Source organism: Brachionichthys hirsutus, chromosome 9 (genome assembly GCF_040956055.1).
Source record: "Brachionichthys hirsutus isolate HB-005 chromosome 9, CSIRO-AGI_Bhir_v1, whole genome shotgun sequence".
Taxonomy (NCBI): domain Eukaryota; kingdom Metazoa; phylum Chordata; class Actinopteri; order Lophiiformes; family Brachionichthyidae; genus Brachionichthys; species Brachionichthys hirsutus.
In genome coordinates this window covers 10385662-10488170 of record NC_090905.1, presented here as the reverse complement: position 1 = coordinate 10488170, position 102509 = coordinate 10385662, and the positions used below count along the sequence as shown (strand labels likewise).

The 102509-nt window shown below is 44.2% G+C and overlaps 8 protein-coding genes across 10 annotated transcripts in view; 2 read left to right on the top strand and 6 right to left on the bottom strand.

Annotated features, from left to right (window-relative positions):
• Positions 1-7754: 7754 nt before the first annotated feature.
• erich3 (glutamate-rich 3) lies at positions 7755-17813 on the top strand. Its single transcript, XM_068743564.1, has 14 exons — positions 7755-7774; positions 8558-8651; positions 9282-9407; positions 9510-9581; positions 9735-9863; positions 10960-11118; positions 11303-11506; positions 11887-12067; positions 12869-13055; positions 13362-13558; positions 13758-13883; positions 14016-14345; positions 14857-14988; positions 15091-17813. The coding sequence occupies exons 1-14, from the start codon at positions 7755-7757 to the stop codon at positions 17811-17813; spliced, it is 4680 nt and encodes a 1559-aa protein (XP_068599665.1).
• A 390-nt stretch (positions 17814-18203) lies between these two features.
• Positions 18204-29150, bottom strand: tnni3k (TNNI3 interacting kinase; the record flags this gene model as incomplete). Its single annotated transcript, XM_068743563.1, is given in 13 exon segments — positions 18204-18275; positions 18371-18493; positions 19862-19897; positions 19899-19972; positions 20254-20329; positions 20331-20521; positions 27270-27373; positions 27748-27805; positions 27886-27940; positions 27942-27979; positions 28718-28774; positions 28848-28931; positions 29006-29150. Coding segments are annotated over 13 exon segments (1113 nt in total), but the record flags the coding sequence as incomplete, so codon positions are not given.
• Positions 22095-25914, bottom strand: LOC137899050 (zinc finger protein 420-like). Its single transcript, XM_068743057.1, has 3 exons — positions 25746-25914; positions 24126-24684; positions 22095-23537 (listed from the first exon to the last, which is right to left on the bottom strand). Exons 1-3 carry the CDS (start codon positions 25912-25914, stop codon positions 22394-22396), a joined length of 1872 nt encoding a protein of 623 aa, XP_068599158.1. The 3' UTR covers positions 22095-22393.
• A 1871-nt stretch (positions 29151-31021) lies between the features above and the next one.
• fpgt (fucose-1-phosphate guanylyltransferase) lies at positions 31022-33990 on the bottom strand. The gene is made up of 4 exons (XM_068743060.1): positions 33918-33990; positions 33624-33791; positions 33446-33538; positions 31022-32433 (listed from the first exon to the last, which is right to left on the bottom strand). Exons 1-4 carry the CDS (start codon positions 33988-33990, stop codon positions 31022-31024), a joined length of 1746 nt encoding a protein of 581 aa, XP_068599161.1.
• Positions 33991-34931: 941 nt separating this feature from the next.
• acot11b (acyl-CoA thioesterase 11b) lies at positions 34932-42830 on the bottom strand. Of its 2 annotated transcripts, XM_068743058.1 has the most exons (16): positions 42715-42830; positions 41153-41341; positions 40271-40340; positions 39907-39967; positions 39706-39807; positions 39486-39621; positions 39220-39373; positions 38577-38696; positions 38308-38446; positions 38100-38155; positions 37161-37227; positions 36975-37058; positions 36596-36729; positions 35651-35782; positions 35356-35482; positions 34932-35200 (listed from the first exon to the last, which is right to left on the bottom strand). In XM_068743058.1, exons 2-16 carry the CDS (start codon positions 41331-41333, stop codon positions 35018-35020), a joined length of 1746 nt encoding a protein of 581 aa, XP_068599159.1. In that variant the 5' UTR covers positions 41334-41341; positions 42715-42830; the 3' UTR covers positions 34932-35017. The 2 variants fall into 2 exon arrangements, with proteins under 2 accessions (XP_068599159.1, XP_068599160.1); XM_068743059.1 differs by lacking the exon at positions 38100-38155 and having other exon boundaries at positions 38308-38364.
• A 964-nt stretch (positions 42831-43794) lies between these two features.
• Positions 43795-56746, top strand: ssbp3b (single stranded DNA binding protein 3b). Of its 2 annotated transcripts, XM_068743557.1 has the most exons (18): positions 43795-43931; positions 44579-44651; positions 44779-44840; positions 44955-45039; positions 51443-51532; positions 52561-52635; positions 52862-52924; positions 53006-53069; positions 53162-53235; positions 53397-53461; positions 53553-53601; positions 53858-53893; positions 54006-54060; positions 54134-54198; positions 54863-54941; positions 55043-55071; positions 55164-55265; positions 55435-56746. In XM_068743557.1, exons 1-18 carry the CDS (start codon positions 43876-43878, stop codon positions 55462-55464), a joined length of 1152 nt encoding a protein of 383 aa, XP_068599658.1. In that variant the 5' UTR covers positions 43795-43875; the 3' UTR covers positions 55465-56746. The 2 variants fall into 2 exon arrangements, with proteins under 2 accessions (XP_068599658.1, XP_068599659.1); XM_068743558.1 differs by lacking the exon at positions 52561-52635.
• A 3027-nt stretch (positions 56747-59773) lies between these two features.
• dio1 (iodothyronine deiodinase 1) lies at positions 59774-61289 on the bottom strand. The gene is made up of 4 exons (XM_068743322.1): positions 60953-61289; positions 60696-60839; positions 60175-60374; positions 59774-59839 (listed from the first exon to the last, which is right to left on the bottom strand). Exons 1-4 carry the CDS (start codon positions 61287-61289, stop codon positions 59774-59776), a joined length of 747 nt encoding a protein of 248 aa, XP_068599423.1.
• A 40095-nt stretch (positions 61290-101384) lies between these two features.
• Positions 101385-102509, bottom strand: part of LOC137899524 (transcription factor HES-1-B-like) — a 2588-nt gene continuing 1463 nt past the window's right edge. Inside the window, 5 exon segments of the mRNA XM_068743561.1 lie at positions 101385-101743; positions 101746-101829; positions 101832-102015; positions 102017-102252; positions 102426-102505. Coding sequence (XP_068599662.1) covers positions 101700-101743; positions 101746-101829; positions 101832-102015; positions 102017-102252; positions 102426-102505 — 628 coding nt within the window. The 3' untranslated portion in view covers positions 101385-101699.

The window sequence follows — 102509 nt, the reverse complement described above, 5'->3', positions numbered from 1 at the left end:
TTAATATAATCTTTTTAACCTGTGTTTCTTCTTTTTGCCAAATGGTTCTGAGAAATCTAATTTTGTTCCACCAGCAGTGGCTGGAATGACAAATATACATTTGAGTTTAATTTTAAATGCATAATAATCTGGTGAGAACATTGCATGACAACTGAATGCAACTCATTTTTGAAAGAGAATGCATTATTTACAGGGATAAACTGTAAACAGCATCATGCACGAGAAAGAAAAGATGGGACAGAGATATGAAAATTAAGACCCAACAACTGCAGTTATAATGTACTGAGCATCATGTCACCAAACTCCTTTCCAAAGCAGCATATTATAACTTTTTTGAATCAATTTTGTTAACAACTGATACAATGAGTATTATTATCAGGAGCTGTGTGCAGGCAGCTGTGACTCATGCAGGAGGCAGAGCTTTAACACACTTAAAGGAAGGTTCCATCTGTTTCTTTGGTGTGTGAGTGATTGTGCAAATCGTTGTTGCTCCTGATGAGCAGGAGGTATATTGCCTTGCATGGTGACCTCTCAGTGTGAATGAATGAATGTTTGTGTTATTAAAAGCAGCTAAGTACAAATCATTTCAGAAGAAGTAATATAGAAATATTTCTCAATTATCATTACATGCAGAATAGATTGTAAATGTAAATATTGTTTACACACTGCAATTAACCCGGGAAAAGTTGGAACCAGTATTGTGTTGTACATGGAAAAGAATATATTAATGACTTTATATTTATTTTTACCATACTGTAACTCTAAAATATTAAATACTCTAAAATGTTCCACTTAGTTCTGTCTGCATGAACCCTGATAGTTGTTCCCTGGAAAAGGAACCCTGTAAAAGGACTTACTATATGATCCTCCCAATTTCATATAATAAGTGTGATATTATATGAATAACTGGCTTCTTCAGCTCTAGCGGTTCAGAACTGAAGCCTCTTGGATGAGAGATGAAAAGGTCTTCAACCAAACTTGAACAAGTCCACTTGATTCTTCGGGGGGTTTTTTTTGCTCTTTGTCACTCAGGGGCAAATCAAATTTCAGCCAATCTCTGGTCCCGCCCCTTCATCCACATATGGTACCATTTTCATAAAGTTATGAGAACAGAAATTTACAACACAATAAATGACTAACTACATCGCATGCACACCTACAGCCACACAATTTTCATTCAAACTCAGAACCTTCCTGCTTGTGGAAACTGTGCAATCCATGCTGCAAAAAATGTTCCCTAAAAAATGCTGAATAGGCACAAGGCTTACATGCATGAGAACAAATAATCATTTCCCACAGCTGTTTTAACCCCCTGCTTTTGCGTGTTCAGGTGTCACATCATAAACATCCTCACGCGAGCAGCGACAGATGCTGCGAATGGTTTACACCGTAATGCAGATATGCTTGATGAGAACTGGAGGAGCTTTAGCAATTGAAAACACACAGATGCTCCCTTTTTTTTTTTACTCGCTTTATTCAACCCCAATGCTTGTGCAATCCCACACAAACACACGCTAACAGAAAAAGGGCATTCTCTCTTCTAACTGGATAACAGTCTGGCCTGCCCCGGCATGAGTCTGCATCCATATCGCACCATCACTGAGGGATAAAGGAGTTAGCGTGCCTCCATCGAGATGTGTCCTGTTCCACCTGGTGGAGATGAATGCTTTTTTTTTTTCTTTTATCTGATAACGCATCTCAGCTGTAGACGAGACGGTTCAAAGCGTCCAATGAGACAACCTCTCTCTGTAACAGTGTCAGTCCAGAGGAGCTGCTTTTATTCCGCCCGCTGTGAAGAGTTCAGTATAGCAGATGTCAAAGGTCAGAAGCGTTATGTAGAATAGAGTCACCGTTTGGGACAATACCACAACAAAGGACAGCAGCATTTCATCAGGGGAAGAATTACGCCGTCGCACAATGATACCTGATTGGACCATGGACAGATGGAAAGGAGAATGTGTAACAGTTCGGTGTTTTCATTTTTCACATCATGGCTAATTAGAAAATAAACCATGAAAACTGGTTTCTACTGTGAGCTGCTTTAGGAAGAGCGGTCTAAAATGATACAGTTTAGAGTTTACAGTGCTGTAGAATCACACAATTATATTTGAAACTTACCGTAATTGGCTTCGAAAGGGAATTTTAACCTGCAGGATTTAGGCACAACTTTGACTTATTATTGATATCTTCTTATTCAAGAATATAATAATGAGCATTCAGTTACAGTCACATGTCCGAACCCTCCAGAAAGAACCGTGGAAATCAGTTCTGTATAGTTTCTGCATAATTCTGTTAAAAACAAACAAACAAAGGCGACATCCAGCAGCAGATCTCCACAAAGGCCTAATAGTGGACTCTTTCCTGGAGGTGTTGGAGCTTTCGGTTCCTGATAACCTCAATGAAAATCCATGACTTTGCCTCTCCCACACAGACCGTTGCTTTCTGTGAGGATGACACCTCCATTGACATTAGTGCAGCCTGGGGTGGTTTACAATTGACACAAGTTTGCCATGACCTTTTCTCATGCTGTAAATGGGTACTCGTTGGATCTGCAGGTGGGAGGTGGGCTGCAGGAGGACGTTGGAGGCGGGTGACAGTTGCGTTGGCTGGGGGCCTATATAAGGGGGGGTGGAAATCACAGCAGTGTGAAAATGGCAGTGCAGTGAAAGAGGGGACTGATTGCATTGGGACAGCATGTGAGAGGGAGCAGCGTGCTCAGCCCAATCACAGTGACGTAAGGAAAGGGGGCTCTTATCAACGAGCAATGGCCCACTTGACAATCACGCAGGAACAAAACTGCTCCATTTAGTGCTGATTGCAAAAACTGCTGCCCCCCCCCCCCCCCCCCCCTCCATCTGAGAGCTGCATGACTCCCCGACATCTCCCAATTTACAGCCAAGATCCTTGAATGGAATTTATAATCACAACTCCCCCATCTCTGCACTAATTGTTATCTTAACCCTTTAAAGACCAGCCTATCATATTTGATATTTGGCCTTTCAGAATTCTGAATTCAGACCTGCTGCAGTGAACACCTGCAGAGCGATCAAACCCTGCAGAGCATATTCTATACAAGACTATGAAGAATAAAAAGATGCCTTATCGCTTCAGTCTTCATATGGGTTGGTCTGAAAAACAAACGCATGTTCCATTTAATTCCAATTTAATTTAAAGGATTGAGACGGTTGGTCTTTGGTTACGGAGGAGGTGAAGACATTTTACGGTGGATCCAATAACGTTGTCACATATGGGGTCAAGAATTCTAGGATTCTCATCTTGAATGAAAAAAATGTAAACATCTTATTAGCAGAGCAAAACATTTGATTTAATGATGAGAATTTGCCCCTTCATTTTGTGGCGCCTGATTGTCTCCAGCACTTACGGATTGTTTTGGTGTAAAACATTGCAGAGTTTGCTGGTGAGTGTGAATTTACTGCAGACACACCATTAATCTTACATGTGAAAGAAATCTCACATCCTCCAAATCCCAAAAAGATAATAATGAAATTATTATTTAGGACAAGCCCAATCAATCTGTGTGTTTTTTTATATTGTTGTTTATGTACATTATTATTATTATTATTATTGTCACTTCACAGTGGATCTGACTGAAGAGACTTCATCCACCAAATATTGTCATAATCTGATTTTGACACACTTAAATGCATCTTCTAAATCTAATCGAATCGAATCTACTCTGGGTTGGTTTTGTTGCTTGAAAAAATACTTTGAACTTGTATTAAAGAGTAAAGGAATGTCTTCAGTTGTAATTGGCCGATAACAACTTAATAAAGGATAACGTTCTAGTTTCACTGCATTGATTTTAATACACAAGAGTCAATATACTGCACACATAGCATCACATGTAGACAGACGTAAACAGCAGGCTGTAGAAAACAAACCTCTTCCTCACTGTAATATCTCTGTAGCATCTGAATCATTATGTACTGTGATGTTTGTGTTTGTAAACATAATGCCTTTTAATCTTATCCCTTTTGCAGCATTGCTAATCTACAATTTGTAAGATCTATAAAAAGGTTCAAGATTACATCTGAAGCGAGAGCAACGGGCCTGACGCCATTCAGGACCTTTGGACGACTGTGTTTAGGGACAGGGACCATGACATCTTTCCAGAGGTCACAATGCAGCGTTTGAAAGGACTTGTGGAAAATGACCTGAAATAAAGTTCTTTAGCACAAGATTTGACAAGGAGAACGCTAATATCGTCAGGACAGTCCGTCCTGATATTGCTGAGTTTTATGGGCAGGTGCTGGGTGTCCTCCACTTCCTGTTTCAGTTCCAATATGTCCTTGCTAAAATCAGAAAAATTGAAACAAGCATGAAAGCTATAAAGAGCATGAGTAAAATCTCTGCCTGATTTAAAGCCGTCTACCTGGCTGCTGCTCCGGGGAGTTTGAGTCCAGCCAGAACCACGATTGTTTTGCAGCCATTTCGCTTTCCGGAAGGTTTTTGCAGGTCTCTTTTACCTTCAGAATCTCAATCTCCAATTCTTCGGTGCTGAAGGGTCAACGGGCAGCCCCTCTTTTGAAAGCCAGTTCCTTATTTTATTCAGAGAGGTTTTTATGTTTTTGGTGACCCGTGGCTTAAATTGTTGGGGAGCACTTTACACTTATTTCATACACAACATATAGGAAGGAGGTGGTGGCATTCCTCAGAGCACCAAGATCATCCCCACAGGACCGGGTAAAAAGGGACCCAGCCATTCCTGCAGGAAGACCACATGCTGGTCTGTCCCCATCTCAGTGTCCTTGTCCTCTCCCGTTCGGTCTTAAAGAAGGCGTGCAGGCGGTGCACGCAGATCCCACAGGAGGACAAAAGTTCAAACAACGTCTGGCGCACAGACGCGCTCTGTGACGTCTATTTTACGCACAAACTTACTTCCCCGTTACTTCCGCATCCCGGTCCAAGCGCAAATCCGTCTGCTGATAAATCGTCTCGGTGACAGCAGTCCCCGAAGTCCTTGTAGAACCCGACGCCTCCCAGGAGATAGTCCAGCTTGTCCCTCTGGGACTGAACGTTTCCCAGGGTGACACAGGGACGCGTCTGAGCCGCCGTCTCCTCGGGCGCAGTTTCTCCTCCTCTCATCGTTGCTCGTTCCGTTGAAATATCTCAATAAAAACTCCGGTCGCCGTGGGGTGTCAGCGCTTCGTGGGAGTTAACGCTCCTCAGCTGATTCACTGCCAGCCCCGCGCACCTCGCGCGTAAATCCAGCACAGAACGTCCGATCACGGGGAAATAAAAGGATTGCGTGGCGTTATCTCTCCGTCAGTGGAACATGGAGCACTTTAAAACCGCCACTCGACCAAAAGTAGAAACATAAAAGCGATAAAAAAAAATTAAATCAAACAAGCGCTCGCTCACTGCCGTGCGCATGCGCCCTGCCTCCAGAAGGGAAGCTCTTTTGTGATCCATCGTGAACGACATGATAAAAAAAAATGGATCTATTTACTTTATCCAAATTTGTCTCCCAAAATCATTGGTTGTTTGTTTTTTTTGGCACATGCACATCCTCAACCATCCAACCAGGTTGCATGAAAATCAATGAGCTGTGTGAACCCACTAACACACACACAAACACACAAACAAACAAACACACAAACACACACACACACACACAAACAAACAAATACACAAACACATAATCAAACAGAATCTACTTATTTGCCATATTTTGTCACCTTCATCAAATGTGCGTGTCTGGGTTGAATGAATGAATGAATGAATGAATGAATGAATGAATGAATGGTTGTTACAAGGACATTATTTTTCCACATCAGTTGCTTCTGTGAGTCATTTTCAAAGCCTCTAAAGACATCCTGCATCGCTATTCCTGCAAACAAGCTATGGGGAAGAAGGACTACCGGAAATACTGAAACAAACGCTGTGAGTTCTTTAATGTATGTTTCATTTCTCCAAGTCTCTAATGAAGAGTGCTGCAGGAAGAAAACTGTTGGTCGTGCTGAAGCAGGCCAAAGTGGTCAGTATTGTTTCTGTTGTCACTTAATTGCATTAAGCGAGTATTATTAATGTCTTTTCTCACAATAATGTTGCCTTTCTAATTTGTCTGTTTTAATTTTATGGTGTAACAATAAATAAAACATCTGTGAAAAGAACTGGAGTCTGAAAAGCGATCCAGGGGCGGTGAGGCAGTGCAGTGAAAGAGGGGCTTGATTGCATTGGGACAGCATGTGAGAGGGAGCAGCGTGCTCAGCCCAATCACAGTGACGTAAGGAAAGGGGGCTCTTATCAACGAGCAATGGCCCACTTGACAATCACGCAGGAACAAAACTGCTCCATTTAGTGCTGATTGCAAAAACTGCTGCCCCCCCCCCCCTCCATCTGAGAGCTGCATGACTCCCCGACATCTCCCAGTTTACAGCCAAGATCCTTGAATGGAATTTATAATCACAACTATCTTAACCCTTTAAAGACCAGTCTATCATATTTGATATTCACAATTTTGAGACTTCTACATCAGAAGTTTGATCCCCCCCCCCCCCCCCCCCCCCCAAAAAAAACCTCTGATGTATACAATCAGACACATGAATCTATATTTTCCATGTGAAAAAGATTTAGAAGAACTGATATATTAAAGCACATATACAAATTTGTGGTATTTATTTGTAAAAGGTTCATTAAGACCTTATTTTCAAAGAAGTAGATTTTTCTGGCTTTAAAGGGTGAAGGCTTGAGTTGTGTATTGGGCCATTAGTGCTGGTGTATTTCCGGATTTGATTACCACAAGAGGGCGCTGCAGGATCTACGGCTGATTTTATCTCCACTAAACTACAAATACTTCCTCTGAGGTAAAGCCTGGGGTTTGCCACTGAATCCGCTCTGATCTCATTCCATGCATATAGAGATCTACTCTGGTATGCTCTTAATCTGCCTCTCAGTGACGTTAAACCTCGAATTTGTAACAATTGGTATAATTAATCCTAATGACTCTTATACTTATATACACTAATGTATACATGGTTCTCAGAAAATATGCACACACATGATTTAAATGTGTATTTTACTTTGATTCATCTATCATTTGGTTTCATGATACATGCAAAATAGAGAGAGAGAAAAATAGAGCTGGCGACAATTTGCATCCTAAACCTGATGCACCTCAAAATTGAATAAACCACCCAAACCTTCATTATAATCCACTGACGGTGTATTGAGGTATCATGTTAATAAGAAAATTCTATAATGGCTTTGTAAAAAAAAACATATTGTGAGATGTAAAGCCACAGGGACATTGTATCAATATGTAATCATCCCATAAAGTGTGTTGCATTGCTGTAGATTAACCCAGCGTGATATTAATCCACAAACATGGAAGCAGAGAGCAGGGAGTGGACGTTAGTTTTCATAGAAGAAACGCATAAGAAAAAAAAGCTGAAGAAAATGTTTTTCTAACATTTTTAATTTAGTGAGGAATTAAAGGCCCTTTGGCAGCACTGTAAATCCTTTCATTTTTGATATAGAGCACTTTGTGATACTGGGAGAGTAATTGGAAACCAGTTTCTTTGGAAGCATTGTCACGTGATCTCCCATGGTAACCGACCAGTGTCACCAGATTCTCTCCGGGAGACGTGCAGCTTTGGTCCGACGCGACTCCACTGCATTTCTAACAACTCTGCAGCTTTCATCTGACTTTTCTCGGCTTCCACGTCCTCCAGAAAAGCGTGAGATCAGTCCGCGTCCTGCGAGGAGACATTTTAATTTCAAGGCTGAAAACCATGAGTCATCTTAATCCAGGGTAGGTTGAGTTTAATGTTTTACGTTCAATCGGAGATCCAGGTTTTAAAGGGAAGGCAAAGTTATTCTGTCTCCATGCAAGTAATGTTCATTTAGAAGATGTAGTTCATATGGAATAAAATAGAATTATTCAACAAAATAATCCCAAATGTATTTATTTTTCTGTCATTTTTTATTATTATTACATTAATGGTGAGAATAAGAAACTGTAAAGCAAAGGGAGACAAACATGATGGGTATCACCATTTGCACTTTTTTTTGTGATCGACTTCATCGATTCTCATCACCACAAAAGCATCATCAATTTTGAATTAATAATTCAGATACCTATGTGAATGTGGCTCATTGTGTGGGTAAAACAATACAGTACACCTGTATGACAGTACCGTACACACAACGACCTTTAGGCATTTATACTAAGATAAAATGGAACGTTCCATTCTGTGACAGGAGATATTCCTAATTCCAACACACTGGATTTAAGGAAGTAAACAGAGCTCATGCACTCTATGCTGTCTTTTTCAGTTGCAGAAGGAGGAGACAGACGAGGCTAAGTTAGCGTCCCCTCTAATACCTGTGTGTAACGGAACCGATAGCTAAGATGTGTTGTCTTGAATACACAAACGCAGGAGGAAGTCAAATCACAGCCGGAAAAAAACACTTTAAAGTACAAACAGACAAACAGACATGGCGTTGTGACTTCCTCTTTGGAGAGAGGATTGAACGCCAGCATGAAGCGTGTTTATCTTTAATTCAGTGTCTGTTGTGTGTTCTTTTTGTGTAGACTTATTTCAGCCTACAACAGTCTCACAGACAAACATCTGGCTGGATACTTCAGCAGCATTCGGATCAGGAGGCACCTGCAGAGAGCAGGGCTGGTACGTCAACATGACCCTGACTGATTCATTCATTCATTCATTCATTCATTCGTTTATATTCGAAATTATTTGAAACTTCAAAATAAATAAGAATGGCTATTGTATTTAAATAATTCATGGATTATTGGCTGAAGAGAAGAACTGGACACAATATTTTTTGGAATGATTTTACAAAAAGCACGAATAAACCGATGAAAATTGTCTTCAGGCGATTTGATGCAAAAATGTTTCCCTCATGTTAAAGCCTTTCGTCACTCACAGCCATGGAAACAATGCAGATATTGTAATCAATCATGTTTTATTAAATCTGTTCACCAGCAGTATTGGTACAAAATACAAGGAAATGCAAAGTGTATAATATTTATGTATTTGTGTCTACTGGGGTTGGTTATCTCATCACTCTAGCAAGATGGCAGGAGGATTTTGGGTTCTAGTCCCGGACTGGTTGTCTGTTTGTCTTTCTGTCTGCCCTTTGATGAACTGTTTAATACCCATCAAACTTTTCCAATCTTTCCCACTTTAAACTACCAGAAACAACCACAGGAAACACACACACACAGAGAGAATGCTGTTGCCCGTAGTAACCTCCATATAAAGAGTAAACCCTGCTGGCTTTGTCGTTGACTCTAGATCACCAGGAGTGGGCGGATCGTTCCGGACAGGGAGTACAGACACAAGCAGATCCAGAGAAGCCACCAGAGACACGTTCGAGAATGCTTGGCCCAGGCCATTTTCCACCAGGTGCTGGAGATGGAGGTGAGAGTGACGCAGTTCACCAGAGGAAAAATCAGTCTGAACCCCGTCAGCTAATTTGTGCTTCTCCTTGCATAATAACCTATGGTAATTACTTCCCTACAGCGTGTCCATCAAATAGAGATCAAAAGGAGGCTGGAGGAGTTTGCAAGGAGGGAGAGAGTGAATAAGATCAAGGTACATCTTTTACATTTTAACACTGATTCTCAGCCCTCTTTCCAATCCAATGCATACATGTTTATTTACAGTACAATATTGTACAAATATCCCCCAATTCAGAACAACAGACAGAAGGCAACAGTATTAATGGCTTCTGTTGTTGTTTGGAAGGTGGAGTGCTCAAAAAGGTACGAAGAAGACTTCGCCCGCATCCTCTCTCCACACCCGCCCTCGGGACACAGGGGCTTCCGGAAACAGAAGTCCGGGCCTGAAGGGGAGAACTCTGAATCCTCTGAGTCTGTGAGTCTAAAGCCTGCCACCAATCACAAACTGGCCCTTATTTTAGAGCTCTTATAGATGATTCAAGCTTCGGTGACAGAACCAATATTAGACCAGGCCGTATAAGATGCAAAGAACAGTCAGACCTGCATTAAATAAGATAGAACATACGAGCTTTTATCAAAGTCAGTCCTGCTCTGTTAAAGAGCTACGATAAATTAAGTGAAATATCGGCTGACTCCAGGACAGATTGTTCTACCATGCAGACATTTCATCAGTGGGTCACTAAATGTAATGTCATTTAATGTAAAATAAATGTAACTACTCCTTAACATGCTGTTAAATAACTATTATTTTTTTTATTTAACTCTTTAGCTGCCACAGTAATTCCAATAAAATGTTCCGTTTTTATATCACTTTTTGAACAGGTTGTAACTTAAATATTGTTAGAGATAAAGCCATACTGTAAATAAGTATGAACCAACGTTTGTGATGGGAATAAATTAACACATCTAATAATGTGGAAAAGTTCCATCCAAATGCAATCATCACGCAGGAAAAACGATAATCGATACAAAATCAAAGCAAAACCAAAAAGCCACCACCTTGTCTTGTCATGGACATGTACAAACCAAAAAAAATAACCGAAGTGGGCAAGATAAAGAACATTCCCCGAGTCAATGCCGCGGAAAAGACGTCACTTTCAGGGTCAGCTCTGGACAGCTCCATATAGCCGACTACCAAGCCATATGTAGCCGGCTACATATGGAGCTGTCCAGTGCTGAAGTTTGCCTTCAGGATCAGCCCTGGACAGCTCCATATATAAATAAAGCAGATCATATTAAATTATAGTACTAAAATAATGTGAATAGCATAAATCAATCAATTACAAAATACTGAACCACCCCATGAATTGAAATCATATAAATATGCAATTAAAAATAATGTAGAAAATGTAGAATGGTAAAATATCACTTCTTCCAGTTATAAGTACATCAAAGATGATTGACTCATCACTATTTTATTTATTCTGTGCAGCAAAGAACTCTAATATAACGCAAAAGTAAAATAAATGGCAGTAAAAGGCTGACTGAATGTGTGCACATTGGTGCTGCAGCCGGGCTGGTCTCGACCCAACACGGCTCCGGAGAAGATGCAGAGGCCGATGCGTCTGAAGCCGATCCACAGCAGCAGCACCGCAGCTACGCTCAGACGCGGCTCGCCTCACAGACTCCCGGAGGCCTCCGATGAGAACCTGCAGCCGTTCGCCTCCACTGTAAGGCTGCGGCATGCGAGATGCATTCATTCATCAGCCGTTTGCATTTCATTAGTCACGGAGGGAGACTCATATTAGATTTAAAATAATGTACAATCTTTATCTCTTATGAAATGTTATCTTCAGCACGATTGATCGTTTTTACAAGCCCGTGCACGGTCATCGTCATTAACCTCTCTCCCAGATGGAGACCCGCAGACGTCTGACCAGACTGGAGGCCTCCCACGGCATCTCACCCTACTGCCTCCCAGTCATCAACAACTTTGTCACCCCGGTGCCTCCAGCAACAAAGAGGAAAGAGAGCGGGACAAGGGTCATCCCCAGCAGCGGGCTTAGAAGCCGCCGATTTCGTCCTGCCACCTCCTTCAGTGGAGCTGAATTCCACGAGGTCTTTAACCTCCTTTGTTTTTTCCCCGGCAACAAAGGTTTCTACGAGAAATTTAAATATAATGCAGGCCCTTTGGATTAGAACTAATAATTAAAATCTGCAGTATGTATTCTTTTTTGGAAGATATGTTGTATGCTTTTTTTGTGTGTGTGTATGAATTGTATTTTTTTTTCAAAATGCAAAATACATACGAATATTCTGAGAATAATCTAGAATTTAATACGTAGAGGGAAAAAAATTAAAAGCAGTAAATTATCACAGTTATTATTCATTTACACTTGTTATAGTGAGACAATACATTTTAGATTACTCAGATCAGCATTGGCATTAAGAAGATAAAGGATTCATAATACATCTGAAAATGTCCCGTTTTAATCCAGGACCCCCCCACGATGAGGAGCTCTGTGCACCAGAGCAAGGTGCCCGTTAACATGATGTACTTGGGCAAAACGGTGCATCTGTCCCGTGACCTGACCGACAGCAGGGACGAGGTCAAAGTGTTTCAGCAGCACTGTGGAGGAGAGAACCTGTGTGTTTACAAAGGCCTCCTCCATGAGGGAGGTCAGTGTGAGGCTCTGTGATTTGTTCTGAGTGAAAAATACAGTTTGGATAACAACTGCCTCCACCAGGGAGGTTGTGTTTTTGACAATATTTGTCTGCTTGTTAGCAGCATTTCGGAAAAACTGCTGGATTGGGATTGCTGGATTTGTTCCCATCTTGATGGGGGGAAACAATCTGAAGCTGGGTCTTGGTCTAACTTAGATTCCATTCAATTTTGAGAGCGATCCGGATACCTGTCTGGATTTAAAAACAAAAACAAAAAAAATGATTTTCCCATTTACTTTTAATGGAGCCTTTTTTCAAAAAAATCATATCTTGTAAAATATGCATTCCATTCACGCACCAAAAGTCACAGTCATAAAGGGGTCTGATATGAAATAGCATGCAAAATGTCTTCTGGATCTGATCCAGAATGAAGTCAGGACAAAAAAAAAATTATAATTTTAACATTAAAGCTCCATTTATGGATTAGAGAATCTGTGAGAAATACACATTAACTCTGATTGACTATTGACCATTTTGATGATGATCCAGACAGTTATCTATCGTGCTATCACTCACTGAAATAGCTGCCCTCTGCACATCCGTCACTCCAGCAACAAAACCTCATTCAAATACAATTTAAGAAGGCATTACTTACAGCTGATCAATGGTCCTGTAATGACTAATTAAATGTTTGTTCTGTTTTCTGGATGCTCTCTTGAGAGATGGTTTTGACGATGAATACATGAATGTAAAGTTTGTTGAGGTATATTAAAATGTTACAAACTCTCATCTACATCCTTGGTGTCTTTCCTTCAGAGACTTTCCGATTCATTTCAAGACGACACCGAGGTTTCCCCTTCAGCTTGACCTTCTTCCTCAACGGGCTGCAGGTGGAGCGGGTGAGCTCCTGCTGCGAGTTCAAACACAGGAAAGGCTCCAGACTCTGTGGCAGGCACAGACATTTTGGTTTCTATGGTGTAGAGGGCGCTTCTCCCTGCTACAAGTAGGTTATCCTTCTGAAAACTGTGCATGCAAAACTTACATGAACGTTGTAGCCCACTCCTCGTTAGATAAAGATAGGTTAGAAAAGATAGGAGAAGAAAGATGGACGTAGTGAGGGAGGACATAAGAGTGGCTGGTCTTGGGGTGGACGATGCAAAGGACAGGGTGAAGAGGAGAAAGTTGATTTGATGTGGCGACCCCTCATGGGACAAGCCGAAAGTACAGTAGTACTAGTAGTGGTAGTAGTAGTAGTAGGAGTAGGAGTAGTAGTGGTGGTGGTGTAAGATGACTATGCTAATGTTTTCAGGTGCATCATAGCGATGGGGCTGGACAGGAATTCCAGTCTTCCACCAAAGTGGGCCAAAGAGGATGGAAGAAGAGACAAGTCAGTGTTCAGCCCAAGTGATGCTCCTCAGATGAAGACAGAGAAGACAGGAGAGGAACCTGCATCCCGTTCAAAGTGTGAAAGCAGCCAATCACAAGAGGAGGACAAAGTCAGAGATGGTTAGGAAGCAATCACAGCGTTTAAAAAACAAAAAAGTACTTTTAAGTTATATAACTGAATGTTATGACTGAAAATCAAATCAAACATGAAATAAAAAAAGAGAAGTCAATGATTTGACCTAAAAAGACTGCATCAAGAAGACGTTGCAGCTACATAACATATTCAGTGTTCTTTACCGTGTTGTTTTTTCTTCTCCAGATTATGAGGAAGACTTTGAAGCAGACAACGAGGACTCTGCAGGAGAGGCACATGTGAAAGAAAATGAATCCCCATCTCCAACCTGTGACTCTCGAAGACAGGTTAAAGAGAAGGACGAGAAGGACGGTGGGTGGAATCTATTGCAAACATCATTTATTCAAATGACGGCACCGTTTCCACACAGCAACTCTGAGAGGAGCTGCAGGTAAAGTGGAAGCTTGCATATTAATTTTTCACCACTTTGTCTGTCTTGCACAGAAGATATCAAGTCCAGTTCAGCTTCCAGCTTCTCAGGCAGCGACCAAGAAGATAGCGATGAAGCTGATCAAGACTCTGGAGAGGATGAAATGCCCAAAAACGTTTTCAAACCAGATCCAACTGATGAACGAAATCCCGAAGCAGCCAGTGCCACTGGGGACGGGTCTGCTGGAGCTAAAGGCGCTGACACACGCAACAGCGCAGGAGACAACACAGAGGTAGACATCTCTGCCACCAGTGTTCCGTCAGAGAACAAGAATGCAGAGAATGATGACACTTCAGAAGACACACAGGCAGAGGACATGGTAGCTAAGAACAATCAGAAGAGGGGTGAGTACAATTATTGAGATGTTCAGATATCAATTCTAAATATATAATACATATAATAATATAAAAATTATATATATATATATGTACCAAAAATATATTAAACATAGAGCCATAAACATTATGTCCAAACTGTACTCCTTGAAATCTTGGACTATATTTTTGCAAAAGCCAAATGATTTCTTTTCTTGTTGTTGTTCAAAATAAGTTTGTTTGTTGTGTGCCCATCTTGGTTGTGCACGGCATGTTTCTTATGCATGTGTTTGCTTTCTGTGCATATCAATTATCATTTTGCATGTTGTGTTGACGTGTGGGATGCAAACCTGGAAAGATTAAAGGCATATTTTCACTGTGTGTGTGTGTTTCTTTATTGACTCACACCTCTCTCTACTTTGCGTTTGCGTGTGTCTCATTTATGCTATCACAAATAACGATCACGAGTGACTCAGAATTTGCTCATCATGTCTTCGCTTTAATGTTTGTTCAATGTTTTTTTTTATTGCTGTTGCTCAAGCCAAATCTGTGCAGGAGAAGCTCAAGAAGTCCCGGCGCAGCTCGGAGCCCGAGCTGAGCGACATCAGCACCGAAGAGCAGGAAGAGGAAGAGGAGGAGATGTCACATACAGGCCCTCCAAAGGACAGCAAGGGTATACAACATTTAAATTTCCATTGAAATGAACCAGTAACCTAGACAAACCACTATCAGTGGGAAATGGTTTCTGTTAACAACACCTCAAATATATTTGCAGATGTGCTTCTGGAGAAAGCAGTGATAGGTACAGAACAGCAGGAGAACCTCTTAGAGGAAACAAAACAAGCGCTCCATCAGAACAGTGATGGTGCTGAAGATGACAGGGTTAAAGGAGACAAGGAAGACGAGGAAGCTGGATCGATGGAAAATACAGCACTGACTAACGAAGCAGAGGAAACGGAGAACAGAAGTCTGCTTCCTGTCCATAAAGAGGAAACGCATGACCAGACGTCAGGGCCTCAAGAAGATGCCGCTGATAAATCCACCGACGTTGCAGAGAAGGCGGAGAAGAACAAAGAGAAAACTGCTGCTGATGCTGACAAACATCTCAACGAACCAGGGGAAGAGGCAGCAGGTTGTGTATCAGAGCCGGATGAAGAGACTGATGAGAGAGCCGTGTCGAATAATGCAGCAGTGGAGGCCATGACCGCAAGTCAGACAGCGGAGATGAAAGGAGAGGCTTCAGAGGAGCGAGGGGCCCACGTATGTGAAGAGGCGCCCATAACCGACACAGGCAAGCGGCAACAGGGAGGCAGCGAGGACCAAGGGGCGGTAGAAGACAGAGAATTCACCGCAGACAATTCAAGCGGCTCGCTGGAGGGGAGCGGAGCCACCATAGTAGAAAAATCAGTGGAAACTAATGAGGACAAAGCACAACTTGAGAGCAATAAAGCTGATATTAAACAGGAGGAGCTGTCAGAAGGAGGGACCGGAAAAGAACAAGAAGTACGTGATCCGGACGAAGAGCCGGCAGAAAAGTCTGTAAAAATAGATGATAAGGGAGAGAATAAATCTGAAGACGAGTGTAAGGAGGAAGGAGATCCAACAAACGCAGAAGAGCTGGCAGAAGCTGACAAAGGTGAAGAAAATGAAGTGGATGATAAAGATAATGAAAGTAAAAGGGATTCAAACGGTGAAGGAAAGACACACGAACAAGCGGAGAAAACCAGCAGCGAAGAAGATAAAGCTGCAGCTGAGGAGAGGGCAGATGAATCACGAAAGACAGAGAAAGACAAAGACAACGATTCTGCCAAAAGGGGAAATCACATGAAAGAAAATGAAGCTAATAAAACTACCGAGGTTGAAAGTCTTACTGATGCACACACAGCTGCTAATCCGAAGGATGATGCGGTAGTAGAATATCAGAATGCGACCGATGCTGAACCAGGTGATGCTGCAAAGAACAAATTTAATGGAGGCACTGAAGAGACGGCTGTTGCACCTGCTGACACTGTACCCGGGGAAGAGCGATTTGAGATGGCTGGAGAAGCTGAGGGAAAAACAGATGCAGTCGTGACTGAAGATAAACTCAAAATATCAGGTGAAAACAGCACGTTAGATGTTGAGGCAGCAAATGTAGCAACAAAAACCGTGGAGACAGTAAAGACAAAGGAGGCTGAGGATGTGAAGAGAGAAAGAGAAAGTGAAGAGAGTCCAAATGTAGAAATTGATGCTGAAAATGGAGAGATTTCTTCCGGAACAGACGACAAGTCTCAAGATGAGGGAGAGGCTCAAACAGCAGAACACACAGCAAATGAAAACGAGAGCAAAGAGGTAAAAGAAGTAGCCATGGATCCCGGAGATGACAACGTTGATCAGGCTTGTGACACCGATGTGGCCCAAGGCGAGGCCAAGGAAGGGGACAACAAGAAAGATGGGTCCTGTAAATACCAAAATGGCAACTTGTCTGACCATGATCATGAAAGCAGAGCTTCAGCTGTGATCAAAAACAGCACCGACATTCAGAGTGAGATCACTCATATGAAAGTTCCTTCTTTAGGTGATCAGGAACAATTAATACCCATCGCTGTAGATTTGGATGGTGCCACTCCCAAGTTAGAAGAATCGACCAAACCAACTAGAGCAGATGGATATCCACTAACTGATGGAAACACTGCTGCTGCTGCTGAGCTCTCTGGTGCAGACAGAGAAAATGAAAGTAAGGCCTCAGAGGAAGGAGCGAGTGTGCTCCTTAAACCCCAAATGCAGCCGCCCCCCATTGCAAAAAGCAAGGCCAAAAACGCAGACGTAATGGTTGCAGGAAGTAACAAGAATCCAGATGGCTTAGCGGGAGAGGACAACATAGACCTGGTGAAGAACTGGGTGACCATGCATCAAGCATCCAGGTATTTTGAGACATTTGTCGAACCTTTAGAAGACCTGAAGGAACCAGATTCTCAAGAATCAAACTCAACAAAAATGGATGACGGTGAACAAAAGCACATGGCTGTAGATATCAATGAGTCAAAGGACAAAACCAAATTGGAAGGGTCAGAATTTAAGCGCAGTACCTTTGAAGACGGCCAGCTACGCGTCCCCATCAAAGACGCAGTGCAGGTGGAGGAGGAGAAAGATGGGAGAGACCTAATACCAGAGGCAGAGAGTGAACAAAATGATAGTGATTTTCTGAAAGGAGAAGAAGTAAGGTTGGAAGAGAACAAAGAAAGCAGCAGGGGTTCCCTGAAAGAAGGCACGACTAGAGAAATGTCAGTGCCGGATAACCCTGAGCAAAGTGATGTTTCCAGAGCAGAAGTGGAAAGCATTGCAGACGCTGGTCATAGTGCGAGCAGCGGCAGGCCTCAGGCCGCGTCTGAGGTCCAAGCAGAGGAGGCAGCGACTGAAAATGATCCAGGCTTAAATGAAAAACAAACGGAAGAAACAGAAAGGGACAGGAACAAGCAGACACACACACAGGAAATAGAAATAACCAGCTTCACATGATGACCCCCCCCCCCCCCCGCATTAAATCATCTGATGTGAGAATCGACAGAGAGACAGGAAGGACATGCGACTGATCCGAGATATCCAGCACACCCCCCACCTCCCCAGTAAAGAGACCACCTGAGCGCCTTCTCAGCAGATGAAACCCTGTTTGGTCACAGCTCATAGCCTCTGTTGACGGCGGCAAGAACAGAGAGCGAGCATCAGAGTTCTAGCCAGAGTGGCACGAAGGTTCAGAGATGCTTGCTTTCTGTTTGTTTTTATATTTTAAAAACATATATGTAAAGCAGGAAAAGTAATGATCTGAAAACCACGCTGATGGTCCAATGAAACACAACCTACATGCCTACTTTAAAAGTCAGTGAATGTAGTTGCTGCTTGACATAGACTTTACGTCACAATAACTCCACCTGCATCCCTCAGCAACCCCAAAGGAGACGCCGCGTTACTAAGTTTGGACCCCTGTCCAAAAATGTTTACAATAGACGTTGTTTTGTTGCTTACAACGAGCTGTAGCTTGTGAGCGGTCTCAAGTGCATGCTGATATCGCCCATTACCTGTAAATGGATACGCTTCCTCTCATCAATGGCTGAATAATTCATAGCTGTTGGACTTCCACTGCTGAGATCGTACGCTTTGCAACCCCACAGTGTTTGCAGGACTTCAGCTGCTGCTGCTCTCTGTGCCAATAGAAGCACATGCAGCAGAACAACCAGCTAACCGTGGCTAAAGCGCTGAAAGGTCAAAGATGGACCTCTGTGAGCGATGCGCACTGCTGATTGATTGTTGCACTTCCTTTCCACCTGATTGCATTGTGTCGATTTGTGAGACTTCATCGGTTCATTTGATTGTCCACGCAAAAATCAACACGACTTTCTGGTATGTGTTCTCTTTGAGTTCCAGCACACATTTACAGGTTCACCGAAGCTTTTATTTCTGATTCTTGCAAAGCACAACCAGCATTTAAAAAAAATACTTTACTTGATATTCATTACAATTTTAATTAAAAACCACAAAAAAAAAAATAGTATTAGAAAAATTGACTAACAAAATAAAACAAATACAAGTGTTTGTGTGTTTGTGAACAACTCATCAGTTGCATGTTTCAGCTGTATACAGATTTGTTAAAAGGATCTTCAATCATTCATCTTGCGGGAAATAAAATGTCAAAAATATCGATGAATTAATTAATGCAGTAGTAGTAGTAGTAGAAGAAGAAGTACAAAGGAAGTCAAAGCAGGGTTAGTTACTCTTCTCAAAGCTGCCGCTTTCTGATAGGAGAACGGCGTCACGCAGGAGCTACTCAATTATGCATGACCTCTTCAGATAAATGTCAGAGTGCTGCCTCCATACAGGAACACATAGAAATTAAGATAGTACCTTAAAGATGAAATCATAATAAAATGACATGACACTCACTACACTATCTGTGTGAGGTGATTTGGAAAAGCCTGACGTGGATGTCGCAACAAAAAAGAGATAATTTGAGAGCAATTCTGTTCTTCCTGCTTATGCTGCATCCTCCATTCTCTCAGGCTTGAACAAATAACATTTTGTACTGCAAATCGTGCAAACACAGTGCACCGTGTTCCACTTATGAACCTCACGGGAGCTGCTGTACTGTGCCGTTGAGGCACCACAAGTTATTTGTGCGCATGAAACACTGTGATGGCCCATTAAAATCCCAAGCTCATTAAAGGAAGTGCGCTGATGCAGTTGTACGGGGAAGAAACCGTTACCGAGTGAGCGAGCTTCTGCGTGACAAACAAGAACGACGTGGCCTTACTAATAATAGAACGTGACAGCACCAAGGGAGGATCACTCGTGGTCAGGTATTGCCAGTAAATGTGAAAAGACTACAATCATGGGGACACGCTGGTGCCATTCATCAGCAACACGCATGCTTGCTGATGCAGCTGACTCAGCAGCAACTTCCTCTTTGTCTAAATGGCTAATGAGCCTATGTCGTATACCGAATATTGCTGTTTGATTGCTAACCAGATTTACTGCTCACACACTTTAAAGGGAGATAAATTAATGTGTGTCACCTCTGGGGAGGCGTACCAGCCTCTGATCAGAAGTGCCCGAGATGGGTTTGGGGATGGAATAGCCAATAGGAGGCCGGATGTGGTGGTACGCCATGTCTGCTGCTGCAGCAGCTGTTAAAAATGTATTTACAGTGAATGGTCTGAAGTCATGTTTTGGTCTAGGATCTCTGTTTTACTTTATGTCTCCCACTAAATTCACTAAATGTGCTTTGCTCGTTTCTTAACTTCTCTTTGAGGTCAATTGAAGACTTATCAATATGACTTGAGGAGTTTGCACTTTGTTCACCTTATGGAAAACTTTTTTCAATCCCTTCACACCTCATGCCTGATTTACGGTGATCCGATTTAACTCTTTATATCATCATTTAAGTCCTGAGTTGAAGAACAAGTACCAGGTTTTAAGTGCACAAAGGGAATCTCCCCGGTCAGCAGCTCCCAGAGACAGAGGGCATAGCTGAGCTGTTTCAAAGCAGCTGATCGTCACACGGATGCACAGAAACGCAAAGCGAGGCCCGATGACTGAAATCTGTTTTTTTAAGGTGGTGAGTGATCGACGGTGAGAGAAACACTGGCACCTCTTTCACAGAGTTGTTTTTCTTTGTATAAAATAAATCAGAGGTACCACTGCATGCCCATCCTCATATAGCAGAATATTATGGCAGCAGGGAGCATATCAGTAATGACCAGTGTTGGGAAATAAACTAGTAACTTAAGGTAATAATATTACTTTTTACCAGTAACGAGTAGTGTAACGAATTACTTTTTCATTTTGAGTAATAATATTACTTTTAATTTTTTTCAAAAGTAATATATTACTTTTTTCACTCCGACCGGATACGGAAACGATTCGTCCTCGTCTGTTTTTAAGGTCGGTGGCGTAAACTCGATCCGTTCCGTTTGGTGTTGTTCTGCTGCCCGCTCGCACCACGGAGGCAGACTGTCTCTCCGTCAGAATCAAAACATTCAACTGCGGAAGTGTGTCGGTCTGTCTCCGCCCTTCAGAGTATAATCCGTTCAATGATTTGCTAACAATACGACGGACAGAAGCGACAGCCAATCAGATCGCTGGAAAGTCTACCGCTAGCTTGTTAGTGGCAATATCAAGGCTATTTAGTACGAAGGAATAAAACATATTCACATACGGTTAATATTACTTATACTGTTGCCATACTTATACATACCTACATATATATTCCCTTGTTTTTGTTTAATTATGTGGGAAAATCTCTGATCTCCTCGTCTCATTCTTAAAACTGCATTTTACTTCATCCAAGGATGAAATTGAATTTAGGTCACCTAATTTCACTTTTGCATCAGAAACCATCTTTTTTTTCCCCCGTACAAAGCATTTTACTTTCTAAATACTTGCCGACTGATGCCCGAATTCATTCATGAAATTAAATTTCTTATTCCCAATTTGGCAGCAGAACAACATACAACATAGGAATGAGCTGACGGCCATAACAATAGCCAACCATGCTCATGTCGATTAATGAGAAGTGGCACATTGATCAGTAAATAACTTTACTGAGCAAAAATGATTGAAATTTTCTCTGTACAGAGTTTGGTATTTTCCTACATTCTAATTGAGACACGAACGCAGCACCATTTTGTCTCTTGGCTGAAACTTGTAGGTCTTAATTAAATTCTCAGATGTTTAGATATTCATAAATCACTTAGATTAAAGTTAACAAAGAGCATCTGTTCTCATCACTGCAGTAAGAATACTACTATTGATAAACCGGATTTATTACCTGTTCACACATGGAACCCGGTCAGACAAACGGGTGCCTTAAAGTTCTTATCTTTCCATCAGCGAGAAAGATTTAAATGAATTAAACACTTACGACGTAAAGTACGTTGAGAACGGAGAGCGTGTTTTCGGTGCAAAAGAATCCTCCGCAAACCATCCTGGCCGCTGAAAAGCGTCAACCTGCGCCTTCAACACACGGTGAGCCTGAATCCGCGTCACGGGATGTCTTCTGGTCTCCAGGAGGCCTAACCCTGCAAACCCTGGTTTTATCATTTCTATTGTCTAACGTTAACTTTTTTTCTTTTCTTTTAGCTGTTTTTGGGTTGATAAGGAGCCAAAATCACCATAACAGTGTAGAAACATGGGAAAAGTGAGTTTTCCATAATATGGGACCTTTGAAAGAATGTCCTTTGCAACAACTTCCATTTCTGGTTGCTGACTACTTTCAATAATTTCTCTGCAGTCAGAAAACAACGTGATTTTTAATATATTCATACAGAATGATAGTCATGAATAAAGTATTCAACACAATCAACATTCAAGAACAAATATTTCTACATAACAGGTTCCTGAAGACAAAGTTCAACTCTCAGCAATCCTTCTGAAAGAGCCCAACTCGTACTCCATCTTACAAAAATCTCAAACAATTGTCAATTCATATACTAAATATATATTTTCATAGATATGTCAAAGGGAGGCCTTCCCCCCAGGGTGGACACATTTCATGCGTCGTTCCAAAACATTGGCGTAGCTGAAAGGTTTTTCACACATTTAAACCGTCATTCTTTGTGCCTTTTCAAATTAGAATTTTGTGTGAATTGTTCACCAAATGTTTTACATCCATAGGGCTTCTCACCAGTGTGGATTCTCATGTGGATATTCAAATCAGATTTTCGCATGAATTGTTTCCCACATGTTTCACATCCATAGGGCTTCTCACCAGTGTGGATTCTCATGTGGATATTCAAATCAGATTTTCGTATGAATTGTTTCCCACATGTTTTACATTCATAGGGCTTCTCACCAGTGTGGATTCTCATGTGGATATCCAAATCAGATTTTCGTATGAATTGTTTCCCACATGTTTTACATCCATAGGGCTTCTCACCAGTGTGGATTCTCATGTGGATATTCAAATGAGATTTTCGTATGAATTGTTTCCCACATGTTTTACATTCATAGGGCTTCTCACCAGTGTGGATTCTCATGTGGATATCCAAATCAGATTTTCGTATGAATTGTTTCCCACATGTTTTACATTCATAGGGCTTCTCACCAGTGTGGATTCTCATGTGGATATTCAAATGAGATTTTCGTATGAATTGTTTCCCACATGTTTTACATTCATAGGGCTTCTCACCAGTGTGGATTCTCATGTGTCTTTCCAAACCAGATTTTTGTGTGAATAGTTCCCCACATGTTTCACATCCATAGGGCTTCTCACCAGTGTGGATTCTCATGTGGACATTCAAATCAGATTTTCGCATGAATTGTTTCCCACATGTTTTACATTCATAGGGCTTCTCACCAGTGTGGATTCTCATGTGGATATTCAAATGAGATTTTCGTATGAATTGTTTCCCACATGTTTTACATTCATAGGGCTTCTCACCAGTGTGGATTCTCATGTGGATATTCAAATCAGATTTTCGTATGAATTGTTTCCCACATGTTTTACATCCATAGGGCTTCTCACCAGTGTGGATTCTCATGTGGATATTCAAATCTGATTTTCGTATGAATTGTTTCCCACATGTTTCACATCCATAGGGCTTCTCACCAGTGTGGATTCTCATGTGGATATTCAAATGAGATTTTCGTATGAATTGTTTCCCACATGTTTTACATTCATAGGGCTTCTCACCAGTGTGGATTCTCATGTGGATATCCAAACCAGATTTTTGTATGAATTGTTTCCCACATGTTTTACATCCATAGGGCTTCTCACCAGCGTGGATTCTCATGTGGATATTCAAATGAGATTTTCGTATGAATTGTTTCCCACATGTTTTACATTCATAGGGCTTCTCACCAGTGTGGATTCTCATGTGGATATTCAAATCATATTTTCGTATGAATTGTTTCCCACATGTTTTACATCCATAGGGCTTCTCACCAGTGTGGATTCCCATGTGGATATCCAAATCAGATTTTCGTATGAATTGTTTCCCACATGTTTTACATCCATAGGGCTTCTCACCAGTGTGGATTCTCATGTGGATATTCAAATCAGATTTTTGTGTGAATTGTTTCCCACATGTTTTACATCCATAGGGCTTCTCACCAGTGTGGATTCTCATGTGGATATCCAAATCAGATTTTCGTATGAATTGTTTCCCACATGTTTTACATCCATAGGGCTTCTCACCAGTGTGGATTCTCATGTGGATATTCAAACCAGATTTTTGTGTGAATTGCTTCCCACATGTTTTACATCCATAGGGCTTCTCACCAGTGTGGATTCTCATGTGGATATTCAAATCAGATTTTCGTATGAATTGTTTCCCACATGTTTCACATCCATAGGGCTTCTCATCAGTGTGGATTCTCATGTGGCCTTTTAAGCTTGCGTGCTTTGCGTAACCCTTTTTACATAATGTACAAACATATGGCTTCTTACTTGCGTTAGTTCTTCCTTGGGATTGAAACTGGGGCTCAATCTCAACATCTTCTCTGCTCGTTTCACCCCCCTCCTCATGGCTGACAGATACGCGAGAGCTGGTAGAGATCAGCAGGTCAATGTCTGCTGCTCCAACCACTGAGATTATAATCGGCATGTTGACAGCAGGCTCGGTCTCTGCTGCACCATCTTCATCTTTCATGTACAGAGTCTGATCTTCACTCCGGAAATCTTTCTCATGAGTCGGAGTCAACATGACGACATTAGTCTCCCGCTTCAGTACAAGCTGCTCTCCCTCCTGACTGGTGAGGAGTTCCTCCGGTTCCTCTTTCAGGTGAGGAAGCTCTGGGTCCTCTTGCTTCATGCTGGACTTCACCTCCTGGTTCCAGAGCTGCTGATCAGCAGGGACCTCCTCCTCCTCCTCCTTACAGACATGACGCTGTGGGCGATCTGGAGGGACAGAGAACAAGAGGAGTGTGACGCTATTGTGATGACACACAAGTAGACGATAATGATGATGAATATATTTATTAGGTAGAATGTTAGAGTACAAGTACAGTCAAACATCCTGTGTAAGAGGAGCATTTCAAAAAAGCCATTGCGGTCTTGTTTCCGTTGAAAGTCCTTAAACAATATATACGGTAGTCCCTCGATATAATGCGGTTCATCTTCCGCGACGTCGCTGCTTCACGGAGTTTTAATGCAATTTTTCAGATTTTCTTTTTTGCACTTGAACGGAGGAGGAAGAGGCGTGGTCGGAGGAATTGTGAAATACGGGCGAGTTGCTATCAATCATTTCTCATGTGTTCAAGCTCGTAGGTTGATCATTAAAATTAAATTAGTTATTTCTAACAGCTATCATGTTTATTTGTTAAGCATTTGTTTTATAGCGCGCTTATTCCGTGTAAAAAGAGGCTTTTATTTTGTAGGAGCAATAACGTCACGTCCCTTTCCGATTTTGGTTCTTCCTGTCGATACATGTAGCCGCTGCCGTTCCGCTGTGCTAAGCTATCCAATAAAGAAGCCCACGAGAGGCTAGAGACAGCACGAGTAGAATATTTGTTCTTCTGCACTCCAAGCTGCTCTTTCCTCGTCCTGCACGCCTTAACATTATTAACAGGAAAACGTTTGCTGTACGTACTATATATTTTTATTTCTCCAATGTTTCGTTCTGAAAAGGTTTTGATCTTTGGTTTCATTCTATAGTACTGAAACAATCTATTTGGATTAATGCCTGACTGTTAAAAGTGTATAAAGTGTGTGGTGAGGGGTTTTACAGCCTTAAAACATTTATGTACATGTATAATAATTGGAAAAAAATAAAGAGTGCACTACATTGCGGATTTCATTTATTGCGGGTTATTTTTGGAACGTAACCCCCGCGGAAAATGAGGGACTACTGTACATATATATATATATATACGAGGAAAAGAGTTTACCGTTTGATAAAATATGGATAAATTGACCGTCAAATCTTCCGTTTCATTAATATATAATGACTTTTTGTTTACCTATCCTGTGTAACTTCAATTCGGGCCTCAGGTTGCGACCCAGCAGTCCGCGCTGGCGATTTATCTCTTCGTCCTTGGCGGCAGTTTGTTCAAACGTTCCAAAAATATCCTCTTCAGGAGCTGTTAATCGCTTTTTAACTACATTCCCCAATAATTCAAATGAAGACATTTTTGTTAACTGAACGAAATACTTGAGAAACCAATAAAATACCGACTTTCACTGATTTCACGTGCGCAGAGAGCTAACGCGACAAAAAGCATTGGTTGACTTCCGGTTGTTGTCCCCCACAATAACCTCCGACTCGGAAATCCTCCAAGCTTTTTTGTTCCGTTGTCGCTGAGGGTAAAACGACGACGACTGATGGAAGGGAATCAAAATTCGAGTGCTTCAAATCAATAGAAAGGAATAATCAACTTCCATTTATTCCAACAGGGGCTGAAAAACTCGAGAAACTCAATTTCCTGAAATTTAAAGGAGACATATTATACCCTTTTTCCACAAGTTAACGCAGTTCTGGGGCACTTATATGAAATATCTGTGCCAGTCTTTTGTTAAAATAGCAAACAGATACTGTGTTGTCTTGCTTAAAGTAATAATATTACTTTTTTACCAGTAACGAGTAGTGTAACTAATTACTTTTGTTTAGTGCCAACAGGCTTCTGCAGGGATTCATGAAATGATCATTTGAATCACGTGTCTTGGACGAGGGACGTGAAGAAACCAGGAAACCACAACGTTTAAATCGGTACCGTATTAAATTAGCACTGAAGTAACAACCTGGAATAAAAAGGGCCCCAAAGGCCATAAACTAGTCGCTGAGTTTAAGTGTTACCAAATGTTTGTTCTATGGTTAGACAGTCACCAGGGCTGCATGCAAAGACAAAGATTAAACTAGTGAGAAATAAAATCTAAAGGACACAATTATGGGTCTAATTTATACTTAAACATATATTTATTCTGTATCAGGATTTGCTTTTACAATTTAGACATTTCACATTCAATTTTAGAATACAAAATGTCAATTAATATTCACATGAATATTGGAGATGTATTTAAATTGCAGTAATTGCTTGTAGTAGTTTGTAGTATTGGCAACATTCAGAATGTTCTGATGCACCTTCTGCACAACTTCTGACAGTTAAAATAAATGTTTTTCTTGTTATTCTTATTCCACTAATGTGCATATTGTTTGCGGCCTCATGGCCCAGCAGAACTTTGAGCTTGTTGTCTGCTTTAATAAACAACTGAAGTTGTTCAAAAAGTGTTTTTCATTATCAGTTTGAGTCCAGATGTGGTTTCATTGAGTGAATTTATGAATTCCTACAAAGTAAAAGTCTTTGTGTTCATTTAATTCAAATGAGGGTCCAGATTGACTCAGACGGACTCATCATGTCGTGTGTCCAGGAACCTGTTTGGAGTTAAACCAACAATGAGAAGTTACAATGTCGGCTGTAGAAAAGAGGAGAAGAAACATCTGCTAATGTTGAACGTGCAAAGTAAGTGCTAGTACTTTAGCACCCACCTGTTGAGGTCCCTGTGGATTATAGGCTGGGTAAGATTGTGCAGGTAATCCATGCCCTTCGCCACGTCAATGGCAATGATGAGTTTAGACTGCAGGTCGATGAGCCTGTCCATTGAGACATCATTAAAGGAGCAGCCCACTTTAGTTTCAGATCAATGGTCCCTGCCAATCACACGCAGCACTTTACACAGATCAATGGGGCAGTCTGTAAAGACCAGCACCTGGCCACACAGTTTGTAGAGCACTTAATGTGGATCAATGATGATCCAGGCCAGGGGGTGGGACGGGTGAGGGGATGGTTCTAAAGAGGCTTGCGGCCTTAAATATACACTGAGTGACGCCTTAAGGTAGATTGATCAGGATTTAGTTCAGTGTGTGAGGAATCAACCGTGACATCCAAAGAACTGATGTTAATGGATCTCTTCACACAAAACTGAGAAGAACTTTTACTCGAGTTTTAAACTTAAATCGACAAGTACCGTTTGATGGCAACAATTTTGTTTCGGCATTTGCCTTTGTAGTCTCTTCCAAAGGAACCTGCGGTGAGAAACACATTTGACGCTTTGCAAAACTTAAGATTGTCTGAAGCGTTCGGTTTGAACATAAAACACAGTCACCTGATCCAATCATCTCGCTGAACTCCAGCTCAGACAGCGGAAGGTGGAAATGAGATTGGCTGGCTGGCTCGGAGCAGGAGAACCTCTGCTTTCTCTGAAAAGCAAGAGTAACATCAGGCCTGAGGTGTTTACGATGTCATTACCGCAAAAGAAAGTCTGTTCTTAGGGATTATTCTGAGGCTCGCCAGGTTAATCTGCACATTGAGAGTATCGCACGTGTGTCAAACTCAAGGCCCAGCTCAATCACCGCTTTATTTTAACGAGGAAAAAGTAGCTGTAATGGTTTCTAAATATTGCAGGTGCTTAACAGTTAACTTAACATAGTCTGTGTCTAATTCTGGCCCATTGTGTTACAGCAAGCACGTGTTACATTTCATTTCATTTCATTTTATTCATATGCACAATAATAAACATAAACAAAACATTACAAAGGCAAATAATAGTGCAGGAGAGGAAAAGAAGCCGAAAGGGCTTATATAAAAATCCTCCCCTCAAGTTCAAATTAACTAAACAAAATCAATCAATATATATATAAAACAAAAAAAGGAAGTTATATAAAAGCTAAAAAGGAAAAGATACACGGAAAAACCCAGCAAACAAACTGAGCAAAGGAAAGAAAGATAATATAGAAAATAAAATAAAAACAAAAATAAAGTAAAATAAAAACAAAAAATAAAAACATTTGAACGTAACCCTGCCATCTCCTGCAGAGCACTTTAGTGACCCCATCTATTTCCGGCTTCAGAGGCTTTATATATCAATATATACTATGATCTTCAGTGGGCAGTACGGTGATGTAATGTGTCGGGTGATCTGCTGTACTTCACAGCACCTTTGGTCATGCTTTTGATCTTTCCCAGAGCAGACGGGACAGAGACATAGGATCAGTCTAAAAGAGAACAGCATTTTGAAACGTATTCGTAAACATTTAGAGGACTTGATTTTCCATAGAGCTGACTCACCCCCTCCTGGCTGTGAATCCTCATTACAGGGGGAGTCGTCTGGGCGCTGGTAGTGTTTCAGTAAAGTGACGATGGAATCATGACCTAAGACAGAAAAGCAGAGCAGCGGTGATTTTCATCAAAGCTTTCCTCGCGACTAGGTTCACTTTCAAGCAGACCTTTCTCATAGGCCCACATCAGGCAGGTCTGCTCATCCTTCGCCACACTGGTCCTGCTGGGGTCACAAGCAACCAGGTTCATGTCGGCCCCGCTGTCCAACAGGAACTCCACCAGGCGGATGTGACCGTGAAAACATGCACTGTGCAGAGCGAAACAGAGACATCAGGGTCATTATTTTATTATTCAAGGTCAAAGTCTCGGGTTGCATTTAAGAACTATTTTCATTATGGAGCAGCGACAGGCCCTTCTCTGTTCGGTAGCTCACATTCACCTTCTGAAACGCCTCATCAGAGATGAGGCGCAGAAAGATCAACAGGAAATCACCCTCCTCTGCTCATGAAAAATGATTGACACAAGAGCAGACTGAAGAGACTGTGGCCATAAACAAAAAAAGAGCACTAAATATCTACACTATTACTCACTCAGAGGGAACAAAAATCACCTGAAAGCAAGTTTGAGGTCCCCCAGCTCGCTGTCGTTGATCTGGAAGTCATCCTACTTCTCGATGACCAGAGAGTACGACTCGCCCACCTTCTTCTTCCACTCGTCTTCACAGTCCCGTCATCAGGGTTGAACAAACCCTTTCAGTTCAGTACAATTGCCAATATGCAAAAATATATGAATATTAATTTGTCTAAAATTGAGTACCGGTATGCTGTACTATTATTTAAGCGCTGGTTCTGGACAGTGTGTGTGTGAGAAACAGGGATGGTAGCTAATAGGAAAACTTAAAGACTCCAGACTTTCCATCTTCACTTCAAACCTGGCAACCAGCACCATGGATGCATGACACAAAACGATAAGCGAGAAATTACCTGTACATGTCTGAGTGGGTCTTCATTTGTCATTTCCCATTGGTGTGGTCTTCTTCTTGCAGTATGCTGTGTAGTTTGATTTAATAGAGCAGAAGCAATACAATCTCTCTCTACCACAATGGCACAGGTCCAGATGTCCAGATAAAAGGGATCATAGCTGTGGGCTAAAAATAAACACCTGAGTGGAATGCCTCACAACTATGACAACTGATCTCTGAATGCAGGCAGGGGTGTGTGTGTGTGTCAGGATGACTGCATGTATATGAACGCCTATTGGGACCTTCTCAGTTATGAGATCCGCTCGTCTGATCTCACGACCATTAAAGACTGCAGAAAAACATCATTTCTGAAGAAGAGGAATTGAGCATTGTCTTACCAATGATAAGTGCAAAAACCTGTGTGTGTGTGTGTGTGTGTGTGTGCGTGCATGTACACTTTAATCACACAGCAAGTTTGTATAAGACATAGCTGCTTTATTTTAAACCAAAGCATTTTACACAACTTAATGTGATCAAACTGTCGTGCATTACATCCATCCCTGAGGAGCAGTGAGCTGCCCTAATGGTTCCCATAAATATTTAAAACATAGAAAATAATCATTTGAAATAAAGAAAAAATTATCAGTATAAAGACAAAAATAGAAATATGTTTCCATCCACCATGCCCCCCCCCCCACACACACACAAACGACCACCAAAGCAATGTAAGACGAGAAAGCATCTGCAGAGTGAATGTAGGAATCCTACTATGGCGACACTCTTCATATGATAGGAGGAGACAATCAAATTTCAGAGCCCCCTTTTAATCATTTTCCCCACAGAACCCTAAAAATATTTGTAGAAATATGAAAATGAAACACACAACTATTTAACACATGATAATGCACTTGCACAGTTTGGTGGAGCTAGAAAACACATTTATATTCCCCACACGCCCTGATTCCTGCCACACATAAATTATTGTATGCCCTCACCTGCATAGTTTAGTATGAATGTGCAAAAACATAATAATCTGGCCATGGATTGTGCAAATGATCGCAGCAGAGGCGAGAGTGGGGGGGGCTGCTGTGGTTTTTAGATGGTAGAGTGGGTCGTCCAGTGCTTTTTGTGCACTCAGATAATATTGCACCATGAATTAGATTCTGCGCTTAACTTAAAAGACATCAAAAGTCGCACACTCCGAGTTAAAATGCTAACTCCATTAGCTCAAGTGTTTCTGTGAGATTGCTTCATACAGTCCCTTCCTGAACTTCAACATCTCCTCCAGATTTTTACACTCTAAGGACTCTTCCATGGACATCAGGGGTGTGTCTTTTGGCAATGTGAATGCAGATCTATTGAGGACAGCCCAGAGCATCTGCAGAGACATCAAGAATGAGCTTTGTGGATCAGCGCAAACAGGAAACAAACAGGCCTTCCACAAACTACAACTGGTTGCATCGCTGGAGAACCTCAGGCCTTTGTTTGCCTGCCCCCAGCGGGACAGGCAATCTGTTACGCTGAAACCAAATAGGCTGAGCTCATCCACACATGCAGGGGCTTCCACGGTGCGCTTCAGGTTGTCATTGATGCCAAACGTGACGGTAACAAAGCGAGTCTGCCGCTTGTAATTCACAGAGAGTGAATGCATGAAGACTGCATCAGGAACTGAGAGGCCCGGACTGACCCAGCAGCTGCTGACAATGGAGCCCCTGCCTACAGAAACTCCTGCTCCCAATCTGGAGTACTCCACCACTGAACCGGCTCCAACGGTGCAGCCGGCGCCGAGGACGCTGTACATAACGCAGCATCCCGAGGAAGCCGCAGAGTTTTCGTCCTTTTGTGCACTGAAGGCGAAGGAAAGGAGACCCAGCTCGTTCCTCAGCACCACGTCCTCAGTGAGGTGGAGCAGGTACTCGGCTGTGGTTCCGAGATGGTAAAACTTGGAGTTGTTCAGGATAATGACATTCAAGGGCGTCCCCCTTAAGAGATGGAAGATCCTTTGACGGGTTTCCACCAGACTTCTCTCCTGTTTGGCGACATGCGAAGTGTTGTTGGTGTAATCTATTGTGGCCGCCGAGCCCAGAGCTTGAAGGAAGTCGCCGTGTGCGTCTATCTCGCAGTCCAGAGGCCCCAACGCCTCCAGCACATTAAGAAGGGACTTTACGGTTTCAAAGTCGACGTAGTAGGTGCTGTCTGTGTAGACAAACTCCGCATCAGAGAGAGGGAAACAGCCACTCTGCCTTTTACGAACAGCTCCACTCGCTCGCATTTTATCGATACTCGGCTTGTGGAGGAAGCGCAGGCAGGAAAGGTTCACCATTTGAGAGTGAGCAGACATTTCAAATGAATCAAACACAAACACGCCGTGCGTTGTCCCAAGTAACAGCGGGGAGGGGTGAGCTAAAGCGGTAAAGCCAGGTTTGTCAAACCTAACGCTCTCATTTTCTGCAATACTGTAGAGCTCTATATCATCCGCGCAGGTCACGAGCACACCGGGCTTCATCTGGGAGGGGAAGTCCACATACATGGCCAGTTTCAGCTCCAGCATCTGGTACAGAGGATCACCCAGAGGCACGGCAGTGAAGATCTTCCCCAGAGCGCTGGCACTGGGCAAACGCTGACTCCACCCCCCTGAGAGACGAGAGCAAAAGAATTTACACGGGAAACGTACATGAATTTAAAATGTTAGTGCATTTGCATTCAACCCTCTGAGGGAAAATGGGTGGATGACTTTGACTTTCAGGTTTACACATGTTCTTTTGAGCCGCGATTATGGTGGCCGCGGGGCAGTGACGGCGGCAGACCGTAAAAATCACGCTGAGAGTACTGTTGCTGGATTTGAGGCCAGTTTTTATCGGTCTGTGTGTAGATTTTCCGTGCAGCTTTGAAACCACAAAGCAGTACGATTTAAAGTTGAGCGATTTGGCGGTATACAATTTGCAAACCAAGCAAATAATAGATAAAGAATAGAAAGGGAGAAGAACATTTCCCTTTCACTCCATCAACGGGACGACAGTGGAGAGGAGTCAGCAGCTTCAGGTTCATGAAGAACCGCACTTGGACTCGCCACATAATGGCTCTCGTAGAAACGGCGATGCAGATACATTACACCAGGGGTGGGCAAACATTTTTACTCGCGGGCCACAATGGGTTCTAAAATTTGACAGAGGGGCCGGGCCAGGAACAGCTGGAAGGAGTGTTTGTGTGAACTCATATAAATGACATGTAAAAGCCACAACATGAAAGGATTTGGCCGTTTACAGGTAGCATTACAGGGAAAAAGGTCAAATGAATTAGGTTTCTACTAAAATTTTATTTATTGATATTATTTGGACAAGTTCGGCGGGCCGTATTATAAAGCCTAACGGGCCGTATATGGCCCCCGGGCCTTAGTTTGCCTATGTCTGCATTACACAATGGCCTCTATCTATTTCCTTAGCCGGACTTATCTATCTATTACTACTTTTATTGAAGCATTGTGTATGAGGAAGCCTATGGCTCAAGAATTTATCTGCACAGGGACTGCTCATTATGATTGCTGCGCACAATCCAATCGTCTTGATTGGTTTAACTCTCTAGGTGCGGCATAGTTTATATGGTATATATATATAACAGCAACAAGAAAGACACTTAAAGCTCCAACCTGCATGGATAATGATGACTCTCAGTTTGCCAAAAGCCGCCCCATAGATCTCATTTAACCACTGCAGCGCGTACAGAGTCGATCCCCCATTGCCTTGGAAACAAAATGTCGTGTTATTATTATTATTATTTTAAATGTCCATTGTTGAGCAGTGAAAAGAGACAAATGAATCACGTACCTATTTTAGAGACACCCGGATCGGAGAAAACCTTGTAATCAAGTCCAAGAGGAATTTCTTTCTTGTCAACTTTCTCGCTGATCTGCAGCTCGTAGGCTTCTCGCTGCTGCTCATCCGCCGCGGTCACCACCACCACATCCCAAAACTCCCCAGGCAGCACCGCTCGGTCTGCAGGAAAAACACACACACACACAAAAAGCAGCTGTTTGTAGGAGTAATCGCAAGAAATACAAGCAAAACAGGCGTGTATTATTCAGCTAAATACAACAGGTATGCGCAGGTTGTCAGACTCACCTCGCAGGGAGTTAAATTTCCTGAATTTTTCTGTTGTGGCAACTCGTAACTTTACGGTAGAGTCCTGACTCATTCTGTAGTTCCTCGTGGACTAATTTAGGCGAATGTAATGCCAGTTCAAGTTGGGACTTGCGGCTCAGGTTGTAGCAGACGTAATATCCCTGTATTAACCTTTGTTCTACGCGTGCGTAAAAATCAACACAAAAAGCGCATGCGCAAGACTTGACAGCTCCAGACTGCGGTTGCGCCACCGCCACATTGCGCTTCTGCCGACGTAAAACCAATCGTCGCCCTTCATAGTGACACCTGGCCCAGTACTAGCCTATCAGAAATGGTGTACGCCTTCACCATAGTAGGATTCAAAATCCAGGCGCCCTGTTTTAACCCCAAACCAGCCTTTTTTTTCTCCTCCAAATCTCGAGTGTCGGCGCTTGTCTTTAGATCGTTCTAACAAGCCCCTGGTTGCCTCTGTGCGCAAAGAACTCGTGCTAATAACCCCGTGCGTAAAGCGTGAGATTTCTGAACCAGTCTGTCTCACACACGCTCACTCCTCTTGCGCTTACTGCTTATACCGGAGGACAGCGTGCCAAATCGTACATCTTTGCGCGCCTCCACTTCAGTTCAAAGCGTTTCCAACTCGCTTCCTGTAAAGTTTCCCTTTTTTCCGGGCTTAGTCATCCCTCCCTTTGTTTTCATTTTCTGATCGCGCAGACAAGCGAATCGTCGTTTAATTTGTATCCTATGTTACTTACATTTCAAATCAATCACAAAACAAAAGCTTTAATTCTGAGGCAGAGTTTATCTATATCAAAGGATGGGGATTGTGTTTGATGTTTAAACTGTTCCAAAATTCATTGATCTATAAATTAGCATGGCTCCACGAGGCATTCAGAAACATTGGGCACTCTTGCACAATGTTTCTGAATATTTGCACAATTTTTGTGCAGTTTCTCTCATTTTCAGAACAGTCATATAATGAGATTTCAAGTATAAAGACTTGACAAAAACTACCAATGTATTTCAGAGATACTTTAATCTGTCGTCTAACTCAGTGTTCTTAAAAGAGTACAGACACCTTCACACCATGACATGATGTGAAGTCAGAGGGATGATCCGAGCCCCGGGGGCCTAAGAGAGGGTGACAGAGCATCCCTGCTGTCCTTGTTGGCCTCCAGGAAATGGCTACAGGCAGAAAAGGCGCTGTAAAAACTGGAGGAGAGCCCAGCAATGTCCGTGGTGATATAGGGAAGGACACCCGGCGTGGCCTGGTTGTAGTAGGTAATCTGGAAAAAAACCCACGTTGGTTCATGTAGTGTCAAAAATCACTATTTCTATTTTTGCTTGGCTTTAGTTTCGCACAATTTTGCGTGTTTGAGTGCAGGAAAGTGCCAATAGCATCCATGATTATCAGGATGCTATTGGCACTTGTCCGACCAACCTTGGTGACAGTACTGCACTCCTCCCAGATGGTGAAGCCAGCACAGAGAACCTCTCCCCTGGTGAAGTTCTCGGTGGGAGGGTGAGTGGGCAAAGTGACAGAACGCAGAGCAATCAGATATGGATCACTGAGCGGGACAAACCAGGTTAACATCATGAGACTTTGTGAAAGAGCACCCAAGGACACAGTAATACAACAATTTAAGAGGCAGCTTAGAAGTGGAATAGAAAATAGAAATAAAATAATGAAAGAAATAAAATGAGTAATGTATGTATTACGTAACACGTCACTGCACCTGGTATCACATGGCTTCCTCCGAGATGCCAGCAAGATAAAGTCGGTGCCTTTGCCCCCTTTACTGACGCGCGGTGTGGCTACACGATAAAGAGCGTCCTCCTCATCCACCTCGTTGATCATCTCACACTCCCTGCAGTGGCCACAGACCAATGAGTTTGTGATACAGATATTAAGGCTATTTAGTATTTAGTAAGGCTGTAACATTGAATCAGCCTCAAGTTTCATGTTGATGTTCTATCACTTTACATAAATAGATAATTCTGTAACTTTGATCTTTTTGCCAATATTTTTCCACATTGAATATGCGTAAATAGAGCAAACCTTACCTTTGGTTGCTGTAATGAGAAGATTAAACTGGATAATTTCAATTATGAAATTGCTGACATTTTATGTTTTTCATGTAGCTGATAAATCTGAACATTATCAATGGATTTTCTCTTTAGTCCCCTTGTCGTAGACATCTGTTGTCCAAAATCAAAGAGGAACAAGCATCACAACGAGTGACGTGTTCCTTCAATGCATCCCACATAAAGCATCAAAAAAGTAAATTAACTCAAAGGGTGTATTATTTAGTATTTTCATGTTGGTATGATTGCAGAATCCCTTAAAATCTTTTGAATGGATTTACCATAGGAGGTGCAATGACCAATCCTCTAGATTTTGGTGGTGATCTTGATCCAGACATTAAAAAAAAAAAAAGATAGGGATAGGGGCAATTATAAGATTGTTATCTTCATGGATAATGCCTATGATTCTTTGACTCTACCACCATTTATTTATTTAATAAACAAAGATATATTTGACTGATATTTACAGCTGAAAGAACACAAGGGTGGGAAAACGTACAAAAAGAAACATTGCCGATTTTTGGTTTGCCCTCAAAAAGGAACATATAGCGTAACATCAGGGTTTAAGCTCCTTCTGGTGACTGTGTGTTACTCACTTATAGTGCTGGTCCCACTCCTTTCTCCTCCTCAGGTCTGACAGCAGATGGAACGTCTGCTCTGCCGGCACATTGACATGCGTCTCCACTTTGATACACAGCACGCAGTTCTCCTCCAGCGTGTACAACCTGACCTAAGAATGGAGAACATTCACAAAAAGGAGGTGGGAGATCGGTGCATAAAAAGGATTTGTGAAAATTAAATCAAACTTTGGCTTTAGGCAACATTTTCAGATTTATTCTGATTGATTCCACAAATTATGTCACAGGCACCAACCATTTGTCCAATACAAAACAAATCAGAATGTAAGGTGGCATTACAACAACTCTAATTAGATTACAAGCTCTGTTTTACAAAGGAAATATAAGCAGTGCTGACCTTGTTCTTCTCTGTGGCTAATACCCAGTTGTTTCTGGTATCCATTAGTTTCAGGGCAGATACATTATTGTAGCTCAGGTATATCTGAAAAACACAAAAACACAGGGCTGCCTCACCTCTTGCATACAGTGTCAATATCTAATAAGCCTTGCTAAGCTTGCATACCCCTGCCTGATATTGCAATACCTGGTTACTTGGATCCCAGGGAACAGAAAGGGGCACTTCTGTTTGCTTGCAGGACATGATGTATTTCCTGTAAAACATGCAGAGCACTGACATTTAAATTCAGGGACAAAAGAACCGTCTTGAGAACCAGCTTTTCTCTGAACCGGTTCTCATTCTAAGAATGACTCACTACACTTTATTATCAACGACAACACAGATTATAGGCTACTGGAGGCCGTGCACTTCACAGTCGAACAATGCATGTATTATGCTTGCCAGCCTACATGAGTCTGCTCAGCTGTGATACTGCTCTGCCAAGTCATGTGCTGCTACAGAATACCAGAACTGATAGATGCTGTAAAGCCACACTGGAAAAACAAAGCTGTGACGACTTCCACTGCTTCATAACGCGATATCTATAACACAATCTAGTTTGTTTTTTTCCAGCAACTTTGTGAATACTCAGCTCACATATTACACATATTTGTGAGATAGCTTTGTAAATTACCCATAAACTAATTGACAGATTACCATGAAAGTGGGTGGAAAGGTGGGACAGGTGTCATGGGAAAAACAAACCATCATAGTAATTACTCCAGATCAATTACACATAAAAAAACTCGACACATTTTCATGGTAGAAAGGTAGATCATTTGCCAAAGAAGCAACCATTACATTTTAAACGTTTAAAGTGGCTAAAAAGAAAGATGAATGGAGCCAGACTATTTTCTTTTCTTTTCTTTAAAACTGTTAGAAGTCTGAGGGCAGCCATACAGTTCTTGTTGGACAATAAACTACTATACATTTGAATCTAGAATGGAAGCAGATACCAGTTTACCTTCAGGAGGAGATGGCAAAAACAGTGTATGGATCAAAATTTAGATCCAGAGCAGCAAGCATATTTACATTAATATATATATATATATAGTGTGCCAAGATCAAACACTGATAGTTACTAGCCTATCAAGACGAATCTTCTTTCTGGCAATAGCTTCTTGATAACGTCTTTTTCCATCCTGTAAAACATGGGGGAAACCTTGTGGAAATCAGTAGAAAAAGAAAGAAGCTCATCCAGTGAACTTTGAACTGAAAGCGTGCTTTTTGCAGCTCGTCCTTTACTGTAGAAGGAAGGGCCTTGCGATGGCGACACAACACTTAGAAAACTTACCACTGGCTCAGGTCGTATCCGTGGCAGTGTTCTTGGTTTTCTGTCACTGTCCAGCACCTCAAAAGTCATAAAAGCACTATTTATATGGCGCAGAGGTTCTCTGCCCTGGTAGGCCTCAGCACACACGCCCACCTCCATGCTGGAGCACACCATGTATGGAAGCACAAAAAGAGTTATGTACAATATAAATATGCTAAGACTGTCAGTGATTAAGTCCCAGAGATACATTTACAGTTAGTGTGATAAGTGTTTCTGGTGTGGAGAGCTACCTGTGCTTGAATGCGTTGTTAACAATGGCTTTCAGCACCAGTCGATCACCGATGTGAGACGGGCCACGGAAATGAAACATGTCTATGCTCCTCAGGGTTGGGTGAGCCTTAGACAAGCGACTAGATGGGTTCAAAAGAAAAAATAACAATTGATCATATTTGTTATTTGTCAGTGTTTTTAACCTTAGAACAGAAACGTCATACACTTTGTAGAATTTCTGAGACTGGAAACAGAGGGGGGGGGGGGGGGGAAGCTAACCTGGCCTGATGTCTCTAGAAATGTCACAGATTAAGATGTTTTTTATTGTTTGCTCAAACCAAGGTTGTTTGTTTTTGTGGGACTAAGTCCAGTGGTTTACTGGAAGTAACCTCAACAGAGAATCCAACATGCCACAATGCCATTGCCTCCAGCTTAGAAATAGTACTGCTCTCAACTCTTGTAAAAAAATAACGAAAAAAACCCCTGCACTAAACAAACATTAGAGGTGTTGATATGTGGAACTTGTTGCCATGCTTGCTATATACATTTCTGGCTGGCTGTACTTTCACATTTAACATGATTTTGATCCTCAAATTGCATAAAATATTTTCTCAAAATATCTAATTATTCCTTCAACTTTCCAACTATGATCTTGGTAGACACCTCGCTGCGATCGTAGCAACATTCTCCATCCAGGCCATAATCTGGCCCCCAAAGGTGCTGACTTGGTGGTTGGCATGTGGCGGAAGCACCAGCTCCACACTTTCCACTCGTGTCTGCTCGGCTGGCACTGCATCCTGATACTCCTGGCATTCTCCTGATCAGAGCACAACAAAATAAAAAAAAGGAGCTTTAGTCAGTCACATTTCAAATGGCACATCCGCCTTGCCAAGCGTTGTGTTATGAAGACCTATTTTTAGCGCCTGTACCCAGCTGAGCTGTGCTGCTGCTCAGTAGGTCTGTAATGATCTCAGCGTGGATGAGCCTCATCCTCCTCCGCTCTGCTGCCAGGCTGTACTCCATCTGCTCTGTTTGTGTGCGAGGGATCATCTGCTTCAGCTGTACCTGTAAACACACACACTGGATTATGAAGCAGCTTTATTAAAATGGTTTTGTATATATGTACGGGATTTTCTCGTCGTCTCGCACCTTCCCAGCTTCAGTTCGTCGGGCAACAAAGGTAGCAAAGGCATGGCAAACATTCCACTGGCTGTCAGTGTAAAGGTCCTCGCAAGTCACCAATATGCCCACCTGACATGAACAGAATTACTGCAACAAGTAACTCACTTACTTTGAAACGTAGTGCGGTGAACATTTGCTATACTGATAGCAAAGACAATGCACACCAACCTCCATACTGGATGTAAAGGCTCTGTTGACCTTGGCTATGATGTTGACTACTTTCCCCACCCTGAAGTTAGACGGACACAGACGACTCGCTTTACTATCGACACGGAGAAGTGATTGTGGTGTCGACACAGCCTGAACGTCGCTACCATGAGAGAAGTTCACTTCGTTCATAAGGGTTTGATCATCAATGTCTATTTTACTCTGCTAGCGACTGGAGAGATAGAGGCCAACACTTTCAATATCGCAGCTGAGCATTTGCCTAGTACCCTTTTAGGTTATCCCAATAAATAGTCAATGCACACAATATGTCTCTGTGATCTGTTTCAAAAATGATTTGGTAGTGGTATTAAAATGAATGTCTTACCCTATAGTGTGCTCAAAATGGATATCGTCCACAGAAGCAGTCATACAGGAACAACCTGCATGTCTCTCAGCTGAGAGGGGAGAGATTACAGACATATTTAGCTGTAAATGAGGAGGGGTGACTTGTAGATATGTTTATTTATAAAGATGTAGGGAAACAAGAAACACTTGATTTCCCATCAGAGGGGCATTTAAATATCTCGGGGTTCTCCGGCTTCCTCCCACCCCCCAAAAACATGCAATTCAGTAGAACTGATCAATCCAAATTGTCTGTAGTGTATGAGAATGTGTCTGTGTGTGAGTGGTTTTCTGTCTATGTGTGGCCCTGAAAAGCATCCTGGGTGTATTCTGCCTTTTGCCCGTAGCAATCTGGGATAGGCTCCAGCAACACCCCGCGTGCCACAAGGTTGGGTAATGCGGTGTATGAGGAACCCACGCAGACACTGGGAGAACATGCAAACACTGCACAGAAAGGCCGCAGATTAAATCAAACCCTGGACCTTCTTGCTGTGAGGCAACAGTGCTACCCACTGCGCCACCATGCTGCCTTATGAATGATGATGATGATTCAAGTTGCCCCTGTAAGTTGCACTTCTTAAGTTTGTTCTTTTAGGGAAAAGTGAAATTTTCAGACTAAAAACAAATGTTTCATATTACCATTTTATCAAAAGGTGCACCTCCAGAACATAAAGTATACCCCCTCCATAAAAAGTGCTATGTTTTTACCGTGGAAACTGTTTTAACATGAAAGTATCTTCACTCCTCAAACTGAATGTTTGCTATTTTTAACAGATGCAGATGAACCAATCATGGTGGAGCATCATTTTCAATCAGAGGTCAAGACAAAGTCAAAGCTCAGACCGGGACATCCATGCTTTCCTACCAGATAAGCAGGCTGTGGAGTCCATCCATTTCAACAGCTGCCCAACACTCAGCTCTCCGCGGTGGTTGGCATGACAAGGCAACACGATCTGGCTCATCTTCACCTCAGTGGGGTTTCTGTACCCTTCCTCGCTCTCTTGAGCAAACAGCGGATCTTCCACGACATCCTTAACCTCTGACATTGTTACAGCTGCACGAACAAGACAGAAAATATTGATCAAAATACAAGGAATTGGGTCACTTTGGCTCATAATCTGATGATAAAGTATAATAATCAGTACTACCTGTCATCCATATGTAAACTAGAAAACGACAATCAGAGATTGCAGACCAAACCTGCTCTAGCTTGCTGCTCTGGAATGTACTACAAGACTCCTTCTGGACTCTTTTTCCCATCATGCCATTCGTGTCCCTCCCTCTTAAAGTGGCAGTTTACAGCACAGGCACAATTCCAGATGCAAAAAAATAATTCTAGAATCTGGATCCAGATCCGGATCAACGCCATTCTCGGGGAGGACCGAGCCACGGACAGAACCTTGCTTGTGTAAAAATTTCAAGTCGATTGAGTTACTAGTTTTTGAGTTATGCGCTCGGACAGACAAACAAGCAAACAAACAAACAAACAGACAGACAGACAAACAGACAAACAAACAAACAAACGCACCCAATTGCAATACCCTCGCCTCCCCTTCGGCGAGGGTAACTAAGTAGTTACTACATCATCTAAGTGTACACATGAATGGAACCTGCATCACTGAATAAAACAAAGTCAATAAAGTTAAGATGGGATCAAACTTGTGGTTATGTTAGTTGTAAACAAAATGAATGAAACAGAGACAGTTGCATCGGATATGGAATACAGTATGTCTCGATGCATATTGAACTGTAATCCTGTAATCCTGCTACTTGGAACAATCCCTTGGATTCGTTCAATTCGAAATGTTCAGAAAATAAAATGTCATTTTCACACTGAATTGTCTTAATCTATCCTCGTCCGGCAGACTGTATACTATTATTTATTGTGACATTTAATAAAGGTCAGATATAACTGAGGGTCATTAGAGGAAGGTCATTGAATTAACCAAATGCATTTTCATTCAATGACCTAATTTTGTTGACTAACAAATCTTAAAACTGCTGAATCAGTGAATACCAGTGCTGCAACAAGATGCTTGAGATAGTAATCTGTAACTCGGTTCATCTGTAGATTAGATTATCCCCTTAGTAAAGATTCAAGACAAACTTGAAATTACTGTGAATATTTGTATTTCATGGTGCGCAATCGTAATGGATGCAAATTCTATAAAATATATTTCAATTTATTTATTTTTCTCCCTTTTCAGATCAGATGGGAGAAAATCGATTTCCAGACTCAGAGACTATTTGCTGGGGTTCTGGCGTTAGTCATTCTTCCTTCCCCACAGTGGCGCACTGCTCAGCTGACATTCACGTTAACTGCGATAGAGAGAAACTGACCTTTGCACTGACCTCAAGAGAAATTAAATATCAATACTACTAATACCAAGAGTACTAATAAAGTAACGGACAGATTGTAATCCTTACCCAGTGGAAAGGCTACTGCTGGATGGCGCGTTCGCGATGGGGGTGCCAACAAAACAAGAACGCGGAATTGGAAACTGCAGCCTGCAAACCATTTCACACACACCCCCCCCTCACCAGCTTTCACTCGCAGCACAGCTCCAGCGTTTCTCCGCTGGGGGGGGAGTTTCCTTTTTAAGGTGGAACAGCAGTGACCTTTATATTTAAAGGATACCCCCCCCCCCCCCCCCTAAATATTGTAATGCCCGCACTTCAGGGTTATTACAATATTGTAATTCCACACAAACCAGAAAGACCCTGAGCAGCGCAGCATTGTTTGATTTCCGTTATACGGTACATCAAATAAGGCAAAGATACTCATCTTGTGTTTTACTGAGTACTTAGAAGAAGCAAACAAACAAACAAACAAATAAAAACAGCATACATCTTTGCACTTAAAACAAAAAATATTTTCATTTTTGGGTCTGATCACATCAGGCATAAATTGTTCTTCCTACAGTTTAGCCTAATGAACTAAAATAACTATAACATAAATTAAGTGTCCTGGGCCGAATGATAGTGACAGAGTACACGCAGTCAACGTAATACTGTGTGTAAATAAGAATGGTCATGAATGTGGAGGGCTCAAAGAACTATAAACTTCGCCTCATGTAAACTAATCAAGTGGATATAGAACTTTTCAGGACACCAAATCATAGATCTCATAATAGTTTACCTTAGAATTAACATTTAGATAATAAAACGACATACGCTGCTTTGGACTACGGAAACGCAGCCTCATAGATGCCTGGCGTTTGTGCAATATTATTATATTGTAAAATGGCGCATAGGGATAATACAATTAAAGCTGATTACTGGTATACCTCGCAGATTGCAAAGAAATACATCATTTCCTTAACCTAATAATTGAAGCCGCGGCGAACGACGTCAAACCGGTGAACGGAGAATCGAAAAGGCAGACCTTAACGCAAACACCGAGCTCTCATTGGCTGCTGGATAGCGTCGATCAGCAAGCCCCGCCCCTTCCCTCCGGACCACGGTCGGTTGAGCCGTCGGATTGAGCAAGAGTGTGGTTGGAGTGCGTAAGGGTCGCGGCCGCGATGATCTGACAGATGAAATAGCGGAATAGAGACGCAGAAGGCGGGCGGGCTCCTCCACGAAGCGATGTTCCCCAAAGGCAAAGGCGCCCCGGTGCCGTCGGACGGCCAGGCACGAGAAAAGTAAGCCTAGAAATGCGCACTACGACGCGTGTTTGTCGCGTAAGTCCCCCCCCCTCACCCCCCCCGGCGCCCTGTTGTTCGCTGGACATGCTAACGAGAGGCGATTTCCTGCTGCCGAGAACGGAATTGAATGAACCGCCTCGTCTGCTCGCCATTCCTTCCCCCCCTGAGCCGCGTCTCTGCTCCGCTTGGCTTATTGCTCGCTCTTTATATTTCCGTTACCGATTCCGGTAGCAGCTCGGCTATTTATTTATTTATTTTAAACGGTGCCTGTGATAGTTTTGCGTAGATCCGATCGATGTGGAGCGGAGGCGCAAACAATAACAGCGCCGTGGCACGCATTGTTTCCCCCTGGATGGGCTTCAGGATCCCGGGCCGAGCTGAAGCAGCCGGCTGGGGCTGGCTCCTTTTACGTTTCGCACAACGACGTTACATTTAAATGTTCCAACACTTTAACCTCTTTATTCTATTGTGTGTTTTTTAATGCCCCCCCCCCCCAATGAATTTCTTTGGCTCCGGTTATTGACCAGCCATTGTTGGGAAGGCCTGTACCCGACTCAGATGAAGATTCAACACGCTGTTTGATGTTTAATCAAATTAAAGTGTATAAACTTGGCATTTAAATAATAAATGCGTCCCCCTTCCAGGCTGGCTCTGTATGTCTACGAGTATCTGCTGCACATCGGAGCACAGAAGTCTGCGCAGACCTTTTTATCAGAGGTATGTTACATTTAAGTACGAGTTTGTAATACTTCTCTTATACGTAGATGTGGTTTGAGGCTCTGTTTTAGTTAGGAATATATGAATGTATTTAAATGAACAATCATTCAATTCTCTCTGTCCTTAGATCCGATGGGAGAAAAACATAACGCTTGGAGAGCCTCCTGGATTCTTACACTCCTGGTGGTGGTGAGGAATCATGTTTAGATCTCCCTGACTGCAAACGTGTCGAGTTTTTTTTTTTTCTTTTCTTTTTTTTTTTTTTTGGTGTGGTGTTTGCTTCATGACTTGTCTTGTCCACAGTGTCTTCTGGGACTTGTATTGCGCTGCACCGGAGAGGAGGGAGACATGTGACCACTCCAGCGAAGCAAAAGCCTTCCATGATTATGTGAGTGGCGATTACGCAGGCAACTGTTGCATGCGTGCCTCTGTCTTCTGCTAAAGAAGACGACAAGTATTCCCGCTGAGGCGAAATAAATGCGTAAATAATGTGCCTCTCGCACTCGGGTTGCGCAATGGGTCCGGAGTTTTGGTTGGAACTCGCAGAGCAAAATCGTCAGCATTAGATTTCAAGAGCAAAACGGAGGCCCGATTCTGTTTTAGCTTGAAGTTGGGCTGCATTATACGAGAGAAACTTGACGTTGCAACAGTTTCGAATAACAAAATGGCACAAATTCACAGCTTTCAGCAGATCACTTGAAAAGTCAGGAATTATTATTAATCATTCTTTTTCGAGACAGTCGTGGAAAATGAGAGCCGTGGCGTTTTCTTTTCATATCCAGCAGAAAGAAGTTGGACCGGAACATGTTTTCAGTTAATTAGCCGGAGGCAAACTTAGCATTGCCCAATCTGCGACGTGACGGTTGTGCATTGCGGCGTCGATGCTGAGAGGATAAATGCTGTTGTACTAGTTTGACTGCCGGTAATTACGATTCACGCTGAAATGAAATCTGGCTTCTCCTTCGTTTGGCTTCTTTAGTATGTATGCTAAAGATCTTTCTGGGTTTTCCCACTGTGATATCTGTATTAAACCACCTAAAGGAACTTGAGACAAGTGAGTTTATAGTCGTCTGAGAAAATGATGCTGATGTCGGCACATCCTGAGTCGGACCTGTCCGGCGTCCCGTCCCCCCCCCCCCCTCATCTATTCCATGCCTGAGCCCCCCGGCCTCAGCTTCCGATGTGTCCCAGTCTTTGTCAGCATTCTAAAGGAACATTAAAATGAGCGCCATGGCGATAAAGGAAAGTGGGAGGTGCTTCAGTGGCGCCTGCCTTGTAATCCTTGTGATTATCTGCCCCTTTTTTTCCTTCTTCTTCTAAAGAGTTGAGATGAGCAGAGTTGTGATTCAGCACAATCAGCGAGAGCTCTTTGAGGAGAGGATGACTGAATCACCGCCCTGTTTCTAGTTGGGATGTGCTTTAGCGGTGTCAGAAAGAGACGTCACGCTGACGGACGTCCTGATCTGGCAGGTGACCCGTGACCCGTGAGTCGGGAGAGGGGCTGCAGCCCGACTCCGTCCTCTCCATAACCGCTGTCCTTATTATTCCATCTCCAACCCCCACTCAGGAGGGGATGCGTTTTGTTTGCACCTGCCGTTTTGTCATTTCTGGTTTTGTGCTGGTTTTGCAGAATACAACAACAGTGTCACGGATTTCTGAATTTTGCATTGTAAATAATTAACGACAACATTATTCTTTAAATTCTCAATTTTAAGTAAAGGTGTGACCTATATCTGCAGTCATTTAGCCTTTTCCTGTTGTGGAGACCCCCATAGTTTGACTACCATTTTGATAACATGGAAAATGTTGCGGGGGGGAGGGACTGAATCCGTCTGGATTGTGCTGCTGGGATGGGGAGATCGGAGAGTTTCTACATGACTCTTGTTCTGATTTTGGTACATCTGTTAGTCTGTGGATGCTGCGGGGGGAGGGGGGGGGGGGGGGGGTCATTCAGATGTGTGTCTGTGGACACTAGTCCTCGGATCCTTGCCTTTGTCTCGGCGTGGGGGAGGTGAGCGCTGCTCTGTTAGCCGGCGGTGCTCGTAAAGCCCTAGCGGGTCAGCTGAACGCTTCCCAGGGGACCCGTCGCCATGGTGTCAGCGGCTGATTGATGGCTGTCACAGAGCTGAGGGACAGGCTGGAAAACAAGGAAAGGGGAGTGGCGCTGCTGTGACATATGCTCAGCATCCAGCACTGCAGGGGGGGGGGGAGACGGGACAGAGACGAGGGGAGGAAGGGACCCGTGAGAAGCAACGAGACAGAGAGAGCGTCCAGTCAGGGTTGAGAGTGGTTTAATGATGTTGATTGATGGTTAAACATTTACTAGCTAAACATGGGGGGGCTGCGTCTGCGTGTTGCTTCCAGTGGAAGAAGTGAAGACTGGAAGAGCAGGCGAGGTCAGTAGCTGCATGGCGGCAGGGCGGCCCGTGCTGCAACCAGTTTACTATTTACACCTAAAAATGGTTCCTCTTCCTGCTTGTGTCTCACTGCTTTTTTGGTTGTTGTTTCTGTCTCCACCCCTTTCTCCCACTCCTTACCCCCCCATGTTTTCCCCTCTCACCCTCTTTGTTTTTGGAAGGAGAGCAAAAGCACATCCGCCACCGCTCTGGGCTTTTGCAACCCCCTTCAAGAACTCAGGGAAATAATATGCCTTTGGATTATTGGGTCAGAAGCACACACATACACACACTAAATCATTGTGTGTGTGTGTGTGTGGGTGGGTGGGGGGGGGGGGGTATTGAAAGAGGTCCCCTGGGGAGTTGTAAGGAAGACCCCAGACAAGAGCATCATGGCCCTGGGCAGGGCTGAGACATATGCCCCCTTCCGAGGTCAGTTCAGACTGACAGCAGCAGTGTTGTCTGTCTACCTGAGCGGGGGGGGGGGGGGGGGCATGGTAAAGACCCAACGCATCACAGCTTTATTGTAGGCCTGCTTCTTTTTTCCTTTGAAAGGGAGCAGAACAGCAGCTGCACATATTTGTATTATTTTAAACGAGCCATAAATTGTGGATTAAAAAGATCAACGTCCTCCCCCAGAGAGAACGGATATTCTTCATTTAAGACGGAACACCCACTCGCCTGGCTGTGAAGGGTTTTAACACGTAGTTGATGTCTCCCAGAGGAGCATCTCACACTTCTAATAATGAGGATAAATATATTTAAAGAGGAGCTTTAATAAAAAGAGTTACGGTAAATATACTGAAAAAGTAAAATCTAAGATTTTTTTTTTTGTCCTTGCATGCGCGATGCCTTGAGCTTCGTCGCTGTGTCATTACGCCTAAAATCAATCGCCCCACGATGGTTAGACCTTCATCGATCTCCTTGATCGTAAAAATGTACCCTAACAAAATCACGTCGTCCGTGGCGGAGCGCAATATCCTCAGTAAAATCGTTACCGTCTGATTCCCTTCAGTGCTGCGTACGGTAAATATGTAAAGGATCGTTTCTGCGTCTTTCACAATAAATGATCGGACATTAATAATTAAGTGTTTATTCTGTTTGGAGCAGAGGTTTAAAACGTACAAATCAAACTACAGCTGCGTTTACCGGCCTTTTTGGGCGAATGACATCACTGTGAGTGTAGTGGGGGTTGAGGGAGGGGTTAAATGGCAGGAAGTTACAAAGTACTGTTTGTCATGAATGTTGAAGAGGTCACAGGTTTGAATAACAAGCCAAGTGACTAATTGGATCTGAAGGCAGTGGCAGAAGCATTATGGTATAGAGCGCAAAGTGACTGGTGAAAGTTAAACAATCTGTTTTTCTGAGCTTTTAAGACACCTTTGATGCATTTCTTAGAAACTCTTTTGTTTGCATTACTTAAGTAGATACCCAGAACCCACCTGTTCGGCCAGGCGAGCAGGTTAAACAGAGAAATGACAGTGACTTCCTCCTTGTCGAGGATTTTGTCGTGCAGAACAGGCTCTCGACTTAATCATTATTTAACTTGCCTGCGAAATGCTTTTTTTTTTTTTTTTTTTAAGTGTCTAAATACCTGCAGAGCAGGTTCGGTTTTACATGTGCAAATGATTTTGTTGGTTATTAAACAGCCTTCTGTCAGTATACTCCGAATGCTTTGCTTTGTCTTACACATCAGATTAGACGCCCGTAAGAGGCATAGGGTATATCTAGAAACTCTGTTCTTTGGGAATACCCTTTTAAGTATCTTACATTATCATATCTAAATTAAATGCAATCAACAGTAATGTAAAGCACTACTGTTCTTGCCATGATCCAATGTAAACTGCACACCTTGTGGAAAAACCGCAGTATGGAGATGCGAGTTGGTTTCAGTGAGGGCGTTATTGTGTGGGTCAAGTTCTAGGTTACCTGTCACGAGAAGGTCCGCATGAATGTTCCGTTATATCGGGGACAAGAACGTTGAATTAACTCGAGGACGTGGCATAATCGAGGTACGATCCTGCCAAAAGCTGCACGATCTACTTCAGCGACGCATCTCGAGTAGCGTGCCAAATTACAGAGATGGTCTGAATAGCTAAATGTCTGTTATCGAGCGTCTCCTCGTTTTAATAGCAACTCGCAAAATCAGGCAATATGTTCAAGGGAGCCGGAGGGCGTTCTGGGTCGTAGTCAAGTAGGGAAATCAGTCGCCATGTAATTTACATTACCACCAAACAAATGAAGGTCACATGTACCAAGAGCATCTTTCAGTGCGGCCCAGACATATTCCTGCAGGGGATGAAGCTCGAATACCATCGTAAATAATCAGTAATAGCCCAGCGTTGGCATTGACCCCAAAGAGAAACACTTTATAGATTAACGGCCAGGCGAGCTGAGAAAGGCGAGGGACGACGTCAATTTGGAGAACGCATTACATCCTACCTTCGTAGGTTTTCCTTGTTGCTAATGAAGGTTGAAGGCTTTCCCCTCATGTGTCTTGCTGATTTGTCTGCACAGCCTGTGACACCTCTTTGTGAAGACATGAGATGTGTGTGTGTGTGCACGTGTTCACGTGTTCACGTGTCTCAGCGGTCGGGGGGCCTGATGAGACGTGACTTCTCTGTGACGCATCACTTCTCTCCCTGCTGTGGTATTTCACAGTGGCCTTGCAGTAGCAGCCTGGCTAGGTATAATTATGGGGTTGCAGTCGATGTCATATGGAGCATGTTTTAGCCAGTGGTGTCTCACAACTCTGGACAGAGCTGTGTGTGTGTATGTGTGTGTGTGTGTGTGTGTGGTATCACTGTTTGGTTTTTTCCCATACACTTGCGGAGCTCCTCATTCTGTAGCTGCTGAAAGCTAAGCCCAGCAGCTCATCGGGCATTAAGCCCATCTCGGATTGCTTCGGCTACAAGGAAGAAAACTGAGTCAATTAGGAGTGTGTGACCGGAGCAAATGGCACATTAGTGAATTAGGGCTGTGGTTTGAACAGGAAACTGGCTCAGCAAGCCTCTGCTCTGTAGCAGCGGCACTTTGGACTCGGCGAATCCTACTGATTCCGATCGGATCCGCTGGATCCTCAGTAAGAGGAAACCAGGGATCTATAAAGGATTTGGATGTAGGTGCTTTATTTCTGCAGTTAATTTATGCATCGTCATAAAATGTATTTAGTGGCTTCTTGCAAATATAACGCAAAGTTGCCGTTTTGGCATTACATGCGTATAATGTATTAACCATTTAGTATTTACATTATGACCTCTCCCCCCCCCCCCCCCTTCCCCCCCCCCCCCCCCAAAAAAACCGAGATGCTGTGTGAATAAAAAAAAAAGGTCAAACAGAGATGCATTTATTGGCGGTTCATTGAAACCCCAGGTTGCACAAAACTGAAACGTATATCCTTATAACAAATAACTGGAAAAGCTGTGAAATGCTCAAGCGCCTGGTGGAAGGTGTCAGATTAATGAGATTAACTGGCAGTAGGTCAGAAACAGGATTAGCTATAAGTATGTATGCTGTACATGATCCCTTCAGAGACTCGTTTCCTGTTTGGCATTACGTATTTGTGATCCAGTGCATCCAGACGATCTTGAAATTGAACTGAGATTTCTTCCAGGCACATTTCAGTAGGTGATTACAGAACTAGGCAGGATTGACTGGACGGTATATTTAGCTGTTTTTGGGTTGATAAGGACCCATAATAGTAGTTTAGTGAGATAATAGTGAGTTTTTCATACTATGGGACCTTTAATCGACCAAAGTGGCCCAGTATTTGTCATGTTAATATTTGAATGCGTATTTGAGGGTAAAGACAGAAGTTAGCGAGTGCCCCCGAAAGTTTTCTGAACATGTTTCAAAGGAAACCCAATCCGAGTTCTCATCATGGTACCAATTATACACAGATTTGTATTACACATCCCAACTGCTGCACAGGTTTGGGCTGAATCAGCGTTGGTGCAAGAGAATACTTGATTCCTCAGATGGGCTCCTTGTTGCTGACTGTGTCCTTTTATCATGGAGTAGAACAGGCTGTTAATTATATTTCATATGCGAGTTCCATTCGTGTGTTGAGATTTCAGTTTTAGCCAGACAGCCCTCAGGCAGGTCCATAAAGTCGTTGTATCTCAAAGCAACAGAACCCAAAACCTACCCTTGGATTAGAGCATGGAATCGCATTATTAGTTTGTCTTTCCCTTTTTATTCTGCTTCTAAACTCTGATTTCGTCGGTGACCTGTATCCCACCCGCCCACCCAGTTCCATGGTCGTCCATCAGGTCGTTTTTGAGTTGCAAAGAGAGAAACTAAGCGTTGCCTCCTGGGCCGAGGCGCTGACTCGGGTTAATCCGTGCGACACATTGAGAGCTTTTGGTTTTGCTGTTGTCTCTTTTCCTGCCTTAGAGTGCAGCAGCGGCCCCGAGTCCCGTGATGGGAGGGATGCCCCCCGCCGAGGGTATGCCTGGAGGACCCATGCCACCTGGCTTTTTCCAGGTCAGCCAGTCTTCACACTCGTACTGCCTTTCCCTGTTGGGAATCCTCCTGCATTGGCTTCACGGCTTGATTAGCTATTAAATTGTGCAGAATCGATTGTCGATGTTCCCTCGCAGCTTTGCAAACATTCCGTGTAAAGCTGTAGCTCTGGCTTTGTCTGCTCTGTCTGTTGTTTCCCCTCCACTTTGCTCAGTAAACTCAAAGTAAACAGGCAGAGACTCTCTGTCTGCTGAGCCCCTCCAGCGCTGTAAACAGGCAGGCGTGGCCCGGCCATTTTCCCTAATGGAGAAATCGAAAGGTGCAGCGCCTCCTGTAAATCACCATCTCCTGTGGATAAAGTCCTGGCAGACAGTTGGAGGTGTAATAAAGTCACAACGTTGCCCGTCTTCCTCCAGACCAGACTATAAACCCAAGAGAATCTGAACCCACCATCTTCTTACGCCCTGGAGGCCACGAGGGCATGAACTCATCCTGTTAACATCGCGACAGGCGTTTCCGCGTTGACGCCTGAACTGACGCTTTCCGTACCAGAACGCGATGGAGGAGGTCCAATTAAACTCCTCACTCTGTCAGAGCAGCAACACTTTGTCGGTGTTTAGTGTCGCTGCACAACTAATTGCATAGAGCTTAATTGATGCTGTGAAATCAGGGAAATGAGCGCTGATAACATGCTGCATGCAGCAGGCCTCTTGACTGACAGGCAGAAGAGCACACGTCCTCTTCGTCGCTGTCTCTTCCCTCTCAAGGCTCCCTCATCTGCTTGCTCTGCTCAGCCTTTCCTTTACTCTACATGAAAGTTAGCTGCTTGTTTTTGGACACTTTTCCTTTTTTTTTTTGCACCACACTTTGGTTCCTGCATTCCAACTGTCCTGCCCTGCAATAACCCTCCCTCCCTCCCTCCCTCCCTCTCTCTCTCTCTGCTCCTCCTCACTTCTGATTGTCACTCCCTCTTTCTCCTTTTTTTATTTGTCTCATCCTCCCTCCTCTTGTCTTCCTTTTTGCTTCCTTAATTTTATGCAACGCCACAGGGTCCTCCTGGTCCCCAGGGCTCTCCTCACCCTCAGCCTCCTCCCCCTAACAGTATGATGGGACCTCACAGTCAGGTAACACTCCCTTTCTCTCTCTCTCTCTCTTTCTTTCTTTATCTCTGTTTCTGCTATCTGCAGTCATTTGGGAACTCCGGCTCTCAGTGCTGATGCTTCATGCTTAGGCATTCGTCTCAGCTCAATGCTTTTTGCTGCCGTCTTCGGAAATATGCACTTGTGAGTTTAGAATACTATATCTGAATATTTTCAACTTCTTATGTGTTCTTTTTTTTTTTTGGTGTAGTCTTTCATGTCACCTCGCTTTGCCGGAGGCCCAAGAGGTCCCCCCATTCGAATGAGCAACCAGGTAGAGCTGACACTCAATTAACGATGTCGAATACACAGCATGTATTTAAAATACCGGGTCTTTGTCTCTTGTTCCTGGAAGCCACCAGTGGGAGGACCGGGTCCCCATCCCATGCTGCCCAACATGGACCCGACACGACCGCAAGGTGTGACTCGGTGCTTTATTGACTAAGCTACATTTAAAACTGTATTCTCTTTATTCTGTCTTTATGAATTGTCTCTCCTCCTCCTCCTCCAGGCCACCCTAACTTGGGGCCAATGCAGAGAATGAGCGGCCCGCGTGGCATGGGGCCCATGGGGCCTGGGCATCAGGTGATGACTCGTAGTCACGTCTTCCACACTCATCCTGCTGTTGTTGTTTTTTTAAATCAAATCTTAATTTAAGATGTTTCTGTGGTCTTAATGTTCTTAGTTTAAGTTACCCCACTTGTCTCTGTGTAAGATAATAAGATAATTTTTGGTTGTCTCCTCAGAACTTTGGGGGTGGGATGAGACCCCCACACAACAACATGGGTCCCGGCATGCCAGGAGTGAACATGCGAGTCTTTTTTTTTTTTTTTTTATAAATTAAATATATTGTCTCACAAGTCTTGAAGTCAGACTTAATCTTCTAATGTCTTACTATGCAGGGGCCCAGGGACTGGTCGGCCATGGCCCAATCCCAACAATGCCAACTCTGTGAGTGCTAATGCACACACACACACACACACACACACACACACCATCAAATTGGTAGTAATTGGCGAGCTCTCCTCTCAGAGCTGCTGGAGGCTAATGTGCCCCAAGTTATAGCCTGCGATGTAATTGTAGTATTATGTGTCGCGGTTTCCACGGCAGCAGGGGAGAGACGGCTGTAACGCTGTTAGGATGATCAGATGATGGCATTTTGAAGTATGGAGATGTTGGCACTCACTCTTGTTTGTTGTGGTTCCAGATGCCTTACTCATCACCCTCTCCTGGTGCATACGGGGTGAGAACACAACTCGGCTGACACCGACGAATGGATTTCATGTTCAGGAAACAACATTTGAGAAGACGGGCTTTTACATACAATTTTTAAATGTTTTCTTTTTTGTGCATAGGGGGCTTCTGGGGGCGGGGGACCACCAGGAACTCCCATCATGCCCAGCCCTGCAGGTTGGTGCTTCTCTGAGACAAACCATTAATCATACACAATCCAGCCCCAGAATGTATGAATCTTTTTTTCCAGATTCTAACAACTCTGGTGACAATTTGTACACCATGATCAACACTGGACCTGGCAACCGAAATAATGTAAGTTCCTCCATTATTCTGAGGGTTAATGCTGAGACACACTAGGGAATTAATTTCGTATGTCAAAACGAAATGGACCCTCTTGCACAACGCCCTGCGTTTGCCACAAGAAATGAACCGGACACAATTTAATGTTAGCATCACCCCGAGAATGTATCAGAAGCGGTTGATGGACGAGAATAAATTGGTGGCCGATGTATTCCTTGTGAATGTTGTGGGCTCCACTGGTCATTGTGTAAACCGAGTGTGGCTTTTATAGATTCTGCACAAGATTCTTGCAACAATTTGTCTGATCTTAGACTTCAGAGTTTGGTGATTCTAGGAGATCCAAACTTTGGTGAAATCCTTTGAATCCAGATGTTTTCTGTGATTTTGACCGTGTGTGTGTGTGTGTGTGTGTAGTAGCTCCTTTTGGCTGGGTCTCCTGATCCGCCCTTGTATCTTTGTCACAGGTTCGTGCAGGATGCACGAGCTTTTTAGTTTTGTGAGGGTTAGCGCTGGTCTACGTGAAAAACAGTTCTCCATCTCAGACTGTGCAAAAGAGCTTAAGAGACTAAAGAAAGGCTTCATTTCACAATTGTAACTTTTAACCTGCTGGTTCTTTTGGCTTGGTCAGAAACGCGTCGCGGTTAGTGAGTCCATGCTGTCACGTTTGTCCCTCTAGTTCCCTATGGGCCCCGGCTCTGACGGACCTCTGGGAGCTATGGCTGGGATGGAACCACACCACATGAACGGGTCACTAGGTAGCACCACCAACACATGTACATGGATACGTGATGACAATATAGGAGCCACAGCGTAAAGCATTTCCTTCTGGCGTTCATATTATGTCTGTCTATTGTAGGGTCTAGTGATATGGACGGGATGAACAAGGTGAGTATTTCTACAGCGTTCAAGCCGTCCTTGGCGTCGCAGTTAAATCTTGACGAGAGGGCAAAATAACGTTTCCCATTCTTTATCTGCAGAATTCCCCAAACAATTTAAGTGGCATCAGCAATCCTCCTGGGACCCCGAGGGACGACGGGGAACTAAGTGGAAACTTCCTGCACTCCTTTCAGAGTGAGAATGTAAGCCTGATAGTCCCCCCCCCAGCTCACCTCTCTGGGTTCTAACAGTACCGTAGTGACCCCACAGTCTCAGCATGCATTGTCATCAGTAACAGTGGGGAGGCTGGGTTTGTGTCTGACCAATGAGAGCGCGGCAGCTGTATGTTAATCCCCTGTCCCGTCTTTATAGTACTCTCCGACCATGACGATGAGCGTGTGACCGCCTCCAAACCCACCCGACATGATTTGACATCATTCCGAGGACCTGAACTCACTACAGGACACGGCCAAACACCGAATCAGGGACATGGGCGCCATTTTGGTTCCACTCTAACGCCAGAATGCTGACAGGAGGGGGAAACGGAAACGCCTGGCGACCACTGCTCCTTACTCAAAAATGAAGGACAATTTCTCCAATTATCGCGACACCCACATGTGACAAAACCAGCTACTGAAAATGCATACATGACCCATTGTATGTTCTGTGCGAAGCCCTCTTTAACCCTCTCAGTCCCCTCAGACCTAGAACGAAGAGAGAGAGAGAAAAATACCCAATGGTTGAAGTTTACCTCTTGTACTTTTTAATTACTGCTTTGTGGTGCAAGATGTGCAGGAACTGTCTCTGCTTTCGTCACTTAAACACTGGAGAGTGTGTATATGCATTGTGGGCTTGGAACAGTTTTGTCTTATCATTTTACTTATCGCCATGCATATACTGTCACAAAAGTCAGTTGACATAAGATTTTGCCTTTTACTCTGAATAATGTACTATTCTTCCCGATGCCTACTCTCCTATTAAAAGCGGTTTGTGGGGGGTGGGGGGGGGCTTTCATTGTGAGGAACTTTCCTAGTATGTAAGTGCTCACATGGTTCTTACAGTATCCAATCCAAACCATTTGATAAATTTCAGTCTCTTAAGTGTCGACAGCGGTGCGATTACACGCGCTGCTGTGGCGCTCTGTCAGCGTGAGACGCGAGTGCATGAATGCTGAGAATCTGTGTACAACATACTACCTAGTGCTGCTCTTCTCTTCTCTTCTCTTTGTGGACACCTGCTTTAAAGATGTGGCGTATATCTTTACCCGTCTCTGCTCTTCATGGCTGTAGCCTCCTGTGTTATTTTCACTTTGGTTGATCACGATGAAATGGCTATGAATGAGCTGCTCATTTTAATCTCATGCATATTAGTTGGAGCCCCCCCCCCTTGGCCCTGCTCTCTCATTACAGCCCACACACTTAAGAACTTTTTTTATTTTTTTCATTTTGATACAATCTTTGACTACGTATATTGCCCCAGTTATTCAGTCGAAGCTTTCTAAACTGATTCTAGTAGGTGTCATTATAAACTTAGCGGCAGTCTTGTAAATGTGATAAGAAGTTTGTTAATTTTTTTGTGTGAACATTACGTATTTACACCTGTCCTATGTTGCCTTTATTTGCTGATATTTTTTTATTTCAAATTGAGGAAAGATTGCTTGTTAATATAATTTTACAATAATTTATCTACCTGGTGTGGGTTGTCTTATTTTGTAGATTAGCTGTGGTTGTGACAGGTGTGTTAAATGAACACTAAATTTGCACCTATACAGATTACGGACAAACTGGCAAAAAGAAATCCTGGCACACGAGGTGAAAACCCAAAATCGAACCGGTGCTTCATGCTTTGGAAAGTTTGCTCCAGAAAATTTGGCAGTTAAACAAACTTGCACATGAAAACTTCACACTGCATGTACTTCAGTCTTTCCTTCTACACAGCAAATGTAGACAATATGAATGTGTATTAAGTATATAAGTGTATAAGTATTTAACCCCCCAGTCAAATTTAAATATTACTGACATTTTATTCTCGGGGTCAATCTGACCCCGGGGATATTTGCATCCAGAAAATGATTTACAGAAAATTGTTTGATCAAGTTTCTGTGTCAGGGACTTTGTTTGTTTGTTGAATACATAAATAACCCCTTGATAATGAAACCTTGACCTGTCCTCTAGCGCCACCATCAGGCCAAACTTTAGAATTGGTTAATTATTAGAATTAATCTTGAAAAGAAAACAAAAATATCAAAACCCTGAAAGTCCCAGTGTGTCAAATATAAATGGCTGGGCTTTAAAGGGTTACATATAATTTGTAGTCACTGATTTTATAAACTGTCCTGGAACCAGTGAACTGGGACTGGGACTGCCTCATGACCTACAAAGCCTGTCTTGTGGAGCAGATGTTCCATTTAAGATATGAAGATGGAGACACATCTGGTCTGGAATAGAGGAAGATACATCTCTGATTGAAGCAGGAATTAAAGGAGCAACGGGAGGAAACAATGTTGCAGGAGAATCATGGAGCCCTTTGAACAGTTTGATCTTAACTAGGGTGGAAACAAAGTAACTAAATGAACTGAGCTGCTGCAGAATGTTAGAGATACATTCATGGTGAGTAGTAGGACACACACACACTTTACACAAAACAGCTTTGGATCAAATTGACATCAATGTGTGTTCAGCACATTGAAAAAATAGAACGTTATGCTTAATCAATTGTACCCATCAAGTTGGAAAAGTCTTGAACTAGAAAGTAAAAAAGTGAACTATTATTTATATTTTTTAATGATAAACACTGAATGTGGTCAAATTGACCCCAGGGATAAGAGGACGGTTAAATTAAAGTCACCCTATTTTTTTGCTTATGAAAGTGTTAATTCGGCCAAATGGATCATTGTTAAGGCCAAGAACTAAAAAAGGGACTTGTAATGGTCTTGTCTGCTGCTCTAATACAAAAAAAAACCTGGCTTTCCAGCGCCCTCTAGTGGGCTTCAAAAACCATCCCGCTGGGGGCAGACCTGCAACCCTTCCTACAGACAAATGTAAATACTGTGCCATGCAAGCCGGTTTTGGTTATAAGATCGATAATATAAATCTTCTCAGATGGACTCGGTTGGGAGGATCTGAATGCATTGTGGCTCCTCAGGAAACGAGGCCGACCTGCTGCTGCTCACTGGTTTCTGGTCCTGTTTGATATGTAATGAAATACATCACACTTCAACAGGATTTACGTTTCACATTGCTCAGATAAGGCATTGGCCTCTGATACTGTTCTTTGTTGCATGAATCCTTAACAATACTTTAGGATAAAAGAAAAATGTAGCCTCCACAAATATACGGGTGACGTTTTCTTTTTTTTATTTAGTGGTGATGGAAAGAAAAAGTGGCAAACACCACAAACACAGGAGAGGAAAGTTGAACTAATTACAAAAAACTCAGTTTACATTCACAGTATTTTCAACTATAAAAAATAATAATTTGTCATTATTTACTATTTGTTCAGACTTTTAAAAGCCACCAAATCTACATTAGATATAACGTATAATGTAGTGTATGCGAAAGATCATCTTAAGAGCCACTGGAAGCCAAATTTATGGATGTGCAAAGATTAAACCGTCGTGTATTAAAGGTTAAGTATTAACTATATCAAGGCCACACGTGTATGTATTTGCACACACCGGATTGGATACATTGAACTTACATAACCGACAAAGTACAGAACCTTTACCATTTATCGCTTCCAGACGAGACAGTAAACAACAGCCGCATGTTTATGTGCTGGAGAAAATGCCTGCAGTCACATTTCTGAATAAACATGATGATACGGAAACTCCCGCAGCTTCCCAGACATGTTGTATGTCACAATGATAATCAGTGACGAAACCAGGCTTTGAGTTCTGGTGCCTCTCCATTTAATGATTTACTGTCAGCATCGATTTAGATCATCAATATTTTTTAGTGATAACTGGAAAAAAAGAACATTTTGTTTTCCATTTCCAGTCAGCAAAATTAGCTTTAAGTGGAGGGAGGAGTACAGAAACGAACTATGACAACAAATCATAAAAGAAAGTTAATACATTACCAGTTAGCAGATTTATTTCACCTCTCATCTATATTTTGCAAATCTTTATCCAAGCTTCTTCCCAGGTTAATGCTTCTAGTCTAGTCTAACAATACTGCGAAATAAATTGTATTGTCATGTAAGGAAAGACGCCGATCACACCTACAGTGTAAAAAAATGCTCCAACATTAATTAAGAAAACACCAACCTTTATCATGTTTGATCAGATCACAGTAACCGGAGGTTTGCACTGTAATCGTCACATAAAAGGCAGCGTCCGGTGAAATTATGTCGGAGTATTTAATAGATATTATAGAAACCCTAAGTTATTAAGAGACATTCAAATACAGATTGTTGACTTAAAGCTGCTGGAGATGTGGGTTCAGTCTAACCTTAGTGACATCTCCTCTACATGATGTAGCACTTCTTGAATCGACCTTCTCTCTCTGCGTTTCATGTCATCTGACTACAGGAGCCAAAGGTTTACTCCGCAGCCGTCATTAAGAAACACCAAGGAGAGGTTTCAAGCTGGTGCATGTTTACGAAGCACAGGGCAGGGTGACCTCACGTTCGGAGGAGTTATATTTCTGCTCATTAGATAGCTGATAGCCGATTCCATCAACGATCCTCCTACTCCAGGGTTCCAACCTCCTTATTTCATCTTGTCCAGGACTGAACGCACCGCCTGTGGATCGTAGCCCCACGGCCCCACCGGCCCCTGCGGGAACACAGAACGAGGACGTGATGTGATGATACATAAAACTCAATGACCTTTTATTTAAAACATATTTCATCATGAAGCACAGACGTGTCTTTGTCATTTCAATATCGATGGCTCCGCTCCGAGGACCTGATCATTCTGTCTGATTCTTTCCCTGCTCCTTCTCATACAAAGGCAGAAAAGGAGAAAATGAAGGAACTTCTATTCCCACAGGGCTAACCTTACTGCTACTCCCCCTCTCCACTCACGCGTGTGATTGGCGTAATCGTCATCACGGGAAAAAGAAGAGAAACTTGATCTCAACGCTTTCACCAGTGGTTCCCAGGACTCACCTTGTACACTACCTTCCCAGCCCGCAGCACGTAAAGCCTCTCCGGAATAGCGCCGTACTTGATGCTGGTGACATCTTTCATTTCATCCACGACCACTGGACAGAGGGGATCCTTCTGGACCAGGATCTGTGCTGCAGACAGCCTTTCCTGCAGGGTCCGGTGCTGATTGATGTCAAAGTTGTTGCTAAACGCCCAACCATCTGATGGAAATAAAGAGCACAATGTTTTTGGAAGACGCACATAACTAAATAACGCATAGAAACAAATGTTGTTTTTTTATTATACGTTGACTTTGCGACATTTAAAACACTTCATCCGCAGGAAACAAAGTACATAATGAATAAGAAATGACACATCTCAGGATAAAGTTGATCAAGAACTATTGAGGCTCGTATCTTTCATGAAAATGATTTTTTTTGTGCTTCTTTTCTGATTTGACATTCTCCTTAGATGCTGTGAATGAAAGGTAAATCCTTTAAGTGTCAGCATGATGGTGACGTCAGCTGGCACCGCGCGCTCACCTGTGGAATGCGCCTCAGCGATGTAGACCACAAGAAAGTCAGCGACATCGCTGAAGTCCTTGACGAGTTGCTTGAACTCCTCAAGTTTGTAGATAAATGGGGGTCAGGTGCAGCTCCCGAAGCTCAGCACCAGCGCTCTGTTGCCTGGTGACAAAATAGGGATTTTTTACATTTATTTTTTTTACCAGAAAAGTAAAGCGCACGGGAGGAAAATCAGTGCGCCATGCAGCGCGTAAAGCTTCATTCCAGCACCTCACCTTTCATATACTTGTAGATGCTGGTTCTCTCTCCCTCCATGGTGACGACGGATGTGTCCGGAGCTTCTCCTCCAACAAAAGCCTCTTGTCCGAGGGCCAGCCACATGTTAGAAATGGCAACTTTGAGGAATTGCATAGAAATGCATGCCAGGCCCCAATCTTCAAACTTAAATTTGGGATTGAAAGTCATGGTGGATCTTTCACCCATTTTCAGGATTAATCTTTTGCTGAGGCTTGGAGAGACGACATGTAGGATCCTGATTGTGATGTAGAAGCCGATATTATAGCAAAACAAACACGTTGCCGACAAATAGACCATCAGCTTCTGCAGCAACATGTTCCCTCCTTTGTAAGGATGCCGCTTGGCTTCCTCCGCAGTGTGACCTGCCGACCTGCGTAAATCTGCTTTTTAGCCTCCCTTCACGCCCCCTCGGCCTGAGATCAGTGACAGACGCCTTCAATGCCACTTTCTGGGCTCGTACTTACATGCGCAAAGGTTGAGCGCGCTCCAAGGGCTGAATCCACTGCGTTCAAAAACGTTCCCTTTTCAACTTATAGATCACATTTCATTCCAGAATACCACCCATGCAGGAATAAAGTTAGGAGGTCACTTCAAGGTCTCCTTTTGGGATCAGGCAGAAGTCCTGGCAGGAGAAAGTTCGCAATGGACAGGACTGACCCGGATCGATCACGCTATGTCTGAGCGCGTCAGTCCTGTGAACATTGCGTCATGATTCTGGCGCAGGACTTTCCACCTATAGGAGGAATATAAACTTTTTTTTTCTGCACTCATGTGTGCTGTCAGACAAAACTTTACATTAATGATAATCACAAACTATAGAATGATAACTGAGAGCATTTAAGGCTAAGACAATGTCAGATTTCACAAATAACGAGAGCTATATTAATCAGTAGAACTGCAAGAAAATAAAAAATAATTATTATTAATGTATTAAATTAGTGTCAAAACGATGACATATATTGTTATATGAATAAAGACAGTGGCAGACAGGTAGATAGATGATAGATAGAAGTCCAGCCACACACCAACTTGCCACACATTAACACATCATCACTTTTTAACTTGACCACAAACAACCTGCAGAAGCAGATTCTGGATGACTGTCTTTTTATAAACACCAACATAATTAAAAATATGTTAGGCCAATAATTCTTTATAAAAAAAATATCCCTGCTCAAAGTCCAACCATCTTCATGCATAATTTTAACCAGATCCAGATGTGGAAGGTCAAAGTCGGTCTAGTCTATGCTTTGAGTGGTCCAGTATGGTGATGGAGCGAGGTAGAGCCATGGCACTGCCGCCGCTGAACAGCAGAGATAAAGCAGATGCTGTCGTTTCAGTACGATTCATGCACCGGTGAAAGATAAGAACTTAGATGTGTCCACACTGCGATAGAAATCTAACAAGCCAAGGCAAGTATTTTCTCAGGAGAAAGATGTCCTACGCAGAAGCATTTCTTTATTGTAGCTTAATGTGTATCAAGAATATCTAAAGAGGAGCAGCACATGTGAAGAGTCCAGTGTTTTAGTGCCATCATCAAACCTTAACTGGGCACATATTTGTCCCGAGCGCTTGAATTATAAATGAAAGTCTATATTTTTATTCTATAGGGTTAAACAAAACAAAAATCCTGTACATAAATCATGTCGTGCCCTCGCTGCTCACATGGATTCTAAAATTGAGTCATCTCTACTTGGGCCTGATGCTGAGTGCAACATGGCATGGACCCTGGATTCTCTGATAGACATGTGGCAGCATTATCAGAGTAATTGTGTCTCATATCATTTACATCATCCGGATGAGTCAGACTAATGAAAGAAATTCATTCACACAGATCCAACATACTTTTGCATATTTTATATTTCACAAACTACTGTAGAGAAAAACAGGATTAATGCTAGGCACATGCTAACATGCTAGGACTACATTTCCCAGGTTCAGGCATTTAGGTCGTGTTACCTATTTTGGCGTGAGGCAGGCCGCCTCGACGGAGTATATCTGATAAAGACATTTCACAAATATACACAGCATGTGTGACGTCTCTCGTACAAAAACTCTCGAGTGGACCGTCTCTCTCTGTGTTTCATGTCATCTGACTACAGAAGCCAAAGGTTTACTCGGTAGCCGTCATTAAGAAACATCAAAGCGAAGGGTTCAAACTCAGAGACAGGAAAATTGGACCTTACAAAGCATATTAGTTCCATCCCAAATTTGGAGAATTGATGTGTGCTCAATAAATAATGAAAAAAGAGAGGCCTGAGGGAATGACATGCAGACATGGCAGTGTAAAGTTTAAAGTCCAAAAACGGAGCAGCCCTGCGTTAAATCAATGGAGTTCCTACTGAACACAGAGTTCCCTTCGAGGCTGGAGTCTCAAACAACCTTCTTAGTTCATCTTCTCGAGGAATGATCGCAACTCCTGTGGATTGTAGCCCCATGGTCCCATCGCCCCCTATAGAGTCAGGATGATCATGACAAGAGCTGTTAACATTTTTATTTCATGTGAATGTGCTTATTTAGAACGAGCACGCTCCAGCATGAGGCAAAAGACGCATCCGTGACCAAACAGACTTCAAGCACGCTGACCCTGACTCCATGCCAAGAGCAGTTCCGCTTGTTTCCCTGCTCCTTCTCATGCAATCACAGCATAGGAGACAATGCAGAAACCTTTGTTCTCGCATTGCCAACATACAGTAAAGTTCTACTCACGCGACTGCGTGCGATGGCGTAATTATCATCACTTAACAAACTTAAATTTGGGATTGAAAGTCATGGTGGTCTTTTCACCCATTTTGGAGATGGTTTTTTTGCTGAGGCTTGGAGCTAAGAAATGTAGGATCGTCAAAGGGACAAATATTACAATCATACAGCAAAACAAACATCCCATCGACAAATAGACCGTCAGCTCTTGCCAGAACACGCTTGCTCCCCTGCGCAATCCCAGATCTCCAAGTGCGTCTCTGGCGAAAGTGGCACCTGATTATTCAGCGTGTTGTTGGTTCACGCCCATTGGGCTGGAGACCGGAAGGATGCCTTCACGTCCTCTTTCTCAGCTCGGGCTTTTCCAAGGTGTTTGAAAACAAGACCGACGTCTTCATCTGTAAACTTGCTTGCAGAAGTGAAAATAACTTCTGGTGCTGTTCCTCAAACAAAACAAAACAAAACAAAACAAACAAACACCTCAGGTTAATCAGAACACTTGATGCAGTTCTGAGGAGATGCAGCACCTGCAGATGCCACTGGGTGGCCTGAATGCTGTTCTGTCTCTTCATCTCCCTCTAAGAAGGTGCGCTGGTGCGTAATTACGCACAGCTGATACGGTCTTCGTGATGTGATGTTTTTGCGCATCTAATAGACGCCATTGTAAACGGAGTTTCAGGACTCTCGCGGGACCACAGTACACACATCCTTCGCTTGTTCATTTTATCTGTTTTATTTGTTGATTTTTATCACTTGTTTTTATGTTATTTATTTTTATTGTGTACTTTGAGATTTGCTTTCAAATGCAAAGTGCGTTTAAAATAAAATGTATTATTATGATGTTGCTCAAAGTTGTCTACTCAGGGAGTTTGTGTATTTGCTCAGATGCATGAAAAATTAGAGGGAACATTGCCTACTACCCACATATATATATATATATATATATAGAGAGAGAGAGAGAGAGAGAGAGAGAAAGAGAGAGACCTTTTTGAGCCCAGCAGTCACTATTTCTTCAGATCCATGCTTGTCATGAAACATGAAGAATTACCTTTCAACAGAAAAAGCTTCTGCGGACTTTAGTCCACTAGATGGCAGCGTCTCCATGCTTAAAACAATGTTTTGCTCCATGGCAGCCAGAAGAGGCCTTTGACATCAAGTAATTATTCTCCTTGTAGCTGGAACAGACAGGCCTGAAGGACAGCACAGAATCAGTAGAATAATAGACCCTAACCTAAAACAATCGATCCACCAAAGCAGAGGGTCTACAACAGCAGCCAGAACCCGCTGAACAGGCAATGCAATGAAGGGGAGGACCTAGGACACGCTGGAGAGACTATGTCTCATGGCAGGCCTGGGAACACTTGAGGACCCCCCCCCCCCCCCGGAAAAGCAAAAGGAGGTGTCTGGGGAGAAGGAAGTCTGGAAATCCATCCGTGATCGAAGATGGATGCATGGATGGTCTTTATGTTTCTCTGCATGGCTTTCTTTCTTATTTTAATGTTTTACCATTACACTCTTAACTAAAACAGAGTCCATGCCTTTTCAATTTCTTATGTAGTGTTTATATATATACATATATATAAAAAAAAAAAATACTGTAAATGTTGGCATCATTAATAATTGACATATTTCAGTATATCTTTACAATCATTTTTTTTATCATGAAGACTAACATTTTAAATATTTATTTGTTGCAATGCAAACATGCTTTTAAATTAGTAAGAGTTCATGACCACCAATTATCTGTTTAATGTGAAATTGGTTGCTTGAGGCAGTTCCCGTAGCCACATACAAATAAAGAGACACACACACACATTCGGAAACAGCTTTTGTTCCGTACTGATACAGACGGAGTTGGAGGTCGCTGGGTTACAAGTTAACTCGTAGGCTCAGTTCCAATTTGTCAAATAACTCCTCCAAAAAAAACAAAAAACAAAAAAAAGACAGAAGACAGAGAACAAGTGTCCTGCAGGAACCCTTTTACTCCTCTGTGCATCCTTTCCCCAGTACCGAGACAAGCAGACGATAGTGCACTACTTTTCCAGCCCAGTGGGCTTGGACACAGAGGACTTGTCTACAGAGAGACAGGGGACCCGGGGGGATGGATGGGGCAGCCTACAGCCCAGATGGTGACACCTTGAATACGTCAGAGGAGACCCACAGTCCGTGACGGGTCAGAGGTCACCAGAGTTGTTGAAATAGACTAGGGTGGCTGCTTGGATGCTTTAAAAACCAAAACACACTTTACAGACCGTTAATGTCACCATCTATACAGGGACTTCCTCAAGACTGTCTGACTGTCTTTAGTCCTTTTGTTTTTGTCCCTTTGAGTCTTTAAAAAGACATCTTTCTAGTTTTACAAATATCGGCTATGTAAGAGCTCCTTCCTGGATGCCACTTTTTTGGGGCAGCTTGTTCACTTCTGTGACCTCTGGGCTACCTGTCACCCAAGTTCCCCACCTATTATTATTACAGTCACGCTCTAGGACCCTTTCAAAACTAAGTTTGTATCTGTAGAAATCTGAGTGCTCATCGAGAGAGCTTTCCCTGACCCTTTTGGAAACAGATTAAGTACGAGATACACATTCTGGTATTTATCTCTCATCGCCTGCATGCAGCCCTGAGGGGGACAGTGTCGGGGCACATTCACCCTGTACTTATTCAACTACACTAATTAGATCTGCGGTGAACCACTGTCTGTTTCGATAAGCCCTCATGACCTTTTCCTGCTAGCTCAAAGCAGTAGCAGTGAGATCTTAGCTATGTTGCTGCATACCATTGTGAAATGCTCAATATTAAAAGGCAGATTAATTTGAATTGATGTTTAAAAAATGATGAAGATTTAAGCCATGGTAAGCTAAAGAATTCTACAGTGCCCTTTAATGTTGCATGTTTTCAGTGGTTCAGACTTGTGTGTGTATGTGTCACGGCCTAAGGCAGGTTAGGACCCAAACGCGAGGCAGACGGGCAAAAGTGCGAACAGAGCTTTTATTGGAGGGTAGGACAGGCAGGTCAGGCCGACGGGTCCGGGGGGGGGAGCAGGCACGAGGGAGTCCAAGGGGCAGGTGAGGGTCAGACACCGGGTGATCAGGCAGGTCCGGCAGCCGAAACACAAGGGGCAGGCGAAGAGGCAGGGTCCGGGAAGCAGGTGAGGGTCGGTGCACGGGAGGTCTGGTCTGAAGGGCTGGAAAGCAGGTAGCGTTACTGACAATCTGGCACGGGCGTGGTGACTGAGCTGAGCTCAAGTAGTGTCCGGGCTGATGAGGTGCAGGTGGTGGCAGGAGCACAGGTGATGGGAATGAAGCTGATTGCAGGAGCTCTGTGAGGTGCAGACAGGGAGAGAGTGAGGGAATGGCCCCGCCCCGCCTCGAGGCGTGACAGTATGTATGCATGTGTTTGTAAATTATTTTAAATACATCTCGTTACTAAGGTAATGGTCTTTTATTTTGAGAATTTGTGTGTATTTCACTTTTTCCTCTTTGCAATCTTAATAAAGCTGAAGTGTTAACACACCTTTAACAGTTTTATGACACAAATCTATCAGACGAAAGGAGCAGCTTTACCTTGGACACATTAATTATCTAAAATACAGGCATTGAGCCACATCAAGAATGACAACAGAGAGAAATGGTAATATGCAGTAACTGCAGCCGACCTTCCTCTCTGCAACAAAATATTGAAATAGATGAATACAGGAATGTCGGGTGAAGAAATTGATGGGAGGCTGACCTATTCAATGAAGAAGATTCTTGTCTTATTCCGTCTTGGCCTTTTGCACCCCGTCCCAAACGAAGTGAGACGGAAGTGGAGGATACATGTAGCAACGCTGCTAATTCACCAATTACCACCAATAACTGCTGCCTCCCGAGGAGAGGTTAAGAAGACATGTCACTACCTCCCTGGGTGCTGCTGACTGGCTCCCTGCCAAAATGTCATCCATCCCAGGACCTAATCAAGTTATCGTATTAACATATCTCCATCAGGGGCCCTGTGGCTACGTTGGAAGAAGAAGAAGAAAAAAAAAAAGACACCCGTGGGGGCGACAAATTTCAAGCAGCAGGACACTGGGTTAAAGAACTGTCTGGTCAGGCAGCCATGAATGCCACCTGTAGGTTCTTGGTCAGACTCCCCTCTGGAATGACACACCAGTCTCTAGAGCTCCACCCGTGCAGCACTGGACGTTTCCTGAAAGTGGACATTAGAACTGGGGAACTGTAGAAAGCACATTATTTCACAATGCACCCAATAGTTTTCAGGCAACAAGAATGCGGCATCGAGCAGAGATTGGAGGGGAGAGTGGCATCTGCGGACCCCCCTGTGGTGGCGCGAGAGGACAGGGGTCAGGGTTTAAGAGTCACGTTGGCCTCGTCTAAGGAGGGAGTTAATGTACTGTTAATCTGAGGTCAGAGATGCACCTTCACACTCATACATCACCACTGACAGCAGCATCCAGACATGGTTACCGGCACACTAAATGACGCTAAACAGGTGAAGATGAAAAGTTTTTTTTTTTTCTTTAATAGAATTTTCAATATTTAGACGAGAAGGACAAAGTCCAAACAGCACAACACTGGGTGCAAAAAAACACCACGAGCATTACGATTGTGTTTGATGTGCTGGCGATGCATGGAGGCATGGGCACAAACATTCCCGAGATGCACAGGGGTGTCGATGTGAGGCGATAGGGGCCGGATCCGGCTCAGCACAGATTCGAATGTTTGACATGTTCTTTCATCATCTTGTTGTCTCCAAAAAGCAAAATTACAAACACACACATGCATGCCATATGTATGCCACCTTATGACTCAGTCCCACATCAACAAAGCTGATAGCCGAGATGGCATCAAACCCTTTTTGTTTTCCGTCCATAATGAGATTTTTGTCCTGCTAAAGTGCTGAGCGGTGGCTTTGTAGGACGCAGAGACGAGTCTCTGACCTGCCTCGCTCGTTATTCCCCCTCATGGGTCCATTAATCAAATTAGCGATTCATCGAAAAGTGGAGAGCGCACTGAATTAGTCTCTCCGCTCTGCGACCGCTCAATCTAAAGAGTCTCCTTAGTAGTGTGTCGACTGGTTCCCATTGTATGTCGCTGTGTCCCTGCCTGCCTGTGAGTTTGGAAGGGGGAGACCGGGCAGGGCAGGTATAGAACAGCCCACAAGGGGGGGGCAACCTTTGACCCTGCTCTCGAGAGGGACTCGGGTCTATCTGGCAACACAATACTTCCATGCGTACAGCCTGCTGCGGCTGCCTGCTGCTACCCATAATGAAATCTTTTGCTGGGGTCTCCCTGGGCAGAAAGGCCCCCTGGAGCGTTGACTGCCATCCGGAGGTCTTTCACCACTTTTTCCCCATCTCTACCTAGAAAAACAGGAAAACCTCAATAACACAGCCGATACAAGGGGAACAATGGTCTTTGGAGGACGTCTTAACCCGCAACAAACAGTGTCAACATCTGTGGGGAGGGGATGGATAGATAGACACTGTGTCCACTGCAGACAGAAAGGGTCTTTTCCTTGTGGGCAGTCACACTGAAAAGACTACAGTGTTGTTTTGTCGTATATGAGAGGGATTTTGTGTCCGTCTCCTTTCAGCGGTATTTGAACTACACTGTGGTGCCGGCGAAGCGATTTTGTCTCGCTGGAGAGCCGGGGCAAAAGATGAAGCAAAAGCCTTGAGAGCAGGGTCTTTATTCCCATGGCCTGCTCTGTGAAGGGGTGAAAAAGATTATTGTCGTACACATCACATAAAAAAACGCATCAAAGTCGGCGGGGAGCGTGGCCCGGATCGAGAGAGCGAAGGGTTGATGTTACGAGGAGGGGATAAACACGGACACATGTGGTGTGTAGCATTTGTGTGTGTGTGTGGTGGCCACACACAAGCCGAGGCGCGTGGGAGTGTATTGGATTCTCATGGGCCGTCTGGTAAAGACACTGTCCTTCTCTAGTTTTCAATCTCATTTGCTTCCAAGCGTGTGGTCTCCACTCATCCGAACGCGCTAACAGCATAAAGGATCTCTTCATCTCTCTATTTTGGATCCCGATGTAAAAAAGCGGTCTTTCACTGGGCCCTGCAGTCGAACTCCCACTCGTCCCAACTCATCAGTTGCCGCCAATTGGGCCTAACCGGGCCCTTGTGGGAGTCCAGGTGCTTATCATTAATGCTATTTCCTTGTGGTTTGTGAGGAGACACGGGAGGAACCGTATGTCATGTTGCTGCATGTCTGCAAGAGCTTTGCCAAACCATGCTTCCCCTCCATATTCTGCATCCAGACACACACACTCCTACACATGTAGTTAGAAATAGGGCGATGTGGAGATGCTTCTGTAGAATCCGCCAGTATAAGGTTGAAGGTGAAATACATCAAAACTATTCAAGTTGATGCCGTTCCTTAGTGAACCACCAGGCTCATCCTTCTGCTGTCTCTCCAATGACATGTGTTTTTGGTGTCATAATGTTGTGATATCATTAACTGCTTTCAACATAGCCAGCATAAGTATATATATTTTCACTTCTGAATTTAATAACACCACTCAAAGAAAAAAAAAAGGGACTAATGACAAACAAAGACCGTCTGTGCCCGACTGTATCATGTGAAACCTAAATCCCTCAGAAAAACCACATCCTGAAAACTCACTGCCTCAACAAATGTAAAACCCTGGCAGGACTTCCTGTCAGACGTTTCAGACACAAATAGGCACATTCATACTGATCAAAGTTCTGCGGGTGTCTGCGCAGACAGAGAGCTTATGTTTGGTTCAGACAATCAGCATCAGATGATCTCCCCTAAATGATTTCTCTAGTAGCATTTCATATTTTTCAATGCCAACACTCATTTTTACTTTCCAGTCTCTATCCTCAGACTGGCTAATATGCGTGCTGAGCTGCGGCTAAAACAATCCTACGGAACAGAAGGAGTTTTTGCAATGCGACACAAGATGATCTTTTATGATAATGTATTTCAGAAAAATCACTGTCTGTGATTCCTGTTAATGCAAGGAATAGAATAACAAATTCTGCACATTTCTCATCAACTCATTTTAGAGTTGCTCACATGTTCTGTCTACTTTAAAGCACTTAAAATGGAACTAATTTAATGCATTTGTATTGTATGAGAGGAGCCTTGATTTGCGACACAACAAGACCAGCACTTTAAGTATAGATACTGATCATTCGTGCTGCCTGCAAACTCTGCAAAAAATATGCAGTACAAGCTTATATTTGCACACTCCTGAACTCTGTCCTCTGTGTGAGGTTGTGAAGTTGTGAGACAGCAGGAAGCATATTCATTTTTCGACAATCTTTAAGTTATGTGTGCAAACCGCATACACAACATTTAGGTAGTTAGTAGCTAACTCCAAAAGCAACAAACTGCATTCAAATTAAAGAGGCAGCACAAGGTCCAAGGAGCTCAATCATGCTCAACCGCCATGTACTGGAAATGAATGTACACTTTGTTTTGAATGATGATTTTTCTGTCAAACACCAGGATGCCTGCATTGGTTGGTTCATCGTAAACATAAAAGTGGCACAGGGGCTAGATCTTCGTTGCGGCATTGCACAATCTCTTATTATAAAAAGGGCTTAGATGCACTCACAACAGCCACAAAGACGGAGTTAAGGTGAGACATCCCATTTCCTGTTACATGGGCGGTATGACGGCAGAGCTCTTGGAAAAAGTAAAAAGCCTGTCAAAGAAAAACAATTTGTTTGAGCAAAGAAAACACTTTCTTTGTGGATCGGGTAAATCCAGGAGGGAGTGAACGTCTGCGGTGAGCGTCTTTAGCTTCTCGGTGAACCACTCTGTAATGTTCATTAGCAAACCTGGGGAGAAAGTGGAGCGCATGAATGGAGGGGCCACCTTTGTTCTGTAACCTTGTGCCAGCGGAGGCCCAGCAGCATTACACATGGATGACCTGAGATGAATGTTGGCCACAGATAGTTCCATATTAGAGGGGTGACGAGGGGAGGACAAGCTGCACCCTCCAAACTGATAATCGCATCATCTTTCTTATCCTGGAACCCTGTATAATTTCCCTCCCATCTTTGGTTAAGCCACTTATTTCCTGTTACTTGGGCGGTATGAAGGCAGGCTCTTGGAAAAAGTAAAAAGCCTGTCAAAGAAAATTTGTTTGAGCAAAGAAAACAAATTACAATTGTTGCATGTAGATGCACCCCCGCCCCAGCCAGCAGGCATTCACTAACATTGATGAGTTGCCCCGATACAAATCTAATCAGTATTCATTGAACTGCGTTTTGCGCAAGTGACATTTTTTATAGTGTTGCCAAGTTCAGAGAATGAAGAAATAACAACATGGAGGCATGAACAATATATATTCTTTGTGACACAGCAACAATCCCCTCCCACTTACATGATCCAGACAGACAGTGTGTGGACTTCCTCCACCGGACCGTGTCCTCAATACTACATAGTAAAAACATGGCCAGTGCTCATGCAAATGCAAAACACCCACGTTTGGGAACAAAAGAGAGAAAACACAGCCCAGTAAAAGGTCACGTACATAACAACACAAATTTGGTGGTCTTGATAACCGTAAACACGAAGTCTGGATACCGTTGCGAAGTGAAACTATAAGAGCTGCCGTTGTTTCTGGGTGTATTTTATATCCCGCAGCAAACCGTAATGGCTGAACATGATAACCCGCCCAGTCTCTCACTCCTTCCCTCTTTTCTCGCCCTTCAGGGCGAGCAGCTCGCAGTTTAATGTGTGTTAATCCCAAAGGCTGAAAATACACACTGTGTCAGACTCTAAACAGCAAAGAGCCCTCCTGTTAGGGCCGACCTTAATGAGGCAGGCGTAGTGCACGTGCATGTGCATGTGTGACTAACACCTGGACCAACTGCTAGCTATAAAGCACTAGCGCTGTCAGGGCCTATCAAAGCACCTTGCAGGCGGCCATCTTTCTTACTTCCCCTGGAACTCCGGCGATGCCTCTAAAATGACTTAACAGCATCCAGCATTAATTGGCCCCTTACCTCCAACAAGCTTTAAGTGGGGTGCATGTTTGTACGAAGGCATGCTAATTCAGAACCGCAGTATGTGCTCACACACATTAAACGGCATGTACATCAGGCAACACACACACACACACACACCCTCAGGTGAGTCAAGCACTAAAAACACTGGGCCGTCTTTTTTTCAGTATTTGTTGTCCAACATCTGAAGTGTGTGTGTGTGTGTAAGAGAGAGCGAGTGTAGCTGCACAGAGCAGAGTTATCTGGTTCAGCACTGGGATGATTTGATCACAAACAGAATTGTGTACGTGCAAAAGAGCACTGTTACACACAAAGAGTTGTTTACTAAATAAAATGTGGAATAATTTATCTTGATGGTGTTTTTTTTGGAAACGGAGCATCTTCCAGATAAGCCTGCACAGGGCCCACCGCGGTGCAAATTGTACTTTACGCTCATTTAAAACTTTTCAAGGTATCCTGCTTACAACCACACACAGGTCCCATAAACTCTCACTGGAAGACCTCACAATCAATATCATATATATATGTACAATACAATATACATTTAGGTACAATTTGCAAATACTTGCTATGATTTATTTATATTTATTCAGTTCAGAGACATGAGTTTTTATGACTTGGCAAGTGTGGCACCGAGTGGTGGAAATGTTTGGATCAATGCAGGAAGTGACTGACAAATATCGGCAAGATAATTTTCATCGAGGGTCTGACAGTTGACCCCAAATGAAATGTGGTAAACCCGGTCCACCTGGCTTTCCATTAGGGAAGAACAAACACTGAGGATTATTTGCAAATGTTACTTAACTCTGATCTGCTTAACAGCTCCTTTGGTTGTACGACATTTATGAGTACATGTCAACATGGGAAAGATTAACTGCACCTGAGCCCGGGCCCCATTTAGCCTGGGAGTGAGAGCCTGATTGACCGAATATGTGTTTGGATGGCGCGTGTATAGTACGTGCGTCTGTGCATGCATGTGCATGCTTGCCACAGTGAGCATTGTGAGTGAGTGAGAGATTGGGTGTGTTTGTGGGTGACGTGACGTCTGCATCCGCTGTCAGACAATTGGTGTTTGTGCAGAACATTTAATTCACAGTAAATGTATGGACTCCAGTTTTATAAAGGTTGTTAAATGGTGTATGTTTGTATTTCCTTGGAAACCAGGCAATGTGTTAGTTTGGTGTTTTGGGATGGAGCAGAGTTAACTGTTCATTAACACCAATTCACTACAGGCCGCTTCCACTCACATGCACAGAGAGGGAGTCCAGCAAGCCTCCTGGCGAGAAATGCCACCTGTGCGCTTTTTTTTTTAAGTACCAGTGTATGTGCATGTTCGGGAGCACTGCAGGACCGCCTGCTTCCGGACACAGCAGGACAGTTGAGTTTTTAAAATCGAAGCTCTGGTGAATACTGAAAATGGCTTTGTGCAGGTGCTACATGAGAGCTGGTCGGGCTCTCACAAGGTTTCCTGGAATCTTCCACGTACAGAATGCAATATGTAGATCTCTGTTGAATAAAGGTCTGTATAAGCAGTACAAGCAGGAATAACAGTACGTCCACATGGGGATGCGACACCCTCTTATCCTATGCACAAAAGGAAGATTTGAAAATCTCCAAAAAGAAGAAAATCAACCACAAATATCTTTAAATTTGAGTGACAGTGTGACATTCGGCAGTCGAATACAGCAGGAGATCAGACGCCAAGTAACGAGTGAGGTTAAGAACTGTTTTCACCGTGTTCCTTTTTTGGTGATACAGGAGTATCATGTGCAGCCAGCAAGAAAGTGGCTCCATGCAGTTCTCACTCTATGAGTTAAATAAAAGGGGGGGTGGAGTTTCTCATTTAAAACATTTTATTAATAGCTTCTACATTTAATTCCAACTACTGTTGCAATTCTTGCTGTATTGCATGTCAGGAAAACAAAGTTCAAAGGTCACATTTCATCGCCTCCAGGTTGGACAGCGGCTTGCCAAATAAATGCATATGCACAAATCTCTTCATGCTTCAAAAGCTGTCCATTGTGGAGAAAGAAGAAGAAAGAAATGCAATCTTCTTATTATCAGGCAAAAAAATGGAAGAATATGGGCTTGTCAGTCACAGTCCTTCCCGAGCTGCTTTATACTGAGCTCAGGGCAAATTTAATGCTAAATGTATTTGGTTTTTGGCAGAGGAGGTGATGAGGTGGGGATTGTTACCTTCTCGGGACTTTCTTGTGAAGGCTCCATTTTTCTGACCTTTAAAAATGGGACAGAAGAAATGCAATGAAACATTTTTTTTCCATTACTTCTCTTTTTAAGAGACAAGGCTGACAAATGAAGGGATGAACAGAGAAAAGGAAAAATTGGCATCTCTGCTGTTTAAATCATTCACAATAGCAGTAAGGTGGCGTGGCTGCTAAGCACTTTGTTTACTCCCAAACACACAACAAAAACAGCCGGTATCTGTGTATCTTTTGCGGTGTAATGAATGCCCCCCCCCCCCATATATCTCTTCTCCCTCTTAATTACAACAAGTTGGTGCCATAATAGGATTGTCAACTACCGAGGAGTGACAGCTTAAAAGAAACGCTCTCCAGTTGAAATGTGCCTTTGAGGGCTGATTTTCCAGAGCTTTCTTGCTTCACTTTAAAGCTCCATCCAATTCAGCGGAGCCCTTTCACTGTAGCTGGGATACAAATCCATGGCACCGCAACTATCACAGTCCCAGAATGAGAGCACAGAAAAGCTGCATTACATCTTGCTTCATTTTTGAGGGCTCTCTTTGGCTTCCCGTGTGCAGGGGCCCTCTACAGTGGAAAGTGTCCTACTTTGGTCTGCCAGTTGTCCGTGTTACTGGGATTTGTCACAGGGAAGTCAAAGGATTGCTCCCAATGACAATGCATGCAGCAGCCAATTTCAACGTAGCTCAGGTTCTCTCTCTTATTTCAGAAATGCCATTGTCATGCTGCCGCCTGCCAAAATGCGCACTCGAGGCCAGCTACCAATCAGCCATTTGCAGGGGTGATTTTTCTTTTTTTTTTCAGCGGGTGCTTTCAAGGTTGTTTCCTATTAATCTATCTCTCCCTCATGTTTATTTTCCTGTTGAAGTTGAAAGTTTACTCCGAGAGAGGTGGAGTTTTAGTCCTTGTGTGATAACCACCCCTGTCCAAAGGCGACTACTCGACCTTGAATTTCATTGTGGGTGATTTTAAGGCACTCTCATGCCGCCCTGGCACATCTGTCCTCTGAGAGACTACAAAAGTGAGGCATTTCCTAACTTTCCCCTCACATTTCCTGACTTATTTCAAAGGTGATTATTTTCACAGATTTAGAAATGGATTGGCCCAAAGCATAGACAGATGTGGGCAGGCGAGGTAATGGGGCAGACTGAAGATGCCCAGCGACCTTTCCTGATGCTGACCACAGACGCATAAATCTTAGACGCGATCCTATATCTTTTTACATTTTCTTGGTATAAACATTCAAATGACATCCATAACACTATTGCAACATCAAAAGACAGCTAGACAAAAGGTGCATTAGTGAGTTTGGAGGACATGTCAGTGCAAGCTAATGCATTAATTAATGTTTACCACTTCTGAAAAGGAGGAGCACTGTGACGCTGCTAAAGTCAAAGTGCACGGAGTTCAGCAGGAAACAGTGCCGTTGTCGTGCACCACATGATGCATTCTGAACCATATATTTAATCATATCATCTGCAAAAACACAAAGAAGACTTTGGGTACATAGTCTCCAGCCTCTCATTCACTTCTCTACGAATCTTATTCACCTCCTTTCTCCCTGTCCCCAAGTCTAATAAAGCAGGGAGGTCCAAACGCTGCACTAATCTCTTCAACAAACCAGACCTGGGGAGGAGAGATTGACTTGTGAAAGATAACACTTTATGAGGGGCCCTCAAAGAGGTCTGCGGGTGGAGCAGAAGAGCAAAGACGACCAGAGATCACAGTCCAGGTACCCAGAGGACGTTCAATTTGTTCACCATAGGAGCAAACTAATCATTGTGGTTTGGTCAGTCATGCTGCCAGTTTTCCTTTTGAGTTTTTGTATAATCAAAACTATTCGGTCTCTCTATGGGAAAATATAAAAATTATTTAAGATAGATGAAACGTTCCTTTGAATGATCGCTATTGGCAGCATGCCGCTTCTATCAATCCAAACAGTCCATTTGCATTTGAAACAGACCTTGTGCACGCCCAAATAAAGAGAGACAAAGAATAAAAGAGGCAGGAGAGCAGAAATGAAAGACAAGACTCTGAAAGAAAATACAAACAAACAGAGGAGTTACAAGGGAGGAGTGCGTGAGGGAGCAGTAAACAAAGAGAGCAGCCAAAAAAGTGCATGGAGAAAAAAATTGACTGTGGGTGAGTTGGTGGTGCTGAAGAAGAGCCAAACCCTGCGGCCCTCACCTCAGCCAGATCAGAGCTGCAGTGCCTCTCTCTTCCTCGTTCAGCCCCTGGCCCTGCAATAAATACATTTTCAATTACAAGCACTTGGGAGCAAAAAGGAAGAGGAGGAGAAGAGGAAGGAGGAGGACGGCCCAAAATGAGTCTGTGAATCCCTCTGATAGCACCTCTGGACATCAGGCTCGGATCTGCTTACAGCCGAGGCCTCGCCGCCTTGTACCACCACAGGCGTGCAGTCTACTCACCGGCTGGCTCTTTGCACCCAGCCAGGCATTTAACAAGGCCCGGGTCCCGGTCCAGAGGAGCACCAGCCAGCACTTTAATGGAGCACCTGCAGTGAAACAAGATATTCACTGGGCACGCCGCAACCGGAGCCCCACACAGGTGGTGGGTTATGGGACCTGCAATGGGGTCAGATGCATGAGCAGGATGCAGAGTCCAGATTTACCAGCACAGGTGCCTTTGAAGACTAATATAAGGGTGTTAATATAATCACAGGAAAAATGCCTGTCACACCCCTCATTCACACGCCGCCTTCTCGATATGGACAGTCTGGGTTTATGGTGACATACACACCTATACAGGAAGCATGTTCCTCCACTTTCTAAATGTTAACGTAAAACCTTCTGTACGTAAGGAAAGCCATCACAAACCATGCTATGGTGGAAGGGTTAGAAGGTTTGCAGGGTTTTTCTTGATGAAACAACCAACCAAGCACCAGGTGAGGAGAAACAGCAGCGAACACTCACAGCAGCATCAGTACCAGAATGTATCTGCAGATACTCCAGATATCAAAGGAGAATTAGTTTTCAACTCAGAGACCTGGTTAAATAAAGGGCAAATTAAAATTACATTCAACATACTTTGCACCTATGCTAATTATGCACGGAATTCACTGCATGTTATAAACTGTAAATGTGGCTTATTTTATCTCGCACATTTTCAAACACATCTGGATTGTTTCTCCCACACGCCAGTCCCACATCTGCATAAAGATGTGTGAAATTTGGTTTACAAGTTTCAGAGTACGTAATACTGCTGAACAGCCAACCAACCAACCAATCAATCAATGAACCAGCCAAGTTACATGAATGAAAACACAACCTCCTTGATAGTCAAGTAATCAATTCTTCCTGCAATATGAGCCTGACCTATTCTGAAACACAACATTAAGTAGCAACGAATAAATAACTGTGTTTAAATATTAATGAATATTTCTAATATTCAGCATTAAAAGCAAACTGTTGGTGTGTCCCTGGTGCAATGCAATTCGCCAGTTGAATTATAGCCATCATATGCGGGTCGTTGTCGTGAAGTCAGTAATGAATTTGTCTGCAGGTTTGGTTGTGGCAACACGAAGCAGAACCTCTGGCTCTCACTGCGCACCGCCCAGGGTCACGGTCTCTGTTGCGATCACTGTGACCGTTATGGTAATTACCCAAATTGGTGAAAAAAAAAAAAAAAGAAAAGCTTCAGCATTCCAGGAGTGTCACAGGGGCTGGGTTTGTGTGGGCAGACTGTGAGCTGGATTCTCTGATTCCAGGGTGGATGTGAAAGGGTTTAAGCACTTGGGGAATTTTCCCCTCTCCTTATTCTCTCCTGTCATCATCCCACCCATCACCCCACCCACCCCTTGATCTGCTCCTCGTTCCCAAACAGAGGAAGTCAAAGAGGGTATGACGGGAGAGACGTGCTTGAGGTCAAAATAAGTATGTGGCCAGAATAGGTCAGTGGGCTGGGTGACATTGAGGTCACATAGCTGCTGATACTGTACCATGGTAATAAGGTACCATCTGGGTTCAGATTAACTTATTAAGGAACTATTAAATCATTGTTTTTGATGATTTAATTGGTAAACTACCTCTGCTTCAGCCCCTGGCCCCAGAGCCGATTATGTTTCACCTCTCCTTTCCCAGCCTCCTGGCAGTAGCAGCAGCAGAAGCCAAACATGCTCCCCAGAGATGACGAGCTCGCTAGCGTCATCTCAGCTAACGAGGACCACGCTTATGCTGTTTCCACCAGGCCTGCCAACAGTTCCCAGACAGGGCCCCATTTCACGGCTGCCTGCTCAAGGTGTGAGCCCCCCCCCCCCCCAATGCCTGTTTTGGGGCTGTTGAAAGATAAATAATGTGCTTGGATTTTTGTTCATGTAATATGTGCATGTGTGTGTGTGTGTGTGTAAAAGTGACTTATTAGGCCGAGGCAACCATGGCTTTGGTCAGCGTGAGACATAGCTGCATCCTCCTGGTGTAACTTCCAATTTATTTCTCCTTATCCAATCTCGCGCAGTCAGGCAGGAGGTTGTGGGAACCGTGGTCTGACTGCAGGGGCTGATGTGATTTAGGCCTCACTACAAGGGAACACATGCCTATTTTGACAGACGCTGGCCTCCTGCTCAGACTGAGGTCTGCAATTACCCGGGACATAAACACGGGTGCACTGAGGCCAGGCGGAGCTCTGAGGGCCCCTGGGAACGGAAAAGGCTACATGGCTTTGTGGAGGATGCAGAGGCCTTAGCAGCAGCCCACAGACGGCCATCGCGTGACTGGGGGGGAGAGGGATGACTAGCTTGGCTGAGCGACAAACATTCAAACAAATACGTGAAACGCAGCGATACAGGAGATTGGTGCACATAGAACTGCGAATGCATGTCAGTCAAACGTGTAGAAAAATATTCTGGGCATCACATATTGTATCTGCATACAAACGTTTTCTTTATTTGTTTTCGATCCCTCATTATTTTTCATTCCTAGGGCCTCCAACAACTACCCATTTAAGTGCGCTAAATCAACTTGCATTGCACAAACAATGCGACGACCGCCTCTGTTATTTACTGTAATGAACTGAGCCCCATTGTGAGCACGGCACCCTTTGGGGACCGCTCATTGAGCTGGGCTGAATGCAAAAAGCCTGAATGGATGTCAGACTACATAAAGGTTTTTGAGGAACAGTTAAAGTGTTGCCTCGTGGATAAAGAGCGGTGGTGCGATTATATTTAGCCCCCATTCAAGCCTCTTTATATACGCCCATCGGCCACATCCTATTTGGATAAATCAGGGACAGAGGGAGCAGCCGGCAGACTCGAGTATATTTTCCACAGTCAATTCAGAGCAGGTCTTGACACAAGCATGGGAAAGCAAATAACCCGGATTAGGCTTCTTCAAAGGCTTGGCCCTGTGAAAAATGGGAGCAAGAGGAGCAGACAAAGGTGTGTGTGTGCGTGTGTGTGTGTGTGTGTGTGTGTGTGTGTGTGCATCTTGCTGTTTTGACATTAAGACACAGAAAGTTGAGACGTCCTACGAAACTTCATCCAGCTGAGGTGTGGATTTGTTTTGATGTTTTGAGTTTTTCTAAGATTGAAGATAGGTCATGAAGCCAATCTCATGTGTGTGTGTGTGTGTGTGTGTGTGTGTGTGTGTGTGTGTATGTGTGTGTGTATGAGAGAGAGGGTTCAGGGGGTGATATGGGGGTAGCGTGAGGATTGCATGTTGAGACATCTACACAGCGGGATCAGACTTCACCTCATGAGTCTGACGCTCAGCCAAGCCAAGCAAGCCCACCATTGCCAGGGCGTGGACGTGGACGTGTGGAAACATCTCATCCCGCGTTGGAGTGCAGCTGAAGTTCAGCCGAGGATGTCTGCATTGCATTAAAACCATCAATGCGCTGTAGCTCAGCTGCAGACGACCTCAGATCATCATGAAGGTTCCTCAGAACGTGAGGGGATCTGAGTGCCGCAGCTCTGAAGAGCTCATTGAGACTCTGTTTATAGCACACACACAGTTTTTGCAGCAATCGACACACAACACTCCAAACCACTAAGATATTAAGGCTAATTTCTCGCAGTGAGATTGGCAGCGTTTCCCCCGACATGAAATCATGTTTCACACATGTGTTACATACCACTGTAGAGTTTTTTTGAGCTGACATGACTAGCATTCAAAGACAACCCTATTCTGCGGCAGGAATGTTCACAGCTGCGTGTGCATCTATGTGTGCATCTGTGTGTGTGTGTGTCGGTGGGTGTTCAGTTTTTCTCCTCTGTGTTTTTGTGTGTTTTCCTTCATCACTATCAAAACCCTCACTGTCCTTTCCCAAGAGAGAGGGTAGCCTCCTGAATGTGCACAGACACACACACACACACACGCACAAAGCATAAAAATGCACACATGCACATACATTCACACTTACACAGGAAGGAGTACAGCACTCCTTTCCCTCAGGCGGTTTGGCAGTAAGATGATACCTTGTCTCGGAGCATTTCGCACATGCCTTCCTGGACAGTTCCCACAGTCCCAGCCGTCTCGGCCTGTCTGACCTTTGCCAACCTGCTACCCCCCCCCCCCCCCCCCCGGAGTCTCCTTCCTCCTTCCTCAGCCCTGCACTACTCTTTCTCATCTTCTCCCTGCGGTTTGGACAGCTGCAGCAAAGCTGGCTGCTCAGCTTGTGGAAAACATCCGCCACACATGGAGGACCGTACTGATCCTTCTTGGCCCCTCCTGGTTGGCCGGATGACCGGCCGTCTGTCACGTGAACATATTATTTGACGCACCGCTGTGTTATGCAGCGATGCACCTTGCAACTCCAAGGCCTCACCCACTGAAAATAATGCGCCAAATTTGGTGCATGATATCATGATAACATGTTTTGTTGCATTGAGGCAGCAGGACCCCATTAATGAAGGTTAATCCCCTGATTAACCTTCATTAATCCAGTGAAACATGAGCCTATTATTATATATAATCACAAATTTCTGAGAACTCAAAGAGTCTTTGAGTTCTCAGAAAAGCGCTATATAAATAAAATGTATTATTATTATTATTATAAATGTAATGAATCTCTATTGAAATCTACATTGTTCTTGATCCCACTGACAAACCTGTTTAAAATAAAGTTAGTTCTCCAGAGCAGAGACCAAAGATAAGTGGATATTTTTTGCAGTGCAAGCCTAATCCCCTGCAGCATGGCTCCAATTTAAGACCTCCCCACTGACATAGTGTGGTACATAAACAGGCTTGGGTTAAAGCCCCCCCACCCTGCACACATGCACACAAACAGCCTCCACATATGAGACTGATTTTGTATTGGATCTGGCCACTACTTGGTGCAACATTTGCAGATGTACACACACACACACACACACACACACACACAGAGATTCTGTTAACTGCTGTAACTCACTCTCCCCTCTCAGCTTGTGCCGCTGGTGACATGTTCTTTGTTGCCCACACAAACACAGCTAAGTCTTTCCTCCAGTTTCCTCACCTTCCCTTCTTCACACAGGGATAAAAAATGAAGTGTGATGAATAGAGAGAATGGTGTAAGATGGAGGATTACACCCCTGTTTAGAATTGTGAAGTAGCTTTACTGTAAAGGCAGAAAAATGCAATCTTGATGATGTTGCTGACACCTTGCATCACATTTCCCCTCTGCTTGAGAGAGGATTATGGAAGGGAAGCAGAGACTTGGCAGAGTGGCGTTGGCCTGACCTGAGAATCAGAGGATTCCTCTGCACTTGTGGTTGAATTCAACCATGATGTACACACAAAGGCTGTCAAACAAACACTAGTCTATCTGCTGGACCATACAGGGTCAGACCGAATACTTCATTTTGTTACAAATGTTAAAGTTCTGCAGCCAATCCGTATGGAGGAACCATTCTGCATGGGGTCAGGTGTGAATCCGAGTTGGGATATTCAGGAAAAAGCGTCCTGCCAGGTTTCCGCCGCAATTCCAACGAACATTTCAGTAGAAACGTCACTATGGCTCTCCAGCGGATGAATGGTTGCATGCTTCTGACAGCCATCATTCTGAATTGGATTATGTGGTAAAACAATTCAGAAGAAAAATCGAGACCTTTTAATTTCAGTTCTGCAATGAGATTTAAGTCACTGAGTTCACAAAACGAGTTAAGAAAAAAATGAGACTGCATCTCAACATTTGGCGCAAGCACACACCTACATAAACACTAAATCATCTGCCCATCATTTTGCCCTCCTCCTCATCCACCCATCTCCCATGAGGATCTTTTGCTCCAAGGCTGCAATGCAAGTGCTTATAAGCTAGAGAGAGAGAAAAAAAAAGCTTACCCTGATGATGGAAAAAGAAAAAAGAAAAGAAATGTAGTCGGAAAAAAGCGTTGCAAAGCGAGCATTTTCTTTTGCTCTGAGCTCTTGGTCCAGACTCCGAGCATCCCTGGATGCCAGAGTCTTTCATCATTTGGCAGCATTGCTCTGCAGTTCAGTTTTACCTCCTGGCTGGAGGCGAGCAAAGCACCACTAGATCTCCACACAGCTAGGAAGAAGGAAAGAGACAGAGACAAAGAAAGCAGGGGAGCAAAAAACAGTCTTTCATGCACAAACAACCTCTGGAGTCATTCATGGCCATGCATGGCCTCCTGCCTTTTTTTTTATTCTGCACTGTTCCCTCTGCGCCTCCATCTCTTTCCAGCACTTGGTTCGTTTTCTGATGTGGTTTATCTCCAGAAGTGAAATGCTTGTGATTATATAATCTGTAGCAGTGGATCGCTCCCAGTGATGGAGATGTCGAGAGGGAAAAAGCTGCCTCCGTCTCCATCTTTTGGACGGAAGCAAAGTCTTGATGATATCATCTCCCAAACAGTCATTCTCTGGCCTCGAAGAGTCCATTACCTTCGCAGGAGATTTCAAAGTGCAGCTGCTACGCTGTTTTGTTTTGTTTTGCTCTCTAAAATCAACTCAACACCAACACCTCAGGTTATTTTATTCCACCTTTTGGAACTTCTGTTTTGGTACAAAAAAAACCCCTCAAGATCCATTCTGGCTGGAAACCATTCAGCAACCACAAAAAAGATGAATAATAATCAAAATACTTTTATTTTAGCACAGTGATTAAAAGGTAATTTAATTACACAATTGCACACTCAGCGGAGAAACTATGTGTGCAAAGGAATACGATCATTACCTCCCACCAAGCGAATAAACTGCACCGCTGTGCGCTGAACACAGGTTCCCACAGGGCTCGATAAAGCACCCCTACCATATGCATTCTTTTGCCATGGATATGCCACCATGAAAAAGACACTTGGGCATGTCAGACCAGGCTGAGAGGAAGACTGATGTGTCCCATCATTAGGGCGGCTGGCCTTCCCCTTCAGCGTGATATATGTTCCCTGTGTGGCGGCCCAGCGGGACTTCACCGGCACCCCACTAAGACTTCTGGGAGCGGAGGCATCTGGTGGAAAACCACTTCCTCGCTTTCAGATTCACGGAGATGAACGGGGAATCTCCCACATCTACACAAACAGACACAGATATTAAGTGAGCAGATATTTTCATTGGATGCACTCACACAGACATGCAGACACATTCAGTAAATCCTGGTGCAATACGGGTGCGATCCCCCCCCGGTGAGCCTGGCTGCCACCCCGCTGAGTTTGCCCGGTGGGAGCTCCAGCGCTAGCAGTTAGCTGCACAGCAGGGTGCCGGGCAGACGGGGGGTCCTGGAGAATATATGGCATGGAGTGGTGCAGTGACCATTGAGGCCTTGTTCCTCAGACAGACCACGTCACAGGCCCACGCAGGCGCTCTGAGACGTGGATGATTGTGTTGATTGCCTTACAAATGTTGTTCCCATGGCGTAGGTGTGTGTGTATTTTGAGGGTTATTTTTTGACGAATATTAGCAGGTCTTTAACTCAGTTAGAGTTACAGATATTCCTCTTTCTCCCCTGGCATCTTTAAAGCAGACTTCATGTGACCTTTTGACTGCTCGGCATGCAAACATAATTTTAACATGAACGTTGAAATTGATTTGTCAAATAGATGACAAACATCTGTTCAGATTTGTGTGTTGTCTTCATAAATAACAAATGGTATTAAGAGCTTTTATTTATTAGAAATGAAATAATGTGCCAGACAGCACATTATTTCATTTCACAGGATGCAACCAGTGATTCCAGCTCCCACACCACAGCAGCACAACTGATAAGAAGAAAAAGACAAAAACGAAAGACTGATGACACATTTCCTGTTGGGCAGAGTAAGCACTAGTCTGGAGCACGCAAGAAATCACGTCACATTAGGCTTCAGTTTGAAGACAGTTCAGCATTCCCAGTCGAATGTTACGTGGGTGCATTAATGTGATGCATGTGTCCTGCGTGCCCCAAGCAAGCAGAGGGGAGGATGTGCATCCATAGAATTAAAACATCAATAACAACTTTGCCCATGTAGTGTAATGATTGCTTGAATCATAAGAACCCCTGATTGTGACCATGGCTGCGATCAGTGTAATCTAGTAAAGCATTGGGGGGACAGAATGGGTGGGAGCTTGTTCTTTTGCGGATAAAATATTGACTGGGATATTCACATTCCAGATGTGAGGGATGAATCTTGGCTAGAAGCAAACAAAAGAGCCACTTGGAGTCCATGGAGGAGTATCCACAGTGTAGGTAGTTTTATATCAAAGTGCACTGTAGATAATTAGAGAAATTCATGTGGTGATGACCCAATTATGGCGTCCAATGCTTGATAAACTGTCACTTTGATTTGCAGGGTTTACCTTCTGTGTTCTCTGCCTGTGAAGCAGGACTTGTTGGGAAAAGGGAACGTGTTAACCACCATCAAGGTGTGCTTGGCAAATAGCTGCTGTTTGTGCTTACGGTTAAGAGCCATGTTACCCAATTAGGGTCATCTTCTCAAATGTCCCCCCACCATTAGAAGAGTACTAGAGGTTACATCTCCCAAAGCCATTCCCAAAACTGAGAGACAAAATTATTAGAAGGGAAAGAAAACTTTAGATGCTTTAAGCTGCATGCATGAGTGCATCAGCAGACACTGCCCATATCACATCACCAGAGAGGATTGACTGGTGATTGATGATTCATCGTATAATGGTCACAGTTACCTGCCATAGCTCAGAGTGGACAAAACCTTTGGGTTGGGCCAGAACTAACTTAATTCTTGTCATCCGCCCCTTTGCAAGGTATGGGAAAAATGGTCTGGACTGAAGAGTTTCGGAGATGAGAGAAGTGGGGCATGAATAGAACCAAAAGGAGAAAAGGGCTGAAAGGAAAAGGAACTCAGTCAATGGGAAGGGGGCAGAAGCGGCTGAATGCACCATTGCGTGGCCTACAGTGTTGATATTTCCCTCAATGGTCTCTTCTAAAGTGAGTGTTTTAAGCCACCCCGACACACTAAATTTGGCCTTTGTGCATGGAGAGGCCCCAAGCTGTCGTGATGCAAGGTGAGGAGGCATTGGGGGCAGATGGAACCTGCTTGTCACCTCAATGGTCTCTATTCTCCCCCCCTCTGCCCTCCCTAGTCCACCCCGCCCATTGCCGCCATTCAGTCAGTGCTCCAGTGGGAACGTCCAGGGACCCTACGCTTTGGGACAGCCCCATATAATGAGCCCCTCTCGATGGCTTGAATGTGGCACCATTGTTCTACCAAAGGCCATTAAACCACCTCCTGGGCAAACAAGAGCGTCCCTTTTCCTTTATGGGGTCCAAGAAGGCAACAAAGAGAGGAGTCATTGAGACACAGAGGGGCCTTGCTTTGTTTGGTGTCCTTTTTGCTGTTTCTCAATGCCTGGGCTGGGAAAGGGAGGTTCCTGTTGGTCTTTAGCGCTCCTCATATCGTAACAATCCCTTGTTTGGCCAAAGTGGAGATGTGAACTTAATTGACTTGAGTGGCCCCAGTGCACCTTGTAGCAAATAACCAGTAGGACAAACAGGGAAGGTGTTGTGTATTAGAAAATGTTTTGACCATCCTTATAGTGATGAAACCCTGTAAGGAAGGTTTTATGGCCCCTTAGATCCCATGAAATGAAACGGGAGAATTTTATACCGTCTCATTTCGCCTGTGAAATGTGGAACTGCATGTGCAGAGAGATAACAGCTGTGTATAAACTACTTTCCCACCTAATTACTGTAAATTATATATCTACACTGAACGCAACCATATATTTTTCATCTCTTTACTCATCAGTGATAAAGAAATCACTTACCTAGGTCCTTCTCCCAACAATTACTGACATAGCTGCATCAATAATAAACCTTAAGATGAGTTTTCTTCAACAACCATTTGCTTCTTCATGGGTTTTACTCAATAGAGGATGTAAGATAGACAATTTAAATAGTCAGGTGTCGTCCCATACAGGTTTTCAGGAACTGAACCCCTTTGGATGCCAATAGACTAAGTGGCTATAGACCAATGTCAAGGTGCACCATCCTTCATATCTATTATCGGAGGGCAGGTGCTCAACGCCAGGCTCTAGAGAGGAGGCTAAAGAGATGAGTAACCACCTCCCTGTGCGCTGCTGCCTGGCGTGGTGCCACTATGTCATTCTCCTGTAGTCTAATCGAGTTATCATATCAACAAATCTCCCATCAGGGGCCCCACGGCTGACACTCCAAGAAAGAAACCCAGAGGGGGCCAACAAATTTCTAGCAGCAGGAAGCTGGGGAAAGGAGCCGGCCTGCCAGGCAGCAATGAAAGGTACCTGCAGCCGCCGGTCAAGCCTCCCTCTGGGGACGGCACTCTCACTGGGCGCCATGCTGGGGCGGTTATTTGATTAGGCCGCCTCGCTTTGTGGGCAACTCTTCTCTGCAGCCCCGCGGCTGAGTGAACCCCCCCACCCCCCACTGGGAAAAAGGTTCAAGATGCTATCGGCAGAAAAAGGAAACAGTGAGGGATAAAAAGCCTCAGATGGTGGCAAATGGTGAAAACATACAATATTAAACTAGAAATGCTATTGGTCGAAAATATGAAGTGGAAGCAAGAGAAACTGAGATAGTTTGTTCTTTTGTTCTTTTTTTAATTTTTAATTTCTATTGTCTAGAAGTTCTGAATCAAATCTTAATTATATTTGAGTTTTTTTTTTTACCCCTCTTTCAATGGCCTTGTCTGTAGGAGTTAACAAAATAAAGTGAGTGCATCAGAAAAAGAAAAGAAAAGAAAATCGATTAAAATGCGGCAAAGATGCTGTAAAAGTCTATTTTAAATAAGATTAAATTTTCACATGCACTTGCACAAAACACTTTCATTCTAGCAGCCAGTAACTCCCAGCAGGGGTCGGTGGGAGATGGGGGTAGTTGTTTTGGCCTAAGAGTTGACCTGCCACTCCATCGCTACCTGCTGCTAAGGCACAAAGAACCCCCAAGGCGAACTCCGTCCGGAAGAAAAGCCACACTCAGAAGGAGTCGGCTCGAGCTCCACAGAGAAGAAGCCCCTCGTCTATTCCCCATGACCACTCTGTCAACCATGAATACTATTTACACCACGGGAAGTCTTTTCTCTAATAGACACCCCCCCCCCCCCCGGTCCCTCTTCTTTTCCCTGTGCTCTCATCGCATTCACAGGGACCCTTCGTGTCTTCCATGTTCTGCCTCATCCTTTTCTTTCTCGCTCTCTCCCTTCTTTTACATGCTTAATCAAGAGAGATGCTCCCCAAGCATTGCAAATCGATTACGGCGCTGAACATTTATTACACGCGGGCATGAGGGCTGCATGGTCGGGATCCGAGTGTGAGGGAGCGTGCTGGGGAGAGAAACGTGGGCTCATCCTCATCAACACACTTCGTAAATGTAGCGGGGAAGAACCACTGCTCACGCGTTTCACCAGGGTTCAGTTACAAACCTGGGACAAACTAAAAAGATAACTGACTGAATGAATATCTCATTCACTAATTTAAAAAAATGTCATACTCGGCGGGGGGGGGGGTCTACAAATGCTAGCATTCACTGGAACTGTGTCTTCTTTTAGTGTGAGTACTGCAAATGTAATAATGTCATCATGGGCTCTTTTACATTTGGGAGTCTGTAGAGAAAGTACAGAGAGCGTTGGTGCAGAATCACAGATATTCTCCAGATGCCTCGTCATCACATCGTTGTCTGCAGCGCCTGAAAGTCTGTAGAATTCAGTGTCCAGCAACTTAAGTCCTGAAAGCGGTTATCTGCAAGACTCACTTCAAAGAATGTCGATATCGTATTGCCGATATAATTCTTGTGCAACATCATCATGGGGGAAATGTTACTGCATACAAGTTAGAAGCCGCACAGACAAGCATTGCAGTGTGCTGCATATGCTATCTGGGGCCAATCGCTGCTGCATTGTCACTGGACACCATTCCAGACATTTAAATATGAAAAAAAGACAGAAAGATGGATGAACAGACAAATCATGCTAAACCCTAAACACAGAGAAATTCAACCTCCTCACCCTGCTACTATACCCATATGTCCCTGCAGACACACCACTAGAGACAAAGGGGTAGATGTTTAGGGGTCACCCTTATTATGCCCATCTTTAATCCTGGCTGGGACATCCTTCTGTGGGACAAAGAGGTTGTGAGCAGCAGGAAGCCAGTCCTCGGTCCCTCCCGGTGCTGCACTCGAAGCTGCTGCCACTGAGTTATGATTAGTACATCAGTTTGGCCTCCAAAGCCCCGCAGAGACCCACGCCAAGCCAGAGCTCTGCCAGCACTTTGAAGAATAGAGAGCGAGTGAAAGAGTTGGCCACAATGAATACCTTTTAAAAAACAAAAACCTTTCAGGCAGGACCTTGAGAAGCCCAGGTTGCCGCTGTTGTCGGTCCCCCTCTGTTCTCTCTCTCCTTCTGTTCCCTTCTTCACCTTCGGCTTAGAATATGCTGAGGTCTGCAAGTTTCTTAAAGGGTGACAGGACGGGGGGGGGGGGGGGGGGGGCAGGAATTTTATAGAGCTGTTTTGTCAAAAACTGGCGCAGCCCAGACCCAGCCCAAGATGTGCTCACTGCTCTGCTAATAGCTGGCATCAGCAAAAAGACAATAAGGTCTTAGCAATTATTAGATTAAAGGGTTGGCTGCAGTAAATGGAGGAGTCCCAATGAAGTCATCGTACATTGATGGAGGAGTCGGGGTTAGCTGTGGTTCAGCTTGAGACCAATGCCCAAGCAAGGAATAATTAAACAGAAACAGCTATTCATCTTGACCAATGACAGCGTCCGAAACAATAGGGACTGACCAATCATTGATGGCAACATCCATGCTGGGGACCTCAACTCACAGTTTAGAGGGAGGGGGCTGGTAGTTTGACAACAATACCAACCACTGTGATGGATGGATTTCAGTGCTGAGAAATTTATTTGGACAATAAATGCCTTGAAGCCACTGGGAATGGCATGACTTCTTCTTATTCTTTCATTTCCTTATTTATGTGAAAGATAAAATGGCAAAATCTAGTGAATGACTGGGATTACAAGTATACAAGAGCCAAGTATCAAATGACAGCTCATATTCCTGGTTTCAGCAACTAATCACACAGGAGAACTCTTTAAAAAAAAAGAGAGAAAATCAATGATCCTGAAAAATACATGAAGAGAAAAACAAATGATTCAATAATACTAATCGCATAGACATTAGTCTCATAAGACTTGGAAAAAAGTTTCTTTAAAGAATGAATAAACAGAAGCACTACACTAGATGGTGCCACTACAATAAAGCACACAGTTTGCAGCATCTGATCATAGCTATAGCTATCATAGTTTAAACTTGAACTAACCTACTCAAACTGAAGTGTAAATGGTCAGCAGTGGTACGATCTCAGTAACACGTGCTTACTAGAGACATACCTGACGCTGCTCTAACTACACGGGAGGGTGAACGATGGATGAGCCTACAGGAGGCCGAGGCAGGGAGGTGGAGGAGAGTGGGGTGGTGGTACAGTATGTGGCAGACCCCTGGCACACATGCCAGCTCCACTTTCCACGCTGCTCAGTCTCCTGAGCTGGGCTTCCCCGGAGCCCCTGGCCTCCTTTCAGCATTGCTTTGTGTGTCTGCATAATCTCCCAGCAAAGGAGGCGACGCAGGTGGTCCCATTCCAGGGGGGGGCTCACCTCCCCCTTCATCTTCTATCTCCCTTTTTCTTCCGCCCGCTGCCTGTTCTTGTCTCTCCACCCCGGCTACCGTCATCTTCTCCCTCTTCAGCATAACGACACAAAAAGACAGAGGCAGAGATAAACCTATTTTAGGGATACTGAGGGGGAACCCGACACTCCCATCTTCTCCTCTCCTCTCCTTACCCCCATCTCTCTCTCTCTCTCCCAGGAAGAGCTGTGCTGCCTGAGCTTCAAGCCCCATTAGTGTTTCTGTTGGTTGCCATTACTTGTGTTTATGTGTGTTTATCTTGCGTGTGCATGCGTGTGTGTGTGTTTAGAAGGTGAACCTCTGTAGTTCAACCTGATCCACGATGGGCTGAAGGGACGGTGGGGACAAGGGACACTTCCAGAGTAATCTTCCTGGGTTAGTGCAGAGGTTTGTTTCCCCTTAACCTGGGAAACAGTTGCTTTACAGTTTTCCTGATTGTGATGGTTTCCAGGGAGAAAAATAAAGATCTTTTTTTTTAATCATTAGGATTTTGAAGTAGTGGCAGTGACTTCAAAATAAACTCTAGAGGAATAAGCATTAAAATATGATCCCAAACTAAAGAAAACATGAATATCCTTAGCAGTCCAACAATAAACCAGACCCAGAAAGGGATTACCGACAGAGTCACAGCGAGGCCGGGATTAGAAAGTTCCATCTTGTGTTAATTTAGCTGGAGTGCTCACAGAATTGGCTACAAGTGCAATGTGTTCATTTGGCAGCCTAATAATGGCTTAAGTATTGAAAAGTTAGGTTTCAAAATGTCCATACAGATTATATCAGCGAGAGGCTAAACACCTTGTTTGGTAAGAGACACGTTGACCTTGTGTATGAGCCACTTGTTCTTTTCTTCTTGAAGCATCACAGCCTCAGGAACAACAGAAAGAGATCAGACAAACCTTCCGCGCATGTGTAGGAAATAAGCAGCAACTCCAAGATCCATGGACAAAGTCCCCATCACTCTGTGGGAAAACACTAACATGGTTTGTCTTTTGGCCTGGCATCATTGTTATCACACCCACTTCTTCAAACAAATCAGACATGGAAAATTGCCCGGTATTCCCCCCCCCCCCCCCCGCACTTCCAATCATGGCATCAAAGCCACGAAAAGCCACAAAGCAAGGCCGGGACAAAATGGAAGCCATTATGTCTAATTAGCTGCTGGCCTTTAAAGTACAAGGACCTGCCTGCCGCCGGGGCTCGCAGTGTGTGTCAGAGCAAACGCCACTGACAGCTCCCACGCTACAGAGGAGACGGAGGGAGGGAATGGCTGGAGAGCAGGAGGGGGTGAATGGAAAAAAATGAGGATGAGGCAGTCTATGAATGAGCTGGAAAGCACACACTCATTTTCTTTTTAAAAGTGTTTCCTGCAAATAATGAAGGAAGTGTGCGGGAGGAGTAAATGTGTGTGTGTGTGTGTGTGTGTGTGTGGGGGGGGGGGGGGGGGGGGCGTCATTGGAAGGTGATGAAAGGAGCTCTTTCTTTACCTGCCAGGATCCACAGAAGCATTCTTCAAACTCAGCCAAGCAGAACTCTCTCTCTCTCTCTCTCTCACACACACACACACACTATAAAATTTGCTTCTTCTCCCCCACATTCTCTCCACCCCATCTCAACTTTATCACACACCTGAAGGTTTGCCTGCTGCCTGATTACCCAGCCTGCCCTCTCCCCGGCTCATCTGTCATCATTCTCCTATGGTTACAACAACCTTAAACTACACACACACAGATGGAAATAGAGGGTGACACGCATGGATACACACATACACACACACAGAGTTAAACACCCCGTGGTCCTTTTGTCAGCAGGACAGCCCATCTCAGCCTGGATGTGCAGGTATGAGTGTGGGATTACTTATCCCATTCAGGTTCTGTTCATGTCATTTTACGAGTAATAATCATTAAAATAAATACTAATTATATATTTTGCTTCCAAAAATGACTTTAAAAAAACAATGACGTGGTTCATCCGATTTGCAGCAAAGGACAGGATGTGAGGAGATGAATGTCTGGCGGTCGGTGTGCATCACCAATCTCCAGAACGGTTACAGGAACAGCATGAAAATGCAAAGGATGGATCACACTGTGGTCACACAGGTTTCCATACTGCTTGAACCCAGAACTGATGTGCAACACTGACGATTAAGCTAAAGTTTTGGCTGATCGTTCCTTTTACAGTTCATTTCCTCCCAGGCACAGCGGTGAGATCTCAAGAAACCCCGCAGATGTTAAACAACACACAAACCAAGGCCTCTTCTCAAACTGTCCTTCCAAAACGAGCAGCGCAGAACATTTTCCTGTACGCTGACGTCCTTGACCTCGTACTTCCAGCCCCAAGGCCGGTGGGAGACCTGGGGAGGGGTTAGAGGTCTGGCATCTTTTCACACATCTTTGTAGACATAAAGAGCAAACAAACCTCAGGGTCTTTATCACTGAAATCTAAACCCCTCGGCTGATTTCATGTCTGTGCACAGAGCTGAGGGGGCGGAGAGCGACGATGACCACCTGTTCTCTGTACTTCCTCGTAGGCTCTTTTGTCATGGACTTTACATTCTTTCAAACATTACACAACCAGGGCGAAACTTAAGCTTTTACAATTTCTGCCTCTCTGGCCTATAAATGAGAACCTATACAGTCTTTTTTCAAAGGCCTTCCCTTCGTGTGAGGGAAATTAAAACACAGAAAAAAGGGTTATCTAGCTGGTTCGCCATAAGTATTAGAAGACTTGCTGAATGATATTGGGGAGTATTCTTTTTGTTTTGTTGTTGAACAAAACCAGCGATTTACAGGTGGGGGGGGGGGGGCTTTCCTTTGTGCCAGCCCATTGAAATAAACTGTGCCATAGGAGCATTTATAGAAGGAATTCAGGGGTTTTACCAGGAGACAGTAAAAGAGGCTCCTAATGCATAGAGATTCCATCAACCAACTATAAAAACCGAGGAGAGAGGAGTCTCATTTATGGGGTAGCATGGTGACATTTTACTGCTCGGTGGCATTGAGGCAGAGAGGATGCCTCTTTTGTTGGCTGCACGGCTACGGCGAACAATGATCGAGGCGTGCGAAGCGCAGGAATGTCCTTACTGTAGACACTCTCGGAAGTTGGGCTCAAGTGTGTGTCTGTCTGTCGCTTTGTCCTCGTGCCAGTGTGTGTCCATTTTCATGACAGATAGGAGTGTGGGAAAAGTGCCCTTACAAACAGTGTCTATTGTCTACCCTCCATTTATTTCATGGCGGTTCATTCCGCTGATAAGTGATGGAGAGAACCGTAGATGAGACAAATTCAATCCAGCTTGTGACTCGCTTGCTTGAATCACTTCTGATTAGCTTCAAGATGATGTGGCCGAGCTATCAGCAAAACTCCAGAATCACACAGATAACAAAAAAACAGGACTATCTGTCCCGTTTGTGGCCTTTTGCACCGCTCTACAAAGGTGCTCATGCACCGCTCACATGGTCGGCCATAATTTGCTCTGACTGTTATTAATAGAAGCCCTGAAACACTCCCAAGAACATCCAAGGGCTCACCATAAAATATGTTAATCAAATCTGGCCCCTGGAGGCCCCTCAAAGGGAGCATTAACACAAATTGAATGTCACTGATGGCTATGGAGCCAGGGTTGGTCTTGAAGGGGAGGGGGAGGGGAGGCCCTAACCCTGTTAGTCACACGGGTCGGGGCTCAGTGATGCTGCATATTTCCAGTCACTGTCAATTACCCTGATATCGTCTGTGGAGGGTCGTATGCAGCCAGCGCTGAGGGGGCAAAGAGGGACGGCCGCTCAGCAACTGGTGGCTGGATCCGTGAAGCTCCTGAGATAATCGGAGTGGGTGTACACGTGTGTGTGTGTGTGTGTGTGTGTGTGTGAGTGTGTGTGTGGTGCGAGTGTGCATGAGATAGATCTTCTCGGGAAAGCTGTCAGACCAACATGCCCCACGTTAATCACACTAAAACTAATTGGTCCGAGTAGGAAGGAAATGAACGGGACTTAAATCAGTGGATCGTGTAAATAAGATGATTTCTCAAATCTCTATGTGTTGGGCCTAAAGATCTGGACAATACATCTAGTCTGTAGCTCCCAGACTCGACGAGCAGACTAGCATTCCTGACTGATGATCCATTAAATGTGAACTAAGGCAGGCATCTATGATTAGAAATCAAATTCGTATATGATATGTACCCATAAGATCATGCAAAGTAATGTCGCTTTCAAGCCCGGTTGAAATCTGTTTAGAAAATGCAAACAATGAGATAAAGTTTGTCTCCTTTGACGTAGAGCTACCATGCTATTTACTGTGAGTAAATAGAACGGGTTCAGTTTCATCTCAAGCCTTAGCTTTTAGGAATGACGCACTGATGCTTCCTTAGAAAAACAAAGGGAGCCAAATGCTGAATGTACTCGTACCACACAATACACAGCTTCTTCTGACGTCTCGCCTCTGCCCACTTTAGGTGCATACAGCCTCTGGGATAATCACATTGGACCTGTTTCCCAGAAAAACAGGGTTTATATGTCCATGACAGCCCCCCCCCCCCCCCCCGCGACACACACACACACAGGGATTTGTCTCATTTATGATGTAAACCTGAGCAGGGATAACAGTATGGTGGGAGTGCTTAAAAATACACTCCACAAAGGTGAAGTTACAGAGACAGATGAGGTGGGAAGTGGAAGTACACACACACACACCTACACACACACACACACACACACACACACACACACAATCAGTCTTTGTCAACAGAGAAAATTGAGCAACAGAACTCAAAATGTCACACTCACACATTCTAAATGACATGGACAAAATCTGTATTATGCACACCCTCATACAATTACACACTAACAGACACACAGTTTGCTTTGTGTCTACAGCGTCTCATGGCCGTATCTCTGCGGCCAGCTCCTCCATGGCTCCAGCCACTGGCTCCAAGAAGGGAAAGCGGATTAGCTGCTGGTCCTCATCGCAGTTTAGACAGCTTTTGCGTGGAAGAAGCAGAGACAATGGGATGTCTCTGAGGACCTGCATGATGCAATGCACCTCAGTGGCGAAACACTTAAGTGCAGGGTGAACAGACAGCAACAGCACTAAAGAAATAAAGCTCAAGTAAAACCAACTGAGAGAAACAAAGACAGAAACAGGCCCAGGATCTTTTTATGTGTGTGTGTGTGCGGTGTGTGTGCGTGTGTGTGAATACGTCACTCTTTGTTTTGGGAAATGGCAAATTACCTGTGAATGACTCTTAGACAAAAAAGAATATGTATTTGGAAACACAGAACACACACATGCACACACACACACATACACACACACACACACACACACACACAAGTGCATCACACAAGTTCCTCTGAGAGATTGCTCAGTTGTGGAGCAGTGCCATCTTTCAGATCACACTAGCCATCGTTTCCCAAGCCGAACTGTGAGCCGTTAAATCAAAGAACACAAACAAAACTGTGTGAACTGGGAAGAATTAATCCTCCAGCCTCTGCCCAGGCTCCGCCCTCCTCTGTGTCCCATGCTCCTGTGTGTGGCCTTGGATTTAGCATTACATCACTAACACCATCATCGTGACACAGGCGGCGTGTTGATTTACTGACATCAAACGCGCTGACTCTGTCCCAGCTCCATCAGGGTGAAAAAGAGCCAGACATCCAGAGCCGTTTGATGTATTCAAGGGTCAAACACGAAAAAACTCTGGCTTCTTTTTCTCTTCATCTCAGAGAGGCCCCAGCCTCTGGAGTGGAGGAGCCATTAAAAGTCAGAAATAATATTAGCCACACGAGGAAGAGATCCGTAGATCATCAAATAATCAGCCAGAGCCTATAAGCTCAGTGTGTTTGGGATGTTTCGCGCTCCTGCTACACCTCAGCTCGATCCCAGTCTGAACTGCGTGGGCAAAGACACACAAACACCCACACCATGACGGAGGGCGAGTGAAGACGAGCCGGCGCTCATCTCCAGCCTTGAGCATTTTCAGAGTTGAATATCTTCATATCAGTAGATGTGAAAGCAGAAGATAAGAACTGATATGAATAACTCCTTTAGAAAAAAAGCACGTGTATCACGTAATAACACGTAACTATATAACACTCACACTATATCATGCAATCGACTAGAATGTTGATTTGCTGTGGTGACCCCTGAGGGACAAGCCAAAAGAGGAAGAAGAAGATACACGCAGACTATATGAAATTATTGGGGTTTGTAATAATATCTCCTTTTTGATGAAGGTTTTCTGTTGTTTTCTGGGGATAGATTCGGGGACCCTGACCCTGAGTTTTAGAAACTTGGATGTAAAGCAATGAAAGCAAGCGGCTCAGAAGTGCTTGATTAAGAACATTTTAGTGCGCTATCGAAGCCGCTGTCTACGTTGCAAGTTGGTATGGTGGGAACTTGTTTGTCTCGTCAATTTATTTGTTGTGATGGTCTCCGAGGGGAGGGGGATCCTCCCACTCACTCGGCCTGGGATCCAGAGTACTGGAGGACAGGTCATACAAAGGCGCAGTGTGATGGGGTCATCATTGTCGCCGCCCAGAGTTGAGGGATGTGCCAACTTTGCTCGTATGGTTGGCACGTCCTGCTCTTCAAAAGTCATCAAGCCCAAAAAAAAACCACCCACCAGAGCCCATCAACGCCATTCCTATGAACCGCGATGAAAAAGGATGGGAAAGATTTCTTCTAAAGACCAGCGACCACAAAAGAAACAATCATCCAGCATCATGGGACCACCTTCACTAGTTTGTGAGATGTTGCTTTGGTGTGAGAGAGAGGCAGGGCTGGTGAGAAACACTGTGATTTACATAGCAGTCTTCGACTTCAAACAAGGAGGCTGACATTTGAAAGGGCTGGCGGTGGGAGCCTCTGGTGGGGTTTTTGTTGCCATTCAGGGTGAGCCAAGAAAATGGGCACAGAGACTGATGGGATTTATGTGTAGACGGCTTGTCCTGTTTTCTGGGCCCACAGGTACCATAGGAGCCCTGCATGAACTGAGAGCATCAGGCACAAAAGAAAGAGTATGGGAGAAAAAGGTAGCGAGACTGGGAGATGGAAGCGTGGAGGTCTTGCAGAGTTAGATGGGCACTGAGTCGCTGGTTACACTGTGATGATAACAGAGCGCCTCATGCCGTTATTCCAAGCGCCGTGACTCTGCTGCTTGTCTGAATAGAGGACCAAAGTGAGCGAGGTAGCACAATGTGTTTTTTTGAATTATGTCAATGAACAAGTCTGTTTTGCTGTTAAAGAACAGATCCATACATACAGACATATTAAAATAGGTAAAGCCTGCGCCTCCCATGCTCATCTGATGGAAGAAGTCTCCATGTCCTCCACAAGATACATTTTCTGACATACATAATCTTCTTTTTTTTGTGTGTGTCAAATACTTGATCATTTCACCTCCTTAATTCTTCAATTTGCCATGGAAAATTCTCTTTGGTTTAACCCTTAGACTGCTCTCCAAAGTAATGCTGAAACCAGTGATGAGGGTCAGAAGTACAGAATATGGCTTCATGTTACATCATCACTCGCCAGAAACGTTGGCAACCATTGCGCCACATAAAGCCTTAATGTTCCTGAGCCACAGGCAGAATCGTGCGCCTGGTTGTCCGCTCTGTAATTATCCGATCCCAGCATGTCAATCTGAGGCAGGACATCATTTTTAAAGATCTTATAATATACGTCTGGACAACTGTCGCTAAGCATCTGACAATGTGCAACCGTAATAGTGTCCACCTGGTGAGGAATAATAGCTCACCACACAGGGATCCAAAGGGGAAAACCTTTTGCTCCTGACAAGGAACACCTGTCTGAGTGACTGCACACACTGGAATGAGTGTAAGCCTCCGGGACAGAGGGGAGGAAAGGCGGCGTGTGAGTTTGAGCGTGTGTGTACGTGTGTCCGTGCGCATAATCTGCACAACTATATCCAGTCAGGGTCATACATGAGTCTGATGTAAACTAATTACAGAGCTAACTTTCCACTGAATTCTGTGGTTGGCTCGGGATTCAGACTGCGTACACACACTGATCCACTTCCGCCCACACGGATTCAACACTTCCTCTCTCCAATCCCACAGCTTTCTCTCCCCTGCCCGGCTGCTTTGCTGCTTGGCTGGCTGATGAGCCGTGCTGCCTGGCTCGGTGGCGGTTGCGCTGTCTATCAGCGTATTTCCAGCTCAGGGCCGAGAGCCGAGCAGGCAGTCAGCCAGTCAGTCAGGCGGTGTGGTGGAGGGCAGGGGGTTTGATGCGTGTGTCAGAGAGGCGCTCTCCCACATTCCCCGGCAGGCTGGCAGCAGGCCGGGCCTGCGGAGGGGGGGGGGGGGGGTTCGCCTCTTTCTCACGACCTCTCAGGTTCCTGCGCTCATCTGGGAGCTATTCATTTCCTGCCAGAAAACAGCCTTCCCTGCAACTGCAGAAGGGGGGGGGGGGGGGGGGCTACGAGGGGATGGAGTGGAGAGGAGGGGAGGGGAGGTAGAGGAGCTTGGCTTCAGAATGAGTCCAGGGCTTGGTACAGCAAGCCCTGGGCTTAAATCATAAAGCTCTCGCTTGTCTGGGCTGCAATCAAAGACAGCCCCAGTGGCGGCCCAAAAGGGAAGAGGGGGAGAGAGAGAGAGAAGAACCATGAGGGAGAGAGGGAGCGAGTGGACCATATGGTAGCACTTAGGGAGCCAAAGAGGAAGCAGAGGGGCTTTTTCCCCTCCTTTCGCTCTCTGCATGCACGCGGAGTGTGGGAAAAGTTAATGGACACGCATGGCAGCTAACCCCCCGGTCGTGTTGTGACATGTGTGCGGTCATTCCGGCAGCTCGGCCATGGCACTGGGTAATTGGAGAAGCTCGTAAAGCTGTTCTCCAGAGGGGAAGAGACCACTGAAGATGCTGGCGGGGGGGGGGGATAAAGGAGGGAAAGGAGGATATGCAGTTAGGCGGCCGGGAGGGTGCAGCAGCTGGGTGTTGTCCGGGTCACACCACGTGCCCCCAGACGTCCCACGTCCAGCTGTGGCCCTGGGGCTCAGGGCAGGAAGCGCGATACTGGTTTGAGCGCAGCTGGAATGCTGTGGGAACGTTTTGTGGAAGCGTGTGTGACTGTGTGCGTTTGTGTAGACAAGCTCCGACTCACAGGAGGCCGGCTGTTATCCCGTGTGATAGGCCTTTCCTTGAAACCCCACCACCACACTTAAGTCTCCACTGCCTCGCCCTTTGTACCCTTTGGCCAGGGATGTCCTCGCCCACAGCCCTCCACGAATGCACGCACAGGCACAAGCACACACATGGCTTCCATCAAACCGGGATGCACGGCCCCCCATAAAAAGGTGTGATGGAAATTCAAAATGATGGCACTTATCCACACTTTGTGCCTCTTAGCACACTGTTAATTGCAAACACCTGCACTGCCCCCCCCCCCCCCCCCCCCCACACACACCCTTCAAAGGAGGGCCACACTCGGAATAGCTGGAGGGGGCACACGCACCTGGGCAGAACAGAGAGCTACCATATGGCTCGGTGGCGAGTGCTTAACGTGTCCTTCTGTCAACCCCCCCCCCCCGGCCCCGACTGAAGACACATCCTGCAGCTCGTCTCTGCTCCACGTCATCCAGAGGTGGATGCCGTTGATGCTGAAGCTGAGCGAGCAGCCGGAATCTGCTCAATGATGATTCCCTTGCCTCTGATTTTGTCTCGTTCGGGTTAGAGTTGTTAGTTTATAGTTTACTCTTCATTGGAGACCTTTGAGTGGAGGTGCAGGTTTCTGTCAAAACATGGAAACAAATGTTATGTTGAGTTGAATCCCGCAGTGGCTGATTGAGCAATTCAAGGCAGCACTAATTAACTGCAACGAAAAGCTCCTGTCTGTAGTCTCAGTCTAGTTGCAATACACTTCTGCGCTGCTAGATGGCGCAAGTGACCGCTGTTAAACTCCCACATTTCGAGCAGGTCGGGTGAAACAGCTGGAAAGTCTTGTGCCCGTGTTTGAATGGTGATAGAGGCAGCGTCTCCTGTCTGGCCCGGTTTGACTTACAGTGACTGAGCATGGAGAGGTTTGCTCAAAGGCACTTTCGGCAGAAAGCAACACGTTATTATGCAGCATGAACTATAAGAGTTTTGGAAAGAAGACAGTCCTTCCACATGCACGGAACTTTTTTTCTTTCACAGCTTCACGTTGCTTTTGGCTCAAAAAGTGTGGAGTCAATTTTTATTCTTATTGTGCTGAAAAGCGACTTTTCTTGCAAGAAAAAAAAAAGAGTTAGCCGTCCACAGATGTCTGCTTTCTTTATATTTGCTCGAGTACACCCCACATGGATCTCAGGGCAATATAGTTAACCCCCCCCCCCCCCCCTAAATACAGTAACAGGTGTAAATTAGTGCAATGTGCACCATATCTGCTGAATAAAAACAGATTTTGTTTTACAAAACAACAACAAAATATCCGCACGTGATTTTCATTTCTTTACAAATTTATTTTGTCTTCCAAAACGAAGAACAGCATAAGAGCAATGAACATATCTTTGGCATCACAGTAAAAAACAAAAACAAAACAAAAAAAACCCTCCAATATATAAAAAATGCAGTGAACGGACTTCCACAATACATCTGGCATTTCAATATGAACTTGACTCCCTCGTTATCTGTACAACTATAGTGCATACTCGTTCCATTTGACAGAAAACAGATTCAAAGCGACTTCCTATAACATCGAATTAAGACAGAACTGTGAAGTGTCTTTTCAGTGTCTTCATTCTATACAGGCTTCTGGCTTTTCACCAAGGTCGCCACACCGAGTCCGCGTTGCCTGACGGGCTCCGGGAGAAACCGCGGCCGGCACGGGGACAGGCGTGCCGACACTATTGGCGTAAACAGGGATGACGGGGCCGTTTGGCGCAAAGCCGCGTTGGGTATGAGGAAAGCAAACTGTCCGTCCGTGGCAGGCACGATCTGGAAACCACCGTACACTTTGGTGGCGTCTGAGGGCAAACTAGCCGGCGACGAGCCTCCTTTGCAGGACGCGGCATTCATGGGCAGCACCTGCGGAGACGCGCTGGGAATCTGCACCATCGACTGGCCGAAGGGAGGGTGCGTTTGGTCCGGCGGCGGATGGAAGCTGGTGCTGGTGCTGGTGCTGGTGCTGGTGCTGGCTCGGGTAGTTCATGGAGTTGATCTGGGTCATGCAGTTGGCCAAGTGGCCGAGGAGCCGCGTCCTGACCTCGGTGTTCACGCCCTCGCAGGTCGACAGGAATCGCGTGACTTCGTTCATGCACTCGCTGAAGCCGGCGCGATATTTCCCCAAGACAGTCGGGTCGGTGTTCAGGGCGGCTGCGGATCAACAGAGGAGAACAGCCAAAGTCAGGGTTCATACGCGCACAATAAAAGTCAGAACGTCACGGTTCTTCACGGGGGAGGGAGGGGGGGGGGAAGGGGGGGGTCGGAATGACCGGTTAAGCAACGCGCGCATTTTCTCAGAAAGCATGACATGGAAAACAACTTACCGGTCTTCTGAGCCCTCTGCAGGTTCCGGAGATGCTTCACGGTCATTTCCAGGATGTCCGCCTTCTCCAACTTAGAGTGTCTGG

Excerpts from the sequence above, each read along its gene's own strand:
- ssbp3b (XM_068743557.1), top strand. The coding sequence starts at position 43,876 with ATGTTCCCCAAAGGCAAAGGCGCCCCGGTGCCGTCGGACGGCCAGGCA. Across the intron at positions 53,462-53,552 it reads GGCATGCCAGGAGTGAACAT|GGGCCCAGGGACTGGTCGGC; the intron begins GCGAGTCTTTTT and ends CTTACTATGCAG. Across the intron at positions 54,942-55,042 it reads CCACATGAACGGGTCACTAG|GGTCTAGTGATATGGACGGG; the intron begins GTAGCACCACCA and ends TGTCTATTGTAG.
- erich3 (XM_068743564.1), top strand. The coding sequence starts at position 7,755 with ATGAGTCATCTTAATCCAGG. Across the intron at positions 11,507-11,886 it reads GTGGAGCTGAATTCCACGAG|GACCCCCCCACGATGAGGAG; the intron begins GTCTTTAACCTC and ends GTTTTAATCCAG. Across the intron at positions 13,056-13,361 it reads GGCGCTTCTCCCTGCTACAA|GTGCATCATAGCGATGGGGC; the intron begins GTAGGTTATCCT and ends TAATGTTTTCAG.
- fpgt (XM_068743060.1), bottom strand. The coding sequence starts at position 33,990 with ATGAGTCAGGACTCTACCGTAAAGTTACGAGTTGCCACAACAGAAAAA. Across the intron at positions 33,539-33,623 it reads TCCGGGTGTCTCTAAAATAG|GCAATGGGGGATCGACTCTG; the intron begins GTACGTGATTCA and ends TTTGTTTCCAAG. Across the intron at positions 32,434-33,445 it reads AGTCATCATTATCCATGCAG|GGGGGTGGAGTCAGCGTTTG; the intron begins GTTGGAGCTTTA and ends CTCGTCTCTCAG.
- acot11b (XM_068743058.1), bottom strand. The coding sequence starts at position 41,333 with ATGTCAGAGGTTAAGGATGTCGTGGAAGATCCGCTGTTTGCTCAAGAG. Across the intron at positions 39,622-39,705 it reads GACGAACTGAAGCTGGGAAG|GTACAGCTGAAGCAGATGAT; the intron begins GTGCGAGACGAC and ends GTGTGTTTACAG. Across the intron at positions 38,697-39,219 it reads GTTGCTACGATCGCAGCGAG|TCGCTTGTCTAAGGCTCACC; the intron begins GTGTCTACCAAG and ends GAACCCATCTAG.
- LOC137899050 (XM_068743057.1), bottom strand. The coding sequence starts at position 25,914 with ATGTCTTCATTTGAATTATTGGGGAATGTAGTTAAAAAGCGATTAACA. Across the intron at positions 24,685-25,745 it reads ATTGAAGTTACACAGGATAG|ATCGCCCACAGCGTCATGTC; the intron begins GTAAACAAAAAG and ends CTGTCCCTCCAG. Across the intron at positions 23,538-24,125 it reads AAGCCCTATGGATGTGAAAC|ATGTGGGAAACAATTCATAC; the intron begins ATGTGGGAAACA and ends TGGATGTAAAAC.